This window comes from Miniopterus natalensis, chromosome 2 (assembly GCF_054644295.1).
Source record: "Miniopterus natalensis isolate mMinNat1 chromosome 2, mMinNat1.hap1, whole genome shotgun sequence".
In the NCBI taxonomy this organism is placed as follows: domain Eukaryota; kingdom Metazoa; phylum Chordata; class Mammalia; order Chiroptera; family Miniopteridae; genus Miniopterus; species Miniopterus natalensis.
The window spans coordinates 13,974,147-14,105,436 of record NC_142082.1 but is presented as its reverse complement, the minus strand read 5'-3'; the positions used below and the strand labels follow the sequence as shown (position 1 = coordinate 14,105,436).

Here is a 131,290-nt window from a genome sequence, read left to right as displayed (position 1 = left end):
CAAAATAAAATGAGTAAAATGGAGAACTACACTTGATAGGCTAGAATGGGCAATCTGAAAGAAAATATAAAAGAAATATTTGAAATGATTAGATTCCTACCCCAGAAAGGCAAAAACTCCCAAGAAAAGACAAAGCATTATTAAAAAATGAAAAAATATTTGAAAAAAATTTTCTAGGAACAATAAATGTCATTAGATTAAAATGCAATGTACAGTTTCACTGCAGATTAGCAAAACTGAAGAGAGAATATGTGAATTGTAAAATAGGTCACTGTCATTTGTAATTGTGAAATAGATGTGTGCAGTTTTCCCATTATGAAGCCAGAGAGATAAAGAGAGAGACAATATTAAAGGGTGTTAAGAAAAATAGAAGATAGAAAAGAAAGACCAACATTTAATTGGAGTGTAGGTCTGGAAAGAATGAGTGAGAATTTATATTTGAAGATATGGAGGCATTAGTCTCAGGCAGAACAGAGAGAAATAAATCTATACTGACACACCCATGGTGGAGCTACAGAACACACACACACATACACATACACGCACATACACACTCCTTAAAAGCAGCCACAGGAAAAAGTGAGAAAAAGAAAAAACAGAGAAGGGGGAGGAAAAGGGGAGAGAGAAAAAGATAAATTATACAAAGGAACACAGCCTGACAAAAGGCTCTCAACAGCTGCAACAGACACTGGAAGACACTGGAATAATATTTCTGAGTCCCGAAGGAAAAACATCTTAATCTAGAATCTCTACAGGGCCAAGCTGTTAAACAAAAGTTGAGATGAAATAAAGATATATTCAAAGACTGGGTGAATATACTACTCAGGCAGCCTCATGGAAGGGTGTGTTTGAGGAAGGAAACTGAAGCCAATGGAAGAAGCACTGAGAGCTGAGCCAATAACAACATAACAACAGGCAGGCAAAAAAAGGGTAAGGGGAGCTAGAGGGCATTTCTGGTGAAAGAAATTGTTGAAATGCACCCATATTCTCCATCTAGCAATTTCGACGAGACAGTGGAGTGCGGCATCTGCCTGGCCGTAGCAGATGGTTCCTCGGGTGGCTAAGTGGGAAATAAAGACACAGAGGCAGATGCTTGCTCCCCTTTCTCTGATAATTTTTTCATAGTACTTTTTCTATCTGACATTATACACTGTTTTATTTTTTCTTGACCCTCTCCTACTAGAATCTAAATTCCATGAGAATAGGGACTTTATCTATTGTATTCCTGGCCTGGCACATATGCGGTGTTCATGTTTTATTGAACACAAAAGGGGAAGCAGGTGGTGCAGAAAGACTTCAAGGGTGTGGAGTCTAGACTTTCTTCTCAGGGGAACAGGTGGGATGTGGTGGGGACATCCCCAGCACTTAGGACCATCTACCAGGCGCTGGACTACACACAACACACATTATCCCATTTCCCATGGGCTGTGGAATAACAAAAAACATATGATAGTGAGCAAAATGAACTGGTCTTTCCATCTGATGTAAAATACAAACTGAGCATTCTCATCTTGGTTTATTGTTTATACACATTTCTGCCATTTCTGAGGAAGATGCAAGCTGTGATCTTATGTCCAATGTAACATCCTATGTCTAACTGGTCAGTGGAAATAAGAGCCTCCTCTGTGTGCTTGGGTAGGGCTTGCACATCTGGACCTATCCACACTCAGTACCACTTGGTGATCTAGTAATTCCAGTTTTTTAACACCTACCCACAAAGACCTCACACCACAGGAACCCTGAAATTCCAGTTCTAACAATGAATCACTGAAAATGCCAAGGCCCCATCTTGACTCGCAGCCAGCCCCACCTCCCTGTCAAAAGGCTTCCCCATCCTCTGTGTTCTCAGCTGCACCCTCCTTAGGGCCCCTCAGGCCCACTGTCAAAGCCAGAGAGACTCTCCAGTTCTGATCTCCAGTTCTGATCCCCGCCCCCAACAACAACCCTGCAGCCAGTTTTAGATGCACGATGACCAGACAGTTTTTCTAATGAATGATGTCGGACACTGTGTCCTCACTCAAAGTCCCGATAGCATGAGGGTGACCCTGTAAACACAGACCTGAGGGCAAAGTGCAAGGACTAGTTCCCTTCCTCACTTACAGCCAATACAACAATGGAGACCTTTTGGAGAATAGGTTTAGTGGTCGTCCACACAGAAAATTCCCTAGTTGTACATCCATAGGACAATAAGACAATGAGAAATAGCCCGATTGAGAAGCCCACAAGGCATAGCCTCATGCCCCTGCCCTACCTCCAGCTCTCTCCCCCCCCCCCCTCTCGTTTTCTGATGGATCACATTTGCTGTTCCCTGCATGCTTTCTCCAGTACCTTCACTTGCTTCCTTCCTGGGGTTGACACAAGCTCAAAACCACACAAACACACAAACCCTTCCTCTCGTCTTCTCTTCACCATCTTCTTTCTCTGCTTCCTTACTCTTCCTCAACCCCTTTGAAAATGGTCTCCACTCCTGAACATCTGATTTGCTCTCCTGGCAGCCCAGCCTTATCTAATGGTCCTTCCTTTGTCCTTTTAACATAGCTATGGCTGTTTTCTCCTAGACAGTAAGCTTCGTGAGTATAAGAAGTTTGTTGGTCTTCTAACATATAAGAAGCTATATGTTGGTCTCCCTTGCTAACCCAGAGCTTTGTTCACAGTAAGAACTCAATAATTGCTACAAGGAAGGGAGGAAGAGAAAGGGACTAGTTTGGGAAATGATGTCAATGAATATGGTATTCTTTCAAAGGAGTGAATTCTGACTTCATGGACCTTGGAGAAATCTTAAAGGCTCTGATTTTAGACCCAATTTGACGATGTGAAATCAAGTTCTGTGACCTCATTGTTCCTAGGTTGAGTGAGCTGGCTGAGTGAGTGTCCTTTTGGCTCTCTCACTAAGTATATTTGTATAAGAGGTTCTGCTGACACTCGAGGCCACATCTTGTTATCTGTAATTCACCAGCCCTGTAATGCAGGTCAGCAGATTCTACCATATTCAGAGAAGAAGTGAAATATTAGCTTGAATGTTCTCCCTTGTCCTCAAAAATGTGAGACATTGGCAAGAAAAGATCTAATATTTGTTCAGGCTGGAGTAGAGTGAATGGAAAAAGATAAATAGAAGACAGATGCAGATTCTGATGAGCGTGCCCTCCTGTATTAACAAGATTAAACCACAAAATAATTTATGAACCCTACATACAATTTTAATCAACACAATAGTTACTATGGACAGGAAAGAGCATGGTTGAAAGGACTGTTAGGGAGACCTTCATGAAGGAGGTGGGGCTGGAAGCTTGTCCTCATGCAGTGTGGATGGTGGTAGCAATTTCCTGAGAACCTTGGATCTCAGGTCTATCTATGGCACTATGTAAAGCCACTAGCAGAACTCTACCAGGGAAACTTTAGAAGGCCCTGAAGGAGGGAAGGATGTGACTGTGCTGCAGACACTTTTCATTTCCCTTCAAAGGACCCAGGATGAGGGTAAGGTCAAAGGGAGGGGCACCTGCCATGCTGTGAAATGGACAAGAGGGCCCCCGAGTGTGCTCCCTCATGGCTCTCCCCCCGACGATTTGGAGACCAAGGCTTTCTGCTCACAGAGATAAAGCGTGAGTGCAGCCTGTCATAAGAACATATTTCTTCCTGAACCTGGCCATCCCTGTTTGGGTGATAGTTTCCTTTTAGAAGTGAGCTCCCGTGAAAGCAGACTCGGTTCCTGTGACTTGGGGTGGGGTTTACAAACACTGCAAAGGGGCTGACATGTATGGATGCCTCTGGCGATAGTAGCGATAGTGGTGGTTATATTTAGTCCTGAGCTCAAGTTAAACATGGGGCCGCCTGCAATATGCACGAAGAGAGCACCAAGAACAAACAAGAGTGCAGGGCCAGTAAAAATAAAAGAGCAAAGTGCAGGCTCCAAAGAATAAATATGCACAGGCTCTGGCTGGAGATAGATAGGGTAGGTGGAGCTGGCCACTGGGGCAAGGTCAAGGTCAGCAGAAGTGGGTCACTGCCCAGGCGCTTTTACCCTTGTTCCCTCTGAGTAGGCAGAGCTCTGAGGGCCCTCAGCTGGGTGAGGAGAACTCAGCTGCATTTCCTCACCCCACGCCCACCCCTCACCCACGCAGGCCCTCTGTCCAGGGCAGAATTTGCGCTGTCAGTGAGGTTTACATCCTTGATTCCTGAGCCCTTTCAACCCGCTTGCATGGTATCATTCTCCACCCTGGAACTCTTCTATTTTCTCTTCATGTACCAAGCTTTCCCTCTAATGTGTGTAATTAGTGTGGTAACACATAATTTTGCAAAACACTGCAGTTTTTTATTCACTACACCAAGCTGTAAACTCCTTAAAGACAGCCAGGGACAGGGTTTATCTGTGCAAGTTGTTTGACCTATAATGGATATTCAATACATGTTGAATGAATGAATGAATGAAAAACAGTCTCACAGTGGTTCTGAATTGTTTTTGAATCATGGATTTCTTTGAAATTTAATGGAAGTCAGGGACATTTTCCTACAAAATGCTGATGCACAAACTTACAAAATTGAGAATACAGTCTGGGAAGGATCACCAACCTCTAGCAGGAAGGGCTTTAGATTTTAAGCCTGGATGAAAAAGTGTGAGTCCTTTTTTAAAAAAGCAAAGTGGAAAAAGGAACTAGGAACTGACATGCACCAAAACCTAAGGCTTTGCTTTGTAATCTTCTTTAATCCTCAAAACAACCATTTAAAATAGACATTACTATCTCCATTCCACAGGCAAGGAAAATGAAATTTAAATAGGTTTTCCACTGCAAAAGATCAGACCAAGTATTCAATCCAAGTCTCTTTTACTCCCAAACTCATGTTCTTTCTGCTATATCATTCTGCCTCCAAATATTATAGATTTTCAGGATTCCTCATACAGTCCATTCCTATTTATTGTGTTTTCATGGATGAAGTCCTCCTAAGAACTATGATCTAAACCTAGGGGAAATATATATGTATTAAATATAGTCATCTATTTGGATTAGGCAACTTTAAATGATTTGTATAGAGTTCTAGAGAAATCAATAAATTGATTTCTAAATATATTTGCACACTATATTTTGCTTAGATTGTTAGACCAACAGTTCAAACAAAACAACACCAGCATCTCAACTAAACAGAACCCCTATCATGGGCACAGAATGCTGTGTTTACCCCCTTTCCCCTTCCCCGTCTGACAAGAAAGTAAAGCACAAGACAAGTGTCTTGATTTTAGCTTCCACTGGCTCAGTCCCGCTCACATTGTGATTATGAATACAAATTTTGGGGTCAGAAAGGCCTGAGTTCCCTCTTCTTTGCTAGTAGATAAGAGACCTTGGGCAAGCTACTTAATTTCAAAAAGTCTCAGTGGCATCATCTGTAAATAAGGATAATCATAAGGCCCACTTCAGAGGGTTTATTGGCAGTATTAAGGACTAATGCATTTAAAATTCTTAGCACAAATGCCTGGCATTGAGAAATGTATAATAATTGTCAGCTATTATTTTTCTTCTTCACCATCATTGTCTATGTCTCCATAATTCCACAGTGAGCTGAAATGAACAGAATGAAGACCTGGAGGTCAAACAGACCTGGAAGTTTCTTAGAAAGTTAAACATAAATTTACCGTATAACTAGGAAATCCCACTCCTAGTCGTCTACTGCCAAAAAAAATGAAAGCATATAGCAACATAAATATGCAAAGGTTCATAGCAATATTATTTATAATAGCCCAAAGTTGAAAACAACCCAAAGGTCCATCAACAGGTCAATGGATAAACAAACTGGTCTATCATACAATAGAATACTATTCTACAGTAAAAAGCATGTACTATTGATACACACTACAGCTTGGATGAATCTCAAAATAAATATGCTGAGTGAAAGAAGCCATACAAAAATATGAACATATACTGTATGTTTATTTACATAAAATTCTAGAAAATTCAAGTTAATCAGTAGCATTACAGATCGGTTATTGCTTGGGGCAGACCATTGGGAAAGGAGGGAGCACAAGAAAACTTTGGGAGTGGTGATGAATATGCTCACTATATTGTGGTGATGGTTTTATGGGTATACACACAACTCAAACTTATCAAATTGTGTATTTCAAATACGTATGTGCAGCCCTAGCTGGTGTGGCTCAGTTAGCTAAGCATCATCCTGTGCATTAGAAGGTTGCCTGTTCGATTCCCGGTCAGGGCATAGGCCTGGGTTTCTAGCTTGATCCCCAGTAGGGGGCGTGCAGGAGGCAGCCGATCAATATTTCTCTCTCTTCAATGTTTCTTTCTCTCTCTCCTTCTCCATTCCTCTCTCTTAAAAAAAAAAAAAATATATATATATATATCAATGAAAATGTTTTTTCGAAATACATATGTGCAGTTATTGTATGTCACTTAAATCTGAATAAAGCTGTTTAAAAACCCTTTACAATGACTTTCATTACTTTCAGAATAAAGGCTATACTCTTTATTATATATTATGTATCATTTATTTTCTTTTCCCTTTCTTTCTTTCTTTTGAAATCTCCCTTCTTACTAAATGATAAATTCCTTCCCGGAAGAGACCACGTTTGTTTGGCTCATTACTGGATCCCCAGTACCCAACATAGTGCCTGGTATAAAGGCAAATTGTTAATGAATAAGTAAGAAATATAAAATCATTAAGGCCAAAGAGTAGTATAGAAAATGCAAACTAAACTAGAGGCCAGAGGAAGGGGAAGAAACAGTGGGATTTAACTGCCACAAGGACTTCATGGGAGGTAAAGCCCAGTGTCCAAAGGCAGTAAGAGTATAAATACTGAGAGAGAGAAAAGGGAGACTCCCTCCCCTTCGCTTTCAGAGTAACACTTTACACTATCCAGCAGTGATATTGTCCAAGTGCTTTCACATGTCCTTCTCCTGGGATTCCCCCCATGGGAGAGGAAGGCAATGGCTTTGGGGGTGCTTGGCCCTAGTTTGGGGCTTGCAAAAAGGTCAGCCCCTCAATTAAGAACCAAATGAGGCATCTTTAGACACCCTTGTTCTGATGCCTCACCTTTCCCCATCCTCTAAGGCCCTGTGAGGGAAGGAGGCTGGATCTGTAATCAGGCACCTCTTTCTAAACTCAGCAGGAAGCACTTAAAGGGCCTGGCTTTGTTTTGAAGGGAGAAGAGAGGAAGCAAAGCATCTGAAAGGTACTGTTTGCTTTTCCTTCAATGCCAAAGTCAAATAGAATGTGTTTGCTCTCTGCCGAATACCCAGGAATGAAAGGTTTGTATTTGAACCTCATGAATGGGGCAGAGTAAACGTACTCTCTGCCTCACGTCCACAGCACATTTAGATAGTGCTTGAAGTTTGCCAAGTACTTTCTCAGACATTATCTCACTTGATCCCCAGGGCAACCGTGAGATGAAAGCGGGATTATTATCATTTCACAGATGACCCAGTGCCCTGCAGCTGGAGTCAGGGGCTCAATAGATGTTTCTCTAATGAGGTTACTGAGGTTAAGTGACTTGCCCAGAGTAGTCCGAGTTGGGTTAATCAATGCTTTCCCCCTGCCCCCTATTAATGATCCTCAAACACAGAGCAAAGCTCTATTATAAAGCTCTCCTCCATGGATTTGGGTATCCCTTGCTCACAGGCCTTGAGTTTGCAATGCTGATGCTCCTCACCATTACACAGGAAGATAAAAGTAAAAGCAATGAGAGGCACCAATTATTGAACACCCAGAATGCGCCAGGTGATTTCATTAGCATCTCATTTAATCTTCACAACAATCCCAAGGAGTAGGTTATATCATCTTCTTGCAGATGATGAAAGGAAGGCTCAGCGAGATAAATTAACTTTCTCGAAGTCACAGGCTGTTCCAACAACAGTAAAAAGAATTTGAGATTCAAACCAGACCTTCTGGCTCCAAGGCCTGTTCTCTTTCCATTGCACCAGGACAGCTTTTAACCTGGAAATTACCTTTGGGTAAGTCCTACCACCCACCCCATTCCAGGCACCACCCCCACCCCATACATATACACACAAGCCATACACACAAGCCGTAAAGGAATTTTGGGTTTTTTAAAACAGGAAAAATCTCCCGAAGCTTAATTTGGTTGAGCCTTTCAATTTAGCAAAGCACTTCAGAGTTTCCTGTCTTTGGACAGACTGCCGTTGTTAAGCATTAGGGAAGGGCCAGTCTGGTACGAGATGAAATGCCTAGTAATCCCCAAAGCAATGAACCCCAGCAGGAACTCACATTGTAAAACAGGCCCAATAACGAGAAACACATTTATGTTCCCCAAGCAGCACAAAGGGAAAAGAAAAAAGATGTGATCTTTTGTTCTGAGCAGTTGGGTTGCTGGAAACTTGTCATCCATCGAAACCCTGGACAGAGAGAGTGAACGAGCCAAGCTCTCCCTCGTGGTCAGAGCAAACAGGTAGAGCAGATGGCTGGAAGGTTTGGGCTCATTAAAACAATTCCACAGATTGAAAAGTTTGAGAGAGTTGGTCCTTCCAGTGACTGCAGTGGGAGGGTTTGCTAGGCAAAATATCAAACCTTAACTCTTACAGAGCGGCCTCTGGACTGTTGCCCAAGTCAGCAATGGGAAAGGGGGTGAGATCCTCTGCCTGTGAAGACTCTGCTGACTGCCTGGACTCATTGTGCGAGTCTGCAAGGATCCTCTCTGTCCACATGCAGTAGGCTATTGTTTTAGAAACTAGAGCTTGTCAAGAAATGCCCCAGCTAATTTTTCTATTTCCCCTAGTACCTTGTCTGCTATTCGTAATATTCTCCAGCAAGGCTTTTAAGTTGCTAATAGGTCCTGGCTGGCGTGGCTCAGTGGTTAAGCGTCAACCCATGAACCAGGAGGTCACAGCTGAATTCCTGGTTAGGGCAAATGCCCGAGTTTCGGGTCTGTGCAGGAGTCACCTGATCAATGAATGACCCTCTCTCATCATTGATGTTTCTATCTTTCGCTCCCTCTCCTTTCCTCTCTCTGAAATCAATTTAAAAAGCATAATTTTTATTTAAAATAATAATAATAAATTGCTGATAGTTACTATAGTCATTATTAAACAATAAGAATTTTAAAACAACTTTATAACAAATTTTTATAATGAATTTATAACAATTATTAATCATTGTTGAAGCTAGCCGATGGGTATGTGGAGTTTAAAATCATAATTTTTAAAAGGGGGTTTTGTCTGCATTTGAAAGATAAACAACATTTAAAATGCATTAGCATCCCACCTTAAAACTTAGAACTACCTCTTCTTTGAAAAAATAATTATTTTAAAAGTCTTAACTGTTTTACAAACATTGTTTATTGGATGCTGTGCCTTTTCATTTTGTAGTCCCTTGGTGTCCTCATATCGATACCCTATACTCAGCAAGTGGCTTCTTCTGGTAGATAAAGCTTTCCAGAACACTCACAGACTTAGGCTCTAGCCCCTGAAATGTGTGCTTTGCTGTTCTGGACATATGTGAGATTTTCCTGACCCCTGCTCAGAAATTAACCTAGATCTGTCCTCTGAGGATTGGTATAGCTACTCAGTACCCATCAGTTTCTTTGTGAAGGGGTTCAAAGATCAGATTAGATCAGGTATCTTCAGGGAAATATCATAGGACTTCTGTTGTAGTACATGTGCCATGGCTCATGGTACTCATTGCTGAGATGAGGCAAACCTAAGGGACCACAAAATGATATTTTCTCCACCACCACGAGGCTGTAGAAGTTTTCAAGTTCTAGATGATCCAGTCCTACCATGTCCCAGACCCAGGTCACAACGGTCTGCTCTGACAACACACAACTGCCCGAGTTGAAACTAAACTAGTGTGGAGTAAATAAGTTTCTAAACCAAAATGAGGAAGTAAGTGATGCTATTGACCTTGAACAATGGAAGAAATTCTGTGAAATCATAAACCACATCTCATATGCTTTTCAGTTGGTCTATAGGCTAGTTGTGAGGGTTTGCAGCTATTATTAGTGACCCTCAAAAATAATGATACATGAAACATTATTCCACCATCAAATTCAAAGGCAGCACCACAAATGTATGTAATGCATAACTGCTATAATCATCAGCATACACACATTTTACACAGGAATGCTGGAGAATTCAAGGAAAACTCCATATCATGCAATTGGTGCCTAGAGCAGGCCAAATTGGCCTTAACTGTGCTTATATCCCCTCAGAAAATATTACACATGCACACATGTATGTACTTATCTGTTTATATATCTGTTATGGGCTGAACTGCATCACCTAAAAACTCATATGTTGAAGTCCTAACCCCCAATACCTCAGAATGTGACCTTATTTGCAAATAGGATTGTTGCAGATGTAACTAAGATAAGGCCATACTACAATAAGGCGGAACCCTAATTCCAATATGACTGGTACTTTCATAAAAAGGACAGATTTGGAGACAGGGACACACACAGAGCAAACACCACATGAACATGAAGAAAGAGATGGGAATGCTGCGCCTACCAGCCAAAGGATGTCAGGGGGCCAGCAAAGCATCAGAAGCTGGGAGAGCGGCATGGAACGGCCCCCTCGCAGCACTCAGAAGGAACCAACCCCGCCAGTACCTTGAACTTAAACTTCCAACCTCCAGAGCTGTGAGAAAATCAGCTCCTGTTATTTAAGCCACCCAGTTCATGTCACCTTGTTACAGTAGCCCCGGCAAACTAATGCAAAATAGATCTATAAATATATGAAGCACCAGGTCTCCAGAACTCAAAATATGAGGAAGTAAAAAATCTGAATCGAGTTCTAGTGGCAGCCCCCTGCCCACAGCCCTGGGCTCTCACTGCTCCGAGCACTGCCAGCTCACGGCTGTCGCATTTACCCTACGAGGCGACAGGTGTGGGAAGAACTACAGGGGAACATTGCTCATTTGGTGCCAAGTATACTTCAGTTAAGTCCCATGTTTGTTTATCCACGGCAAGAGCAAATCTTAGTTTAAGTAACTACTAACGCCATCACTTACTTGACCAATTAACTAGTTTGTGGACATAAATGGGATATCTGCTTGTTCTACTGGCCACAGGTACAACGGGGAACCTGACCACCGGCCACAGGTAATACGGTGTAGACAAGAGGATCCCCAACAGAATGAGAAGCTGAAACCTTTCCAACTTCTCCTTAAGTGCCTGAAGCAATTCCAATATTAGAAGTTAACACTTTTGAGAGAGAAACAAGATGGCGCGTAGGGAACAGCTGCACCCGCCACCTCCCGCAACCACATCAAAATTACAACTCAAATACAGAACCACCATCACTCAGAGCCTCCTGAAATCTGGCTGAACAGAAGCCCCACAACCAGGGAACTGAAGCAGCACCGAGAGCGGGAGGAGGGGCGCAGACGCCGGCGGATCGGGGCTGAATCGGAGACTTGGCCCCGGGCCCACACCCAGTGTCTCGGTTGAAACCTGGGAGGGAATCTCAGCAGCGGGAGTTTCCCAGAGGAGTGAGGGGTCCCAGCCCCACAGCAGGCCCCCAGCCCAGGGCTTCAGGGCCAGGAAGAGATGTCCCCACAACTCCGGGCTGTGAAACCAGCGGGGACTGTCCCTGAGGGTCGAGGAGGCTGCGGGGGCCCCAGCAGCTCCTCTAAAGGGCCCGGCGCGGACTCACTCGGACGCTCCCTCTGAGCCCAGCGCCGGGCAGCAGCGGGAAAGGGCCTGGGACACTCGGGGAGGAACTAACCTGCCTGAGATCCGGGCGAGAGGTGGAGGGCGGCTTCCTCCAGGCAGAAGGGCTGGCGGAGGCCATGGCTCCTGTGGCGAGTCCTCCCCGCACACAGCCAGCAGGCAGGCGCCATGTTTGAATCCCCAGCACCTGACTCCCACCTCTGGCCCCGCCCCGTGATTCCCGGAGGCCCCGCCCTCCCCACCTGCAGCTCATCCAGGCCATTTCCAGGGGCTTTTCTGTGCAAGTGGCCTCTCGAGCCTCATGCTCAGGACTTTCCTAAAATCTCTCAAACAAGCAGCAGCGGGCCCCATACGGATTGAGAAGGGCCCCAGGCCTGGCACTAGCGGCAGCTGCATTGGCTCATAGCTTGGCCTCTCCTGACACCTCCAAGCCCAGCACAAATAGCAGCCAACTACGGTTTGCTGTGCAGCTCATGCTGGGTGGCCCTGGGCAAAGCACTGGCACAGGCTGGCTTTGCACCTCCCCGGAGGCCCCAGAGACAGTGCACCTGGTGGTCAGGCTCGACCACATTGGATTACAACCCTACCACATCCACGAGTGACACACTTAAGGGGTACACTTGGTGAACACCAAAGCTCCACTGAAGTAAATCCTGCTCCACAGGGGTGTCTCCAGCACAGCAGCTCTATGGCTGCAGTTGCAGCTGGTCCTCACAGCTGATTGGCCTGGGGGTCAGTTCCTTCCAGGGACGCCAACAGCAACCAAGGCTCAACTACAAGAGGACAGTACGCACAGCCCACACAGGGGAGCACCTAGAAGGCCCAGCTCAGGTGACTGGGGAGGCTGAGCCACTGGACCCTACAGGACACCTACTACACAAAGCCACTCTACAAATTCCAGGAGACACAGCAGCTCTACCTAATACATAGAAACAAACACCTGGAAGCAGCCAAAATGTGGAGGCAAAGAAACATGTCACAAAGGAAAGAACAAAAGAAATCTCTAGAAGAGGAACTAAATGAAATAGATGCAAGCAAACCAACAGATACAGAGTTCAGAATTTTGTTCATAAGGATGTTTAAGCAGACTATTAGGGAAATAACTGAGAAAATCGATAACATAATAAAGTACCAATTTGAAATGAAGGCTACATGAACTGAAATGAAGAATAATTTACATGGAATCAACAGTAGAGTAGAGGACTCTGAGAATCAAATCAGCAGTTTGGAACATGAGGAAACAAAAAACACCCAACCAGAAGAGCAAAAAGGAAAAAGAATCTAGAAATATGAAAATAGCATAAGGAGCCTCTGGGACAACTTCAAGAGGCCCAACATTTGTATTATTGGGGTGCCAGAAGAGGCAGAAAGAGACCAAGGAATTGAAAACCTATTTGAAAAAATAATTACAGAAAACTTCCCCTACCTGGGGAAAGAAATCGACTTTCAAGTCCAGGAAGCACAGAGGGTCCCAAACAAGAGGAACCCAAAGAAGCCCACACCAAGACACATCATAATTGAAATGCCAAAGGTTAAAGACAAAGAGAGAATCTTAAAAGCAGCAAGAGAAAAGCAGTTCATTATCTACAAGGGAACACCCATACGTCAGCTGATTTCTCAAAAGAAACTTTGCAGGCCAGAAGGGAGGGGCAAGAAATATTCAAAGTGATGAAAAACATGGAACTACAACCAAGATTGCTCTACCCAGCAAAGCTATCATTTAGAATTGAAGGTCAGATAAAGAGCTTCTCAGACAAGGAAAAGCTAAAGGGGTTCATCACCACCAGACCAGCACTACAGGAAAAGTTGAAGGGTCTTCTTTAAGAAGAAGCTAATGAACAAAAGAATCTGACAAACTAAACAGATCCAAAGACATTGACGCATGCAACAGACAATCATATTTCAGAGGAAAGAGGGAAGGGGGGTGGAGGGTGGGAAGAGATAAACCAAAGAAGTTATATGCATATATGCATAACCCATGGACACAGTAATAACAGGGTGAAGGCCTGGGAACAGGGTGGGAGCAAAATGGAGGGGATCAATTGGGGGGGAAATGGGATACCTGCAATACTCTCAACAATAAAGATAAATTTAAAAATTTAAAAAAAAAAAAAAGTTAACACTTTTGGCTTAGCCAGTGTGGCTCAGCAGCTGAGATAGGGGTTCAATTCCCGGTCCAGGCATGTGCCCAGGTTGCAGGCTTGATCCCCAGCAGGAGGTGTGCAGGAGGCATCCGATCGATAGATGACTCTCATCATTGATGTTTCTATCTCTCTCTGAAATCAATAAAAAAGAAATTAACACTTTTGCTGCTGGGTCCTTTTGGGGGTATTTAGGAGTGTCTGTCTCTTTAAAACTTGTGCATGGATTCTGAAATACCATCATAAATTCAGAAATGTGCATTGGACTGTCAAATGCACATTTAACATGTTTGGGAACATGGACAGTTTGTTCCTAAGTGCTGCTATATACAAACCAGACAAACATTTTCCCTTGGGATTCTTTTGCAAAATCTCAGAACATTAGACCTTGACCTAAGAACCAGTGGTTAATTTATTTTCCCTGATGGATTCATTTATAGAAAGGCAAAGTTCAAGCTTCAGCAATTGGCACTCAAATGCAAAATAAGGGGAACTTTTTTGTTTGAGCACAACACCACCAATTAATATTAATTAAGAACTCAAACTTTCATGTGTGTTGATTTAGTGGGACAATGGAGAAGGGCTGGTGGGGAGAAAGAATTCACTTTCTGGGTATTCTAGAACAAAAGAATGTTGGCCTGCAATGTTATTTTAAACTTACACATGAGAATAGGGGAACACATATGTGAAAATACAAAAATCCTCGAGTTTTGAAAACCTTTATTTTAAAAAATTATTTATGCCCTTTGCTGAATTCTGAACTTGAATGCAATCTCTAGCTCCCTAAATGCTGAGTGTTAGAAAGTAATATTACACATTATAAAAAGATTTTAAAAACACAGAAAATAAAAATTACCCGTAATTTCAACACTCAGAAAACATTTTAAATATTTCTTTTCTATATTACTCTTTTCCCATCTCTCTTCAATTGTAATTATACTAAAAAGTTGAGGTTTTTTTTAAATGTGTGTCTTTCTTCCACTTACCATTACTTGGAAGTCATTTTCTTATTTCACTTCTTTATTTTCTAAAGCACAATCTATCGCTGAGGATAGTAGTCATTGTCTATAGAGGACTGGGGTCTGAGATGAGAGGGGACCTCCTCATTAATTCCCTCTTGCACTATTTAAACTTTTAAATAATATGCACATATTACTTTTCCAATTAGAATAAAAATGCATCTAAAACCATCTTTGTTGGCTGTGCAATTTCATCCCATAGACGTACTTAAACAAATTTAGATATTTCCCATGCTTGACTGTGTCAGTTTTTCCCTCAGTATTTTACTCTAATATATAATGCCACAGTGAGTAGCCCTAACATACATACTCATCAGCATTGTGGATTATTTCCTTTGGTTGGATTCCTAGAACAAGAATTATTGGATCAATGAATGGGAACTTTTAAAGGCTTTTACATATTTGTGGAAATTGTTTTCTAAAATATGGCACCAAGGTGCCCTCCCACCAGCAAATACGCCTGGCTCACTTCACCTGGCCTCTCATTGCTCTAGGGCCCATTTTTTCTCTCTCTCAAAATACCAGGAAACTCTAGTAGTGGAATTTCTGGATAATTGGGTCAAGCAAGTGTCCTGGGTCCTTGGATTAGGTTTGCTTACTAAGAGGTGGGATTCTCGTGACCACTCTAGTGTAAGTGATGCCTCTGTGTTGCTCACACACCCATGCAGATAGGAATTGTGATACGGAGTGATCCTGAAGCCAATTCAAAAAATGCAAGTTGTAATCTTATCTGCTGCCAGTTATCCTTCATGTGAAAGTAGCGCACCCTCTTTCCGTCAGCCAAGTCAGATGTTCTCATGGGTAATTTCAGGGAACTCTCATTGCTCACATTCACATCATACTCCTCTGCATCGTATTTGCATTCCCACCAGCAAATGCACCCAAACCCGTCTCACCACACCTCGTATTTCTTCACCGAAAAGCTCGGTGGCCTTTCCTACCTAATCTCCCTCTTCTTGCTAATGGCGTAAAACAAACAACAAAACCCCAAGGGATTGCTTGCTACCCAGACCTTGTCATGTAGTGCTGCTGGTGAAGACGAGGTGGGTAGAACAACAAAGGATTCAATGATGTGTGTAGGGCTCAGATGGTGACTGGAAGAACCAAGAGTCCTCCCACCGGAGTCAGTGGGGCTTCTCTGTTTCCTCCTCACAGGGAGACATGAGCACCTTCTCACCCTGAAGTTTACAACACCCAACAATGGTCCATGCAACATACTTTACAAACTTCTGCACCCAAGTCTTTCTCAGAAAAGAAAGATGACTCTAAAGCCCCCTGTGGAATAAGGTCCAGCCTCCATGCTCGTGGCCACTGTGTGCTGGAAGATGAGAATCCTCTGGAATGCCCCTTGGATAAACTTTACCCTTTTTCTGTATGTTTCACAGGCAACAGAGCGGCATAGGTCAAAGAAACACAGCAGAAGAGAAAATGAGAGTGAGGTAGGAAATATATTATTCCCACTGCGCATTTGAGAAAACAGGCTTGGTAATGTTAAATAACTTGTCAAGTGCTATTGACAAGTAGTTGAGCTGCAGTTCAGTCCTAAGATCTGGCTAAATCTAAAGTCTGGGCCACCCCACTCCACTCTACACACTGACCCTGTAAACTAGGTAATAATGTAATTTTGCACCTTGGAGTAGAAGACGGAAGGAACACCTGTTAACTTACCCACATGACCCGGGAATGTGCTCAGGCTGTTTTGTAGAGACGCTCACCCTCACACGTCCCCAACAGAGCACTTCAGCACACTAAGGCCCATAAAGAACAACGTGAAGGTGAGCAATGGGACGGGTTCCCTGAAATTACTCATGAGGATGTCTCCTGACTCAGCTGGTAGAAATGAAGGTGTGCTGCTTCCGAGTGAAGGGTGACAGGCGGAGAGAAGAGACCACTTGTTGAATGAGCACTGGTCCCACTCTGCACCCTCTCGCCCGCCCACCACCTACAAATGCATGTTCGTGCCCCCAGAGAGAGAGATTCAGTGTTAATCTCCCAGCAGTTTGCACAGACTTCCCCTTTCATCACTGCTCAGACTTCCTTTCCGCACGGCTGTGGTTTGCTGGTCTCCACTCCTGACCCCCTTCTTTCCTCTTTTACTTTCACAAAAAGGATGTTGAGAGTTTTGGTAGGATGGGCATGATTGGGCTAATGGGATCAAAGAAATGCAACTTCAGCAATATTAATTAGTTCAATGTTTAATAATAATCAAAGTGGGAAATTAAGTCACTGAATGGCTAATTTGGCCTGAATTATTCAGATCACACTTTGTTTCGTTTTACTTACAGAGGCTCAGACATAGAACAGATACATGTACTGGGACAAGTGCAGAGAAGAGTAGGTGTCACCTGAAATGAGCTCTACTTTCTTCAGGGTCAGGAGCCTCTTCTGAGCACTGACCCCACCCTGCTGAGCTCACAGCCTGTGCAGGCCTGGAGAGCCAGGGTCAGCCACAGTTCTGTGAGGGATGGCTCAGAGACCACGTACCATGGAGTGAGTCAGCTGTGTACCTCTGTGTACCTGCGTGAGTGCTAGACACTCTTCCCGAGTCTGACAGGCATAGGTGACTAACCTGCCCCGGTTTGCCTGGGGACTTTCCCAGCTTAGCGCTGAAAGGCACCATCCTAGGAAATCTTTCAGTCCCTGACAATTTGGGTTAGTTGGTCATCCTAGCCAGGAAATGAGGGAGGGGCAAGAGGTCCTCCAGTGCCATACCTGCCAATGGCTGCCCCTTTCCCTCTCTACAAAAGCAGAGCAACCTGTAACCCTTGTGAGGCCTGCTGCCCCCATCCAGCTGCATGGGGAGGGCATTTATGCCAACTGGGCAGAGGGCAGGGAGTCCAGATTTATCTGTTTAAATTTTGTGTTACTTCTCTGAACTGTGATGTGTTTGTGTGTGTACATGTGCGTATGCGTGCGTTAACATGATGTAGTATACAAGTACTACATCAGCACTGTAGAAAAATTTAAAATAAAGATTAGACAAAGGGATCAAAAATATTCATAATCTTACTACCCAGCAGTAACCAGTTTGATGATTTGCATGTGTCCCCTTGTGGATAATAATGTAGGCATATAGATAGGTATAAATAATGGTAAGTACATTCCAGAAAAATACAGCACACAAAAAATGATGCTTTGAAGCTGTTGTTCACTCAACAGTGTGTGTATTTATATCCACAGCAATGAGTATATTTTTACAACATCATTTTCAATGGCCATATAATATTCCATAATATGTTTATACCACAGATGACTCAACCAAATGCATTAGGTAGGACATTTAGGCTGCTTGCAATTTTTCATTGTTATAAACAGTGCTGAAACCAAAATGCTTGTTGCTATATCACTGAACACATTCTTTCTTATTTGTTAGAATAAGTTCTTAAAAGTGGAATTTCTGGGTCAAAGACATTGCATTGTTTTTAAGTCTTCTGACATTCATTACAAACACGTCTTCTAGAGAAATTATCACACTAGCACTGTGTAAGTTTCCTTCTTCTTTGAAGAGCTTGATTTGAATACTGTATGGTCCCTAAGAGGTATCTCAGAAACTATAATCAGTGTCAGAAGAAGCATTAGACCATTTGCAAAGCAATTACTGCATTTTAGAACTTAGGGGTCATCTGGCCCCACCCCATCATTTCCCAGTGAAAAAAACTGGAGGACCAGGGAAGGAAATACTTGCCAAGGATCAATGGTACCCAGAGGACAGACTCCGGGGCATTACCCAGGGGCTCACTTAGTGAGGGCCTAGAAAGTGGGTGGAGCCCTCACTGTGTGGCTGCCTCTTCTCCAAACAGAAGGATCGAAGCAGAATGGAATGAAACGTGACCATAACAGTCATCTACACTTGGTTCTGAAGAGTTCTGTTGCCTTATATCAACCTCAAATAAGTCACCGCAGCTACTCTCTGCACCCTCTGAACTCACTCTGTAACCCACCATCCCTACTTCTTAGCATTTGTGAAAAATGCCCCAACAACACAGATCACCACATTTGGTTTGCAAGAGGACTGGAGCTATTTCCCTAATATCTGGATAGAACTGGGTCTTGTTCTGCTTTTCCTGTGATTGTGTCTGGTTGTTTGAGAGATTATTTGTCTTCTGGATAACACACATGCACACACTCATTTTTATTTTATAATTAATTTATTACTTTTTAATCCTCACCCAAGGATATGTTTTTATTGATTTTAGAGAGAGAGGAAGAAAGAGGGAGAGGGAGAGAGAGAAACTTTGATCGGTTGCCTCTCATATGCACCCTGACCAGGGATTGAATCCACAACCTGGGTATGTGTCCTGATGGGGAACTGAACCCAAGACCCTTCAGTGCACAAGATGATGCTACAACCAGATGAGTGACACCAGCCAGGGCTACACACACATTTTTAAATGTGTTTTGATCAAATAATATTCTGCTAAATTTAAGTCCTCAGCAGCAAAGATTGCCATTGATAGAAGTTAGAAATAGCCAGTTATTCTGTATCCCATAGACCTCAGCTAAATGATAAAAGGCAGCTTTCATGGAAACAAATCCCAACAGCTCTACTTTGTTAAAAGTTACTGTCGTGATTCCTGTTCAACTCTTATTGACTCATACTCTGACTTTTCCTGACTCAACATTTAGTGTGAATCTTAGAGCCAGGTTGTAAATATTTTAGGCTTTGTGGGCCATATGGTCTCTGTTACTACCACTCAGCCCTGCCATTGTAGCACAAAAGCAGAGACAATGCATAAATGATTGTGTCTGTGTTCCAATAAAACTTTGTCTACAAAACAAGTGGTGGGCAGAATTTGGACCTTAGGCTGTCATTGCTGACCCCAGATTTAAGTCATCTAGAGCTGATCAAAACACAGATTGCTGGGCTCCCCCGGCTCCCAAAGGACTTGAAGAATCTGAATTTAAGTCTCCAAGTGATGCTGATACTGCCGGTTGGAGGTCATGTTTTGAGACATCTGCTCCAAGATAGTCCCATAAGCTTAAGTGCTGAATAAATTATTAAACTCACACAAATCATCATGTTTTTCTTCTGAGTTACTTAAATGCTTGTGTGTCTCTCCTCTCTTGTCTCTTTGGAAGGCAAGAATGATTAGCTTTGGTAGCAGTTAGGGTACCAAGGTAAAGTCAATGGAATCTCCTCTAGCAAATGTATGAAGGAAGGATGTATTAAGTATGAGAGAGCTCACAGGCTCATTGGAAAAACTGGGGGAATATATCCTAGGATTAGCTTCCAGCGACAACTTCTAGAATGACACTACAGATCCAGCCTGATGGCAAGCACCTGCCACCCCTCCTATTCTTCCCATCGCTTAAGTCCCAGCCAAAGTCTTGCCAGGTGGGCCTGGTTTTTAAACTGAAGTTTCATGCATGGGCCCTGGAAGCAAGGGGGCCTGGAAATGCAGATTTTCTTTTGGATTTTATATTTGGGAAGGCAGGCCATGAGAACTATGAAAACGTAGAGCAGTATCAAGAAGGTTTTATCTAGCCATTGTGCCTACAATTCCATTACTGGGAAAGAAAAGGTACAGTGAGAAAGAGGAAGTTATGAAGTCATAAAGCTCCAGCTATCTGGGATTTGTTTTAAAATAATGCAGTTAAGATGGACAGAATAGCGGGGGATAGATGAGGCAGCACTGATTATGAGTAGATGGTTGTTGAGCCTGGGTGATGGGTACCTAGAGGATCTATTCTTTCTTCTTTAATGTGTTCTTAAAATTTTTCATAATAAAAAAGTAAAATTTAAAAAGGCATCAACTCATGGACACAGATAACAGTGTGGCAAGTGCAGGAGGTGTGGAGTTGGAGGTGGAAGAGGGCATACAGGGGATAATGGTGATGGAAGATAAAAAGGCATCAAAAGCAGAAAAAGAGTAGAATTACGCAATGATTTCTGAACTCTCCATGGTATGCTCTGTCCAAGGAGCATATACAATGTAATAAAAGACCTTTGGATGGGAGTTATTGTCATAGCACAATCACTGTTTAAACAACATTCCCAAAGGAAAAAAAATAGATGGCTTTTTCATGGACAGCAGGTCAAGATAAGGCATCATTACCACAGTCCTTGTGTTTGCTTCACCCTGACAAATACATCACGACCCCTAGTTGCATTCAATGGAGCAAAAAAAGGTCAGAATGACTGGGCTACAATACAGGGTCACCAGCAAATCAGATAGAAGGAACCCAGTTAAATTTGAGTTCCAGATAGACAGCAAATACATTTTTTAGTATATGTGTGCCCAATGCAATATTTAAGACACACTTATAGTAAAAATGTATTTATTGTTTATTTAAAATTCAAATTTAAGTGGGTATCCCATATTTTATCTGAAATTCAAATCTAAATAGGTATCCCATATTTTATCTGGCAACCCTACTTTCAATGGCTTATAGAATGCAGGAGATTCCCTCCTCCCCACCGTCCTCCAACTCATGCCACACCTATCTCACTCAGAACTGACTGGATTAGACTCCTATGATTATGACTCTCCACGTCTTTCATCACCAACTTCTCTTTTGTTCCTTACATTTTTTCTTCTGACCCTAGACAAGTTCAAGCTGAAGTGTCAGCCTGACCTTCTGGCCCTTGAATGGAAGTGGGAAGGAGAGGAGCCCTTTGCCTACATGTTCCTGAGCAGATGCTATGTCTCTGAGATGAGAAAGCCAGGCTTAGCTTTCCCACCAGCTCCTTTCAATATCCTTCCGACGGGGCTGAAATGAAGACCCTGAGGTGTACGGGCCCTGCCTGCTGCTGCATCTTCCACGCATCCAGACGGGCGCCGTAGAATCTGGCCTTCAGAGGAAACAAAGAGTGATTTCATGCTGAAAGGCAGGAGATGCCTCCTCACTCCAACTAACTCTGTCTTAGTTTGTCACTGCCAGTTCCAGACTGTACAGCTTTTGTAAGAGGGAAGGCCCTTTCGTCTTGCCTAGCCTATCGGTCATTTGACAACTCATTAGCATCGCCACTGGAAGTGAGCCAGAGGAAGGAAGTGATAAAATATCATGAGTCAACGTGTTACTTGCCAGAAGTTCTGGTAAAAGGGGTAAGAGGAGTTTAAAGGAAAAAAAAAAAATAAGTAGAAAACAAGAGTTTTCAGAGATTGTGGGGATTTTTTTTCTCCTGTTCCTCTAAACCAGAGAAAAATCAAGAATCAAGTCTCAGAGCTGGACCTCTCCTAATGGAAGTTTCTAGACAGAGACTAAATTCCCTTTCCTGATGTCATAGAAAATACCTACCCTTCATGACTTCTACTTTGAGGTTAAACAACTTTTAGAATTCTAGTGGGGGAAATACAGTATTTTTAAAAGCTGGCTGCAGGATCAAGATGGCTTAGGAGGAAGGCAGAATTCTTCATGAGGTTAGAGCTGCTTTTGTTCAGAGAAGCAAGATGAATGGGTATGCGGGGTTCAAAAACAATAGGTACTTCCAGTGTAGGCTGATGAGAAGTCTCAACAAAGAAGAATTCAATCCTTTGCTTTCCATTGAGCAGGATTTTTAAAAATTTTTATTTTTTAGCATTCCCCTTAGGTGAGGAAGACAGGGGTTTAGTGGATCATAGAGAGAGAGAGAGGGGTGAAGAAATGGGTGGGAGAGGGGAAGAAAGATTCAAGCATTATCAGTAGGCAGGACCATAGAGGGAAGGATGGCCAGAGAAAAACTACCCGTGCCAGGGATAGCTAAGGGGCTCTAGGACAGTGATGTCTAGCATCCATTCTCAAAAAAATTATCTATTGTGGAAAATTTCAAGCATATACAAAAGTATACAGACTAGTATAAAGAATCTCCATGTACCATGCCCAACTTCAACAATTAATTCACAGCCAATCTTTTTTCATCTAAAATGCACCACTGCTTCCCCCTAAATTATTTTGAAGGAAATTCCAGACATCGTATTTCATTGGTAAACATTTTAGTATAGCCTTCAATTTTTAGTAGTAGCCTATTCTGGGCTGTGCTATTGTTGGACATTAAATGAAAATTCACACCAGAAGGCTCTTGGAGACGTGTAGGGCACGTCCACTCAGATGGCAGACTACTTGGGTTATACAGTCATTTGAACTTGACCACATTTTTTTGCTAGCTAATTCTGTACACATTTCAAATGCCAGTAACAGCCAACATTTTGCATTACTCACACTAGCTTCAAGAAGCTAGGAACTGTTCGCAACATTTTTCTCTTTAGAACAATAGCCTAGTTTAGGGGAAATGAAAACAGTTTGTAACTGAACTCACATCAGTGTTTCCAAAATAAAATGGTCATGGAAACACAAATCTCCAAGTCCATTTTCTAGACTAAGGGGTTAACCTTGCCCTTGGTACTTCGTACGTGCTCTCTACACTAGGTGATCCCCCTGGATTGTTCCACCTGTAAAAGCCTGTTGTCAGTGGATTTTTTTAAAAAGTTTTTTTTAATGTCATTTATTTCCTGAATTAAAAGTCATAATAAATCTTTTTTTCCCCTTCCCATGATTTTTTCTGACACCCATGAAGAATTTTCCTTTCAAAGTCCTGTCTTCTTAACCTCCTCCCCTTAAAGCTTCCCTTGACATCTGCCTTCCAGGTAAGACAACACCCTTCAGAGCTCATAATCTTGCCAGTTTAGTCTTTTAAATTTTTTTTAATCACCAATAAAATCTTTGCTCACTCAGCACTGTAAGCCATCCTCTCCTCTGAGAACTGAGGTTTGTGGACTTGCTAATGATCCGATAATGCCACTGTAGCCTCTGAAGAGCAAGGGCCCCACACAAAAAAAGATAATCCTCTCTTACAGTCCTAGTTCTCAGACCTGTGCACGTATCCGAATACCTGGAGGGCTTGTCAGCACAGACTGCTGGAGTCGCAGATTCAGCAGGTCTGGGGTGGGCCTGAGAACATGCATTTATTTATATGCAAAGATGAATATAACCTTATCTCTGGCTTCTGCAAGATTGCAGTCTGATGGATAAATCCCTTTTTTCATCTGGGTAGTATTTTAGAATTTGAAAATTTCTCTCATACTTAATAGATTTTTTATTTTTTTTAAATATGTTTGGGGTTTTTTAAATTGATTTCAGAGAGAGGGAGAGGGAGATAGAGCTAGAAACATCAATGATGAGAGTCATCGATCCGTTGCCTCCTGCATGACCTCACTGGGGATAGAGCCAAGAACCCGGGCATGTACCCTGATCGGAACCGAACAGTGACCTCCTGGTTCATGGGTTGACACTCAACCACTGAGCCATGCCTGCTGGACCTTAACAGATTTTTTTTTTTAAACTAAACCACGAGGAGATTCCAGATTTAGGGTGGGAAAACCTGCATTTATATTCCAGCTCTACCAAACATTAGCTCTGTGATACTGGACAAGTTACTTCAGCACTCACAGCCCAAGTTATCTGCAAGAAGAATAAAAACCTCCCAGGTAGATAATGCCCTTATTTGTGAAAACACTTTCCAAGCTGCGAAGTGTTGTGTGAATACATAACGTTAAGAAGCAGCCAGCCCGCGGTCAGTGTCAGAAAGGCCGCCAGAGTATTGTGGGAACACAGAAGAAGCAGTGCATTCAGCTGACACGAGGGAGGATTTTTTTGTTTGTTTGGGTTTGTTGTGGGGTTTTTTTTGGCATTTCACGTGTCCATATTTTATGAGAGGCTCTGTGTTATTGACAAAGGAGAACTGAAACAATTATTAAATAACCAAGCTACTAATTTTAGACCTTGGACAAACCTCCTGGGCTGTGTGTCAGTGTTCTCATCTGTTACACCTCAACCACCCCCCTACCAGAGCTGCTGCGGGGAGGGGGGGCCCGCCTGGTCCCCCACTTCCATGAGAGCAGCTCCTGCTCCAAAGCCCTGCCCTCTCCACATTCCTCACACCTGCAACCCTCACTGGCTCCCTCCTGCTTGCAGGAACAATGCAGCCTGACCAATGTGCACAAGGTTGGGATATAATACATCGCAGGGACACGGATCTGTTCCCACTGAGGGGTACAGGTCAGCCGCCTGGCATTCCTCCTCCGTCCTGCTTTTCCCCGGGAGCTGTCGCCGCCTGCTTCGGGGCGTCTCACAATTTGTGGAGCAGGGTGTGAACTGGGGCCAAGCAGCGACGGGGCGTGCAGTCCTGTCCCCATGGGACAGTGCATTCCCGCACAAGGGCAGGCGTGCTATCTGTCTGCTTGAGGCATTCGTGAAAAAGGGGGCAACTTTCCCTGGGCCCTGAAGGTTTTCAAAAGACAGGGAAATGAGTGGAGAAGGAAGGTATTCGGAGCTGAAGGGCACACGGGCAGGAAAAACGCACAACGTGTCAGGAGTTGGAGGGTTTAGGAAGATGATTAATCTAATGACACAGGTGGACAGGGGTTTAAAGCCATGTTACAGAAAGCCCTGAATGCCAGGAAAGGGGGGTGAACATGGTTCAGTAGGTAATGGGCAGCCACGTAGTTCAAATCAGCAACTCGGTATGCTCAGAAGGTCACGAACACGGGCGTGGGGCGGGGGAGCTGGGGATCACAGAGCACACCTCCACTCTTCTTCACTTGCTGCCCGGCAGGCCTGAGCCTTCCAGCCGTGTCTCATTTAATAGGATCTTCTGCCATTCTAGTGACCTGCTCTGGAGAGAATTGCCTTTCTCCCATAGAAAAAGAAGCATGTGGCGTTACCAAAGGCACTTGAATAATTTAAACAAACAAACTCTTGATGGATGGATACATTCAATTCCCCACCCGGGCCTCTTTTCCTGACTGGGTAACTTTATCGGGAGCTCTTGAAAGAAGGTCAAGCTCAAGATCCACATGCGTTCTCACTTGTCTATGGTGTCACACCTTGGAGCTTGGTCATATTTAAATCCTTCATCTCATTCTGACCTGGGTTTGTTCTGATTTACAGTTGAACCTGATATATTGTGCATTTTCCCCCTTGGGGAATTTCATAGATGCCAGCCTGAAATTTATACCCCCTGCTGCACCCTAAAATGTGTCACATGATGGCTTGCATTTTCTTAAAATTTTCTGTCTTCCTTTTCACAGTGATGACAGTTAACCTCTTGACAACCATTACATTGTTGTTCCTTCATTTCCATTTTCCCGAGCTTGAAGGGTTAACCTGTCCCTGGCTGATGTGTGCGCACCTGGGGGATCATTAGTGGGTGCATTAAGCCCATATTCTGTCCCTTTAGCAGCAACACAATAGAAAAACACTAATAAAGTCCCACTTCTCCTGACAAAGGGTCTGTGCTATTCCAGATTAAAACCATATTCAACCACGCACACTGTATCCGCAAATCCCACCACCTAAGGTTTATATGGAGGCTCCTAGGAGTTCACAATACCGTCAACATTTCATTACCATTGTACACAAAACTCCTCAGCAGCTTCTCAGTCCCCAAACCCTGAAAACACTTTCCAGTGTGTGGCTCCCTCGCTTCCTCATACTACAGAACACGTGTACCTAAGGAAAAATAAGCACAGATGGATTTTCTCTTTGTGTAGAAACATATTTCATTTTGCTTACAAAAGCGAATGATCTGTCGGCGCTCAGCTGATGAAACAAGATGTTTTGACTTGAAAGTTTCTTCTTTCACGTAGCTCGGCGTGCAGGCTGAGTCGGATTCATCTGAAAACAATTTTTATTGGCTGTGACTCATTAGAAAGGATGTCCCGTCTTGGCAGTCCATCACCAAGCAGGGCACCTTTCCCTTATAGGGCCGAGGGCTCAGATGTGATTCAGGAAAGGAAAAATGGACTTCCATGGGAAATCTGTTAACTTGACCAGGCCCCAACAAATGCAAGTAAGTGTATGACACTCGCTGCCACTGTTTTGTGTCACTTCCTGTGGTATTGGAGGAGAAAACTTGGCTGTGTGCCTCTGAAATTTAGAAACACAAGAAAATGCAGATTTTCCCTTAGAAGGACTAACATAAACCAAGAGGACCATGCCCTTTATTGATTAAAGCTTTTGGAATTGAAAAGGGGGGAGGAATATACAGAAAGTACCCATGTCTATGTGGGCACTATGAAAGTAAAGTACAGTGTTTACTGAACCATGACATTTTATAAAAGCCTATAAACTTTGATATTTTTCATGAAGTGGATTATTAATAAGAGGAAGACCTTAAAATAAAAGTTTTATTGGACTAGATATAGTTTTGTCTCAGTCTTTACAGTCCACAGGGAGAAGATTTGAAGTATGTTTAAGCTTATTAAAGAAATGAGAGGCTTTCTAATACCACAAATTTTTCACACCAGAAGATGATTATCCAGTGACATTTTAAAAAGACTGACAGCACATGTCTTCACAACAAAAACTAAATATGGAATGGTTTAAAACCTTGTAATTTTTAAAATAAAAAATGAACTGAAAAAACAAAAGAAAATCATGAAAACTCTTCTACTTGTCATTGACTAGTTTCACTGGCCTCTACTATGCTCTGTTTTCTAATGTGCCCACCGGTGATGAAAGGGGACCTCCTCCCTGCCTAAATGCCCCTACGCATGCCTTCTCTCATGCTCACCCTCCCTGGAATATTCAAGATCATAGTGGAGACATTTTAATAAGAGTGGGGATAGTACCTTTCAATAGACAAGAAGTCTGTTTAGATAATGCATAATCCCTTGCAGTTTGGGGATGATTTGACAGATTAATGGTTAAGATCCAGCCTTCAGCAAAGATAAATAATGTTGATTCACTGTGCTTCCAAAACCAAGGACAAAGCTGTGATACAGTTTATGGCTGAAAAGATAACCAATATTCAAATAGACTGACAGCCAGAAGAAGGATTATGCATTTGTCCCCTGATAAATGTGGTAGATACAGATGAAAAATCCTGAAGTTGAGCAGGGTGGGGCTTGGATGTAAATGAAAGAAAACCACACACTGAAGGTGAAAAGTTGAACAACAAAATAATGTTTCTGTACTTCAGAAGAGGCAAAAAGATGAATCCTGTAGTTTGATCTCCACGAAAAGACTTCAGGCTGAGCAGGATCTCCAAATGCTAGGGCAAGATTTTCAGTTCACCTGAGAGCCCTGTGCTAACCCCAGTGCCCAGCCTCCCTCTGTGGGGCTACTGTCATGGGCAGGTACTCTGGCCTCTAGGAGAGAGCACACAGCAAGGCCTGCTGAAGAACTGATCACAGAACACTGGACATTTACACCAGAGTGCTGAATCACAGGACTTCAGAGGTTAAAAAAGAAGAAACAGAAAGTCATATAGTGGTTATTTAGGGCTGGAGGGGACAAGGGGATGGGGAGTTGATAGCTAAAGGGAATCTGGTTTCTCCTGTTCTAAAATCCACTGTGGTGATGGCTGCACCTATCTGTGAATATACACTTTAAATGAGTGACTTGTATGGGATATAAATGACATATCAAGAGAGCTTTTTTTTTAAGCCTGTAAGAAATTAGAGAGAAGGGTCAGTGTGGTGTGAGAATAAGCTTTAACACAACAACCTCTCAGGGCTAGGAGGTAAAGGCTGGGTATCGGTGACTCTGAGAAAGAAAGGTATTCTCAAATGCTAAGCACAGAACCACAGGGAAAGTCGAAACGGTGCTACTCCACATTTCACACCTCCTTGGGGAGTGTAGCTCTGTCTCATTCTCTAGTTACCACTGTTTCCAAGTTGAATGAACTTGCCCTGTTGGAGCTCGCAAACTCTGGGTGTGATGAATGTTACAGTTTGAACGCTGGAAAGGAACACATTTTCCGTGTTTCCCTGCAGAATAGGGGAGCAATTAAAGGGGTCAATTATCCTGCTCTATCTGTAGAAAGCACTTCTGACAAATGAATTGGGAACTGGAAGCTGGAAAAGGTTTTTTGTTCCTTTACATAATTAAGATATCACTTACCAGACTTGTACTTCTTGAGTGTCCCCCAAAACTCTTCACATAGGGTTGGCATTAGGAGAAATTTAACAAATACTTTCTGCTTTTAATTATATTAAATTCCAAAAAGGGAGCTTAAAGGTTAGGCATTTTACGATGGGTGTGCCTTCTACTTCCAAATGTAATAGCTAGAATATAAACCGTAGGAAAGGAAAAGTATTTATTAAACACCAAAGCTCCTCTGAGAAATGACTGAGTCAAGTTTACTGGTTAACATTAGTTTTATTAAACTGGTTAGGAAGAAACTGACCTTGCAGATGTCTATAACCACACAACCTTTGGTATAGAATAATGCCCTGTGTTATATTTTGTAACTCAAGAACTTTCCCTTGCGAGCCAAATAGTCTTAGCAACAACTCCCTTTCCAAACACGCCACGAAAGATGCGTTGCTTTGGGTTACGGACACTGGAAAATCAACAGATCCAAACACTCAGAAGAACTGAGTGGAGAGAGGATTGAGTCGGGTCACCCTGCAGTCTCTGAAGAGCTGCACAGTGACAAAGCTGACCTCAATGCCCTTGGAAGGTTCTCTGCCCTCTCCCCAACCACCACCACCACATCCCTGCCGGGCCCTTCGCACATGGTCTGGGGCTGCCAAAATGCTGAGGAAAAGAGATTCAACATGACGTCAGCCCGAGTTAGAAACACGCTTCACAGGACCACAGTTTATTTTTTATTTTTATTTTATTTTTTTTATATATCTTTATTGATTTCAGAGAGAGGAAAGGAGAAGGAGAGAGAGAGGTGAAATATTAATGATGAGTCATTGATCGGCTGCCTCCTGCACGCCTCTAGCTAGGGATGGAGCCCGCATCCCGGCCATGCGCCCTGACGGGGAATCGAACCCCGATCTCCTGGGTCCTAGGCCAACGCTCAACTGCTGAGCCACGCCTGGCTGGGCAGGACCACAGTTTAGAAGAAAAAATTTAACTTGGACCGATACACGTGAGGCTGGAGCCAGATCCTTCCAGATGCCCAGGGTTCTCTTCCCGTGTGCATCTGCAAGGGTGAGATGCGTTGGGAAAGTGCGGTAATATGTCCCTTATGAGGAATGGGCTCTCGCAGGTATTCATTATGAATGCTCTGTGCTTGAATAAGCAGTTGGAAAAAGCCAAACAACTTCTTCCTTTCTGTCCATACTCGTAGTTCTGCTAGTTCTGGACACCACCGATGCCTCACCAAACATCACTAGGTCTCCTTACACTGCTTTGTATTTGCTACTTGAATTAAACCATATTGTGCTCTGTGCTCCCATCTTGAGGATAACACATCATTATGATAGCATCACTTGCTTATACTTCTTAAAATGCTTTCAGACATGTTGGATCTTCACATCTGAGAGAGGCATCCTCAGGGAAAAGTAACTGAATTTTCGTGACCATTAAAGTCTATCTCTTTATGTTACCGCAATAAAAAATATTTCTAAAGTCTCAATAAAAATCTTGCTATAATATATTGCAAGAAATGTAAATTAAAACAAGAATAAGAATTAAAAGCTTTTGCCTATCATATTAACAAGGACTTCTCATTAAGTTCTAATACCCAGGTTCAGAGGGGATGCAAGGGAAAGGATCTTCATAGACATTTCTCAGGAGACTGAATTCTGACGTTTGGGGGAGGTGGTTTGATGATATGGATCCAAAGCCTTATAAATGTTCAAGTCCTTGACCCCACAATCCTTTCATCCTTTTAATAATAGTTGAATGCCTACCAAGTGCTGAACACTCCAGGTACAGTGAAGGAGGACACAGGCTAGCTCCCTGCCCTCAAGAAGCTCACATTTTCATAAAGAGAGAGAAAGGCGATGAAAAAGTGTACAGGTAAACAGAGAAGATAAATTCAGGCAGTGATAAATCCCAGGAAGAAAAGCAAACTAGATTCAATGGAGCCTGAAGGTGAGGAAGGAGGTTGCTTCTCTTGGTGTCAAGAAAGACCCCTATAGCCAAGAGGACGATGCCCTCAGAATAGCCAGCCTCCCACTCACCCTAATAAGAGAGCCCCAACGAAAAAAGAAAACACAGTACCAAGCCCACCACCTTCTCTGGCCTTCCTGAAGGGCAGGATGATGTGTGAGATGTTGTCAGGATGAGCTTCCAGAAACGGTTCTTTGAAGGGGAGACAGTGTCAGGTCAACCATGTGGAGTAAGATTTTAGAGATAACTGGAAAAAACTTGAATTTCAAAAGAGGTAAATTAATATTAAGGAAAAAGATAAATTCTGGCTTAACTATGGCTCTGAAAATATATGTCCTCTGCTACCTCTACTTTTTTAGTTGTAAAGCTTTAAGTGAAATTGTGCAAGATTTGCTAGAAACTTCTTGCTTGGGGGAGGGACTGTTGGGAGGGAATGTTATAGAATATGTAGGTGCTATAACACTCTGTGCTAATGTGTATAGAAAAATTGTATAGCACAGGATAGAAGCAAAATGGGGAGTGGGAGCCCATTGACCTGGCTTCCAGTCCTAGTTCTGCTCTAACAAGCAGTGTAATCTTGGCAATAGTCACATAACTCTACGGATCCCAGCCCCCTCAACTTCAAGTGAGGAAATTGGACTAGCTCATCTCCAAGGCCTCATCCACAGTCTGTAAGCCCATTCCTTCTCTTTCCCTCCTTCTACTACTAACATTACACACACTCACACACATACACACACACACATATAGGTTGAAGATTAAATCTCGCTAGACCTTTATAGTGAACGGGTCCATAGAGAGGGAAAATTACAATCGTTAAATAATGGACTATTTGTGCCCAAAAAACTTAATACAGATTTTAGGTTGATGAAAGAATGTGTCTATAATCTTCGTGTGTAGCATATTTTATACATGTGAATAATGTACCTTATAGGTAAATCAATAATAAAGGCTTATATTTATATAATGCTTTAGTGCTTCCAAAGCAATTTTATGTCACATTGCTTTCACTTTTGAGCCTCCAACAACTTTAAGAAATAGGTAGGGCAATAAGAATTATTTCTTTACAAATAAATAGATGGAGATGTAAAAGTGTTAAATGACTTGCCCAAGTCCATAGAAACTGGGGCCTTGTCCCAGTTCACCAGCATGTGTTCCCGCCTCCCACATCGCTGTGACGCGGGAATGACTATAACCCCGGGGCTTCCCTCAGCCCCTCACTTCCCCTTTCTGTTCTTCCCACTCTCACAGCTCAGCTGAAATCACTGAGGACGCCATAACAGTGAAGCAATGGGATACCCAAACTTGCACAAAAGAGAAGCCATCACAAAGATGCCCAACCAGCTGCTTCACGGTCAGCTTGCAGAACGGTCCCATCTTAGTGTCTTTTCTTTCTTTAATTTTATTTTATATTTTATTTTATTTTATTTGTTTAAAGTATTACAAATGTCCCTTTTTCTCCCCAATAACCCATTCCCCCCATTCCTCTTTAATTTTAGATAGGAAAATAGAATGCATAAAATGGGTTCAACCCCTGCATTTAAAAATAATGACTAGCATTATATAGCCATCATTCATAACTGAACTCATCTTGAATAAGAAAATGGCCTACATATGCACAAAATAATTCATTTGATTTCTTTCTGCCCTTAGATTTTTACCCACTCTCAGTATGCCTGACAACCCAGACACAATGTGGACCATAAATAAAACCATTGCAAGCACTGGTGAGTTCAAAAGACATCAGGCATAAATCCTACATAAGAACCACAGGTGGCCCTGGCCAGGTGGCTCAGTTGGTTGGAGTGTTGTCCTGTACACCAAAAGGCTGTGGGTTCAACTCCCGGTCAGGGCACGTACCTAGGTTTCAGGTTCAATCCCTAGTCAGGGCACGTAGGGGAGGCAGCCAATCGACATGGATGTTTCTCTTTCTTTCTCCCTTCCAATCTCTCTAAAATCAATAAAAACATATCCTCGGATGAGGATTTAAAAAAAAAAAAGAACTGTGATTGATTGCCTAGATAGCAAATATTTATTTTAATCCAATTAAGTAAAGTTAAACAGGAATATAAGAAGATCATAAAAGGATACACCAAATGCCACAACCTTGTTATCATTTTTGTGATCTCATTAAAGTGTGTAAAAGCACTGCCCCTCTGGGTTCTCAGGGCAGGAATTAATTCTCATGACTTCAATACCTGGAGCTCTCCCTATGAGCAAGTTTGCTTCTAATTTTAACGGAAACATTAATCTAGGGTCCATTGTGCACAGAGCCACCTAAGAGGTCTTAAAAAATAGCCCTTGACTCCACTGTTTTCACACTTCACATTCACTTCATCAGGAAATCCCCTGGCTCCACCAGACTCCCCGGCCTTCTCAGCACCTGCGTGGCCAAGGGAGGCCTCTGGGCATTTGCACTGGTCTCCTTGCTTCTGCCCTTGACCCCCTGCAATCTGTTTCTAACGCAGCACTGGACAGGTTGCACCATTCTTCCAGTTCAAACCTCCAGGGCTTTGCATCTGACTCCGAGGAAGACCCAGATCCTTACCATGGCCCCAAAGGCCACAAGATCCAGCCCTGTGACTTTGCAGACTTCCACTGCTGTTCCTCCAGCTGCCCGCCACTCCATTCAGCCTCCCCAGGCCCATCCCTGCCTCAGAACCGTCACCTTCACTGGTGCCTCTGCCTGAAGCCACCTTCCCCAGACTGCCCTCAGCACATTGTCCCACCTCTTTCTAGTCTTTGCTCCTAGTCCCCTTCCCAATGAGATCTACCCCGACCCCCTATTTAAAACTGCTGCGGGAACCACTCCCCACCCCGAGTGCTCATTGCCCCTTAGCCCGCGATCCCTTCCATAGCACTTACGCCTCTAACTCTCGAAATATCACCCTCTTTCTCTCCTCGCTAGAAACTACTCTACAAAGGCAGGGATTTGGGTCTGTTCTTTTCCACTGTGTCTGAAACAGTGTTTGGTCATGGTCATGGACATGGACAGAAGAGTGGCGAGGGCGGGGGGAGGGAGGGAGAGGGGTGGTTGGAGTGAAAGAGGGTGTAGAGGGGGTAAATGGTGATGGGAAAAATTAAAAATAAATAAATAAACCTCACCCTCCAAAAAATAAAAATAAATAAATAAAACAATATTTAGCACATAGGAGGCCCATAACAATTATTTGTTGAAAATGTGAGTAAATATAGATGCCTAATCCTTGTATTGCAAACCACAAACTAGTGTGATTTCTAAGCATGGGTCCCCAAATTATGGAATTTCTGATCTGCAGGCTGGGTCTTCTGTGACCGCTGAAGTCTTAGCCAATATGTTCATAGGACTCCTTCTGCAATTAGAAGTTATGAGGGGAAGACCAGTCCAGAGCTGAGCAAAGTATATGAAAAAGAAATAAGTAGCTAACAAGCACCCAAGGAAAGGGCGTCTAACTTCAAGGATGATTGAAAAAATACGTAGCAAAGCAATAAGACCAGTTTTCAACTATCATGCTAGCAAAGGTTTTTTAAAAATTATGATATTCAGTGCTGGCACAGAGACAGAGAAAAGTGTACTTTTAGACACTGCCCTTTAGAAAGTGAAGCCCTTTTGGAAACTTATTTAGTGAATGTGTCACAGCCTTAAAATAGGAATTATTTTGTGCAATTTTACCCTAAATGTGGAAAAAGCTTTATGGGCAAAGATTTTATTACAGCTGTATTTATAAAAGCAAAATTTGGAAGCAACCTAAATGATCCATCATAAGATGATTAAGCAAACTATACATGGCTCATCAACTCGATTCCATTTTTAATGACTCATTAATAACTTAACAATGTGGAAAAGTCCTAATGTGATGCTGTGTAACCCTCTTCCCAACAGAGTATGGAGAAAAGGTGGGGAAGAGGTTGGTTGAACGTAAACCGAGGTGGCCCTGGCACAGAGCTGTGCTCTGGGATTCCAGGTTGTTTGCCACCATCCACCTTATCCCAAATCCTCGGACTGACGGTGTCTTCACTCTCCCGGATCCGAGCATAGCAGTTCCAGTGCCCAGAAGCCTGACTGTTTCCCAGCTCTCATTCACTGTCCTTCCTCAGGGCTCAAGGAGCCCCAAACATGTAGGCACCCAGCAGCCTGCCCTGAGACCCTGCTGTTGCTGAGGCACACGGATGAATTAGGCCCTAGAGTGACCTCACTAGAAATACATAAAAAAATAAATACAGCCCGGCCAGGCGTGGCTCAGCGGTTAAGCGTCGACCTAGGATCCAAGCGATCAGGGTTCGATTCCCAGTCAGGGCACATGCCTGGGTTGCGGGCTGCAGCCGATCAATGACTCTCTCATCATTGATGTTTCTAGCTCTCTCTCTCCCTCTCTTTTCCTCTCTCTGAAATCAATAAAGATATATTTAAAAATAAATAAATAAATAAATAAATAAATAAATAAATAAATAAATAAATACAAACAAAAATGTAAGAATGGAGATGTCAGACAACACATGTACTTGTAGAAAAGTAGAGTTAAATCTTATAAAAAAGTGGATCAAAATCAAGACTAAGTGGGCCCATCATGGTGTATTTTGATGGGCATACTTTGGCCCCAAGAACTGTTTTATAATAGGAATCTGCCATAAAGATGAACCCAGTCACAGGTTATTTTAAATATACTCCAAAATGCCATTACCCCTACAAATTTATACCACCGTCCATACATCCAATTCCATGGCATTGCCTTTACACAGTAAAATAATTGGATCCCCTCTGAGGAGTTTGGGCAGAATAAATCACGGATCAGATAAGCTTCATATGTGAATGTGGGAAGGGGGCTCATTACCACGCCAGGGAGTGGGCTGGGCTTTAGAACTTTGTTTGCTGTTGTTTACTCACCTCTCACGGATACATTTCTTTCACTTCAAAAGGATCTGTTGAGTATCATGCTCTGTCTTCAACTACTTTGAAGTGCTTTTCTGGAGACAACTGGACTGGGTGCTTAGCTGCTTTTCAGAAGATAGTTCTTAGAGCTGGTTCCTCCTAAGTTCTTACCTGGTCCTACAGCAATTGTCCAACACCAACTGGGTGTCCCACGGTTCCATCCAGTTCTGGCACTAAGCACCAGCAGTGAGAATTAGATCCGTAAGTGGAGGAAGGACTCAATCTCTCAAGATTGCCCCCCTTTTAGATGCCAGTGTGAGTGAGGCTCCAAGCCATCAGCACTTCTGCCTGGCTGACTCCAAATTCAGGTTTCTATATAAATGTCAAATCATTATGTTGTACATGTGAAACCAACAAAATGTTTTATGTCAATTATGTCTCAGTGTTTTTTTAAAGTAAAAAATTTGGGGGTTTTCGAGACCCCTCTCAGGTTTAGCAATTTGCTAGAGCTCACAGAACCCAGCAAAGAATTATACAGTAGCTCCTCCCTTATCCACGGTTTTGCTTTCTCCAATTTCAGTTACCCCTGGTCAACCACCATCTGAAAATATTAAATGGAAAATTCCAGAAATAAACAATTACTAAGTTTTAAATTGCAAGCCATTCATTTCTATCCTGCCTGGGACATGACTCATCCTTCTGTCCAGGGTCTTCACATTGTAGACACTCCCCACCTTCGGGTCACGTAGCAGACATTACTAGATTGACTGTCACAGTATCAAAGTGCTTATGTTCAAGTCACCTTTATTTTACTTAATCATGGTCCCAAAGCACAAAAACAGTGATGCTGGCAATTCAGCTATGCCAAAGAGAAGTCATAAAGTGCTTCCTTTAAGTGAAAAAGTATGTATGTATAGGAAAAAAACATAGTATATATAGGGTTCAGTACTATTCAGTTTCAGGCATCTGCTGTGGGCCTTGGAACATATCCCTCTTGGATAAAGGGGACTACTGTATTTATAATTACAGTTTTATCTTAAAGGGTACAATTCAAATGAAAGAGATGCACAAGGCAAGGTATAGGGGCAGGGGGAGCAGGGCCCAGGACTTCCACGCCCTCTCAGATGCTCCCCCCTTCAAGAATCCTGATGAGTTCCCCAACCTGAAAGCTCCTCAGAACCTCACTGTTCAAGTCTTTATCAAGTTTCCGTTCCTTAGGCACAGATGATTGAGTCACTAGCTCTTAGTGATTGAACTCAATCTCCAGCCCCTCCACTCTCCCCTTGGCAGTGAGGCTTTGAAAGCTCTAACCCTCCAACCTCCTGCTTGATCTTTCTGCTGTGACCAGCCCCTCCCTTGAAATTATCTAAGGGTTCACCATGAGTCACCCCATTACTATTAACTCAGATGGAGCCAGAAAGGAGCTCGTTATGAAGAACAAAAGATACTCCTATCACTAAGAAAATTCCAAGAGTTTTTGAAGCTCTGTGCCAGGAACAAAAACCAAATATATTTTTTTATTATATCACAGTTCTGAAATGTGTTTTCTGGGTAAATCTCTTTACTTCAGTTTTCTGAAATGTAACCTGAAACAAACAAATTTAACTTCCTTGACAACCATGACCCAGGCTTCTACAACTCTGAACCTACCACAGCTCTCTTAACACAGCTTAACACAGCTCTCTGTGTGCACGTAGTGTGCCTCTCAATGAATAAATCGACAATGCTGGTATATGCTGCTTAGGCCAGAATGCTGCTGGTGTTAGTGGGAGAGCACTGCCCGGACCCCAGGAGGCTGGGGGCGCCAGGAGAGTTAAACCAGTTAGATGAAGCGTAGGAGCTGACTATTCTCAAACTAGTGGTTTCATCCAGACAGATTCTTTTGGAATCGAGACAGAAACCTGACTCAAATTCGCTTAGAGATTTATTGAAATATATATATTACATGTGGGCAGCTCATGGAATAAAAAGAAGAGTTCTTTGTTCAGCCATGATCAGAAAGGCAGGACACTAAGAAACTCTAGGAATCCAGACATAAGAACTGTGACTCCAAACACCATTAGGTCTCTGTCACTTTGTCTCTTATTGTCTGTCTTTGTCTCTCTTTCTGCTCCTGTTCTCGAAAACATTGTTTACTTTTGTATGTTAGCTTTCTTCTCACCTACTGCCACCCAGCTTCTTCCCTAGCACTGTAGCAACAGCTTTGGGACTGCAGAGAAAAAGGATCTTCCCCCTAAGCCTCAGTTAGAAATATGCAAGGCTGGGGCTTGGGTTCATACTCTCCGAGAAGCAGGAGAGGCACAGGGCGACACCGCATCCATTGCATTCATTACACTCTGCAGGGCCAGTCACGCTTAGGAATCCTTAGTAGCCCCACCCACAAACTGGGGAGTCGGGCATGCTCAGTAATAGGAGATGAGTTGTGGTCAAGGCCAAGTAGAGGTCAAGGTCAAGGAAGAGAGAGCAGCCAGAGCCATGGGAGAAAACCAGGATAACGGTCCAAGGAAACCCTCCACCAAGAGCGGGATGGGCACATATGCAGAAGGCTGCATCCAAGAAACAGCTGGAATTCCTTTAGAGCTCTACTGTGAAAGCCGCAGGACCGTGTCAACTTAAGATTTCCTCAGAAATGCCTTCATCAAGCTATGGTTTGATGTAGTGCTCTCAGCTTTTATCAAGAATTCAGACAAGGAATGGCATTTAAAGAACACTGTGTGGTCTTCAGAAAATCTGCAACAGAATACATTGTTCTTACCTCTTATGGACTGAGCTCAATATTCTGCCCACTATTTAGAGCCAGAGAAATAGTTGTCTCTTCAGGCAACCGTGTGTGCTTATTTTTATCAGACAATATGAACTATATAGCACTTTTCCCTTTTTGCATTGGCCCCTGCAACCATAAGTTAAATTTAGTGCTTAATTGTTCCTATATCATCCTAGGTTCTTGGACGCCTTTTAATAAATTCTGATTTTCCTTTTTGCCTTGCAACACATGGATGGTGTTTTTTCTAACTTTTTCATTGTGAAGTAGAGTACACATACAAGGACACACAGCACCATGATGATCTCAAGATAAATACCCATATAACCACTACCCAGGTCAATAAACAAGAATTGCTAGCATCCCAAAGCCCTTTGGTCTCCCTCCCAAACACCATGCATCCCCTCTCTCCACTACTTCTCCCTTATTATTCTGACTGCTTTGCTTCTCTATATATCCTTCCTGCATAAGAGTACATCCCTCAACACTATAGTTTAGCTTTTTTCTTTTAACTTCACGTAATTAGAATCACAAACTAGGTAGTCTTTTGTGACTGGCTAATTCCACACAATATTACATTTGAGTATATATACAATTCATTATTGTTTATATTTTCTGTTCATTTTTTTTTTATATCTGTATAGTATCCCATCACATGCCTAAATCACAACTCTATTTTGCTGTTAATAGACATGATTTTTAAATTTTCATTTTCCCATATTACTAATGTGGCTCAGTACCCAACTCTATGTTTTGGATCATTTGGAAATCCTCTCACTGAACCATCTTTTTTGAATTCATCTTTTTGAACCAAGGAAATTGATTCTCCCTACAGAAGAAACACAGCCCTGCCAAAACCCTGACTTTATCCCCATGACACCCATTTTGAGATAATAAATTTATGTTGTTTTAAGCCACTAAGTGTGTGATAATTTGTTATAGTAGCAACAGACAATTAATACACAAAGAAAGAGAAGATGTCTGCTTAGATCATTAGAATAGCTTATATTTTAAAATGTAAAGATATTTTTGCATTATTAGGACATTACAGCATTGCCCATTTTCCATATTTAATATACCATCATTTAAAGTAAAAATTATTTCTAAAATTGAGGTATAATTTACATTCCGTGATATGTACAGATTAAGTGTCTAGTTTGATGGACGGATGCCGACATCTGTGTAACCAACACCCAAATCAAGATATAGAATATTTTTACTCCTCCAGAAATTCCTCATGTTCCTTGCTAGTCACTCCCCAACACCTCCCTGCCTCCACCACCCAGGCAACCACTGACCTGATTTCTATTCCCATAGATTACTTTTCTCTCTTCTAGAACTTCAAAAAAAAAGAAACACACAATATCTACTCTGCTGTGTCTGGTAAGAATGCTCACTTTGAAGTTAAAGACTCCAGTACAAATCCTGATTCTTCCATTCACCAACTCTGTGAACTTGACCAAGTGTCCGTCTTTTAGAGGCTAAGTTTCCACTTAAAATATAGACTGCCCACCTCAGAGCTGCTGTGACCAGAGATCTTATGATAAAACGGTATATCATTTCTTAACTGGTATACACGTGTAAACACTCATTTCCAACTTAAAACAAAAATTGGATGCTAACAACCTTTGGGTAATGGTATAATAAGTGATTTTTAAATATATATATTTATCTTTCTCAGGTTTATACATTATTACATATTCCTTTTAAACTAAGAAAAATTATTTTAAAATAAATTAGCATAGGAATATTAATCAACTATTTTATATCACAACCCCTTCTTTATTAGATTTTTATTTTAATATTCTGTTTCAATTAATAATTGCATACAGTGGGCCCCAATTCCCAGTTTTTCCAGGCCCTTCCCTGTCTTCTATGTTAGCTGTTCCCCATGTCAGCCCCACCAAATAAGTAACTGCCACATGGACTCAAGTTCATAGCCGAGCTGGGGAGAAGGGGAGAGTCTCCCCACCGTGCACCAGAGCTGGAGGAGGGGTTTGGCTGTGTTTCTCTCTCTTTCACCCAGGACACTTTGCATACCATCAGCTAAGCAATTTGCCATGAGGGAAATTCCTCTCCTTGACACCCTCAAGTCAGTGTTGACATGTAATTTTAATTATTGAATTCCTATCACTGCTTCTCTAAGGCAGTGCTTCTCAGTCTTTAAAAAACGAATCCCTGTGCCCAGCCTGCTTCCAAGATCCACAAAATTATTGTCCCCTGAGGCAAGAGGCTGGTGTGCCCAGTCCTGTGAGCCTCCTCGGTGAACCAGTGAATGGGTGTGCGGGCAGGTTGCGGGCCTGCGGGCAGGGTTGCGGGAGTGCTTCAGCGAGAGGCTGACTCCTGTCCCTGCGGTCCTTCCCGGAGGACAGTAGCAGCCAGGGCTCCGGGGGCCGAGGGAGCTGGATCCAGGTCCTGGCTTTCCCACATGCTAGCTCTGTCACCTTGGACAGGACACTTGATTTCGGTGTCTTCAGCTGACTCTGGAGGTAGCAACAGAATCTGCGTCGTGGGCTTGGCAGCAGTCAAGCCGGGGCGTCTCAGTCGCCTCGCCCCGCGCTCGGGTGCGTGTGCCTGCATGCTCACTGCGAGCTGCTAGCGTGATTAGCTACGAACCCCTCTGCCAACAAACGGCAAGAAGCTCAGAGAGTAAACAGGTGAAGGTGGAACTGCTCTGCTGGGAGCCAGAGTGGGAGACACTCAGCCCCCGCGCTCCTTTTCCCGGGCCCTTAGGGGCTCTGGGATGCCATACGAGGACCACTGGCATGGGCCTTAATGACACTGTAGACCCAATTTTACTGTTTGGAGTGGCTCTTCCTGCCTCAGCCTGCTGTGGCCCGTGTCTGATCTCTCTTCTAGTGGCAGGGATCCGGCCGCTAGGTTCAGGGCCACTCTGTGGCCACAGGCCCCAGCAGAGCAGGGCTGCGCGGCCCAAGTGGCCTCTGTGCCTCAGGCTTATTCGTGGAGTAGGCAGCCGAGTCATCGGCCCAGCCGAGGATGCTGCTCTAAATTCCCAGCGCCCTAGCTGGGTGAGGGTCTGCTTGGTTTGTAGGCGTGTGGTGGTGGCTGCGAGGCTTGACCATGCTTCCCGTTCAAAGGTAGAAGGTTATTTAAGTGCCCTGTGCAGGGAGGCCCGGAGGGCGTCCTGGCTGGGCCAGGACGACTCCCCTCGGGAAAGAGTAGCTGCCTGTGTTCCCATCTGAGAGCAGCTACGCTCTCTCTGTGTTTCCTGGGCAGTGTTGATGGTTTCAACTCAGAGTCAGAACTCTTGGCCCAGTTCAGAGACCCTGGGCAGCCTCAGGCTGATTGAGAAGGCGAGGCAGGAGGTACAGACGGGGATCAGCGCTGCAGGTTGGCTGGGCCTCAGAATCGGCTGTGGTTCCTCTCCCTTCGGGAGGCCCATGTGGGCCCCGCTGGTCCATGTGTTACTTCCATCACTTCCTTTTTTCCCATCAATAGAGTGTCTTTTGCTTTTTTCAGAAAGGAGCACTCCCTGTACCAAGCTAATAGCTGAATAAACTACCCTATAGTAAGAGTGTTTTGTTTTTTCCTCCCCCGAGCCCATTTCCAGACCTGTTTGGGAAGAAAGTTGATATTTCACACCATCCTGCGTTTAAAGTGTATGCCTCGATTCTCTAGAGAAGCTATTTTAGTTAGGCGCGTAGTAGCTGGGCTCTTTAATTGCAGGTAACAAAAACCAGCTTGTGCCGCCTTTAGCCACAGAGAGGAATTTATTATAAGGATAAAGGAGCATCTCATGGAGGCAAAGACAGGAGTGTGGCCGGGCTTCAGGAAGGAACTGAGGCCTGGAAAGCTGCCAGGACACCTCCGCCGTCTCATCCCTGGTGCTTCTCATGTGTGCTGCCTTTGTCCCTCTAGCTGGCTTTCACTGCCTCTGTCCCCAAGGAGCAATGCTGCTGTCACTCAGAGGGTAGCGCTCCTCACTTCCACTCGGGAGTGCTGCTCAGTGACTGCTGTCTTTCAGCATCGCTGTCGGGAAAAAGAACCTGGCGGGTCAGATGCCCCCAGTGAGGGCCTGTGGACAGAGCGCACAGTGGCCGTCTTCTCAACCAGGGTTTCCACATCTGGCTGATGGATTAGAGTCACTGGTGGGAGATTTTTGTTTTGTTTTTTAAATACAGACCCAGGCTCCACCTGAGAGTCCATAGCAGTAGGAGCTGGGACTCTGCACTAAAAATTCCTCAGGAGATTCTGATGATAAATGAGATTTGAGAGCCAATGAAACATAAGCCTTAGGTACCCATTAATCTTTCTCCTAAGGACTCAGGAGAGACTGCCTTTTAAGCTGTCTATTTGTGGAGGCTATTACTATTGGGCTGGAATGAGCAATTCATTTCAGTGCAAATATACGTGAGTGGGATGGGGAACTCCCTACCCTACCGAGCGCCTGCTGAAGAACCAGTCTAGTGGAAATCTGAGAAGCAGGCTGAGAGCTGGGTCTAATATCACTGTTCTTAAAGGCTTCATGTTCAGCACTTTAGACACGATTTCAAGAACAGTTCTTACCAAGTGAGATCTGGCTCAGTGTTAGCCAAGCAGGTGATACAGTTTTGTGGGTCAGTGTGAGTCAAGAACAGGTTAGAACCTGGGACTTCAGACTGAGGAAAAACGGAACTCTGCTGGGAAAATGTCGTCTTAGAGAATTAAATTATCTTTTATGTTCCCATGTTTTTATTGCTGCCTGCCAAACTATTACCTCTTCTAATGTCTATTGGCTTGCTCTTTAAGACTTAACTTCTATTTCCACTGAAAGGAAGCCTTCTCTGACTCCTTAGTCCATTAATCTTTGCTTCTGCCCCTATAATGTCCTCTGTGTGCCTTGACCACAACATGGATTGTGATAGTTTTACTTCTCCATCCCTTCCACCTGATGATGGGGACTTGGTACTTTGGTAACTAAATCTCCACAAGGGTTGGCATGAACTGTCCTCCTGGACTGACGTAGTGATGTGTCTGTTCACCAGGCCTTGGGCAGCCCTTCTGCCCCTCACATCCCCTATTCCCACAGCCAAAACCAGTTTGCTTTTGCCAACAATTTCAATACCATTCCATGTTCTGGGATCACCCATCCCTCAATCATTGGAAATTTAAGGAGACCTGAATCCACTATGCCACGCTAGTTACAACACCCTTAAACACCATGATGAATTTTGAAGATGTTTTACTTGTTTTGCCATAATTCACTAGGCATGGTTCAGATATTACCTCATTTAATTCCTACAACAAGCCTACAAAAATGCTTCATAGGGAAAACTGGGAGTCAGAAAGGTTAAGCAACCCACCTGAGCCACACCACCAGTGGTGTCAGAATCAAGATCAAAACCCAGAACTGACCCCAAAACTTTATGCTCTTAAACCCCAGGCTGCACTTGAGTCCCTTTTTAAACTTACTTTACATAGTTAGTTGCTTAGCTAACTAGTTACTTTATATAGTTAGTTTTCTTTCCTTGTGTATGCCTCATTTTCTCAATTAGATGTAATAGTATTTGTTGGTTGAATATAAACAATATAAACCATTAGGATGGTATGTCACTGATCTGAACTAAAAAAAAAAAAAATAGTGCCTGACCTTCCCTTATTGGTTATCAAGTACAGAATGATTTTCTAGAAGTATCTATTTGAAAGTTTCCAACAGAATGTAAGCCTAGGCCTCGTTGCATCTCATCCATTTACCATGGCTGAGGAAAATATTTCTCTACAGTTGTCCTCATTTTCCGTAAGCCATTCCTGAACTCCAAGGAAGTCTACTGTGCTGTTTTAGGTGTGGCCCTACACAGTAGGGTCTGAGAACACTGTATCAAGAGAGGGTGAGGGAGCCAGCCACAGCTCTCAGAATAGTCATAACTGAGTCACGAAAGAATCACCCAAGCTGGGCCTGAAATTGGGCAGTTAGGGGAGGGCAATGCATACACAGATTTCCCAAATACACCATCTGTCTGACAGCCCGCACAAGAAAGCATCCTTCGCTTGTCTTAAAGGAGGGGTTTTTAAGAAGACAAGAGTTCTAGAGGATATCAGAAATGGTTTGCATCAATTATAAATGGGGAAGTTGAAAACTAAATTTTAAATAGATCATAATTATGTAGCCCCTCCACACTGAAATGTGGTTCAAAGGCTCAAAACCTAAGAGCAGAGTCAACCCCACCTATTCCGACAGAGGCATGAAACAGAGACTACAAAGGGGCAGAGCCAGGCCTTTCTTTCCAGACGCTGCAGGACACTAGGCCAGAGCCTTGAAGAGATGACAGATGTACCAGGCAGATTACATGCCCTACATAAGAGAGCAAAAGAGGGAAGGGCTGATTCAAGTAGGCTCAGGTATCACCTCTTGAAAGCACAAGCTTTTTCCCCAGCCTCATGAGCAAACTTTTCATTCCTGGTGCAAAGGGTGATACATCGGGGCTTCCTCCGAGGGCAGAAAGCCACAGCAGCCTGCAGTGGGCAACTGAAGCCTCCCCATAAGCATGAAGAACAGGGAACTGGCAGCTTTGCCACAGATTTTGAATGTGAGTGATGAGCAGGTGACAGAAATATAGGCTGGGAGGGGGGATGAGGGAGGAGATAACCACATGTTTGTTTCTTAACGTATTAAATCTACATGCTGATAACACTCATAAAATACTCAGTGAGCTGGTAGAGTAGTAGTTCTGGAACTCGAGAGAGGTCAGGCAGATTTTAGGAACCACTTGCACGGAGGTGACAGTATCTTCCACGTCAGAGAAGAAATGAAACCAAGGTGAGAACCAGGCTCGAGCTTAGGGGAACATGCACTGGCTGAGGCATTCTGGTTATACAATCCCCGAGTTCCTCTTCTTGCTACAGTCATCCCTCCAAGCCCTGAGAAACCCCTAATGCTTACCTTACTCAATTCCCCTCTACCTTGTGCAGAAATAGTAAATTTTCTCCCCAAATCTGACAGTCAAATAGAGCCTTGGAATAAATAACTTTACTGAGCAAGGCCATAAAAAATGTTGTAGAGTGATCTTTGAAAGGATTAATAACCTCTCTCCAGAATAAAGAACTGTGGTATCTTTATTAAAGAACTGTGGTAAAACAGCATACGATTCTTACTGCGCCCCATGAATCTGCAGAGTTGAGCAAAAATGTCATTTACGAGAATGGTTTAAACTGTTAAGTTGGAACTTTATCACGTCTAATTTTCAAAAGCTCCCCTTCCTTCTCTCCTCCCCAAACACTAATTGGTAGAACAGGAGGAAGTTGCCTGTATAAGGAATGCAGCATTTCAAGCAAGTTTTATGACTTAAGGCCCATTTGTTGTCTTTTACCTGCCCTTCCTGAATTTCCTGAACCATCATCAGGTTACTGTTTGCAGTTCCCACATTCTTCTCGCTATACACACGGAATGAACACGGAGCTGTGGCCACTGTGTTCTTCACGTGCTTGGCGCAAGCTCGCGGGACCGCGTGCTCGCTGGAACGCTCCAGAAGGAGGGGCTGGGTTTCAGCTGCCTGCACGGGGAACTGCTTCCTAGCATGACACTGTCTGCGGCAGCTTCCCCACGGCTCGGGCTGAGAAAGCACCAGGCTGAGGCGGCCAGAATGCAACCCGGGTTTCTGGACCTTAGCAGATAAAGGGAATCAAGAGGCCTGGTGTTGGCCGGTTGACAGATAAGCTTTCTGACATGAATGCAGGTTAGTTTGCTTTACACTCACTCCCCCTACAAAAGATTAACCCAGTTTTCTCAGTGCCCATGAACGAAGTCCTGCTTAAGAGCTTTTATCAAATGTGAACTCAAGAAAAAAGAAAAAGCACAAGTCACTGATGAAAACATTTTACAAACATACAGAAATTTTCAACACTCCGGACCAGAGGTCTTCATAGGGCGTATGTCTAACCCCATGAAAGGAATCTCAGAACCTTTCAAGGGGTCCCTAGCAGGGTCATTTTAAAGGACTCTTCCTCCACATTCTCACCTGCCACCCACACCCTTCCCTCAGACTGAGCGATATGACAAACAGCAGAACACCGCGCACGCTGCTGCTTCCACGCCGCAGGCCGAAGGCACCCGCGCCTATCGGGTACAAAGCTGCGTCCTGGCCTTTCCTGTTCTGCATTTCTACTAAGGGCGATTTGGAGATGGGGCACTGGGGAGTTGTTAGGATTAATATTTCCCATCACCTATTAACAGAAAGTAAATTAGATTTTAGCTGCCACCCTAGTTTTCAGCAGTCTGGAAAACATTCTACAGGAAAAGTCTGATCCTATCCATCTTTTTATTCCTAATTCTACCCAAAACTAAACACCCTAATTCCATATATGCACACAGCTTTGTAGAAAGTGTATCTTGCCTTATCAACATACCTGCTTCCTAAATAACTTATAAATTTAGCTTATAGATGACTGTGACTTGTTACAAATTAAACAATGAAAAATAACATATTGAATTATCTTATTTTTTTAAAACTTTGTTAAAGCTATGTGACTTTTGACCAATTTGAGTAGTCTCTTACAGGGGGTGTTCTTAATGATTTTTATAGTATTCTTCAAAATCCATTAACCCAACATTTGAATTTTTATGTCAGACTTTTTCTGACAGAAAGGAAGTCTAAGTTGGTTATTTGATTTCGTGATGAGACAGTGGATATTTGACCTGATTTCACTGTTTGGTGGACATTTACCATAAATAGAATAATTAAACCTATAGTTGCAAGATTTTGATGAATTATGTATTTAATGAAATATATATTCTGATGCAATTATATTTAGAGCATTAACAGTATCAAAAAATCTATCTGAAAAGGTGTTTTGAAAGTAGCAGGTTTCGATTTTTCAACTGGATTAAGTTTATTGGATTAAATAGTTTTTCTAAGTGAAAAAGTAACAGGTACAATTAATAATCATTTTATAGTCTTGGTAAAGCCTGTCGGGTTTACATGCCCAAATTTGAGAATGAGCAATTCTAAGTAACAAACTCTTCTAAAAGTCAGGCAGCTTCCAATTCTCTGTTTTCAACAAAAAATGAATAAACTAATTATGTCAGCTGAAGGATGACCAAAAACAATGTGACTTTTAGTACTGAATTTAAAGAATTGAATAAAACTCTTTTAATAAAGCTGCTTCCATTCCCATCTATTTAGGGGCTGTTTTTCAGCATCTACATAGATAGAAATAAAAGATATAAATAGAATTGACATTGAACTCTCTTTCATTCTAGTAATGCCATAGTTATCCAAGGGCACGTAAACTAATCAGAAAAATTAATCTCATTAAAGGGGGACTTTCCCCCCTTTTTATTGAATTTACTGGGGTGACACTGGCTAACAAAATTTATACAGGTTTCAGGTGCACAGTTCCACAACACATCATCTGTGCCACCCCAAGTCAAGCCTCCTCTTATCACCATTTATCCCCCCTTTACTGTCTTCTACCGCCCCCTACCACTCTCCCCTTGGCAATCACCACACTGTTTTCTATGTCCATGAATTCTTTTTTTTTTTTTTTTTTTGCTCAAATTTTACATTTCACTTAGCATCAAGATTTTTCATATATTTACACTTTGATCAATTATGTAAAGTAACTTCAATAACTCAATATAGAAGAAATTTAGCACAGCCTTAAGGTGACAAATTTTAAGTGTACACACTTATTTTTGTTGCAAAAACGACAGTAATTAATATGGCTGTCAGGTATAAAAATACATTGTACATTCTATGAAAACCTGTTCTAGTGGAATTGGCCCTGTCCTCCAGCCCAGCCCCCTATTCTCAACATTCCAAGTTTCTCTGGTGAGGCATGTGGTGTTAGTGGTGGTGGTTAGAAAGGGGCAGCCTTGTGATCAATGGGGACTTTCTCGGTTTAGTGGTCTGTACCATAAGTTTCACTACCTTTACTTTTGTCCTTTCTGTGACGGTACAAAAACACACTTTTAAAAAATTATTATTATTGCAATAATATGACCCTATATTTCCACAGTTCAATTTTTGGGTCCCATCTAGGCATTATGTTCTATTATATTAGGATAAAATCTTGTGGGAAAATTACAATGAAAATATAAGATCAAAGAGAAAAAGAGAAGATGTAAAATTTTAAATATCTTTATATATTTCCTATATGGTTGGTGGTAAAATTTGACTCCACTGAATGTATGTGAAAGAGCGACGAACACTTCGTTTTAAAAGGTCAATATTTATCCTATGCTGGAAATTAAACGTGCAAAGGAACAGATTTTCTCTTTAAAACTATTTTTTTAAAACTATTTGCACAAGGGAGTATTTATGCAAAAAAAGTTTTAAAATCACTGCTCTAGAAAGAGGAAAGGTTAAGCAATGATCTTTTTCAAGGCCAAAGATACTTGGAGCACATTTTTTTATTTTATTTTATCAGCAGTGCAGAGACTGAACAACTAGGAAGGAGAGCTTAGCATTTGTTTGCTTTTTCTGGCCCCTAGAGGGAAAGCCAAACATAGACAGGATTAAGCATGTCTGCTACTGAGTTGGAGTCTCTACAAATGCATTTATGGTGCAGTTACAGGGAAGGGAACAGCTCGTATCTCTAACTCTGCCCCAACAGCAACTCCTTATCAGAGAGTAGTCAAGACTTAAGCTCTTACCTTTGCAATTTCAGGAAAAGGTACTGATGTCATGGAATATATTTTATCACTACTAATAATGTTTAACTGAGACAGTCCCTTGTGTTAGGTTCTAGGGATGCAGTATGTAAGAACCTGCACTTGAGGAATTTACACTCTCGTTGGAGAAACAGAAAAAACACTGAGATAAATACAAATCTGTGTAGTATGAATATAGGGTCGAATGGGTATAAAACAAATGGAGTGATTGCCAAAGGTTAGGGGAGTCTGGGAAGAAGGCTGGAATCAAAGTGGTTCTTTAAAAAACCAGAATCAAGACAACAAGATTGATGGGCTAATTTGCTGGGGACAGAAGTAGGACGGTGTAGGTGTGATGCAGGTATGACAGTGACAGGAATAGTGATGAGTTCAGAGCAGATGGCTACTATAAAACTTGGAAGGTAGATAACAAACCAGACTGTGGAGGGTCTTAAATGCCAAAGGAGAGCTGTGTTTTATCCTGTGAGAAATGTGAAGGTTTCTGAGATTAATATGCCACATTTTAAGAAGCTTTTAAAAAAAATAACAGTTGTGTATAGGAAGAAACAGCAAGAGAGACAGATGAGTCAGTTACATTTTAGCAATAGTCTGGGTAGCTTGGATGGAAGCAGCCTGCTGCAAGGATACTGTGAATGAAAAATAGTCAAAAGGCCATTGTGCTAAAAGGGGAGGGTGAACCACAAGTAATTTCCCGATTTCAAGCCTATGTGACTGTGATAATTATAGTCCTTCTGACAACAATAAATCCAAAGGGAAGGCAGGTTAATGTTTGAAGGAGCAGAGTCAGCAAGCAAGAATGGCATGAGAAGGGGAAGGCTCCATCTCCAACTCATCGGCCACCACCAACTACACCGAAAATCATACATTTTCCCCTATTTTGTTCTCTTGCTCAATATAGGGGAAAAAGAATTTGTGTTCTAAACTTGTCATTGATCATACTATACCCACAATGATTTATCAGCATTCACCCTAAATAAATATATTTCCCTTGACAATGCCCATTTACAACAGATCTAGCTAATGCCTCAGATTCATCCACCCCTCTCCTACTCGTCTTGCTGCACGATCCATAGAAACAATTACCTCCACCCTCAGCCCCTCACCAGCCAAGCTTAAGTCCTTTGACCTCTGTCTCATTACAGACTCGTTACAGTCCTCACCTCTAGCACACTGGGAAAAATTTAAAATATAAATCCTTTCCCTTTCCCACTGACCCCTATCTCCAACAAGCCCTGCAAGCTTGTTACCTTTGACGTCAACAGGATTTGTATTTGTTCCAAAGAATGAACATCGAATTATTTCCTGATATGGAACATTTAGTAAAATCAGACGTTGAAAATGTGTAAAGTGCAGCAGGAAGACGTTCAAACTGTGTAGGATGACCTATCTGTTCCTAGAATATCAAATGAACTGAAGTCTATCAGGGGGGGTGGCGCAGCAAAGGGGAAAAGTACAAGGCTCACATCACACTAAGTTTGAAACTCCCACTACTTAAACTTTGGTAAGCTAACCTCTCTGTACTTCAGTTTTCCCATCTGTAAAATGGAGATAATCCTGCAGGATTCCACGTTAGGTGAAATTCTCATTGTACCTTAGCATCCTTACTACAGTTGATTTCTTATTTATTGATGGAATCATTATATTGCTCTGGTCAAGGAGGCAGGGGTAGGCCAACCTTTCCTGCAAAGGGTGAGACACTGGTATTTTTGGCCTTGCTGGCCGGATGGTCTCTGTTGCAACTACTCAACTCTGCTATTGTAGCACAAAGCAGCCAGAGATAGCATGCACACAAATGAGCATGGTAGCTGCATTCCAGTAAGACTTTATTTATAAAAACTGAAGTTTCATTTCATATAATTTCCATGTTATGAAGTGTAGGTTCCCCCTGCTATCTAAAGTACAGCATTCCTGTGACACCTGTCATAAACTAAGATGGCATAAAGCAAAGGGTATACCCGCTTTCCCAAAATTCACATTTATGCCACTTAGCTTTTATGAAAGACCTGCTTTAGTATGGTAATGACTTTTTTCGTAAAAGCAAAAATCTTTGGATTTCTTTCAGTTAGTGAAAACAGGTATTAATGTAGGTCTTCTATAAAAGCAAGGTGGCATAATGTGGACTTTCAGATAGTAAAGGATACCTACATTATTCTCTTTTTTTCAACCATTTAAAAATGTAAAAGCCATACTTAATTCATAGGCCATAGAGAAATAGTCAGTGGGCCAGATTTGGCCCATGGGAGGTAGGTTTGCCAACCCTTGCTGTAGATTAACAAGTTTATGGGCTTTGGAAGCTTTGTGGGGGCAGGGAAACTGAACTACAGGTTCATGACACAGATGAGAGAGGAAACTTCTAAGTATAATTTTTAAAAAGGATATTTAAAGTTGTCATTCATTTACTAACACTAAACTTGACTATGTGCAAGGCAGTTTTGGAATCACACAGCATGGAAATCAAAGATGGAGAAGTCACAGTCCCTGCTCTCAACAAATTTATACTTCTCCACAGTAGCTTAGATACTGAAAGTCTTCCTTCAAAATACATGTCCAATCGGACTTTTAAGCACATACAGACATGCTCATGTAAGAGGCAGGTAGTTGCTCCGGTGACCCACCTACAGCCTACACCAAACATACAGTTATCCTGAACACCCTGCTTCCTACTGTCCTCAATTTTACTACCAGCTCTTTTCCTCTCCTCCAAATAGCTGTTTTGCATGATCACTGGGGATAATATTCATGATGATGTACCAAAGACAGCAAGGCAACTGGTCCCATCTTTAAAGATTATAAACGAGTCTTCAATGATACCATATCCCTTTTAATAGATAACGTGTTAGTGACTCCTATGGTTTTTCGTTTCAATCCAGGTAGAAACTTGTCCCTAAGAGGCAGGTTAAACAGGTTTATTTTTAGGCAAAAAAAGACATTTCAGAAAATGATTTTTTCACAGCAAATGATTTGAAGTATTTATCCAAAAGAACACAAAACAAAACACAGACAGTGCTCTGATATATACCTCAGTTGGTTCTAAAGATTGTGGATCTGAAATAATACAACAGAAACCTAGTATGTCAATATACCAAAACAAGTGAAAAGTAGAGAGCAAAGAATTAACACAGCTAATGGTTAAGGAAAAAACAAAAGGTTTTTTGTAAAGAATAATTAATAAATATTAATGTCATTATAGTATACAGTATATATTACATTAATAAAAATAAAACCTTACAAGAATAATATTGATTTCCTGAAATACTAAATGGCATTCATCTCTTAAGTATTTTCCTTGCAAGAATTAGCATTACTGAACACCTTAAAAACAATGGAACACAACAAAAATCAAAAGACAGAAAGCAGTATTCCAGATATTTAATTTAATCTCATCAGAATAGGCATGTAATAGTCTCAGCAAAATCCAATAACAAGTCCACTTGACACAAGATATACCAAATTGGACGGAAGGGCAGAGACTGAGCAAAGCAACTAAAAATGAGTTCAGAGCCCAGCTGGTGTTCTTAGTGGTTGAGCACTGACCTATGAACTGAAGGGGTGCTGGTTCAATTCCCAGCCAGGGAACATGCCTGGGTTGCAGCTTGATCCCCAGTAAGGGGCATGCAGGAGGCAGCTGATCAATGTTTCTATTTCTCCATCCCTTCCTCTCTCTCTAAAATCAATGAACAGATATTAAAAAAACACACACACAATGTCAATACATAAAAACATTTCCCTCCCTTCGGCCCTTTCATATCACTATTCATTATTCCCACAGCCTGCCCTGAAATATCTTATAAAAATAAATAAAAATGAGTTCAGAGGGTGAGATGGGCAAGACACAGTGAAAGCAATCATGAGAGGTAAGTGCATAGCACTACTCAAGAAACAAGAAAAATTTCTAATAAACTACCTAATCCTACAACTTAAGAATTAGAAAGAGAACAAGAAAAGCCCAAAGTAGAAGGAAGGAAATAATAAAGATCAAAGTGGAAAAAAAGACACAGAAACTAAAAAATACAAAAATCAATGAAACCAAGAGCTGGTTCTTTGAAAAGATAAACAAAATTGATAACCCTTTAAGCCAGACACATCAATAAACAAAGAAAGAGGACCCAAATAAAGAAAATCAGAAAAAGAGGTGAAGTAACAACTGACACCACAGAAACACAAAGAATTATAAGAAAATACTATGAAAAACTGTATGTCAACAAGCTGGACAACCTAAGACAACAAAGCTGGAAATGCACAAATTCCTAGAAAAATACAATCTTCCAAAACTGAATCAGGAAGAATCAGAAGACCTAAACAGACCAATAACAACTGATGAAATTGAAGCAATATTCAAAAAACTCCCAGCAAACAAAAGCCCTGGTCTGGATGGCTTCACAGGAGAGTTTTACCAAACATTCAAAGAAAAACTAACACCTATCCTCCTCAAACTACTCCAAAATATCCATGAGGAAGGAACACTTCCAAGCTCATTTTACAAGGCAAGCATTATTTTAATTCTAAAACCAGATAAAGACACTAGAAAGAAAAAGAATTACAGGTCAATATCCCTGATGAGCATAGATGCTAAAATCCTCAACAAAATATTAGCAAATATTAGCAAATCAGATCCAGTAGATAATACACCATGACCAAGTGGAATTTATTCCAGGGATGCAAGGCTGGTACAATATTCGCAAATCAATAAATGTCATACATTAAACAAATTCAAAGACAAAAATCACATGGTCATATTAATAGATGCAGAAAAAGCATTCGAGAAAATCCAACACCCATTTTTCATAAAAACTCTCAGCAAAGGGGAATAGACGGACCATACCGCAACATAATAAAAGCGATATATGACAAACCTACAGATAACATCATACTCAATGGGCAAAAACTAAAAGCATTTCCCCTAAGGAAAGGAACAAAACAGGGATGTCCGCTTTCACTACTCTTATTCAACATAGTACTAGAAGTCCTAGCCACAGTGATCAGACAAGAAGAAAACATAGAAGGCATCCAAATTAGAAAGGAGGAAGTAAAACTGTCATTATTCACAGATGACATAATATTATACATAGAAAACCCTAAAGACTCACTAAAAAACTACTAGATTTAATAAATAAATTTGGCAATGCAGCAGGAACAAAATTAACACCCAGAAATCAATGGCATTTTCATACACCAATAATGAACTCTCAGAAAGAGAAATTAAGAAAACAATCCCATTTACCATTGCAACAAAAAAATTAAGATACTTAGAAATAAACTTAACCGAGGAGGTAAAAGACATGTACTCGGAAAACTATAGTATGTTGAAAAAAGAGATAGAGGAAGATATAAACAAGTGGAAGAATATACCATGCTTATGGACTGGTAGAATTAACATCATTAAAATGTCCATATTACCCAAAGCAATCTAAAGATTCAATGCAATCCCTATTAAAATGCCAATGGCATATTTCACAGATCTGTAACAAATACTCCAAAAATTTATATGGAGCCAAAATAGACCCCCAAAGCAGCAGCAATCTTGAAAAAGTTGGAGGGATCACAATACCAGGTATCAAGTTTTACTACAAAGCCACTGTAATCAAAACAGCCTGGTATTGGCACAAGAACAGACATATAGATCAGTGGAACAGAACAGAGAACCCGAAATCAATCCAAGCCATTATGCTCAATTAATATTTGACAAAGGAGGCAAAAGCATAAAATGGAGTAAAGAGAGTCTCTTTAATAAACAGTGTTGGAAAAACTAGACAGGTACATGCAAAAGAATGAAACTTGACAATCAACTTACACCATACACAAGAATAAACTCAAAATGGGTAAAAGTCTTAAATGTCAGTCATGAAACCATAAAAATCATAGAAGAAAATGTAGGCAATAAAATCACAGACATCTCACATAGAATTTTCACCAATACAGTGCCTAGGACAGGGTGGGGAACCTTTTTTCTGCCAAGAGCCATTTGGATATTTATAACATCATTCGTGGGCCATACAAAATTATCAACTTAAAAATTAGCCTGCTATATTTGGTCAAACATTTAATTAACTCACCCCTAATGTGATGGCTGGAACTGCTTCTCTTTGGTGAGGCCTTGGCAGGGCCAGACCAAATGATTTTGCAGACTGGGCAGAACGTTCCCCACCCATGGCCTAGGGCAAGAGAAACAAAAACAAACAAACAAACAAACAAAAAGATATTAAGAAACCCCCAAGTCTTCAAAACCATGCTAAGTGTGAAAAGGCTATAGATATTCTAGAGTCAGGGAGTGGTAAGGGATAAGAGAATTAGAAAAATACCAGAAGCCCATATCCTTCATGAGGCTGCTCCAGGGGCAGAATTCTGCCATACCATTAAGTGGCTACAAGAGAAGTACGAACGGCCTGAGCCTGAGCCTGAGCCTGAGCCTGAGCCTGAGCCTGAGCCTGAGCCTGAGCCTGAGCCTGAGCCTGAGCCTGAGCCGGGCGTGGCATCCAAGCCAGAAAGTAGGTTGTCTTTTCACTACAACACTTGAGGGTTTTCCCAGGGACACAGGCACCCACAAAGTTCTGACATGTATCACTTCTCAATGATAACATTGCTGCTGTGTAACAAGCCATTTCAAACTTCTGTTACTTAAAACAATATTATCAAAAAAAAAAAAAAGGAAAAAATAAACAAATAGGACTACATCAAACTAAAAAGCTTCTGCACAGCAAAAGAAACCAGCATCAAAATAAAAAGGGAACCCACGGTATGGGAGAATGTATTTGTCAATGATACCTCTCATAAGGGGTTAATTTCCAAAATTATATAAAGTATTCATACAACTCAACAAAAGGAAGACAAACAATCCAATTAAAAAATCACCTAAATAGACATTTCTCCAAAGTGGACATAGAGATGGCCAAGAGACATACGAAAAAATGCTCAACACTAATCATCAGAGAGATGCAAATTAAAATGACAATGAGGTACCACCTCACACCTACCAGAATGGGTACCATCAATAAATCAACAAGCAACAAGGTGTTTCAAGAATGTGGAGAAAAAGGAACCCTAATGTGCTGCTGGTGGGAATGCAGACTGGTGCAGCCACTATGGAAAACACTGTGGTTTCCTCAAAAAATTAAAAATGGAACTGCCATTTGACCCAGGGATACCACTTCTAGGAATATATCCTAAGAAGCCCGAAACATCAATCAGAAAGAGTATGTGCACCCCTATGTTCAGAGTGGCGTTATTTACAACAGCTAAGACCTGGAAACAGTCCACGTGCCCATCAACAAATAGATGAATGGATAAAAAAACTGTGGTACATCTGCACAAGAGTACTATGCAGCTATAAAAAATGATTTCTTACCCTTTGGACCAGCATGGATGGACTTAGAGAGTATAATGCTCAGTAAAATAAGCCAGTCAGAGAAAGATAAATATCACATGATCTCAGTTATAAGTGGAATCTAATGAACATAATAAAATGAATGATGAACAAAATAGGTCCAGAGACATGGAATACACTGACATATCTTGGGGTGGCGGTGGGGGAAAGTGGGAAGAGATTAACCAAAGAACTCATATACATATATGCATAACCAACGGACATAGTGTGGTGAAGGCCGGGGTGAGGCAGGTGTTGGGGGGAGGAGTAAAGGGGGATGTTGGGGGACATCTGTAATACTGTTAACAATAAAATAAATTTTTAAAAAATGAAATTAGAATGAAAAAGTTTAAAGAAAGTTCACATGAATTATGGGACACCATCGAGTGAAATAATACAGTCAGCTCTCCATATGCACATGTTCTGCATCTGCAAATTCATCCAGCTTGCTTAAAACAGAGTGTTATAACTGTAAGATGTATTATGAAAGCTTCATGGAAAGCCTATGAAATCAAAAGGCAAAAACATGTAATAATTACACAAATGGTAACAAGAAAAAAAACAAAGCATACCACTACAAAAAATCATCAACTCGTGAAGAAAGAGAGGAAGGAACTACAAAACAATAAGAAAGCAATTAACAAAAGAGATAATAAGTCCATACCTTTCAGAATTACTATAAATGTAAATGGTTTAAATTCTCCAATTAAAAGGCATAGAGTGAGTAGACATTCAAACAAGACCTAACTATATGCCGCCTACAAGAGGCTAACTTAAGCTTTAAGGACACTCATAGGCTAAAAGTAAAGGCAAGGAAAAAGATCTTCCATGCAAATGGAAAACAAAGAGAGCAGGGGTAGCTATACTTATAACCGACAAACAAGACTTTAATGCAAAGCTATAACAAGAGACAACAAAGGTCATTACAAAATGATAAAGAGGTGAATTCATCAAGAGCATATAACAACTGTAAATATATATGTACCCAGTATCAGAGCACCTAAATATATTAAACAATTATTAACAGATCTGAAGACAAAAATAAGACAACACAGCCATAAAAGTAGAGGACTCCAATACCCCACTTTCAACAATGGATATATCATCCAGACAGAAAATCAGCAAGGAAATAATGACTTGAATGACACTTTAAACCAAATAAACCTGAGACACATACAGAACATTCTATCCAACAGCAGCAGAATACACATTCTTCTCAAGCACACAGAGCAACATTCTCCAGGATAGATCATGTTAGGTCACAAAAAAAGTTTCAACAAATTTAAGACTGAAATCATATCAAGTATCTTTTCTAACCACAATGACATGACACTAGAAGTCAATAATGGAAAGATGAAAAGTTCACAAATATGTAGAAATTAAATAATACAGTTCTGAGTAACCAATGAATCAAAGAAATCAAAAGGGAACTCAAAAAAATTTTGAAACAAACAGAAATGGTATATTTATATAGAGTGGAACATTATTTAGCCATAAAAAGGGAAGAAAATCCTACCATTTGCAACAATGTAGATGAACCTGACAGGCTAAATAAAATAAGCTAGATGGAGAATGATAAATACTACATGGTCAATTATTTGAGGAACCTTAAAAAAAAGGTAATTTCATAGAAACACAGAATAGAATGGTGGTTGCCAAGGGCTGGTGATGGGGAAAATGGGATAATGTAGGACAAAGGGTATAAGTTTTCAGTTAGAAAAAGAGTAAGTTCTGAGGATCTAATGTACACCATGGTGACGATGGTTAATTACATAGTAGCATATATTTGAAAGTTGCTGAGAGTAGACCTTAAGCATTCTCACCACAAAAAAGAGAGTTAATAATATGAGGTAATATATGTGTTAACTATTTTGATCTTGGTAATCCTTTTACAATGGCTATCAAATTATCAGTTACACTTTAAATATATACAATTATGTTTGTCAATTATTTCTGCATAAAGTCTCAAAAAAAATGAGTTAGGACTGTAAAGCATCGCCAGATAAAATATTTGGTTGAGCCAAAGAATATTGAGAGCTTATTATAATGAAGATCTTAACAATAAATACAAAATGAGCTTCTTGGTACTTGGCAAGATATAAAATAGGCAACGAAATTAGCAGTTTGATTTGAAACAAAAGAGGAGGGCAAAGTAATATTTCTTTGCCATTCTCAGATTTCCCACTTGCAGTTTCAGCTATTGATGAGCAACTCTGGAAGCTGGTGAGAGATAATTAGTTTTGCCACGGCATGAACTTGAATTCTACGGTACTGTGGCTACGTAGAAAAATCACCCAAGGAGTATACCAAGTGGACCTCCTGGCATCCACATTTCAACAGCAATTTGCTATTCTCTATTCCTCTGCCCTGGCACAGTAGCTCAGCAAGGATCTGAAGGAAATTCTTTAAAACTTTCAGTAACATCATACGATATGTTATAAGGTGATATTTGTGATTCAAAAATCTCAGCATATTCACTTCACCTCAAAAGTTTACTGTAAAAACCTAAAACTTCTAGATGTTTTACTGTAATCCACATCAGTCTGTCTAAGGGCATCATATACGCCTGTGCCTTCTGTTATCCACTTGTTACTCTTTATTACACTGATTCTACAACTACTGCCCAAGGGCAGAAGTTCATTCTTTCAAGTTAAGAAGCCTACAGCACTGTGTATTCTCATACCAAGAAAAATACCTACTTTTATCCTAGGCGGTTTGAAAACCTCTATAAAATTCATTTGATTATAACACATAAGTCATTAAAATAAAGTAGCATCACAATTATCATTAGAAAGTAAAAGAAAAGAAGCAATACCAATGAAACTGTTCATGAAAGCTATAGGGGAAAATGCAATTCTGAAAATATGTATTTTTAGCTTCTAAATAAAAAGTTTTACTTTCTCAACTCTGTGAACACATTTTTGTTTTTACAACTAGTTAAGAATTAACTATTCAACATTTAGTGGCCACTATGTAAAATCAGTTTTTAATAAAAACATAAAATATAATAGAAAGCATTACTTGACTTTATTAACCTCGCTCACAATGTTGAATACAAATGCAAAACTCAGTAATGATTCTTAATCTTAAGTCTACTTCAAAGCATGGTCTCTTAGATTTAAGAATTAGGGCGGATATATGTTACGAGAAGAGGAATCAAAAAGCCAAGCCTCCAAACATCACTGATTTATCTATGTATTATAAAATCAGAGGTACTGCCCTTATATTCCTTTAAATGGTATTTTCTTCTGACTTTCCGTTAATGTCACTGGTATTGAATTTTTAACCAGACCCTATAATCTATGACAAGTCTTACAGTTATAAATTGAAAAGAAACAAACAGATATGTATTCTAAGTACTTTATGAAATTCACCACAAACAGCTGAACTTCACATGTAAACTTTAAAAATCAACAGAACAATAATATTCTTAAAACCCAAAGGCTAAATAAGGTCCACCTTCCAATCTTTTCTGCAATTTAAGAAATAATTTGATCTAACGATGTTAACGTAGAAATACATTATATATTTTAACATCAATAAGAGACGACAGAGAGCCAATAAATCTTTGCATTTAAAACCAAAAGAAACATATCTTAGACACCTTAAACTATAAAATTTAGTTCTAAGCAGGAACTGTTACTGTGTAACAAATACTGCTCATATAAAAGTGCTGGTGACAAATAATTCAATATGCCCTCTCCACAGAATCTGTTCACATATATGTATCTATAACTGTAATAAGATTTTATGTCTAAGGTGCTTAAATTTTGCACTGCAAGACTAGTTCAAAAGTATTCATCTGCTACCTCTTTGTAGCAACTCTAGTTGGATGATCCATGGGCAAAAAGGCAAAAATGCTGTTATTTTCTAGAATGTGGCATTTGTGGAGGTGGAGCGCCCTCTATTGGTAATGAGGAGGACACACTTGTTAGCTGTCCTGCATGCATTTTCTCATTAATTCGGAGTTCACATCCATCCTGAAGCATTCGAACTGCTATTCGGGCAATGTTCTTGGAGTCATCGAGACCACTATGAGGCCGCCCATCATAATCCATTCCTAGTTTTTCAAGCATTATTGTCAGTTTGGTTTGGCTTCTGGGAACCTGAAGAATAAACAAAGAGTAAATAATTCTTTAGTATTCTATAAATCACTGTGAAGTAAAAAATAAGAAACTGAAAATTAACAGTAATAGCTAGATAAAGTTAGGCAAAGGGCAAATACTCCTGGTTAATTAAAGCAAATAAATAACTCAGAGCTCCAGGGCTTTAGTGTTTTGCATGAAAACATGTATCAACAGATGGAATACTCAAGACGTCTAAAAAGTTTGCTGTTTTGTAATTTAACAAATCATTTATGAAAGGAAATGTGTTGTTCTTCCAAACTGAAGCTCTACCATTTTAACCAAAACTAATTCTTTTTCACATGATATTTTTCTGTAATGTATTATTTTCCTTGGACAGAGACACCAAAACATATTTAGCATTTCTAGATGATGAAAGATAATGAAGAGGGGGGAAAAGCAAAATAAATAAAACAGCCTGTATGATGCCAATTATATCACGTTCAAAAACAGGCAAAAGCTAACTATATGATATAAGGATAAACATTAAAATATTAAAGCTACACAGAAAAACAAGAAAATGATTCCTATTAAAAGTATGGATTAGGGGAGCTCTGGGAGGAAGGAAAGGGGATAAGTGGAAGTTACAGGGATTTCACTTTAAAACAATCTGTCAAACTCCACTTTTCTGTATTCATAGTTCTCAGTTTTAAGAACTGTTAAAACCACACACACAAAAACATTAAAAAAAAACAACACAACTTTTCTCATGAACCTACTTAGGGATGTGCTTCACCAAAACAGAGTAGTGAAAGAGGAAAGATGACACAGATCTAACACATGATAGAAAAAAGGAAATCTCCTAGATGTTTTTAGAAGCCTAAACAACAAATAATTCAGATTAGAACAGGATTAGAGGCTCCAGGAAGGTATTCCCCAAAAGGGAAAAAGCTGACAGACTACCTGAATGTTCTGAGTACAGATACTGAGAAATGATTTTGTGTCAATGGAAAGGAACAGGATAAGAAAACTGAAGAAGTCAGTAATTAAATCTAAGGAAAATCTCTGAATGCTCTCCATTATCATAGGAATGTAAACACTGAATAATGATTTAATTATAGAGGTAATGTAACTATATTAGAAAGATGCAGGGAGGAGGAGGCCATGCAGGAATGGTGGCTTTTTCAGAAGAGCTAAATCTTCATCTTCCATTGCAAGAACTTAATAGATATCTCAAACTGAAATTCAAGAAACAGCAAACACACATAATTTAGAAATATTAAATTCCAGTATTAGATGAAATAGCTTTAAAAAGTTCAATGTGTTTGTCTCAGGAGAACAGAAACCAGTACTGATGAGGGCAATGGTGGAAGACAGCCAATTGTTATCAAGTTTTGCAATATTATTCTTAAAATTATACACATGTATTAAATTTGATAAAGCTGAAATTCAGTCAGAAGTAAATGTTCCATAATCAATCCACATACTGAATACCCCTACAGTGTCAAACCTGTTACTGAAAATCACATTAACCTACTTATGTAACAGACTAAATGAGAAAAACAGCTTCTTTCTAAACTCAGATGACCATAACTAATTTGGAATCAGATTATATGGCCTTTATTTGTGAAAAGCACTTAGTAAATCACAACTTAATGTGCATGCAAAACATAATAAACTTATCAAGTGTATATAAGAGTACAATCAACAAAATACAGAAATTTTACCTTGTAAAAGTTTCCATACGACTTTCGAATATTGATCCACTTTTTAGCAAAAGGAGGGTATTTGAGCCTGCTGAGCCGGCACTGAATGTTCAGGAACTTACTCATATCCCACGAACTTGTAAATCAAAAACACACCAAAAAAAAAATGGATAAAATAAATGCTATACTGTTCTTACACATGAATATTTTAAGTCACTCTATTTGTTTATTTACACATGACACCTTTCTTTCTTAAACTTACGCATAACATCAAGCTTAGAAAATTAAAATCTCTTCCTCCAAAATACTAATTCAAAAATAAACTTTAAATAGCGAAAAATAAAAAGTTGGGTATGTTAAATTTTTTTCACAAACTAATTCTTATTAGGCTTATCTTGATTATTTTTATGGTTCTAATTGTCCAGACAAGCCTCTATCTTGTTTAGTATTTTTTCATAATTCTAAAATAATTCTGCCAAGCTTACTTTTAATGCCAGGTATCAGGAACTTCTGTGAAGGTGTATTTTGAAAGAAAAAAAAACAAAAACAAATGAACAAAATACTTGAGAGACAAAAGGAACTGGTATGAAGTAGTTAGGACACAATTTGTTCTGCTACAGTATGTTTGATAGCATGTATCAGCCTATGTAGTTAAATAAGAGAATACAGACTGCACAATACAGAAACTGTACTGGTCTCATATGTGGATCTTCCTAGCCAAAGGGAGTCAGAATAATAGCAGTCAAATTTATAACCTTCAGCAAGACAGAAAAAAGCTTTCAACTCAGTTACTATACTGGCAATAGGGGTACTTTCAAGTGTATTTTAAGAAAATTAAAAACAAGTGCCTGTCGCCAGGATCCCATTGCTTCTGTGCATTTGTAATATCCTTTGAGGCAACTTCCACCTACTGAGATGCTTGTTTGGGCTGTCCAAATTATGTCTGGAGGTATCAATTACTGCTTTTATTAGTGCTCTGGTTACAAAATTGCACAAGTTTTGAACTGGTCTGTCCCAGAATGTGAGGTTTTTACAGACTCGAACATATTGTGGTACAGCAGAAACACCTGTATACTTGAGCAGGAACACTGACCATTCATGTTTGAAATCAATGACATTTCTAGAGGGCCATCAACATTTTCCCAAATGTCCATTTTTAAACATAATTATGTGATTAAATTCAATGCTCCTTCCCTGTTGTACGTGAGGGTCTCTAGATCCTTTATGTAGGTGACATCATCACTGTAGTGTACAATCAGCCCATAGTTTGAAACAGAAGTTGACTAGAAATTCCTTCTTGCACCTTAAGAGCATTATGGGAGAGGAGCTGCCTTGGCGCAATGCTTGCTTTGATGTTTCTCATCTTCCCAGTTAGTCCCTCATTTCACAACAGCTTTTTGAGCATACAGTTTGAACTCAGTACTACAGTAGGTGTTATATGAAAGACTACCAAGTAGCAAAAGTCCCTGATCTGAAAGGATTTTTAATCTCCTTGCAAACATAGGTCTTACTTACATGAAGTTTAGATATCAGAATATTCAGTCAGATTCCAACATGAATGGTATATATCAGAGAGGCTATTATATGACTTCAAAAATAAAAAAAGCAATGTGAATTGTAGTGTGTGGCATAAAACATGAGGTGGGCTTTGAATAATAACAAAGAAGAGGTCAAGGAAGATCACCTGCCAGTAGAGAGAAAAGCATGAATAAGTTCATAAAAAAGTATAAACCATGTGATGCACGGGCCAGCCTAACTAGAGTAAAAACAATAATGGCAGGTGCATTAGACTACATAAAGATTAGATGAAAGATCCCTGAAAGCAAGACTAAAGAGTTTGGACTTTTCTGAGCAAGGAAGTATCCTGACGAAAACAGAGTTTTCATTGTCCATATTAATATTTACCTTTCTCCAGCCTTCTAGTCCTGGACTAGACTGCTATCATTGCTTTCAATGATAACAAAAGGAAAAAATGTTGTTCTCCTTTAGTAAATATTTCTTGTGGTTATTTTAAAAGTTAAACAAGGACATCTTTAATCTTAAAAAGTAGATAAAAAGGTAATAATTTTCCTACTTACCCATCTGTTAATATGCAATACTTATACTTTGTTCCTAATTCCTTCAATTTCATCCAGTCAATTACTTTTTTCAGTACCTGAGGGAAGGTATCAGCTCTGTCTACCTGATCCTGAGGATATAAAAGTAAATATATAAAAATCAGAGTAGCTACATGTAGTCCTACAAAATACCCAGACACAAACATCGGAGGGAAAGAAACAGAAAGAGAAAGTCTTATCAATGGTGTTTTTAAATTCTTCATGACTTCACTTTTAAGACAATTAAAAATTGCTTATAGCCAAGTATTAGGAAGTGCTTTCAGATGAAGCACATAATCCTCCCAAAATTAAGATTTAAGATCATCCCCAATGGTTCTCTTTTTGTAGGCCTCAACCTAGTGGCTTACCAATACTCTAGAGTGGAGAAAAGGGAAATGTCTTCTCCCTGAAAGCCATAGCCCTCTACACTAATCTCTCTATCTGGAAGCTCACACCTTTCTACCACATACTACATACCACTGCCAAACTGATCTTCCTAAAACGTAAATCTTACCCATCACCTCACTTTCTTACTTAAAACCCTCCAAACACTCCCCAAGGCTTTCAGAATAAAGACATACAAGACTCTTCATGATCTGGCTTGCCTCGGTCTACTTTAGCTTTATTTGTGAACATACACCTTTGAACCATCATGAACTACTTACAGTTCTACTGTTACACCTGAAATGCCTAGTCATTCTTTTCCACCTATTGACCTTATCATGATTCAGCCCAAGTTCACCAAGATGAGGAAGTTTCTCCCAGGAAAGCCCTCTGTCACAGGAAGCCCTTTTTTTAGATGCCTGTGGATACCCTGATGAAACACTGACTGGTCAGCCTTCCTAACCATATTACAACCACTGGTTTCTCCTTTGTGTCTTCCTTAATATAAACTGTTAACCAAACTGAGGAGAGAGACTGAATTGACCATCTTTGTAGCCCTAGTACCTTGGCAAATAGTATAATAGGGACTTGTGTGAGTGAATGAATAAATTAATTAATAAGGAGCTAAATAACTGAACAAAGGTCCTGCCACATTAGAATACAACCAAAAACCACAGACCTAAAAAAATTAAACTATACTGTAAATAAAGTCAGGTGGAAAACAGACACATTTTAAAACTTTAGCTTCAAGTTCAGCATGGTAATATTTATTTTACTAATGTTCCAAACAAACTTTTAGATTCATCATTACAACTCCTTAAAAGGAAACCTTGAGAAAAATTTTACCAGATATGAAATTTGCTTTCCTACTTCTTAAACATTACAATATGAAAGATCTTTACCAAGCAAGCAAAGTATCATATTAACTTAAATAATTTACAATACTAATTTGTTAAAACTATAAAACAAATCAATAATTTTAAAACTTTCAAACTCCTAAAAAAAGGAACATAGAATTATAACCTGAGTAATTCCAGTTAGATTGATGCAGAAATCAGAAAGCTGTGTGTTAACCTCTGGTCTCACATACTGCTGAAATGTATCCTCCTACAAGGGAAGGTCAGCAAGTTAATGTATTTTCTATGACTTAAGATATGTGACACATGATACATGACAAATGCAGCCACACAAGATTATAACTTTATTGGTCCTCATGGCATAAAACTAGTTTTAACAATTTAAGGTTAATTCCCTATTCCCAAAGCACTCTGATTTTTCCCCTTATAATCCATTTTAATTAAGGCAGCTCTGATAAATTCTCCAGAAGCACTCTGATTTTTTTTAATTAAAAAATTGTTTCAGTTTAAAAAACTTTTACAATAAAGCAAGTATCTTCGAGCAAGCCAGCAAATCCAAGTTTAAACAAACATTTTCCTGCCCGGCAGGCATGGCTCAGAGGTTGAGCATCGACCTATGATCCAAGAGATCTTGGTTCGATTCCCAGTCAGGGCACAAGCCTGGGTTGCAGGCTCAAACCCTAGTAGGGGGCATGCAGAAGGCAGCCGAGCAATGACTCATCATTGATCTATCTCTCTCTCCCTCTCCCTTCCTCTCTCTGAAATCAATAAAGACATATTAAAAAATAAAATAAAAAATAAAAATTTTCCCGAGGAGCACAATGTCGATAATTTTGTTTGTAGTACTTTGAAACTGTAAAGCCTATTAAATGCATCCTCTACTTTAAAATACTAAAAGCTTTTGAAATAATAAATTCATTTAAACATCAGTCTTAAGTTATAATAAACTACCTCCAGATTACTGCTCTTTCATTTACTCCTGAGTAGTCATTATTATACTAGGATTCCATTAAACTGAATTCTGAATAGTCAAAATTTGACTATGATATCTCACAGTTTAAAGGGTGATAATCTCAGCAATTTTTAACCTCTTCAAGAAGCTTTCATGCTTACCTTATTTTATGTTCACGACTCTGTGAACTCAGTAAGGCCAGTATTGTTACTACCAGGCTCAGATTTCTAAGTGCTTTTTTCTCTAGGCCAACTGCCTCCCTAACTCAGATCACACTAAATCACTTGTTAAAAATTAAGGACAATTTCAAAGCCTAAAAATTTATAGGCAGAAATGGTTAAAGAAAATTCTTTGTGGTAGAAGATTTAAAAAATGATAAAACTAAAAAATAATTATATTGCCTGAGAATAATTCTTTTTACACGCTAGTATATTAGTAGATGAATTATAAATAGTTACTAACAACTGTAAAAGCGCAAAAGTAAAGACATTTGAACTTTAAAACTTTGATGCTCTTTATTTACAAGATGTATTACAAAAGGAAAAAATTCTACTTAATTGAATTTCGATAAATGAAGTCTATATTCTTCTAAGTATCAATATTTTGTTTTATAATTTTAAATTAAAATCTTTCAAAAATATGCTGCAACTTATCATTACAAGCAGGTGATACTAAGTATAACACAGAAAAAAATTTACTCGCTATTTAATACTTTTAACAGAATGATGCTACCGAGAAGTATGTATTCATTGACCAAATATTTAATTAACACTTAAATAATTTACATAGTAAGTAAAAGGTGATGAGGGTTATTAGAAAATAGAGTGGGTAAGAGGGATCAGAAATATTGGGGGTGTAAGGGTGTTTAAGCTACACTATTAAATAGGTAACCCAGTTAGGCTTTATTTAGAAGGTGAGAGTTAAGGAAGGGCTGAAAGGGAGGCAAGGAGGGAATCAGCAGCAAGACCTGGAGGAAAGGAATTAGAGATAAAGCCTGGGAGGTGAGGGGTGGAGCATGTCTGGCATTTTTGAGAAACAGCAAGCATGTCAATACGACACAATCAGGGGTAACAAGAAGCCAGATTATATAAGGATATGACTTTTACTCTGTTAAATGGGGAGCCATTGAAGGGTTTTGAGCAGAGAAGTTAAATGATCTGACTTATATTTTATAAGACACTATGTTGAGAATTGGCTGTGGGGGAACAAGGGGTAGAAACACAGAAACCGGTTAGCTGGTGAAAGCAGTAAATTCAATAAGAAATGACTGGGGCTCCTTTCTGGATATGTTATAAAGGCAGAGCAAACAGGAGTCACTGTCGGTCTGATGTGTGATGTGAGAGAGAGAGAGGTGTCAAGGATAACTTGAAGGTTTTTGAACTGGGCAATTAGAAAGACAAGAGTTGCCATCATTCATGCTAGGCAAGGCTGAAGATAAATGAGTAGTAATTCAGGGTGAATTCAATTTAGGACTTGTTAAGATATCTGTTTAGATGTCTAAGTAGAGATGTTAAGTGAGGAGTCTGGATTTGGGACAGAGGTCCAGGTTGGACATATGTATCTGGAAGTTATCAGCATACAGTTTCTGAAAGCTAAGGAACGAGATGACAAATGAAATCATTAAAGAGGATTGGAATTGAACCTGGGGCATCTGATATTAGGAAGTCAGAAAGAAACAAAGAAACCAGAAAGGGAAATTGCAAAAGGCAACCTGGTGAAGCTGGAGAAAAATCAAAAGAATGAGGTATCTGGCAGTTGCTTGAAGAAAGCGTTTCAAGGAGGGAGGGGTCAATTACACCAGGATTTAGGTAAAGGTCAAAGATGACAATTACTGATTTTAGTGAACTGATGGGATTGAATACAGAACTTAAACCTACAGTGCTGTGGGTTTGAGAATGGGAGGTAACAGAGACAGAAGTACATATAACTTTTTCAAAGAAATCTGACACAGAGAAACAAAGCAAAAATAGGGTAGCTTGCAGTGAAGTGAGATCAAGTGAAGGGTTTTTACAGTATGTGCGTGTACGTGATGGAATAATACAGGAGAAAGCAATAAATCATTAACATCTAAATGAGGGAAGAGAACTGCCAGAGCAATGGCCTTAACAGAGAAAGTAGAATATAGTGAGATATGCAAGATTATCTGCCTTCATTGCCCATTTTTCCCTTTGCTTTATTGACCTTTAAAATGCTTTGGACATGGAAATTAAATAAACAGGCTAATTAAAAATATAAAAGAGGCTCTGAAGAACACTAAGAAAAAAGCCTATGCATTTTAATGCATAAAGCCTTTTTATATTTACTCCCAATGTGTTGGGACTAACTTGCGGATAGATATGTTATGATACATCCTCACTCAGATTTTACAAGGCAAACAGTATTATTTTGGAGAATTCCTGGTGACTTCCTAAACTAGTAGCACAGACTAATATCTAAGGCATGTGTATTACATGGCTAAGAAGCCTAGGTTATGAGAGTTGTTTCCCCCCACAAACTTTTCACCAGAAAGATGGCAGTTCTAAGTTGAAACGTGATTTCTATAAATTATCACTTTCAGAGATCAGAGCATATAGTAGCCTATAGCAGTGGTTCTCAACCCTGGTTGTCTACCAACTGAGAAGCTTTAAAAATTGCTGATGTCAGGGGCCCCAGCACAGAACTACTAAACCAGAATCTTTGGAATGAGGGCCAGGCATCAGTATTTTTTTTCCCCACATCCCAGGAGATTCTGATGTCTAGTCAGATATGTGTTCTAAGCAAACAGAAAAAACACACTATAATTTTAGCTACTGGAAAAGGAGAAAAGCAGGCTCTGAAATTATTTTATTATAGCTTTTCTATTAATCAAGTGGATACAAAGCACACAGCAAGAGCAAAAATCTCACTTTAGAATTCCAATTCTAGCAGAAATAGCAACTGAGATCCTCCGCCTCACTATACCAACCCCAAAATAGTTACTGCTAAAAATAAAATTAAAATATAACAATTCACTTACTATTTCTAAGGTATCAGTATTCAGTAAAACAACAGGAAATTCAATTATTTCATGTATGAACTCGGGTGGGTTACCCTCTTCACAAGTGGCTTCAAAGTCAATAATACAAATGTAGTCATAGTAGCTGTCAGCACAACTGTCCTCTTTCAACATCAGCTTCTGCTTCTTATAATAGTTTTTCAGTCTCTTCTTTAGTACATCTTTTACTCCTCTAAGGAAAAATAATAAAAGTACTCTTAGGTGAATTTCACAGTCAAGAAACAGAACTCTTGCCTGCTGTCACTGGATTGAACACTGACAGTCACAGCATAATTTAGCTAATGTCAGCTAAAACAAATGTAAAGACTCAAAGCTAAGTTAGCAAAGAACTATTTAAAATACTGTTTAATATGGCATTAACATTTTCTTTTGCAAGTAACTTTTCATTTTTGTAGTATATAAGAGCATTTTCTTCAATATATTCTCGTACTTCAAACCATAAGCCTTGTCAGCATACACCACCTACATAGCCATATTGCCTTAAAGAGTAAGATGACATACGTGACACAAAAACTGAAATTAATCTGAATTATTCTACTGGCCAAATACAAATTTCAGAGTATGAAAATTCAGGCAAATTGAACATATTGTGCCATCGCTTTCCTTTCTTTTGACTTTTGCAGGTTAGACAACTAAGGAAGTCCATATGAATATGAAAATATATGAGCCTAGTATTTAAAGCTGAATGTCTATTAGCTATTTAACCAGGAAAACTAATTTGGAGCGACCTGTATCCAGAAGAACATTGTGATACTCAATAAGTTCTTAATTAGATGTACCTTTCTAATTTACCATGGGTAGAATATGATTTAGGAGATTTCAGTATTACAGGTATTTTAAAAATACACATTCCACAAATGGAAGGAGGAGGGGAATGGTTGTTCTAAATAGGTAACAATGGCTGGTAATGGTGGTCACTCGTGTTCCTCAAACTATGTATTTCTTTTAAAAAATTAAGGGCAACAACCTCTGCTCAGACTTCCTTCAGGACTTGCTGGTTGAATCCTATAATGGCTTTCAAATACATAATGGTAGTAAAAATAAGATCTTATCAATTAATGTGTAGTGACAAGGCATTTTGGTCACATCACCAATTAGTATTAAAATAATGTTTTCAACTTTTGTTTTCCTTTTTAAACTGCTGTTGAAAAGGAATCCTGTCCATAAAAATACTGATAACCAACTAGTTGTTTTAAGACAAAATGACTTTAATGTATTTATTTATTTATTTGTTTGAGATTTTCCAAATTACCAAAACCTAGCATTATCAAGGTATTGTGAGTTTGTGAGTGACCTCCGTGTCATGTGACAGCTTTGAATTACTTTGTCTTAATTTCTTTTCTTTCTTTCTTTTTTTTTGAGAAACTCTATTTTACTAAAAGGTTGCCTGTAAACCTAATGGGAACACAAACATATAAACAGTTGTTCCAGAGAGAAACTTGCATCTTTTACCTTTCCCTTGCCCCTCAACATTCAAATCATCACCATTTTTACCAATTCTAACTCAGAAACACATAGAGAATCTGGTTCTCCTTAATTCTCTCTGGTATGGCTCCCATTAGCTTCCTGGACTATGGCAAAGGCCTCCACTATCACAACCCTCCTATTCATTCTTTACATTACTTGAGAACTAAGCACTAGTGCCAATTTCCTGCTGAAAATACCTTCAGTGGCTCCCTTCTGCTTACAAAGTAAAACACAGAATTTAGCATAGAGTTCCTTCACAACTTGGCTATGACATATCATCTTCAGATGCTCCCACTCCCCATGGTACATAGCATACTGCAGATAAAACATACTACGAGTCATTGCCTGAATATGCAGTATATTTTCATGTTCTATAACTTTGGTTGCACAATAGCTAAAGAAAAAGAAAGATCACGTTGCAAAAAACATACAAACAGAAATTAGGAGTTTTGAGTTCTTTTTGCATGAAATAGAACTGTTTGGCAAATCAATTCAAATAACACCCCTGAATTCCTAAGACAGACTCTCTTATGTATTTTCATGCTGTTCTTGGCCAGACCTTCAATATAGCACTGGTCATTCTGCATTGTTATTTGTTTATGTGTTTTCCCAAAGACCATGAGTTTTCCAAAGTGGGGAAGATGCCTGTTTTACCTTTAAAACTTTAATGCCTAGTGTAGTACTTAGAATTCAGTAAGTGCTTGTTGAATAAATGTATACTCATACATCTAGGTCTCTAGCTCTCATGCAAGTCAGGAGTAAGCAATTGGTCTTCACATCTAGGAAGGACAAAAGTTTTGCTCAGAAAATTCACAGGCCACAGGTTGTATCTTCATAATAGAAAGAAGGGGAAATGAGGTAAAATTTTTCTTCACAAACTAAGATGTAGACAACTTAGAAAAAGAAAAAATATGTGTGCTCTTTTGAAAAGTAGTAGGGGCTCTGTATTAAAGGAAAGAGGAGCAATACTCCTTATAAGACAAGAATTCGGGGATACCCAGAAACAGTTCTTATCTACTGTATATAGTCAGTATTTTTCCTGATACCTAGAAGTTCTATTGCCTATCAAATATCTTCATGTTTTTCTAGATTTCCAAAGGCCATTCCTGACCCGTGCCACAAATCAAAATATGTTTTGCAAAAAAACTAATAAAATCTTAAGTGTGTATACATCTCACTGAATACTTACACATACACACACACACAGAGTTGGCTAAGCTGCACTGAATTCTCATTCAATATACAGTTAAACATAATGCATACCATTATTCTGTATAGTTTTAGAAATCAAAACAGGAAGAAAATACTTCCTGGTATGTGAATGTCTTTTTAAAATAATCTGGTTTCAAAGAAACCCTCCTTATAAAATGATACAAATGGATAAAAGAAAATATTCAATCTCATTAATAAAATATTATTCAGCAACTAAATGAGCAACTAAAAGAATTTAAAACATACTTGGTATAATAAGATAGATATTCCTATACACTACTGGTAGACTGTCAAAATATTCAGAGACTGACTCCCCAAACTAAAATACTGACAGGAAAAAAAAAACAGTTGCACATAAAGATTGAAGTACAAGAATATAAGTTACAGTTGTTACCTGAATTGTTAATTATGGTTATTTCTTTATGGTAAAATTATAGACTATTTTAATTTTTTCAATGTTTTCGAGACTTTTCTAGGATGAGCATGTACTATTTTTATAATTTTTAAAAGTTATTTTTATTTACCTGGTTTCAAGCTTGAATTCTGAAAGTTTAGCTCTGAGTTCTTCCTTGCTCATTCTATTAATGCAACCATTCGTAATAGCAATCTCTTTGTAAACTGGGTCACTGAAATCACTTGAATTGGAGGTAATAAACTTAGATCCTTTTGTTTCTTGGCCATCATATCTACATCGTTGCTTTTTCTACCAAAAAAGGAAAAAGATCGTTTAAAATTAGTACAAACATCTTAAAGATTCAAACCCCTGAAGAGGGGGTCTCTTTGTGCTCCAAGTTCAATGAAATATGCCTGTCACAACTACTGGAAGGAAGGCAGCATAGGAAGAGATGTTTCTCCCATACAACTGACGGTGTTCTCTTCTGAGTCAAGAAGTTCCTTATAAACAATGAAGTTAAGTAAAAAGAGCACTGATGTTGCGAGTCACAGCCACCTCAGTACAGAGCCACAGCTGACTATTTACTAGCAGCATGACCTGAGGTAGTTACTTATTAACCTCTGATTTTCCATTTCCTTAACTATAAAACAAAGCATAATAATGGTCTCAAATGGCACTTGGTTATTTGGTAATCGTAAACAGTATTTAGGCAAGATTATTATAAGGATTAAATGAGATTATGTACCATACCTACCCTGGCTATTAATAAATGATAATTTTACTTATTACCACCAGATTATAGAACAGACCTTTCACTAACAATATTCTAAAATTTACAAACTAATTTTAAAAATAATCTTCACAACATTATACACAACTTTTTTAATCTGACTTCATTGCACAAGGCTAACAGAAATTGTCCAATTTAAAAACAAAAGAGACTAGAAATCTAGTTCAAAATTTCCTAGTACCCAAGGCAAAAAAATGTATTCAGCTTCAAGCACACAATTTCCAAAAAGTCCCATATAATAGTTATTCAGGATAATTATATTATTATGCCATATAAACCTTTTCTCTTAAATCAAAATTTGTATTTTTTTAAAATGACTTAATTTTAATCATTCCACAGGTAGTCCCAAAATACTAAGATGCTATTTCAAAGATTCATTTATGTTACCTATTTTCCACATGCAATGTTACAAATATTAGGGATGTTCCAGATTTTTCAAAAATACTTTGGTACTTACTATTAATCCATATGGAAGCTTGTTAACTTAGTCATACTTACCCTGTCCCCATATGAACTTTCATTACAGATTAAGGGAGGATAACCAGGAACAGGCCATAGTCCTTGACTAAGAACTGACCCTGATAGTTCAGGGACTATTTCTCACTCTAAGTTTTCCATTTAATGGAACACACATTTACTGGAAATGTAATGCTAGGTACTGTACTAGAGTACTCAAGAATTACTCACTCCACCTCCTCTAAAAGTCAGCAATTCTAACGTGTAAATTGTCCATAAACCGAAAAATAACTATCCTGAAGTTCCTTGTTGACAAATATTTACAAGCTTTATTACACTGATCTTTGACTAAAACTAAGAAAATAATTAGCTTTCAATAATATATTAAATGTATAACTGGCTACTTTATCATTAGAATTTAATCAGGATAACCGACCCTGTTTTTTTAATTTACACTGAATTTTAAAGTTCGTCTTCAGTCAGGTTCAAATTTAGGCCAACACGGAGGAGTAGTATGTGTACCAAAACAGATGTCTCAGTTAATTTAAGCAAATTTTCGCTTTGGCTAAATTCTCTATCTGATTCACTGGCTTAATTCTTATTTAAGACAGAAGCTTCAAAAATTACCCACAAGTAACACTGCGAGACCTCTCCTAGGCATGCTGTAAAGATCTGCTTCCTCTCCTAGGTCCATCTAGGGAATGAGGTAACTGTGCAAAAACCCACAGGAGGGGCACGCAGGGCAAAGGGCCCACACAAAGACCCGCAGAGAAGGAAAGGCGGCCGGGCGGCCGGGCGGCGCTGGGAGCAGAAGGAAGGGCTGCGTGCGCGCAGTCAGCTGCGGGCACAGGAGCGGGGTCCTGAGGGGCAGCAGACTGAAGGCTGAGGAGGGCAGCAGCCCAGTCAGACCGCTTATTTAAAAAGATCATGCCAGCTGCCGCTTGGAGAATTAGCTGTAAACGGCAGCAGCAGTAGCCGGGAAGCCTTTTGCAAGTATTCACTCTATGAGATGCTCAACATTAGTTTGCTATTCATAGAAAATGACCAGTTTCATGAAGCATTAGATAATTCACAATCCACAGCGCTCATCAAAATAACTATATTCACTAAAGATGAATAAGTAAACTCATAAGTCCGTTTTTACAATTTTGTCACTGAAGGATCTACCAGTGAACGGTCGAAATCATTAAGAAAAGTAGTCGGATGTCTATATAAGATAGTGGTAAATGGGCTAAAATCAGGGACGAAGCTCTAACTAATAGACACAATCACCTTTGTTAAGGCAGGAAGGAGATGGGCCTAAAGGTCTTAAGTGACATACACATAGAGCGATTAAAAAAAAAAAAAAAAAAAAAAGCCTACCAATTACCGATAAGAGCTAGACAGAATGACAATAGCAACAGTGTGCACGGCATGTTTAGTTCAGAATTCCCACTCAGAGCTTATAAAACCAGAGCTGACGTACTTCCCGAGACTATTTACTCTCATCCAGAAGGTAATTCGGTCCAGAGAGAGCTCAATGGCAACCTCCCGAGTAAAGGGTCCCGGAGCTGGGAACAGACAAAGCGGCCTGGGCTGGGGCCGGAGGGCGCGCAGGCTGCGGATTCCGCGGAGCATCGGGAAGACGCGGGCGCGCGGGCCGACTCCTCACCTCGGGATGCCGATGCCGCGGCTCCTCCCCGGGCTCGGACCGCGGCGACTCCAGCCGCGCGGGAGCCAGGGCCTTGCCGCCAGGTTGTGTGCTCTGCTCACACTCCATGCCGGGTGTCACGCAAGAAGAGAGCTGCTGCTGACGGACAGTCGCTCCCTCTCACTCGGCCAAGCTCGAAAACCTCGCCTTTCTGCGTCGAAAAATTACCGGCTCGCGTTCCCGCGGCGGCGGCCACACAAACTCCAGCGGACACCTCCCACTTCCGGGAGCGTGAGGCGTCTACACGCTGCGCAGGCGCAGTGAGTCGGCGCGCAAAGAATGAGCGCGCTTGCGCGGACGCCGGCGGGAGGAAGCGGGAGGGAGGCGCCCGCGGGTGGCAAAGCGGCACAGCCATCCGCCTGCGGAGGTAGTGCCGGTCGAATTTAAGTTATATTGGGGTCTAGTCTTTAGTCATTAGAGGATACCACCAGAGTAAGTGACCCCACTAATGTTTTCTGAGAAGGAAAATGAGGAGTACCATGTTGAGGGGTGAGTTTTATCTAGAGCCAATAACAAAGGAAGATGTCCTCTTCTGGGCAAGAAGAAATGGGTCTGGGATTATTAAAAAACTGAGCATAAGGTATGAAACAACTTTTCAGCCCGAGGGCAACAGGCATTTCTGGACTGTTGTACCTGACGGAAAAGAGACAAGATGAGCCCTCTGGCACCCTGGCTTTCAGCCCGGAGGTAACTTCCAGTTTGAGGGGCAGGAGGAGGAACTCGGAGACCAAGGGAAGCAAGACGGAGATCTCTGGAGAGGACTGGGGTGAGTTCGTTGGAATTTATGAGGTGGAGGTCATGGAGAAGGAGCGTCAGAAATCTACGTAGAAGCACCCCTGCATCTTTTTTAGAATAAAAACCAGTGAATATGTCATGGAAACTCCCCAAGGCCAGGAAAGAACAATTTGGGGGGAGCAGGAAGCCAAATACTTCTCTGCACAGAGGACTAGGAATCATGAGTTCCTGGCAGCCAGAGTGGAGAGACGGTTGAATATGCCTAATTCCCTCTTAAAGGCTGTGACAAAATACAGGACTCATTAAATTCAACATATCAGGCATCCAGTCAAAAATTAATAAACATGATGTAGGAAACTGTATCATACAGGCAATAGAAATATCCAGAAAGGACAAAAAGGATGGCATTAATAGGCAAGGACTTTAAACACCTATTACAAATGCCTTCAATATGCTCAAGGATTTAAAGGAAAAGATGGCAGGAGAGAAACTGAAGAGATTTTCTTTTTTAGAAAGAAGCAGCAAGTAGAATTTCTGGATATGAAAAATACCTGAAATTTTAAGATTCTTTGTGTGGTACCGTTAGCACATCAGGCACTGCACAAAAAATAATGAATTTGCAGACATAGCAATAGAAACAATCCAAAATATAACACACGGAGAAAATAAACTGAAGGGGAGAAAGAGTCTCAGTGACATATGGGACAATATAAAAGAGGCTAATTGCAGCCTCAGAAATGGGATGAGAGTGAAGAAAAAAATACTTGAAGAAGTAAAGGACAAAAGCATTCCAAATTTAATGACCTATAAACTACAGATCTAAGAAGATCAAAGAAGTCCAAGTAGGATAACTATAAAGGAAACAACAGGCCATATCATAGTCACACTGGTGAAAAACAGTGATAAAGAGAAAATCTTAAGAGCTGCTAGAGAAAAAAAGGTATATACAAAGAACCAATAAGAAATTTCATAATTTCTCATTAGAAACTATGCCAAAAGAAAATGAAATGACAACTTCAACTTGGAGTCCTAGACTCTAGGGTGAGAGAGACTTTTTCAGACAAGCCCAGGAAAGCCACATCCTGAAGTAAAGCCATCCCAGCAGACTCCCAGACCTGTAAAGAAGAAGAATAAATGCCTACTGTTGCGACTAGGATGGTTTGTTATTCGGCATTATTGTAACAAATACAGGATCACGTCAAACCACATGGTAATGGGTGACGACATACAATTCCCTAATAAAGAATGGGACACAACTGGAAATCTACCACAGATACTTTACTTCTGATATCACCTGTTTCTTCCTAAGTGGACTTTATTTTTTTCCTTATAATTACAGACTTAACTTTGTGTTTATAAACTAAGGTTTATAGGCTCAGAAATTATAAAGACTTCTAAGGTACAACTCCTGAACTAATAATCTGTTTTTGCCTGGATTTATTCATTTTCTCTTCAGATAATAACTTTGAGTCCTGACACACAACTGCAGAGAAATTAATGAGAATTGTTAATCTCATTTTTCTCTCAAAGAAGAAAGACCTAATGAGCATTATCGGGATCCATATTACATAAACATTAATAAGCACTAGTTACAAACTGTTTCACTTGAACTTTTTGATTTGATACTTGTGACTCAACTATTAAGATTCACGATCAAGGACTGATAATTTATCTACACTGCAAATAATGGGCTCATACCTTAGTACCGCTGCCTGTAGCTTAGGTGAGATACAGGACTAAGATACAATAAGCATTCATTCATTCAACAAATATTTATTGAGCGCCTTTTATGTGCCAGGAATGAGCATTGAACAAAATGACAAAAACTTTGCCCTAGTGGATTTTACATTCAAGAAGTGGGTTACAGGCAATAAACGAAAGAAGTCAGTAAAGTGTTTACAATATGGAGAAATATTAAGCAGGTAAGGAGGATAAGGGGCTGTCCATTTGAGGAGGAGGGGTTGCAATTTTAAATAGAGTGGTTATGGGAGGGTCTTCTTAATGATGTGCTATTTGAGCAAAGTCCTGAAGGAGGTGAGGGAGCAAACTGAGGCTGAGGGAAGAGAATTTCAGGCAGAGCAGGCATCAAGTGAAAAAAGACCTTGACAAGTATCACGTGATCTCATATGTGGAATATAATGAGCAAAGTAAACTGATGAACAAAATAGATCCAGAGACATAGAAGCATGGAACAGACAGAGGAATCTCAGAGGGAAGTCAGGGCTGAGGGAGTGGGTAGGGAAGATTAATCAAAGAACCTATATGCATAAATGCATAACCTTGGACACAGACAGTAGTATGGGAAAGGCCTGGAGGGGTGGATGCGGGGTGGAGGGCATCAGTGGGGAGGAAAGGGACATCTGTAATACTTTCAATAAAGATAAATTCTTAAAAAAAGGAAAAGGCCCTGAGATGAGAACATGCCTGGAATGTCCAAGAAATACCAGTGTCCCATACAGATGCTCCTTAACATAAGATGGGGTTACGTCCCAATAAACATATTGTTTAAGTTGATAATATCGTAAGTTGAAATGCATTTAATACCATGCTGTAGTGTATTAGTTGTTTATCCTAACGATCATGTGTGGCTGAGCGGGAGCTATGGCTCATTTTCACCACCCAGAATCATGAGCGAGTATTCTAACACATATCATTAGCCTGGGAAAAGATCAAATTCAAAATTCGAAGTATGGTTTCTACTGAATGTGGATCGCTTTCACACCATTGAAAAGTCAAAAAATCATAAGTGGAACCATCCTAAGTCATACAGCCTGTATTTCCCTGATTGTGTGATATCAACATTCAGGAGACCCGTATATTTTTATATGTTGACTGTGCTGTTACCTTCCATATACCACCAAGGAAGAAATCCCAGTGATGCTAGTGCCTTTTGCCTAAGAAAACATGTGCCCTAGTTGAGCAGCTAAAGGGGAAAGCCTCCCTAAATGTTTGAGGCATAGCACAAACCTGAGGGGTTTAGAATTAGTTATTCTCTTTCATTGCAATTGAATTTTATATTATCAACTCTCCTGTATTCTCAGTCTTTTCCTTGCAAGTGGACCTTTTCCTACTGTATTTAAAAGGCTCAACTCAAAAATTTCCAACTTAAAAAGACAAACCACACAAAACACCTCCCTCAACCTCAGAAACCCTGTAGCTAGCTACCTATCTCCCCTTCCCTTTCTCCTTCCCCCCCCTTCCCCAGAGATAAACTCTTAAAAGAAGTGTCTCTTTTCCCACACCATCCATTTACTATATAGTCTACCCTAATTTGGATTCCACCCCCACAGTGCAGGGCCTTTACTGCTCCATTGAAGTCACCAATTATCTCCATGTGGTTAAACCCAGTAGGCTCTTGTCAGAGCTCATCCTAGTTGACCTTTCAACAGCACCCTATATTGTTAGCCATTCTTTACTTACGGAAACTCTGTCTTACTTTGGTCTCCATGGCAACACACTTGCCTGGCTTCCTTCCTTTCTCTGGCCATTTCTTTCTAATCTCCCTGATCAGTTCCCCCTGGAACTGTGTAATTGTATAATATATACAATTATATTCAATTGTATAATATAGGAATTCTTTCAGAGCTGTATATTAGACCCTCTTCTATTATATTCTTTTCTCAGCATAGACTTTAACCCTAGGTGTTCCTATCCATTCTCGTAGCTTTATTTACCGTTCATTTGCCAATGGCTCCAAAACTTGTATTTCCACCCAAAATCTTAATTCTGAACACCAGATCCACATATCTAATTGCCTACTTACAAACAACTCAAACTCAACATATCCAAAAGTGAACTCATCTTCCCACCAAAACGTTCTACTTCTCTGTTGTTTCTTTTCTTGGCAAATAATTCTACAATCTGCACAGTTAACTGAGCCAGAAATATGGAATTTACTTTTGACTTCTCATCTTCTTCACCTTCCGTAGTCAGGATGACTGCAATGCTCATAATTATCTGGGTTGTGCTTATTGCTCCAGATTCAGCATGATACACCTTCTGTCTCCTTCCATATTAGCTTCTCTCAGTACCTCAACATCCTATGCTAGTTCTCATGTCAGAGCTTTTCCAGACTAATTTCTGGGATTCTTTAGATTTGAGATTAAACTTAACTTTACTTCTCCAGAATGTTTTCCCCAAATCTCCAAATTTTGTTGGATTCTGCCCTTTATGATAGCTGCTTTTTTCCTTGGCTTTTTGTTTGTTTTTAGAATGAAGATTGAACCGTGTAAGAAAAAGACCTTAAATGCCAGTAGTTTGAATGACATAAAAGTTTATTTCTCTTGGAAGTTGAAGCTTGGCTCTGTAATGCAAAGATGTCAAGGGCCCTGGGCTCTATCGTGTTGCTGCACCATTCCTAGTGTGTTGTTCTCATGCCTATGTTCCAGACAGCTCGACATTCTCTGTGCAGTCCAGCCAGTGGGGAGAGGGAGAAATTGAAAGGGAGAATGTGCATTGTCCTTTTATGGTCACACCCAGAAGTCATGCACATTATTTATGCTTCTGTTCCATGTCTTGGAACTTAGTCACATAACCACACACTAGTTGCAAAACAGGCTAGCGGAAATGTCATGGTTCTGTGAACAGTTAACTATAAACAGTTGAAAATCTATTGATGTTGAAAAAGGGAAGATCAAACATTCTGACAACTAACAGTCTCTGCCCCAGTCCTGGTGGACACACATGTTCATGCACACCCTAATCCTACACATAATGCACATTCACCCCTTCCCCAGTGGAGATAATCCTGAGATCCTATTTAGCCAGTGCATCCAGCTCAGTACCTACGATCTCTGGGTGATGTTCAGTCCTCTTCATCAGGCCCAAATGGGGCTCTTCTTGGTCTAGCCACTTAACTTATAAACCAAAAGACAAGTCATTCTCTCTGACCATACCCAATATAAAATAGTAGGAGCAGCAGCAGGGTAGCTGGAATAAGAATGCTTATTTGAAAAAAGAAGAAGAATGGAAAACGTAGGCAGTTACTGGGCCATAGACATGAGCAGAAAATGAAAAGACTGGACCCAGATTGATTAAACTCGTGACAAGCACTGTTTCTGCTCTCAGGGAGGATAGGGGAGGGGGTTATCTCTCCCATCTCTATCTTCTGTGGCTCCCATCTGGCAATATACATTTATCTTATATTTGCTTAGCGAGAACTCCTTTGCTATATAAAATATTTGAAAGTTTAAATAATTTTATGAGGCTTAGATACAAATATATATGCATAGGAGATACATATGTATATATGTAAAATTTGTGAGTTAAATAATTCCTTGATCTAATAGGCTTTCTTGTCTGATATTATGCAATTGCTTAGAAACATTGGTGTAATCTGGTATACAAATCATGCCCTATCTCATCTAGAACACAAAACAAACAGGGTCCTCTGCTCTACCCACAGCATGGGGATGTGTAGCCTTGCTCACAGGCACAGACCTGTATGACAATCCAGTGACGGGAGGTGTGTAAAAAAAGGCGTTTTGTTAAATAGATAATCCAAGAACATTTATTTTGCACATTTTCATATGTGCTTGTTTAAGTAAACATACTTAAATATGCATATTAAAGATTTCAGATTTATTTTGAAATTGAGCAGCAGAAACAATTTGGATTTTTGCTATATAAAACAATGGATTTTTTATTACAAAGAACTTCAGATATTTATTTATAAATATTTGAATTACAAAAAATTCATTTGAAGGTTATAATTCAACTAAGAGTAAGAAATAAAAACAAAGTAACATTAGAAATAGGTTGTATTTCATAAACATATAATTTATATTTGTACGTTTGTTCAGCTTCCTAATGTCCTTATGTTGTATGAGAAACTCATCAAATTACTTTGAAAATTATAGCTTTTTTATGATTACAAAAATCATGCATATTCAATTAGGAAAATATTAAAAACAGAGGGATGCATTCCATTGAGATTTTAATAGCAACAGCAGCAGATAGCCTCTCTTTGACAACACACAGGCTAGTTCCTTGAAATGCCACGAGAGGGCGATAAATCCAAAAATTGCTCTAGCGGATGTATAAATTGGCTTTATGCTGTGGAAGTGCTAACAGGTTTTTAGTTTGGGAAGGCAGCAAAAAAGAGGAATTAAAATTTTTTAGTTGGTAAAAAGTTGTATCTGAACAAATGTTAAACCTTTGAAAAGGTTTATTACTACTCTCTCCTCCAAGTCCTACTGCCAGTGTTAGTTTAAGATACTCATTTCACACAAAATATTCTGATTTGAATTACTTGAGAGCGGGAAGTAGAACATGGTAAGCAAAGGAGAAAATACAGTACAGCTCACTCTTTCTAACCATATTTCTTCTGGATGACCTGTACTCCACTCCATAGTTCTCTCAGATGCCTGCAGGCCCTAAGTTTCCTAGGACTTATTTATGACTTTGCCCACTGACTTCCAACCGTGGGTAACAGTCAGGGAAGATGAAGCCAGACCATGACTCAGAGACTGTGCCCGTTATCTGGGAGCCTTCATTAAATAGGGACAATTCTGCCTTTCCTGACACTGCCTCTTAATTTTTCAAAACTAAATATGATAGCTAAGTATGTATTCTTAGATGGGAAATATGTTTTTAAAAGGTAATAAAGGAGAGGCATGGAGGGGACTTCTAAAGTACTTTTAAAGTTCTCTTTCTCAACCGGGATGGTGGGTACACAAGTATTTGTATTTTTTTATGTCTTTTGTGTGTATGTATGTTTCACAATTTAAAAAGCACAGAAGAGAAAAACATTTGCAAAAAATTATAAACATCTACTTTGCTTTTTAAACAACATACTTATAAATTGGTATGTTTTATTAAGCCATGATGAAAATAATGAGGAGGGATTTTGCAGGCAAAGGAGGCAAGAGTACATTTCAGGGGACATGCAGAGAGTAGGAGTAAAGGTGAGGAGGATTGACGGGATCTGGCATGATACTCACCAGACCAATAGTCAAAGATGGAATGGAAGGAAATTATCCTGTGTTGGAAAGCATTCTTAGTATTATTGTATATTCATGTTACACATTCTGAGTAGTACAACAGGCCAGATCAATGGCACATCTTGGCAATTTTAAAAAATGAAATGATTAATGAGCATAGAAGCATCCAGGCAGAAAATTAATACTAGAACTCTAAAAACAGAACAAAACTTAGGCATTCCTCAAATTTCTCTGAGATGTTAAATTCCAGAAGTCAATCGGCAATATCTACAGCATTTTGATGGGGAAAGTGTACGCCCCAAGAATTTTACACTCAACCAAGCTTTCTGTGTAATGTGAACAGAAATTCTCAAGGATGCAAGGATCCATAAAAATTACTTGAATAAGTACTCCAAGGAACTGAAAAATAATTAGATTTAAAATTAGGATTTCATGATATAATTTTGTTTGTCTTGAAGGCATTTCTTTGGTCATTGTCACAATTACCAGTCTCAATGCCATAGAAACCATGTGACAATAGCTCTTAAATTTTAGTGTGCATAAGAATCACTCAAGGAAGCTTGGTAACAATGTAGATTCATGGTCCTCGTTCCAATTTTTTACTTCATAGATCTAGAGAGCCTCAGAATCTTCATTTTTACCCAACACTTCAGAGGTTCTGAGTAGGTATTAACACTGACCATGTGTTGTAGTGGAAGTAAGACAAGAATGAACTACTACATTTCAGACTTGGTCACAAAATAACTGATATTAAGATAAGGAATAGAAACTTAAATAATATTTAAAATCTGTAATCCAAGGAGCACTGTGACTCTAGAACACTGTTAAGAGATTAGCTAGATGATGAAATAGTTTTATTAATTTATTTTTCAATAATTGCAACAACAGTTTAAAGAATTCCCACATCCACTTCACCCAGATTCCCCAGTTGTACCTTTTTTGAGCTTGTCTCTCTTCCTATCCATTCCCACCCTTCATCTTTTCCTCTGTCCTTCCTCTTTTCTAGTTTTCAGACTTTAGTCTATTTTGAACCATTGAGTGCAAGCTTCAAATAAGGTGCTCCGTCGCTTCTACATACATAAATGTGCGCCTCCCCCAAACAAAGACATGCTCAGATATCTCCTTGAGATAGTGATTTTATTCCTTTCGATATATACCCAGGAAAGAAATTGCTAAATCACATGCTAATTCTATTTTTAATTTCTAAAGGAACCTTCATACTGTTCTCCATAATGACTGTCAATTTACATTTATTTATTTGTTTACTTATATCAGTATGGACTCATGGCTTCCTATTTTATTCAAGGGATTATAATCCATTACTATAAATTTTTTTATGCTTAAATTGACCCAGATTTGCCCAAGAGAGTCCCTTCAAGCCAGTTCCTGTGTCCTTTTGACATGTTCCTGTCATATTTTAAGCATGTCTCTACTTTCTTGTGCAATAAAATGTTTCAAATTCATCATACATTTACCCTGCCCTGGCCCTGGAACCAGCCATTTATCTAAGGAGTCCTGGTTCCTTTTAATGAAGAATAATATTTGGAAACCAGTGTATTCATTTCTATGGGGATGTCATTGCTTATGAGCTCTCTTGTGAACATATCAGTCCAGTCACAATTGCTGCTGCACAAAACGTTGCTTAGTGTGGCTCAGTTTCAAAGCATCACTAACTAGAAATAAGAAATCATGAGTCCATTGCTCTGCTTAAGTTTAACTGTAGTTAATGTATCCCAAATAGAGCAAAATCTCTTCTATGTAGAAAACATAAAATTTATTATCCAAGGCTATTTGTTAGAGAAAGACAACCTGAGTGGGTTTTTTTGTTTTAGTTCCACTTATCTTAAACTACCCATGTCTTGTTTTATGTCCAGGATAGTAATAATAGCTAACACTTATTAAACAGTGTTATAAATGCTCTTCATGTATAAAATATATAAAAATGGGTTTCTTTCCCAGTTTTGGCTAAGACATGAAGACAATAGATGTTAAATACCAAAGTGAGTTATAAGACAGACCACCCCAGAGGGCTTACAAATTAGGATGAAAACTGTTTATACAACTCTTGACTACTTCAGCCAAGTCAAATACATAAAAGAGTTGAAACTGAGAGAAAAAATTTTGAAGGAAATGTATTTGGAGAGAGGTACTCTCTGGGTCCTTTCCAATATGCACGAAGGGAGTATGATGGGGATGCTTCTTTCTTCATCTCAAGTCAAGAAGGGCATCCCCGAGACCAGCCAGAGTGTGGTATGTGTCCCTGCAATGAGGAGGCACAGTGGACCAGTGTCTGACTTGCACCCAGAGCATTTAGAGGATGAGAAAGAAGAGTGGACATTGTTAACAGAGTGAAGGAGAGTTGCTGCTGTTTTAAAATCCTGCTGTATTAAAACCCTGCTCCTCCAGCCTTGTCACATGAATGGGAGCTCCCAAATAGCCTTCTAATAATGTTCTTCCTAAGTTATTGGAGTTGGATTCTGTTACTGGAAAATAAGATCCTTTCCAGACACAGTTTAGAAGGATTAGAGGCACTCTGATCTAGCTCTCAGGAGGGAACATGTTCCCCCTTTTTTCATTGTATTTGCCTCATCACATTGGGCTGCTCAGAGGGCTGAGACTTGGACTGGGCTTAGAGGAAAGGGGGCCCAAGAGCCTGCTCATCCCCATCAAGGTGCAGCCCTTGGGCCTGTCTCTAGCCTGGACCAAATTAATCTTTCACATCATGCAGCCAGCTCACAGCTCTAGGGCGTTAGAGGAGAGGTCCCTGGAGATTCTGACGCAGCAGCTCTGCAGGGGGCCCTAGAATCCTTCGGTTTCACAAGAGTGCCATGTGAACTTATTGTCAGGTGTATTTGGGGAAAACTGATTAACAACACAGCCTAGAATGGGGTTGCTAGGCCAAAGGTACAAATTGTTCATTTCACTCTTCTCCAGAAAGACTGGTCATTGGGCCCTCTCTGCCCCACCCACTGAGCCTGTGTTTTTAATACCCAGCATCGCATCCCCAATAGGTTATCATTTATGACTACTTGCTTTACATTACCAAGTTCTCCTTATGCACTTGAAGGAGACCATGGTGTTGTTTTTATGGGTTTTTTACCCTCCCTGATTCATGATTGCGAATTCATTTGGTGTCTACTGTTTCATCTGTTTTCTTTGATCACAGTCGTGCTTCTCTGTTATTTTTTCTCTTTGAGTCACACTCTCTCAGAATACTGGGTGCCTTGGCTGATGTGAACCTCAGTGCAGGGTCTTTAGCTCAGGCCCTAGATTGTGCCACTTTTTGAGTTTAGGGAGAGACAGCGAGAGAAAAGTGTGTGTTGGTGACTTGAGGGAGTGGTGGTAGGGGTGGGGTGGAGAGAAAGAGAAAGAGAGAACACCTAAACACCTAGGATGTTAATTCAGGTCCATCCTCCTTATACTCCTGCCCGGGAGGTCTGGTTTCTTACAACCATCTCTGCTTCCCTTGGTTGTAATCATCCAGTGCTTGAGATGTGATAGGAGGGGTGGAAAGAAGGACACACAGGAACTGGAGGACTTGTCTTTTCCTCTTGTCATTTTTATGTAATTTCTGGAATCCTTGTTGGGTCCCAGCAGGGCCCTGATGTCTCTCTGTTGTCTGCAGCCAGTCTTGGGTTGGCTGGTTTTTTCTCTTCAAGAAGAGTGGCAGTGGGGGCAGTGAAACCCCTAGGGCAGGTGAGGGACGGAAGGAAGTACAGACAAATGTTGCCCATCCATGCACCCAGCCATCTTCTGCCTGTGGTGCTGTCTACCTATCTTTCTCTCCTGGATTAGGATGCAACCAGAGGTATCTCAGAAATTTCACATCAGCTTCTCAGATCTTTCAAGTTCCCTGTGGCATCTCTAGCGCAGAGCTCCAGAGGGGAAGGCAGCAGCCATGTTACTGTGCCCTCTTTTGCAGCTTCAACCGCTTTGTAAATTAATTCACTCTGTTCAGTCAGTATTCATAGAGAGAGAGTCTTATTGGCCTGGCCTAGACCAGGTGGCCACCCCTTAGCCAGGGCAGGACATCTTGACTGACAGTCACAACAAGACTAATATAATCCTTGGGGCAGGAGAAACTAGGTAATGCAAAGTTAGAGAAGGTTTGTGTGGCTGATTAGGAGAGCCTTGACTATGATTTAATTAATATGATTTAATTCATGTGGCCACTGCACTGTGCTTGTACTACAGTCCAATGGAGGGCAAATCTTTTTGAAACAGTAAGAATACTCTGAGCAGTCAATGCTTGACATCAATCCAATGCCGATAGTCCATTAGCCAGCCTCTTATAACCCTATTTTGGTATCTCTTCCGGATTCCACACTCAGTAACATCACATAGATACTTTGAAATTGACCACAGTGAGAGTATTTATACCACAGAAACCAGCAAAAGCTACAAATCTGGATGCTTGTTTTTAGAGAACCAGTTTACTAGCATACCACAGACAAGATTGTCTCTGAAGGCCCCCTAGGCCCAGGACTGTTCAACATGACTAACTGTAATACAGTAAATAGAATGAAAGTCTAAAATGAAGGGGACAATTATCTGGTCACTTAGTTTTATTGCATCAACACCCAAATGAAAATGTAAATTGAAAACATCTAACCTAAGGAATTTTTTTCTATAGTCCTTTTTAATCTGTTTCTCTCCTTGGTTAGATAGGATTCTTGGAGGTTACTAAAATAGCAATTATCTGCATTAAAACCAGGTGGAAAAGAAAGGTACAGCTTTGACCTAGAAGAATGTGACACTTTGGATTGTGAAGGAAGAACAAATAACATTTTCTTGTATTAGTCTCTGTCCCAGGAGGTCTTAGGCTATTAATATAACTGCTGGAGCAAATAGTACTTCTCCTGGGAGAACTGGTTCGGTTTGGTTACTCCCAGGACAAGCTGCATAAGCCTATTAGACAGCCTGCGCAAGAGTAAAACGCTCTCCTGACTCCTCTGGAAGCCTAGTTAGGCTTCCTTAGAAGCCCCCCAGTCAGCTTTGTCTACCTGGAACACAACACTAACTAAAGGTAACTGTCAGACAGTGGGCCTGTCTGCCAGGGGATATAAACATAGCCACTGGGAGGATTCCCTGGTGGGGGGCTCTCAGTCTTTCAGTTTCTAGTATCTTTACTCATAACAGCTCTTTGTTGAGATAATTTCTTCAGCCAGTCTCCTCTGGACCATGCATGTCCCCCAAATTCAGCTCTAAAGTCATAGACTAGTAAATCCAGAAAGGGTCTCAGGGATATTTTACTCCAATCTTCCTTTCACAGATAAAGCCCAGAGAAAGAGGGTCACCTGCCCAAAGTAACAGCAAAGCCCTGGCCAAGGGAGAACTAGAACTCGTGACTGCCAAGTCCAGGGCTCTTTCTGCTGACATTCTGCCCTACCCTCCTTCGCTGTCTCCCTTGGAGGTGAGAGAGAAGTGGCATCCTTGGGGGAAAGGAGGAAGCATCTTTATTACCTGTACATACACTACAGTGGTCACAAGTTTCAGAGATCCCTAAATCCCTGAGACTGTCAAAGTTCCTCCAGATGCTCAACCAATGGACAGAGATTTCATCGAATTTAATTTGTGATGCAACTATTCTCTTTAATTGGTTGAGCCATTTCTTTAAAATCTCCCTGATGCACCCCCCAAATAATAACTGAATACAAGGCCACAAAAAAGGAGAGAACTTAATCAAAATATTTTAGTGCCTCCTTTTAGACATAATTGAAGGACAAGTAAATAAGAAACCTTACTTCATTCACCTGATTGGATAAACCTCTCAATAAATTCTACCATTATGCCAGAAACAGAAAGCAGAATCCTCTATTTGATTTTCAATGTGAAGGAAAACAGTTTCTAAACAAAACCTTAAGAAATCATTGTAGCCTCAAACTAGCTTTAAAAAAAATGTTACATTACTTAATGTTTTTGCAAATTCCTTTTGTAGCACAAATCATAAGTTGTAAGAATAGATTTTCACATGTGGAGATACAAACATTTTAATGGAAGAATAATGAATCTATGCTTTCATTTATTTATTACCTTAATTACATTTGGATGGTTCTCATTGTCTGCATGGGATAAGCTAGTTCATTTTCATATCCTATATAGAATTGCCAGATTATAAGGCTAAATGGTATGTGCATCAGAAGTCCTAGAAACTGGTTCCCTCACCTTGCAGGTGAGAAAAGTGATACACAGGGAGGTCCTGGGACCCACCCAAGTTCATAGAGCTAATTAGTCTCAGAACCAGAAATATACCGTATGTGTCCTGACTCTCCAGAATGTATGCTGCTGATCATTCTCATAAAGTTTATAAAGCATCTTTTAGTACCAGTTTCCATGTTTTCATTAGATATATGAAAATTATTATAATACTATTTTTAATAAATGTTTGCTCGTTGTGTATATGTAACATCAGAATATTTATATTTTGTCAATGACTCTCCCACTGGTCCTTAAAATATCACAGTGGTTGTAGGGCACAGGGGAAAGAGCTCAGGTTTAGGATTCAGATGAAATGTAGAACTTGAATCCCAATCTGTTATGTATAAGGACTGAAGTTGGTTAAGCTATTTGATCTACTAAAGGCTTTGAGCCCCAGTTTTCTCATCTAAAAATGGGACAATTAATGCCTACTTTGCTAAGATTAATGCAAAGCTCCTGAGATAGGGTCTGGATTTGAGGAGTGGGGCTAAGAAGAGAATTACTTTTGATATCTGAAATCCACTATATTTCTGGTCTGTGTGAATTTATTCATTCACAAAATATTTATTAGGCACCTTCTATAGCCAGACATTATTCTAGATTCTGGAGTACGTGAACCAGACGGGCAGTACTCTTGGGGGTTGGGGTGGCGTCAGCCAGGAGGTGCTGGTGTCTCTGAGGGGACACACAATGAAGCTGATTTTACATATGTTAGAAAAACTGCAAACTGGACTTGGCTGCTACTAAGGGAATAAACTGCTTTTAAGAAGCATTGCTGGGATGACACTCAATCAGAAGGCAAGCAAGAAGCAAGCCCTTCTCCCTCCTCCAACCTCCAAGCTCTTTCTAGCGCCCCCTATTGAAAGAGTCTACCATAGAGCCAGCTAGCAAAGCAGAAATGCTGTTTGCAATCCAACTACTGCTTAGAATCCAAACCTTTCATTGCAAAACAACTACTCAAAACAGTGTGCACCTGTGTGGTTTTCCTTTTTTCCAAGGAAATATCTCTCTATGAGTTTGTTTATTCTGAAGTATTTTAATATTACAATAAATTTACTAGAATGATGTGGGGAGAAGAGAAGTGAAGGATTCAGAAGGTAAGAGAGGCCTGTGGGGGAAAGAATTGGGAAGTTTGGAAAATGACAGCTGAGAAGAACTTTGGGAAAAGAAATGAAGTCTTTATGAAGGATTTTTCTTGAGTTTTGCCAAGAGATATGCAAACACTAGTCTAATCCATCTCCCTACAAAATCTGTAATAAAATTTGCATCACTCCCAAATGTTTTGTGGACTTGGATTTTATCATCATCGTCGTCATCATCAGAATACGTAATATATACATTGGTACAGAAGACAAACAGGACAAAAGAGCGCATAATAATTCAGTCTTCTCCCACCACTGCCTTCCCCAACAAAGAAGAAATAGGATAGCAGGTGTATTGTGTCGGGCTCATTTCCACCTGATTAGCATGAGGAGTTATTCTAGTCTAGGTATTAAGAACTGTGCCAGATTCATTGGGATGGTGAACAAAACAGAACCTAGGCTGAGTTTTCAGGAACACCTCCCAAAGCCTCAATACAGAACTAGGCCACCAATGAGCATCTGTTCCTCACAGAGACAGGAAATTACTGACTGCTTAAATGCGCCACATTTATCAGTCTTCCCCAAGGTGGGGAGGTGGGGACCAGACGTGCCACCTCTGCTACAACTGCTGCAGGAAACCAAATGTACCCTCCTATCTGCTCACCAGCACAGATGGCAAACAGCAGCCTCCAAAATGCTGTATTCCACTTTGCCTTCTAAATATTAAATTCCAAACAGAACTGCAAGTGCAGGAGCACCTGTGCAGTGCAGCTGTTAGCCTTCCCGCTTTTGAAGGAACTGGAAGGGGTGCTGAGTGAGCGTCTCCACGGGACCTGCCACAGTGGAAATCCTCCATATGATAGCAAACGTACGCACTGCTCTAGAGGTAAAAATCATGTGGTACTAGCAGAAATTTAGAAAAATATAGGGCAAAGCCACAAAAATCAGAATCCAGAAAGATACTCATTGATATATAAACATTTAGTAAAAGATAAATATGGCATTTTAAAGTAGTAGAGAAAATGTAAGATGTTCAATTACATGGGTATTGGAACAACTGATTAAACATTTATACAACTATAAAGCTACATCTTTCACAAGCCACACAGAAAGGAAGTCCAGATGGAGTAAAGAGCCAAATGTTGAAAAGTAAAACTATGAAGTATAAAAATAAATTATAAGATAATATTTGTATTATCTTGGAGTGAAAAAGCCCTTTTAAGCAAGCTACAAACTCAGAAATCATAAAAGAAAAAAATCCTGACACATTTGACTCCATAACACTTAAAACTTCTATATCCCAAAGCCCACTGTATTAAATTAAGGTGAGCAACATCCTGGGGGAAAATAGTTGCAACATGCACAAGGTTAAGAACCAGAGTACTTTGAAAGTGCATACAAATCGGATAAGAGAAACTAAACAGTTAAAAAATTTTACAAAGGATATGTGGAGGCAACTCTCAAAAGAAACACAAATAGTGAATAAAAATATATTTTGAAAATATACAACTTCACTAATAGGCAGGGATGAATATAACTAATCATCTGCACAACTTGTATGCTAAAAGCCACAAGACAATGCTGAGAGAAAAAAAGATCTGAGTAAATGGGTATATGTACTGTACTCATGGGTGGGAAGACTCAATGTTGTTCAAATACCAATTCTCCCCAATATGTTCTATCAATTCAATGCAATTCCAATAAAATTCCAGCCAGCTTTTTTGCAGAAATTAACTAGCTGACTATATAGAAAAGCAAAGGACTTAGAATAGCTAAAGTAATCTTGGAGAACCAGAGTTGGAGAATTTACACTACCTGATTTCAAGATACCCTATAGCCCAGCTGGGTGTGGCTCAGCGATTGAGCATCAGCCTGGGATCCAGGCGATCAGGGTTCAGTTCCCGGTCAGGACACATGCCCGGGTTGCAGGCTCGATCCCCAGTCGGGGGCACGCAAGAGGCAGCCAATCAGTGACTCTCTCATCATTGATGTTTCTATCTCTCTCTCTCCCTCTCCTTTCCTCTCTCTGAAATCAATAAAGATGTTTTTTTAAAGATACCTTATAAAACTATAATAATCAAGAGAGTGTGGTATTGGCACAAGGGAAGGCATCTAGATGAACAGAAGAGAATAAAGAATTCAGAAATAAACTTACACATGTATGATTAATTGATATTTTACAAACACACCAAGGTAATACAATGGAGAAAGCATAATCTTTTCAATAAATAATGCTGGAACAATGGGTTTTCCATATGCAAAATATGAACCTTAGCATACACCATATACAAAAATCTGTCAAAATGAGTCATACCCCTAAATGTAAAACCTAAAACTAGAAAACTTCTAAAAGAAAACATAGAAAAATTATTTGAAACCTTGGATTAGGCAAAGATTTCTTAGTTATTACACAAAGAGGACTAGCTATGTAAGAAAAAAATTGAACTGGATTTCATCAAAATTAAGAACTACAATTTGAAAGACACTACTAAGAAAATGAAAAGACAAACCCCAGACTGAAAGAAAATATTCACAAAACACATATGCGATTTAAGACTTGTATCCATCACTCATAGGTGGACTCTAATGAACAAAATGAACAAGCAAAATAGAGACACATAGCCTGGCCAGCATGGCTCAGGGTTGAGTGTCGCCCTATGTACCAGGCAGTCACGGTTGGATTCTGGGTCAGAACACGTGGAGGCTCGATCCCCAGTAGGGGGCGTGCAGAAGGCAACCGACCAATGACTCTCATCATTGATGTTTCTCTCTCCCTCTCCCTTCCTCTCTCTGAAATCAATAAAACATATTTTAAAAATAATAAAATAAAATCATAAAATAATAGAGACACATAGATAGCTGGCTGACAGCTGTGGGGCGGAGGGGCCTGGGTGGCGGTGCTGTGGAGGGAATAAGCAAAAAAGAAAAAACTCATGGACATGGACAACAGTGTGGTGACTGCCAGGAGGAGGGGGGAGCTGGAGGAGGTGATGGATGGAGACTTGACTTGAGGTAGTGAACACACAACAGAGTGTATAGGTGATATGCACCTGAAACCTGTATAATTTTGTTAACGAGTGTCACCCCAATAAATTCAATAAAAAGGAAAAAAGTCCCCTTTTAATGAGATTAATCAAAAGGAAAATAAACACCTGAATTCAAAATGTATAAAGAACTCTTTTAATTCAGTAATAAGAAACAAACAGCCCTTTTTTAAAAAGTGGACGAAGTGATTTAAACAGATGCTTCACCAAAGAAGAGATACCAATGGCAGATAAGTACACAAAAGACTCTAAACATCGTTAAACATTAGAGAATGCAAATTAAAACCACAATGTGATCTCACTGCACACCTATTACAAAAGCTAAGATTTAAGAAAAGAAAGAGGAGGAGAGGAGAAGTGGGGGGGGGAGGGAGAATAGGAAAAGGAAAACAGAAAATAAGATCTGACAATACCAAGTGCTATAGCAGAAGTGGAGTAATTGACACTCTAATACATTGCTGGCGGTAATGCAAAATGGTACAGCTACTTTGGAAAACATTTTAATATTTCCTTTAGACTTAACCGTGTAATTATACTACCTAGAAGCCCCAGTCCTAGATATTTACTTAAGAGAAATGAAAATAAATATCCACGGAAAGAACTATATGTGAGAGTTTATAGTAGCTTTGTTCATAGTCACCAAACATCAAAAAGCAAGCTAAATGATCAGCTGGTAAACCGACAAACAAATTATTGCACATCCATGCAATGTAATACTGCTTAGTATTACATTGATACATGGCATGAATGAACCTTAAAAGCATTATGCTAACTGAAAGAAACCATATTAAAAAAATTACATATTGTCATTTATATCACATTCCCGAAAAGGCGAAACCCTAGATCACATCAATGGCTGCCAAAGGCTGAAAGCCTGGGGAAGGAATTGATTACAAAGAGCCATGAAGGAGCTGTTTGGGGTGATGAAAATGTGCTAAGTCTTGGTTGTGGTCTTGGTTAAACAGTTTTGTATGCCTTTGACAAAGCTCATTGACTGTACACCTAAAAAAGATGAATTTTTCTCTATAAATTAGACCTCTATAAACCTGAAATTTAAAAAAAATTATAACGTAGCTGCGGTAGGTAGTTGGCAAGATCAGAGGAAGGATTATAGCCCAGTTACAGAAGGTAACCAGGGTGAAAAGCCCCAGGTGCCTATCTATAGGCAAAACGGGGTGATCTTTCCTCCTCTAGTATATTGCTGCTCACGTCATGCAGTCTAGAACCCCCTGACCTTTCTTATCACTGGTCATGTGGTTCAGACCCTCCCCTGACCTTTCCTCCCCTGGCATGTTGCTAGTTATGTGGGTTAGACCCCTTAGAGGGGGAACGAACAAGGGGGATGGAGAATAGCCTTTAAGCATTAGGCTCCAAAACAAGTTGGTTCTGACCCACATCAGATGCATCTAGACTTCAGTTGTGTTTCAGCTCCAGGTCCAGAAAAGCAGCAAAACCAGACAAGCAATGCCATGGCTGACATCAGGACCAGCTGCATTGACTAATGACTAATCAGTGAAGACCACAGCCCTGAAAGGACACACCTGGAAAACTGATGAATATTCTATTGGATCCTCCCTGGGACTGCTCCAAAACCTCTGCCCTTAAAAGCCCTTAGGAGGGAGGACCCAGCACACTCTCCCTCTAGGGAGCATGCCTGCTTTTCCCCTCCCCCTCTTCCTCCCCCCAGGCACAGTTACCTTTACTATCTCCTAAGCTTCAAGGGCCCTTCTTTTGCCTCTGTAACTTGTTTCCTAAGCCTATTTCTCCAACCACTCACTTATACTACTGTGACTTTCTAAATAAACTTTCTATTATAGTTTGAGTCTTGGCTCTGAATTCTTTCCTAGCCCAAACTTAAGTACCGAGGTTGCTGACTCTACCGGTCTAACCTGGTGCCATTCTCCCCGCCAACACAACCTTCTTTAACTCTATACTTTGATAAGAATTTTTTCAGTATGTCATTGTGCTCTCCTTTTTTCTCTTCCTTATATTTGAACTTCTCCCAGTTCAGCTAAGACAGAATTGTTTGACCAAATATACAAAATAAAAGGATTTGGTGTTAAAGGACTTATAGATGAGGAAGTTTTAGTCTACAGCAGAAAGAAAGGAAGGAGGGAAGGAAGAAAGGAAGGAAGGGAGGAAAGAAGGGAGGGAGGGAGAGAGAAGTTGTGGTTCAGCAGTTCCAGACACAGTGATAGTTTAGTGAAATGCTGAGAAGGCTCAGCACTCCACACTTGTTCCATGTGGTAGGGCCAGGAATGCTGAGCATGTATGTGGAATTTTGAAGTGTTGCTTTCGATCTAGGAGAGAATGTAGGGTTGGATGGGGCTGAAGTTCTGTCATATCCAACATACAGTGTCTCATGAGTTTGGTTTTCATGACAACAGGCAGCAAAACCTTGGTTCCAGTTACACCAAGGCTCAAAGTCAGGTATGCTCAGGTGTTTCTTGGAATTTGTAGCTCATGTTCCTCTTCACATCTACTTTAGACCATCCACAGCATAAGCCATAGAATACACAGCTTGTTTGACATTGCTTGTAATTCTTAGCTGAGACACATCCAAATAGATATCTTTAAGATCTTCCAACTCCTCTCCAGTACAGAATTTCTCAGACATGTGATCTCTCCTATTTACCCGTCATATTCACTCTATGGCCAATGTAGGATGGAACACTACTCTTGGGCCAAGTACAGTTGAAAGCAGTTTACCAGAATTCAATGGTTAGAACATCATTTGGACCCTTGTCAGTAGGTACATCCTAAAGAAATTCTTTTAATCCTGGTATCAGCTCTTGGTATTGCAAACCCAATGCTTCCACCGAAATATGGGAAATATTCAGGCTTTGCATTGAGGGCTGAGGTCATCCAGACCTCACTCATCACCCATGTTCTGTCAGTTATGTTACAGTAAACCATCTCCAGCACAAAAGAACTGAGTTCAATATCAGATGCATAAAGTGCAATGACTCTGGCAGTAGATTTCTTTATAGCATCAATACTTTTTACATTTTCTCATTGGAATGGACTTAGAGAATGCAACATAGAGGCTGGCACTCTCCATTTTTTCCTTAAAAATTTTCACTCCGTATTTTCTAGAATCATCATCTGCTGTGACAGCGCCTACTCAGACCCAGCCAAAGTCTTGGATAAGCTTTACCATGGCCTTCAACTGGACCTTATCGCTGGCTACTGTGCAAAGATAAGACAAAACCTGGTATTTGTCACTAAGAATTGAGCAGGTAGAGGCACAGCTCACCTACAATTGAAAATATTCATGCAGTTATTAGAAGGCAATAGCACAATCTCAAATCACACAATCGCCAAATATTTTTATTGGCCAGGTAGGGAACTTAACAGTTCTTCCTTTATTGTCACATCCTTCCATAGACTAAAGGGCTTCCACCGCTCTCCCCACTCTGTGGGTGGGGAGTGTTGAGGGGACACTTTGGGTTTCCTTATTCACCCTTTTCCACTTCACCCAAGGGAGCTGGAGGAGCTAATTATCAAGATGGGGACATTCAGTGCACCGCTCTCACAGGTGGGGTCACAGTACTGAACAGGAGTTCGTTAGCCCTTCCGTCTGCATTCTCCTGAGACCAGCTTGTGAGTCAAGCCTTGCTCAGATCGAACTTCTCCTCCGTACAGATGATGGAGTGAATGGACTCACCATCTTTTTGCAGGCTCAGTTTCCTTCCTTTCCCTCCTCTGCCCTCCCCTCCCCTCTCCTGGTAGTGGGAAAGAGTTGAAGCGATTATCAGTCTTGCTCTCCCGGTCAGGTTTTTTTTTTTTTTAATGTATTTTTTTACTTGCAATATTATTTTCCCTGTTCTTTCAATTTCAATACCACAGCTCATCTTATCTCCTCTCCCCAACCCTATAGACTATGCATTATATATGAAGGTCCTAGTTCATTTTGTGGAGCCCTTAGGGCCAGAAAAGTGCTGGCTACACAAGTCTGGAATTCGTATTTATAGAGCATAAATGGACAGAAATATTAGATATGTGATATTCTGAGAGATAATAAATAAAGCATAATAAATAAAGCCTGATGTGGGTTTTGTGGAGGATTAACAAGATAGAGGTTCATGGGTGGGAATGGCAAAAAAGATTGGGGAGAGATTCATAACTGAATATTGAAAATCTATTAAATTGCCCCCATCCACGTTCAAAGGAAAAACTCTCTAAGAATAGGAAATGATTTTTAAAGATTTTTTTTTTGTTTGCATTTAGAGTGTGTACTTCTTCATGGAGGCATATTTACCACGTTATGAATCCTAAATCCAATTTTTATTCCATTTAATAATAATACGATGATGATGAAATAGCAGTTACCTAGTGAGCACTTTCTATCAAGCACATGCTAAGTGATTTACACTTTATCTTTTTTAAGCCTCACACCTGTGTAATGCAGGTGCTATAACTAACCTCATTTGACAAATGACAGTGAGTCTTAGATAAATTAACCAGCCCAAGGTGATAATGCTAGTTAATATTTCAGGATGAATATACACTGTGGCCCCAACCTCCTTTGTGGGAGCATCCACATGTATTTAATTACTTTGTGAAAGCTCTGGACTGGCAACAGAGACAAATGTTTACTCTTTCATATCCAGTTGCCAGATTTGTGTTCTCTGCTCTGACTACACATTAGAATAGCCCAATGGGCTTGTAAAATTGATGCTGAGGTCCTACCGCCCCAATGCTGTCAGAATGTCATGAGTAGACATCACTACAGATCAAGTTAAGCTAACGAATTTAGATGGATTGAGATGGGAAGAAGCAGGGGGGGGGGGGGCTTGCATTGAAAATGTCATGGTAAATTCACAGCTAGGGGAATGTGAATTAGAGAGACAAAGGGATAGGACTACAGTCAGCTTTTAGCTTCAATGAGTGGGAGGTTAAGTGGGGCTGGTCATGAAACAAACGTAGTGCCCCTGGTTTTCTATTTCATAAGAAGATATGTTATAAAATCCTGAGCCCTGAATTCAGGAGAAAAATACTGAGATGTATACAAAATTCTCAAAAATAATCCCATTGGGAACAGACAGTATATAAAAAATGAGAACATAAACTGAATAAAATTAGCTAACATTTACTGGGAAGAAAAAGAATACCATAAGGATGGACCCAGGCATCCACATTTTTAAAGGCTTCCCAAGAGATTCCAGTTCGAGGGCAGGATTGAGATTTATTGCCTCATCTCTTTCCTCTTAATCCAGTCTTACTTCCCTGCACATCTCCACTTCACTATTTGGCATACGACATATAGGACGTGCCTGTGATTTATGTTATTTGCAGACGAGCAAATGACACTCAGCCCTGCAGAAGAGATGCTGTGTTCAAGCCAGCTTGGCACGGTTTCTGCAGAAGGATGCTGTTTGCAGCTGCAGAAGCTGAGAATGCTGCCTCCACTTCCCACCCTTTCATTTAGCTGGTAATCGAATTGCTACAGTGTTATTCCCACCACTGAGCTCCAGACCCAAGGCATCACCTGGACTCGGGGCCAGCTGCACCCACAAAATGCTTAGAGAAGCTTTTGGAGACTTAGCTCTTTCTGTTTGTAAATAAAATATCATTTCTGTTCTCTCCTGAAGTGGGAAGCCCTAGGAAGAGACTGCTTTCATTGTAATCAACTTACCACACTTTGATTTTAAGATGGTCTGGTTTTCAGCAACGTTGCATTTCATTCTTTGATTTCAATCTCAAGTCAATGAATAAAATAGGTTAACGCTGTGTTCCTGTTGGAGGAAGAGTTCTGTCTTTAGAACAGTGGCTTCAAAGGTAGGCTGCTTTGGAATTGCCCCCAGGGGATGTTTGGAAATCTGTGTGGGAAGGAGGATTAGCTGTCACAATATTTGGATAGCACTGTTGGCATGAAACAGTGCTATTAAATGCTGAACATCCCATTGGATATTTGTGTAAGAAAATCAAATAAACCAAACACCCTATTTATGATTACCTGAGACTAGAACCCAGTTCCATTTTACATATAAACACAAAATATCTTTTGCATGGTTTCAACATACACCGAAGTCCCTGCATGCAACTACAAAGTAAAAACAGTGAAGATCATACTTTGTTTTGCTTGCTCTACTAAGAGCTTATTTGCCATTTCAGAAAATCCTAGCCCCAATTTGGGACATTTTACTTGCCAATATGAGACACCTGTATAAGCCTCCATTTGTCGCTATCACTTTCATTTGTGATGCTACAAATAACGGCAAGCATATGTCTACTTCATTATGTCTTTTACTATCACGGCCCCATATTGTAGTAGTATAGCTTTCCTTTTATTTCTCCTTTATATTTTAGTTAGAGCATTGTATTGCTTTTTTTTAAATTATGTCATGGGGCCCAGCAGGTGTGGCTCAGTGGATGAGCATGGACCTAGGATCCAGGAGATCTCGGTTTAGTTCTGGGTCAGGGCACACGCGCAGGTTGCAGGCCCGATCCCCAGTAGGGGGCGTGCAGGAGGCAGCTGATCAATTACTCTCTCTCATCATTGATGTTTCTATGTCTCTCTCCCTCTCCCTCTCCCTTCCTCTTTCTGAAATCAATACAGACATTTTTAAAAATATGTTATTAGGAATAATATTATCTATGAAATGCATTTTAGGATAGTTAAGGAGGTGATAAATATTCATTATAAAAAGCGAGTATTGGGATGAAATAGGGTTGAGAACTCTCCCTTTAGAAGGAAATAAAGTTTTATTTTTTAGGCTGGATCCAGAGGAATGTTGAATTTCAACTCTATATTTAAGAATGAAAGATAAACTTCAAAGTAGAAAGTGTGCAAGTGTTTTCCAAATATCAGCTTGGAAGTACAAAGTTTCAAAATAAAGGTACTATTACATAATTACATCATATATAACACATTATGCATACCTCACATATAACACATATATAATTATATATGCACTTATATGCATGCTTTGCATGTATGTATGTGTATGCGTGTGTTTGTATAGATATCAAAGATCAGCCTTGAAAATTCCCTGAGCAGACAAACCGATTTAGTCATACAAACAAAGCTTAATTTAGCTTATTTGCAAGATTAACTTGATCTGGGTCATTTCTTGCTTATGCCTCTGGAAATCATATGCAAAACTTGAACTGTTTCCCAGGGTTAATATGAGGTAACCACTGAAAATTCTAGTATCATAACCAATCACTGCGAAGAATAAACAGTCACTGCTTTCTCACTAGATAAGCCGCTTTATCTCAAGATACCCCTGAGTCTCATTCCATGGTTTGGTTTGAGTGCCAAGTGCTCCGGTTTGCACTGTCTTTTTGGTGTGTGCAGAGTAAACTTTTACTAATTACTACTTTGGTGATTCATTGGTTTTACTTCTGTTATTTCTGAACTTTTGTATATATATTATAATATATATTATATATAATGTATACCGATAATATCAAGGATAATGCATGCAATTATATGAATATGAATTAAGGTGGAATACTTTCAAGTAACTGTTTGAAATAAGCATTAATACTGAATTTCAATATTTCCTTTTAACCCAAAGGGTACGGCATGCTTTTGAAAAATTTCAGCTGAGTTAGCACAATGAAGAATTTATCGTGAAATCACTGTTGTCCTCTTGGCATTTCTTCAAGACCTGCTACCAGTCCCTCCCTTCCCACCCAGGCCCTAACAGGGAGCCCCCCGCGCCTGGCTTTCCCGGGCGGTTTCATTCCCACCCTGGTGGAGGCCTGACCTTGTGTTGCTGCGGTTGCCATAGGCGCAGCCCTTGTTGCATGGCTTGGCTCCATCATTAAAACAAATACGAGCAAAGAGCCGAGCAGCAGATTTCAGCCTTCAATACTTCAGACACCAAGGAATGGAAACAATCTGTGCAATTTAAATAGAATGAGCCCCAACGCCCCCAAGGGAAGTGGGTGTTTATTTTTAGGCCGCAGGCCCCACCACTCACGTCCAGGGAAGACGGGCTGACCGTCCAGAGCGGTGCGTTCGCGCGTCCACAGCGCTGCGGGTTCGGGGCCTGAGCCGGGCCTGGGCAGCGGGAAAAGCGAAGCAGCCCCGCCAGCCCCCACGCGCGCCCGGACGCTCTGGCCGCGAGTTTCTGCGCCAGTGGGCAAGGCCGCCTTCCGCAGAGGGCCCCCGCCGGACCCACCCGCTCGGCATCTCCGCGGGCCTGGGGGCGAGGCGCCGCGCACCCGCTGCGGGTGACACGCGGGCCGGGGGCGGGGCTGCGGCGCGCGCGCGCGGGCGGGGCGGCCACGGTGGTCGCCGGCCTGGGAGCAGAGGCAGGCGGCGGGGCGCTGGAGCTGCCCGGCGCCCCGGTGGGACCCAGGGGGACCCGCGCTGCGCGAGGGGAGCGCGCCCCCAGGCCGAGCGGGCGGGCGGGCGAGGGCGCAGCGGGTCGCCGCGGGCTCTGGGCCGGAGGCCCTGGGGTGGGGCCGGGACGGGCCGCGCAAACGACTGAGGGAGAAGCGTCCTTGCGCCTGGCCTTGTAAAACGCGGCCTAGAGCACCATAGTCCTGACTTGGTTTTGAAATGCTACTTTGTATTATGTTATTACTGGCTTTTTATTATTACATGTAAGTATTTTAAAACGGCATTAAGTTATTAAAAAATTAATAAACTTTTTAAAGGGTAGCTTTAATTTGACCAAATTATTGAGCAGAAAGTACGGAGGATCCCATGGGCCCCTCGGCCCTTAGCAGTTTTCCCAGGTCAGGCGTCGCTTTGGTGCAGGACACTAGTTACAGCTGACGGGTCAGCACAGGCGCGTTGTGATTGAGCCCCAGGTTTCCGTAGGGTTTACTCTGTGCTGTGCTGTGGGTTTTGACAAATGCGTGGCATGGATTGACGATTACGGTGTCATACAGAACAGTTCCGCTGCCCTAAAGATCCGCCGTGCTCCCAAGTCCATCCTTTCCTCCCCCACTCCTCCCTCAACCCCTGGCAACCGCTGATCTTTTACTGTCGCCAGGTTTGCCTTTTCCAGAATGTCATGCGGCTGGAATCGTTCAGTATATAGCCTTTTCAGAGTGGCTTCTTCACATACATTTCAGGTCCCTCCATGTCTTTTCATGGCTTGATAGGTTTGTTTATTTTTAGATCACGGAATAATATTCCACTGTGTGGATGTTCTATCCTTCGTTTATCCATTCACCTATTGAAGGGTATCTTGCTTGCTTCCAATTTTTGGCAATTAATTATCAGCCCTTTTGATGTGTCTGTAATTAAGAGATTACAAGTGAGAAGTAACCTTGATACCGGTGTCTATTAACCAAACATGGTTCTTAATGACTTTGTGCACCCAAGCACATGTGGGCACTTTGCTGTCACTCCCACGTTGTATACACACCTCCTCTGCATTCTCTTCTTATGCAGATCAGGTACAGAGCATAATAATTTTTAAAGTTTAATTATTATAAAAATGATACCCACTTCAGGTGAACATTTTTTTCAAACATGGAATATATAAAATGAGAAGTAAAAATCCCTCACACCAGTTCCCAGCCCTCTTCCCACTCCCCACAGGTACCCACTCTTAATGTTTTTATATGTATCCTACTAGCTACTTCCTCTTCATGTACAAGCATATATGTATATTATCTTCTTTTAGTAATAAAATATATACAGGGTGGGGCAGATGTAGGTTTACAGCTGTGAGTATGTGAAACAGGGTTTATTCTTGTATTATTATTAATTATTGTATTATTTTCCACACTAACAACTATAAACCTACTTTTGCCCCACCCTGTATTTGGAAACCTGAGATGCTGGTACCTGCTTGAGGAAAAATACCTAATACCAATCCTCACTCACCCAATCGCCAAAGTGTCTACCAAAATTGTGAGCCCAGAAGTTGCAGGCCGTGAGAAGGGTGTCCTCACAAATGCCCAGTCACCACCCAGCCCTTGGTTCCTGCCATGTTCCTGGCTCCCAGGCGGTGCCCCAGCCTGAAGACCTTTGGCCTGGGACCAACTTCAGCTCAATGCCCTGGTGGCATATCACCTAGGCGGCCCTTTTCATCTGGGGAGTTTGTGGTTTAGTGGGGCCTTTGATTAGGGCCAGCCCTCCCTGGACATGCCACTAGTTTGAGGCTGGGGACTGATAGCAAGATCCAGAGGACGCCCAGCCCCTGAGCACAGAGGTGTCCCTGGCTGGGCTCCTCCAGGCTAAGGACAGGCACTGTGCCCTGGATGGAACAGGAGGCAGAGGCCTTACAACAGCAGGCCCCCAGTGATGTAGGACAGGCTGAGGTCATGCTCTGGGGAGCTTTCGTGGGCATGGGCTCCTAGAGGCTTTTGCCTTCCAGGCAACAAGCCTAATGGGCAGGGGTGAAGCCCTGGTACATGCCTACCCCAGGATGGCACAGAGGGCAGCTGGGGTGGAACGTGGGTCACCTCCTGGAGTGGAGGTGGTGTGAACCAGCAAGACGTGGTCTTCACTCACATCTCTGTTGCTCACACTTAAATCTCATGATTTTGATTATTCCTGTCATGGGAAAATATTACACCATAAATTAAATCCTCATTTTGACTTTTTGAAGATATATTATTATTGGGTTTAACTATATTTTTCTGTCATATATACAGATTTGGAAATGTTTTAATGTAGAATATCAGTATTTGTGCAACAACAAAAAAAATCTATAAAATAATCTGATAATTTCCCTTTCAATTCAGCTAATAAAAATGCAAGAAAGGGTTAGATATTTACAGAAAATACTTCAAAAAATTGGGAACAATTGGTGCTTTCACCTCTTCACACTTTCCCTTAGCAGAGAGGGTAATATAACCCTAAGTAATTACAGCCAAATAGCCTTCCAGCTGTGTCATTCTGCGCACATAAATCACCTGCTGTCAATATTTCATCAGTCACACGGGCCAAACAGCAATAATATGCTTACAAAGTCCGTATAACTGTTAATAGGATATAAATGAGTAGATCTGAAAGGGTTCTACCTAGAATAGGATGTATTTTTATAAAAGGCAGTACGAATTCCAACAGAGATTAAAGAGCTTGTTTCTTGCCATCTCCCCCGTCGCAGTCAGCAGAGAGGAGAGGTTCATCTGTTCTCTTCTGACGGGGTAGCATGATCCCCAAGATGCCACTGGGAACCGCATTTCTTTATGGTTCAGAGCCTGGTAGATTCAGAATCTGTCTAGTCGTCGGGACAGGCAAGACCAGAGGACACAGCACTCACTACCAGACTAGGTGGCTTTAGGTAAGCTGGGTTTCATTTTCTCAGCTATAGAGATTTATTCTAGAACATGAGCAGGTAAATGTTCTCATTAAAAACACCAAAACTATTCACTATTCTGGAACAATAGATGTTTAACCTTTTCTTTCTTTGCTGGTACTTTCAGTCTGCTGATTATTTCTAGAGAATGTTTCTATTCACAAATGAATTGATTATGCCTTTGGCCCAACTAAGTGTATATATTCATGGTTCCCTGTATCACATAAGAATATAAGGAGACATTTATTTCTAGAGTCCCACACTCCTTGATCTTGTGAAATTTTTGTTCATTTCTAATGTTCTTTGTTTTTCAGGTTCACAACAGCTAAATGTACTACTCAGGACCCTCAGATTGCCACTATTTTTCAAGATTTAATTTTGGGGCTTGGCTTTCATTGATCTGGCGAAAGAATGTTCATGAAACTTTCCATCTAAAGTTAAAAGTGCATTGAAATAGCCCTGGCCGGGTAGCTCAGTTAGTTAAAGCGTCGTCCTGTTACACCAAGACTGTGGGTTTGATCCCTGGTCAGGGCACATACAAAAAGCAACCAATGAATGCATAAATAAGTAGAATAACAAATCAGTGTTTCGCTCTCTCCCTTCTTCTTTCTCTAAAATCAATAAATAATTTTTTTAAAGTGCATTAAAATCCAGAGCATATTCCTGAAACACCTTCTTGTTTTCTGACCAAACCTGTTCAGTGAGGTTTCCCTCCTCTCACTACGATCCAGGCCGGGTGTTGACAGTCGAAGGAAGTGGGAGGGGGGAAGGAGATACAGAGGAAGTATGGGCTTCCAGGACAGAAGAGTGGTTTGTTCTCTCTCTCACCGTTCCAGCCAGGGGCAGCTTCAAAGTACACACCACCATCTTTTAAACCTGTCAAACCTGGAAACTGTACAACTCAGAACAGTATACCAATTTAACAAATGTTTCTTTAGGATTTATCATATTCCAGGTTCTGTTATGTAAAGCATCCCCCAGTGAGAAGATCAAAGCATGGAAATAAAAAATCATCATTCTGTGAGGGTATAATGAACATTGGGACAACCACTGAATTATTTTAAAAGATGAGCTAAATCATATATATTGACGGGAGGGTACCCAAGGTACAGAGTTGAGGGGAAGAGTTTACACAAGAGTATGTAGACTACAGTCCCTGTTTTGATTGTTTTTAAGGTATAAATAATGACCAGAGTTGGATCTATTGTGGCACTAACAAAGTTTAGGGCTCAGGAACTCTCACTTGCATAGGTCTCTTTCAAGACCCTGGGTTTAATTTTGCAATTTTTGTAAAGAGGTTCTCCAAAACATCATCGGGTTCTCCAAAACATCATCAGTATGAGATGCAAAACGTGAGCCATTCCCTGCTGTTTATAAACACAACCAAACATCATGATCAGCCTTGGTTATCTTGGACAGCTGGAATGTGGAGACTTTATACTCTTGTCTCATCTGAAAGGACTGCCTCCTGCTATCCCTTGATAGTCTTCCCTTCCCTCATGCATAAGCCCTGACAACCCTCCCTGTGTTTCTCTCTCTCAGTGAGTTAATTCATGGGCTTTGTAAACAGAAATCCATTATTCAATCATAGTCATGAGCCATTCTGAGAAATGCATCATTAGGCGATTTCATAGAGCTCACTTACACAAGGGTGGACGGCACAGCTGACTACTGCAATTGTATGTGCTGTGCATTTATATGACTGGCAGGCCATTAGGTTTGTTTACACCAGCATCACCAGTGAGTAATGCACTGAGCTAGGACATTATGACGGCTACGAAGTCCCTAGGCAATAGAAATTTTCCGCTTCGTCTTATGGGACCATCGTCGTATATGTGGTCTGTCCTTGACTGAAAAGTTATGCAGTGAATGACTGTCATAGGTATTATCACTACATTACATCCTAGCCAGCTCATAGGACACCCGCTCTCATCATTTCCCTCCAAGTTCTGCTTTTCCCAGATTTCCTGCTGACCAGTACCATGACCTTCTGCTTTATTCCCTTACCTTAGTCTCCACAATCTCCATTTCTCTCCCGCTCTGCTCATAAAAAAAAAAAAAAAAAATTACATATATGTGTTTCTAGGACAGAGACTTTTTCTTGCTAGGGATGAAAAATCTTTAGCACAATAAATGTGTCTGAAAATCTACTTAAAAATTTAAAGTAGCTAGTAAATTGACAGAACCAATGTCAATGTTTCTACTTTAACTAGAATAATGATGCTTTTTTGCATATGTTTTCCTTAAGGGGAAATCTTTGGTGCCCAGAGAAGCTCAGGGTTATTTATCGTTGTCTAAAAGGCATTTTGGATCAGCTACACTTTCTGAAGCATCTTAACAGTTTTTATTTTGCATTATAAATAAAAATGCTACATTCAGCCAGCATTTTAGTACAATTAGTAGACTATAGACTATTTTATCATCATAGAATAAGTGCATTAATTATCTGTGATCAAACTTCATTCATATGAATTGAATATGAAATAAGTATAATTTAACTATACCTTGTATCAGTTCAAATTAGGTCAGCTGCATATAACAGTTGGCCACTCTCTCTTGCAAAGAGATTTTATAAGGAGGCAATTTGGGGTTGGCGTGGCAAGGTTCCCAAAAGTCATTAAGAACTCAATCTCCTGGCTGTCAACTCTACGATCTCTAAAAGTATGGCCCCTGCACTCACTCAGCATCTAAGAAGGTAACCGGTGCTCCAGAATTAACACAAAACACTTTCTTCATAAAGGCACTTACTGCAGAAGTACCACACGATGCTCTCACATCTCTATGGCAAGCCCCTGTCATCTGACCAAGTTAAATGCAAATGAAACTGGGGGATGTCCTCTGTTAACTGGACTGCAATGCACCAACCAAAACTTGGGGATCTGCTACTAAAGAAACAGGAGATCAGAAGAGGAAATTTTTATTCTCTGCCACTGTCTGAATGTAAATAGTATCATGGCGATTTAAAGATGTTATATCTCTTTTCCTAATACTTTGAGTTCTGTTAAAAGGTAAAGCACATAAAAATACGATTCAATCAATATAGTACACGGTCAGAATGTAAATGCATAGATGCGCTGCGTTTAGACAGAGGTTGCTTGGAGGGATGCAGAATGTTCCAGCAGCATCACTGCCCCCCCTGCCCCCCCCCCCCCAGCTGCCCTTATTGCGATCTGACAAGTGCACATCAGCTCCGTGCATCTGGCATCTGACTCTCTGGGCCAGAGCTCAGAGAGAAGCAGGAAGTTAGGTTCCTGTCCCAAAAGGCATTTCCATTTGGGCTGGGAAATAAGTTAAATAAATCTTTCAACTTTTCATGTATTCTCTATATAAGAGCTCTCAGTATAATGAAAGAAGACAATTCACAAGTCAGTTGTGATTTTTTTTTTTTTTAATCAAAGGTGTAGACCATAAGTTCTAGTGATGGGGCAGTAAATTGAGCAAAGCTAAAGAAAGAAACGGTTTGGAAGAGAATGGGTAAGGAAATCCAGACTGCAGGTTGGGAATTAGCATTTATGGGGTGCTGCTAAGTGCTGGCACTTTACTGGGTGCTTTACATAGCATATGGTAAATATTGTTATCCCATCTCCAGATGAGGAAGCTGAAGCTCTGATAAGTAGTAAGTAGTTTTCTGCGGTTAAACAGCCAGCCAGGAAAGGGAGCGGGATTTGAATGCAGGTCTATTCCAAAATCTATGTCTTTCTACTACAGAATCCTACCCAGGGGGCTGCATAAATGCATTGCCATCCAAGCCCCAAGAGCTGGGAGGTTCTGGATGAGGCCACATGCATGCATTCAGATGTCACGAGCTCAAAGTCCCTGTCACTCGTTTAAGATTCTAATTTCACCGGATGCATCAGTCTGCACTGCTACCTTCTCTGGCCCCGTCTGAGTGGGAGAACGTGCCACCGCTGACCTCCGCTGCTCCAAGGACGCCCATGCCCGCCTCCGCCACGCAAATCTTTCAGTCCTGACGGTTTTGAAGTGTCACTCGCCGTCAGAAGATTGCTCCCCTTTCTATATTATACTCAGTTGGTCTGGGGCCACAAGGTGGCCAAGCAGAGTTGATTGGTGAATGTGCTTCACTCACTCAGTTTTCAAGGGCCTCTGTGAGTGGGAGAAGTGAGCAAGAGCTCGGACCCTGGCTCTTCCCCAGATGCAGCCTCCGGTTTAGCAAAAGGAGGCAGCCCATAAGCACTGTCATTGCTAATTGTGGGACATGCTATTGAAAGAATAATCAGAGCGCCTTGATAGGAATGACAGGCAGTGGCAGAGAAGGTGACAGGGACTTTTGCATCTAAAGTGTTAGAGCTTCTAATAAGATAGCTATTTCTTTTCAAAAACAGTGTTTTGGTTTTTGGTGGTTTTTTTTTTTTGGTTTTTTTTTTTAGCTCCCCAGAGCAATCACTCATACCAGGGTATCTGGGCAGATATAGAATGAGTCACAATTATGATCGCTGCCCTCCCTGGAACCAATATTCCCCTCTAATGCCCACACATGGTTGCAGAATCCATGTGATCCTACCAACTTACCAGAATTGCCAACTTATCAGAATTCCTGGGAGATCTTTTAACTGTAGAGACTGGAGTTAGTTTGGGATGGGTCTCAGCACAGTTTCAAGTGTCCAGATGATTCTGATACGTAGGCGGGCTGCACGCCAGTCCAGAGCAGTAGGCCTCACGCTGGAGCATGCATCAGCCCTGCCTGCCGAAGCTGTCCCTGCTCTGCGGTCTGGTCTCCATTGCCTTGCCCAACACATGGCCTGGTTGCCTCTGTAAGCTCACTGTGGCTCCTGATTTTGTCATCTGTGGTTCTCATCCTTAGGGCAGTGTTCCTCAACCTTTACTGGGCATATGAGCCACCTGGAGATCTTGCTAAAACGCAGGTTCTGGATGGTTGCCAGAGGCTAGGAGGAGAGGGAAATGGGGATTTGTTTTAAGGGTGTAGAATTTCACTTTTGCAAGATGAAAAGAGTTCTGGAGATTGGTTACACAACAGTGTGAACACACTTAAGCAATACTGAACTGTATACTTACAGTTAAGGTAGTAAATTTGGTGCTATGTATATTTTAGCACGATTGTTTAAAAATGCAGATACAGTGGGTCTGGGGTAGGGCCTGAGATTCTGCAGTTCCTATAAGCCTATGTAGCTGCTGCTGCTGTCCCAGGGGCCACACTTTCGAAGCAAGGTGTGGGTGCAACAGGATCATGTGTGGGGCTTGATGTACTATAGATTCTCCATCCCTGCCTCAGAGACCTTGACTCAGCATGCGTGAGATGGGGCTCAGGTGAGGCTTCTCTGAATTGCCCCCTCTCTGAGAAAGAATCCTTTATGAGCACTTGCAAAGGTGAGATAGAGAATTTATAGATGCAAAATTGACTCTGGCATTTTATTTCACGTCCGAAAGAAATGTTCTGCGCGTCTGTAAAGTGCATTGGCTTTCCTGGTTCAGAGGGCAGGGAGTGGAAGCAATCTTCCGCTGCTAGAGGAAGTAGATGCCCGAATCTAATCAGCCATCACCCCGTTGGCAGGATGTGAGTTTATGATGGTCCTGGAGCTCCTGGAATACCACATCCCCAGCAGATCAGACCTCAGGATTTCACAGTAAGTAATCTCTGGGTCTCCTGTCCTATGACCAAACACCCCACCCCACCCCATCTCCATTTCAGAGCAAGACCCAATAACCCACCAACCCAAACCTACTCCTGGGAAGTCTAGGGAGCCCCAGAGTCATGCAAAAATATGACAGTTCCCATTTACATGCAAATGATATGTGACAGGACTTAGACCATCATCTCATTTAATCTTCTCAACAACCTATAAGGCATTTACCACAGTTTTACAGATGAGAAAATAGAGGATCTACTAAGTTAGGTAACTTACCCCAAATCGTAGAGCCAGCAGGTGGCAGAGCCAGGATGTGAAACTAGCTGTGTCTGGCAAGGATCCCCAGGCTCTTTACTGATACTGGCTTCTCATGGGCCAGGAATTTGGGCCAAGAGTGGATTGCAGCTGAGGAACACTAATTAGCACCAGAGCTGTGGCCTGTGTGCCAGAAAAGAGCCCTCCATCCAAAGTACTCTTGTCCAGTGCTCACTGTCCCCGGCATCCATTTGTCCTGCTTTTCTTATGAACTTCACAATTTCTCGTGATCTCTGTGAGATGATTTCTATTTAAAGTCACTGGCACCAATGGGTGAATGAGGCCTTCCTAGCACATAGTAAAGATATTGAAAGAGTAACAGGTTAACCTAAATGGGTTCATGGTTGATAGAAAATATAAGAGAAATTCATGGTGGGGAGTTTTGAAGGGATGTTGGGGGACTTTCCTCTTAGGTGAGATCTTTGAAACTAAGAGGAACTCTAGGTTATCTGGTCGCATTTTTCACCTTTGAATATGAGTTTCCATACAGCAAACTGAAATACAAACAGGGTTTAATAGAAATTCCCTCATTTCAGTTTACAAGTGTTTTTCATTTAAATCTCCCCACCTTGTTCTAACCAGGAATTGAAAATGAGATTATTAGCATGTAGGTCTAAATATGTATTCTGCATTTACTGAGCACTTATTTGTCAGATTCTGTGCTAGAAATATAAATATCAAAGTGAAATGCCCCAAGAAACCCACAGTGTCCTGTGTGTGTATGGTTGTCTTGGGCATTGAGGCAGCTCAGAGGAGGAAGCCATACAATACCTGGGAGAGACACTGAGCAGGGTCTTGAAGGATGGCAGGTGTAGGAGTTTACTAGGCCAACAAACAGCATTAACTAGAACCTTGCAGGCAGAGAGCCAGGGAAGGACACTTGGAAGCCCACAGCAGGCTATTTTCAGGGAGCTAAGGGCGTGTGAGAAGCAGCAGCGGCGTGCAGAGCAGGCAGGCCAGAAGGTTTTTGGGGTGATGGAAGCGTGGCTGTGAGAGGTGCCAGCAGCCGTGTGCGGACTGCACAAGCCAGAGGCCCCGCTGCGAGGCCCGAAGAGGAAGGGGCTGCTGGATGCAAAGTCTCCCTCGGGGACCCGGGACTCCCCTCCTCTCAGCTCCCACAGCAGGACTTTGTAGCTGCTCATCCTCAGCATGGGACCTCAGAGCCAACAGTGATGCTAGAAAAATACCAAAGGAAGTGATACATAAACAGCTCACCATCTGAACCTGAAATGAACAGTAGTGCCTTCACAACAGGTGGTAGAAGCATTACAGTTTATTTTTAAAGGGTATTAATGCACCTGAAGTGAAGTTGGGGTAAGTTGAAGATTATTTTCCCCCTCCCCACATACCCCTACTGGCTATCTCTGAAAGTGCTAATAATGGCAATAAGGCAGGTGTTAATTCAGCACTTTGCACCTGCCTCACCCTTGCCAAGCACCATGCTGGCCCCTTACAGGCATTAACTCTGCTCAGCTCCTTCCAGCTTCCTCTGGGCCCTGCCAAACCCACCCTGTGGCGGTCTTGGATGGCTTCGCAGGCCTCCTGGCAGCCGGTCTCCGTGGGACCATGAGGTCAGGGTGGCCTGATTCCTCTTTGCCCAAACAGCAGAGCACAGTGTTTTTTCCAACCTGTTTTTAAACTGCTGATACTAGAGAGCTGGAATCTCTCTTCCCACCCACCCACCCTTCCAACAACAATGACAACACACACACACACACACACACACACACAATTCAATAGCAATAACACAACATTTGGAAAAGGCTTTTCTAAGTTATTTGGCCCTCAGACGGTTACTGTCATGAGGAAAGGCCTTCGCTCCATTTAGAATCACAGAGTGCTTGATCTGGAACAGATCTTAGATTCAAGATATTTTTCTTTGGATGTGGTATATATAAAAATGCAGTTTTAAAAAAACAATAAAATCTTGCCATTTTCAACAGCATGGATGAACCTAGAGGGTATTACGAAATAAGTCAGAGAATAACAAATACCATATGATTTCACTTATATGTGGAATCTAAAAACAAAACAAACAAGCAAAACAGAAACTCATAGATAAGAGAACAAACAAAACAGAAACAGACTCATAGATACAGAACAGACTGAGGGGATGGTGTTGAGGGGGTGGGTAAAAAAGGGGAAGAGGAATTAAAGGTACAAATTTCCTGTTATAAAATAAGTCACGGGGATATAGTTAATATATTATAATAACTTTGTACAGTGACAAATGGTTAATTGGCTTAGCATGGTGATCATATCATAAAGCATATAAATGTCGAATCACAATTTGTACACCCGAAACTAAGATAGTATTGTATGTCAACCATACTTTAATTTTTTTAAATGTATTTTAAAAAAACCCCAAACAGGTTCAGTAATGTGGATCTGATCATTCAGCTAGTTAGTGGCAAAGCTGAAGCCACAAGTCAAATCTCTTAGCTAGTACTTTCCATTATACCTCCTCTTAACCCTACCTCAAGACATTTAAAAAGGAAGTACCCAGAGAAATAAAATGAGCAAAGTAGAGCTAATCATTTCATAATCAATCACACTGGTTCCTTGATTAACATACATAATATACATAAAATTCTCCTGAAACATAAGGAAACTTTCTACAAAACCATAATAATATGGTCAGATATTTCTTCTTTGATCCCTGCAGCCATCCATAAAGAAATGGCCCAGAAGGAAGCAAAATTTCAATCCAATATAAAATCTTTAGGCAGAGAGAGAGAGAGCTCTTGCCAATCTGAGCATTTAAGCCTCCAAAAATGGTATCAGATCATAGATGTGAAAAGCACTTACAGTTCAGGAGTATAAGAATCTGCATACGCTTTATAAATATTAAGGTAATATTTCCAGAAAACTGGAACCAAATTATGGGAAATGTATTTTTGTATTTCTATACATGCAGCACAAAATTCACTTTCCTGAATTTAACCTAAAATCTGTGTAGCAAACCATCCTCTACCAAAATCACTTTTCTCTGGATCTAAAACAATTGGAAAAAAGATGCCTGGAGCCTTAGATGGGAAGAAATATATCCTCTAAAACCCAGGTCTCTTGTCAACAGAGGACACTAACACTGGAAAAGAGAGCTATCAGGTCAGGGTCTTTGTATTTCACACTCTGTCCAAAAAAGAGGATTTTTAGCCATTAGGACACATGTTCCAGGATCAGAGAAAATTTAACCTATTTGCCTTTTGAAAATTCTAATATATGCTGACTTGCTACCACCACTAGGATTAGGTTTTGTTTTTTTAATTCATCTGAATTGTGGTGCATCATAATTAAAGTTTTTACTGTTTAGGGGGGGCGAGGTTGTACTAAGAAGATGTACATCATCTAAAAAAGAATGTCTGTCTCAGCTACTATTTGGACCCAGTTCCAGGAATTCATCCTAAAAAAGCATTTCACAAGGGGAAACATGCTAATCACACAACATGATTATAACCAACTCTATGACAGCAAAAAAAGCAAATACGAACATCAGTTAGACGGTGGTTAAATAAACTGTGATAATTCAGTTAGAATAATATGTAACCATTAAAAGTGGGACACAGAAAAGCAGAAGAGAAGCAATCGGTGTGTGTGCTACACCTCAGAATCATACACTTCAACGTTTACAAATTGTTTTTGTATCACATTATGTCACTTGTCCTTCTCAAGCTGTGAGACAGAAGTCATTCTCTCCATGTGCTGATAAGAAAACCGATTTGCAGAGCCAAAGTGGTCTGCCGGGGGTCACTCATGAAATGGTCAACTCATTGACCACAACGATTTAAAAACCATAGGCACATGGGTCAAGATTGGAAAGACCATAACAAGTTGCAAATAGTTGCTCTGGTAAAACAGAGCATTTTTCTCTAGGGGTATATGTTTATGTGTGCATGTGTTGTTTTTTCTGTAAAACTCCTTTTTAAACACTGAACATTTTTAAGATTATATGTCCTAATCATTGAAGCTATGTTCTTCAGCTTCCTTAATAGACATCAAATCTTGAGATCACCTATAACACAGGTTTTCTTCGATTTTGCAGGTGCATGCAAATCTTGTGTGTGGTTTGCATTCCCACACAGACAGGAAGATTCTCTGGGGTGGCCAGACAAGTGGCTTTTACATCTGGCCACTGTGTCCCCATTTCCAACACTGCTATGGCCACAAGGCAGCCCGGTGCCACTGAATCTTGCTGGAGGCACTCACTTTGTATACCCACTCAAGTGATTCCTCTTTGGAAAGCAAGTCCTTGAGTAGTTTGTGGTAGGAAGTTTCCAGAGCTGCTTTCAGGAGAGGTGCCCTGGAGTAGCAGCCAGAGTGATTTAATAGACAGATGTGATGGAGCTTTCAGCCGGTGCTCCTGTTTTTATGGGACCAGTCTTTCATCCCATAGTTTGTTCCCTCTGTTTCTCTTCATTTTCTTTGGGTCTCAGGGTCTTTTCTAGGATGTAAGCCTTCCCTACCGGGAATGTTCGATCTAATTCAAAGGAACAGCGGAGCATAAGACAGGATCCCAATTCTCCCTGTCAACAAAGAAGCGGTGTTCACTCTCATGGAGATCATCCCTTCTCTGGTACAGCATGAACAATTGCTGCTCAAAGGCCGTTTTTAAAGGGTGACTGCCTGCCCTGCTTATAACTTGATTGTAAACACAAATATAACCGGAGAAACTGAAATCCAGAAACAGTATTCAGTTACAAGTGGACTTTCAAGGGATATGGTGTGTGTGCACGTGTGTGTGTGTGTGTTAAAATTCTCAGGTCTTATGGACTGAGAATACTTTCAAAGATCCCTGTTTGAAAACCATTGCTCTCACCCCATAGCCTTTTGGCTGCAGCCCTTTTACTCTCTTCCTTTCCAGAATCAAGTTTCTTGAAGGAATTACCCACACACATCGCCTCCACTTCCTTCTCTGAAGCTCCGACTCCTGCCACTCCACCATGACTGTCCTTCCAGCAACTTCTTTGGAGAAACCAGTGGGTACAGTTCAGCATGATTGTGCAGCTTTTTGACTCTTGATCTTTCCCTGCTCTTCTCTTGTCCTCATGACCCAATATGCGGTGTCCTCCTAGAGCCCCTTTGTCCTTCCATTTTCATGTACACTATCCCCAGTCAGTCCTCTGTCAGTGACAGATGAATACCCCAAATCCCCAGCCAGCTCCAGCTGCAGATTCTTCACTGTTTCCAAGATCTCCCCCAAGGGATTCAACCTCGGTTGCCCGCAGGGTGACTTGCATGGTAACACGCCCTTTTGTTTGTCTTCCTCTCTTCCCTGTTTCACTTCCACATTTCCCGACCCCTCTGCCTGGGATAACCTCCAAAATAAACTACTTGAACTCAAATCCTTGTTTCAAGATCTGCTTTCGGAGAACTCCACGTAAGATACTGTATTTTTTCTGGGAAGTAGCTGCTTCTTTGGGATGCTGGAGCTAGGGGGCTGCTAGTCCTTCCACTGGCTGAACCAAAAGACAGGAAACCTGGGTGACACAGTGTATAAGGGTCAGCCTCTGAGATTATAGATCAGCCCAGAGAAAGTTTCGGGTTTGCAACTGGAGGAAATGGGGTGCAGCAAATGGAACATAATCAGCTTAGCACCGTTAGAAGCAACATGCTAGCCTACCAGGTTTCTTTGATAGAATTCTGCGTGGCCACTGGACTAGGTGGGGTCCTAGGATTTATTAGGCCTACATATATTCCTGATTTTTCTATAATAGATACACTTCACTTTTGCAATAAGAACAAAATAAAGAAAATGTATATCAAAAGATAAAAATCATACTTTTTAATGAAATGAGTTGCCTTTATTAAAATTATACATTTTAAGTTTGTGACTCAGGAGAGCCTAAAAGTCTAATTTGGTCTTCCTTTGGGGCCCATCATGATTAATCCATGGCACTATAATTAAAATGTCAGTATCTCTATGTAACAGTTACCACAGTGTCTCAGTTTAGGGTCCAGATGAGAAAACAAGCAAGTCTGGCATAGTAATTACACTGCTGAGCAGAATCAATGATAAAAGCCGTGTATGGTTATAAAAGTAATGCTTAGGGGAAGCAATAACAAAGCCTAATCTCAAGTCTAGCTCACTTTTAAATACATTTTATTTAATTTCTTACGATAGAGCATTTAAGAGATGCCTGGCCATAGAAGAAAAAAGGCCAATGAAAACCAACACAATGAATATTTGTCATAATACATGTTGACAGACCCTTCCCCTCAAAAGAGTCAATTTTTCACTTTTTTTTTTCTTTTGGTTTAACAGATGCCAGAATTCCTAGCAAGGATGGGGCAGGATTTTGCTCCTTTGATAATGGGGTTCATTCTTCCGTACATGAGTGCACGTTATAATACCCACGGCAGCTTCTTCTCCACATAATTATCTCCCATTAGAACGCTGCAGGACTGTTACTATTTGGTCTGGACTAAATAAGTGCACTTAACTTTTTTATTGTGGTAAAATATACATAACTGTAATTTACCATTTTAACTCTTTTTAGGCATACAGTTGGTTGGCATTAACTACATTTACAGTGTTGGGCAATCATCACCACTATCCATTTCTAGAAATCTGTCATCTTCTGCCACTGAAGCTTTGTACCCACTAAACAGGAACTCCCCATTCCCCTCGCCCCAGCCCTGGCAACTGCCATTCTACTTCCTGTCTTTATGAATTAGACTACTCTTGGTGCTTCATATAAGCAAAATCATACAATATTTGTCCTTTTGAATCTGGCTTATTTCACTTAGCATAATGTCCTCAAGTTCCATCCATGTTGGAGCATAGAATTTCATTCCTTTTTAGGGCTGAATACTATTCTATTTCATGTATATGTACCATTTTCTTTATCCATTCACCTGTTGATGGACACTTAGGTTGTTCTACCTTTCGGTTATTGTGAATAATACTATGAACATTGGTGTGCAAATATCTGTACTACTATGAACATTGGTGTGCAAACATCTGAGTCCCTACAAATTTGATTTTTAATAGGAATCTCATGTCTTAACCCATACAGCATGTGTGATGTGTATTTAAACCCTCTTGAGAGGCTTTCCTTTGGACAGCTTAAAGTTCCAGAGACTTTACAAAGAAATTATACAAATGAAATATTTTTACAATTTTTAAATATGATAGAAAGTAGGTTTAAACCAGGAGAGGGGCTTAACACAAAGGAAATACAGGTGCAGCAGCTTGATTACCAGACATACATATCAAATACCACAACTACTGTAATACATCCTGTGTGTCTTCTTTTATAGATAATTGTCTTAGTTTCCAGGAACTGAACACAAACAGATGAAAACTTGGGAGGCTGGGTTAGTTAGAGTGCTCTTGGAAAGATACTTAACTTTAGGGAAAATAATTTTGTTTAATACTGATTTAAACTCTTCAAACTTATTCTGTGGGTTTAAATAGATGTTACTTTTTCTTACTTGAAAGTGGACTTTGCATTTTTAAATCTATTTAGAAATTCACATAGCTGCTATCCCTGGCATCTAGGAACTCTGAGAGAGATTTTCTTCTGTTTTCAAATACTATCAGATTTTTCCCCCCACAACCTGTCTTGTTTTCTATAAACACAGCGAGCACATTCACTCACTCAGAAGGTGAGATAAGACAGATAAAACAGATGGTTAGTTGCCCATTAGCCCACCTAACACCACAAGGTGATTCTAATTTTGAAAGCCATGCAGACGAGACGCTCAGTGGAGCAAGCCTGTAGCTCCGGCCAGCTTTTTAGCTGGAAGCCCCTGGCTCGACTCCTGGCGGCCCTGGGCTGGGGCTGTTGCTAGGTGATCATTTTGAAATGGGCACCTAGCAACCATTAACTGCCACCTTCTTCTTCTGGTCTATCATTCCATGAAGGGACTTGTCATTTCTAAATCCAGGGTGACATCAAATTTCCAGGAGGGGAGGGGAGAAAGAGAGAGGGGCAGGGGGCGGTATTAGACTATTAGTGCCCATTTATGGAACTACTTTAAAGAAAAGCAACACGCCACTCAAGAATGACTATTTTCTTAATACTTCCATTGTTTTAGATCAATGGAACTTCCCACTTCCCAAACCAACATGTTAGTGTTCTTATTTCGTGCTGCTTCACATTTTTAAAGGTTATATAGTTCCTGGCATTTCTCCCGAAACTCAGTAAATGTGTACTCTTGATATAAAGGAAATAAAAGCTAAATGTATACTGCTTAGCTCATTTGAACAACTCTTTTGTGAGGCTACAGATGATGCTGCTGAACAATTATTATTCCATGCAAAGGCATAACCTTTTTGTGAGCAAAAGTCCACTTTTTTTTTTTGCACACCTTTCATTGGCTAGAATTAGGTGCTTAAGAGAGTTACACGACCTCCTTTTTTGAGGGATTGAAGAACTGGTGGAGGGGTAAGAGGCAAGGAGGAAAATATGCATGTAAAATCTATGTTCATTTATGACAGGAAAGTCAAAATGAGAGTGAGTTAAACAAGGCAGTAGTTTCTTTTTCTTTTCATGTAAATTCAGCTGGTGTGGCGGCTTCCCGGGCCTCAGAAGAAAGGCTGCTACCTTCTGGATCTATCGCCCTCAGCCCTGTCTGCCACCCGAGCCCGGGACGGGGCCTCCACCCAGGCAGCACGTCCCATCTCACCCGGCAGCAGGGAGGGAAAGTGGGAGGGGCGCACCCCTCCCTTTAAGGACACTTCTTGGGAGTATCACACCCCACTTGCAGCTGGAGCACAGTGTGACCGCAGTTCCCTAGGCCTGAGCCTGGCGGGCTCCGCTCATTTCCAGTTCCGGTGACCGCTTTCCGCAGCCAGGCTGTTTCATACCTTTGTGACACACATCGCTTTGTCACCTTCTGCCTTCCATCCTGGGACCCCTCAACCTCGTAAATGATTTATAAATTTGCACATGTTAAGGCTCACTCTTTGTGCTACGAAGTTCTCAACCTCATTTTAAACCTCATATCATTTTCAACCTGATTTTAAAACAATGCTATATGACAAGTGCTTGGCACATTGTCAACTTTCAGTAAATGTGTGTTGACCTCAACTAGTCGTATTATCGGTACAATTTCCCAAACTGAGAGAACAAACTGGCCTCCCTGCCCTGGGAATTCTGCATAGGAACTCATATTATGGGAATCCTTCCAAATTCCTGAGGAGTTAGTTTCACTCCTGAGAGGGAGTATAGAGCATGTTTTTAGAAAAAAAACAAATAGCCTTTAAAAGAAAACATCCAGCGTCTGGACAAATATAGACTTGCACCTCAGAAAGTAGGGAGTGACACATGAGCCCAAGCGTTGACGCTGACTCACTTCACAGAAGATAAGAGAGGCGCAGTGACCTGACTGATTAGTCTCACCGCCCTGCTCTCAATGAGATTACAAAAGCCAGGCTGTTTTTAGGGCGACACCCAATGAGCCAGACTAACCAGGAGGAATTGGGGGAGTTTTTAATAGGAGTGCTAAAAGATGACACTAGCCTCTTGCTTCCGAGAACCTACCCCAAAGGCAAGCCCAAGAGCCTGGAGCAAAATATGGAAAATAACTCTCTCCAAGAGCTTGAGTAAGCAAGTGATTATAAACCCAGGCCTGTGAAGGGAGGGACTCGGGGAGAACTGGGTTCTGGAGGCGACCAACAAGATGCCAAGGGTGAGACACTGGTGGAGGCAGGGTTTCTGGTCCTTGCTTTCGGAGAGCCAAGTTTGTGTCTTTTTTTTCTTGCAGAATTTTTTTTAAAAAGCATTTCTTTTTCAGTAATTATTTCCTCATTTGTTTCTATTTTTTCTATGTTGCCTTTGTTACCATTCACAATTAAGCAAGCAAGCAAACCAAAGAAGTAATAAATGTGAGAACTTGATAGAAAACAGATGAAAACCACACATGGGTGGACCTCTCATAATGGTTTTGTTCTGGAGGGATCGGAAGTGTTGAATGTAATAACTAGTGTGATACAACAGTTGTTTTACTTTAAGCTGTAGGCATTAGAATGGGTAGAACTTACAGGCATGAAAAACTAAATTCATTTTCCTACAAGGGAGAGTAGTTGATGACAAAAGGACAACATCTCCAAAATAAAAGTTGACACATTTTGAGTGAATTTTGTTTTTTACTAAAAATTGTTCTGGAGGCAGTTCATATACAAATGACGACTTTGGTCTTATATGGCTCATTTAGCGTGTCAAAATTTTGATAAATAATAATCATATCTCACATTTTTATAGCTTGTTAAGTTATAAGGAATGTTTCATACACTTATTCCCTGTTGTCACCTTGACATCCTTTCACCTTAGCCCAATTTCACTTAAACCTAAGACATGTAAAACTAGATCCTTCTAAGAAATGACCTTAAGGTGAAGAATACCATAGGATATTAAGAGTATTGAAATAGTTTAAAATATCTAGACTTAAAGAGAAATCTAGAAACCATTACATCCATAGTCCTCTGGCTTGGCCTCCTTCCTGGATTCCATTCTTAGTTCATGTCAGAAGGGCTTTTCCATCTTGGCTGCATTTTAGAAGCCTTTGTTAAAACTCACAAAGCCCAGACCACACCCCAATCAAATAAATCAGTATTTCTGGGGGTGGAATCTAGGTATCAGTACTGATAAACCTTCCAGGTGATTCTGTAATGCAGCCAAGTTTGAGAACCACTGTCCCTACAAGAAGAGACTTTTCAATAAAAAATGGGGTTGTGTGATCCTTCTGGCATACTAAGTTTTAGGGTCATTTCATTTCTAATAATGTCTGAAGACTCAATAGTAAAATTAGACTTGGAGAAAATATTTTATAGATACTACATAAAAGGTTTCCCCCCTGTTTGTGATAGATTTGGGGTGGTTTAATCCACTTAAAAACTAAATGAGAGACAAGCATTAATGAAACTAATTGGTAAATTAGTTACAGACCATATATTTCTGCTAAGATAGCAACTTACTTTGTGAATTACTGGATACAGATTGAGGAACAAGTTCTTGAGAGAACATTTACAGTACCTGAGTCACCTGCTGTCATAACAAACCGATTTCTTACCTGAGAGGCTTTCAAGTTCAGGAATAGTAAATACTTTTGAATGAGTTATAACAAGCATAAGATATGGATACATGACTCTGGGGAGTCAGTATCTCAAGACCAAATATTTAAAATTCTTCTCTAAATCTATCTTTGACATTGAGTCACTCGTTTTTTAAGGATTTAGATTTTTGGTGCTTTAGGTCTCCCATCGGTAAAATGGACTATTAGCATCTGTTTTAAAGAAGTATTTAAAAAACTATTTATATTGCACTTTGAAGATGAAAAATACTTGTAATTAAATTCCATGAAAGCTCTCATAGATGCGCTGATGATATGACTGAGTTCATTGTTCTAGCTAGAAATTTGACTCTCTTTAGCCATATGTTCAACTCTTTGTCTACTCATTGATTCAACAAATATTCTATTGTAATCTGCCACATGCCAATGCCTAGGCTAGTCAGTGGTGAGAACAAATTCCCTGCCCTCATGAAGTTACAGCCTTGTGTGGGAAACAGACAACATACAAACAAATACCACGTAGTGACAAGTGCTTGCAGAGGGGGCAGGAGTGGGAGGGCAAAGGAATTGAGCAGCGATTGCCAACCAGTGCGCTGCAAGAATGTTTAAAACATGCAACACCTGAATATTTAGTCAGGGGCACTGACCTCTTTTCCCTGAGACTGTCAAATAAAAAAACTGACAACAGCCAACACAACAATAGCCGTCTAGTGCAAATGAATCAAAATTATATCTATTTTTTTTCCAGATGAGCAAAATATGTATTTTTTGGTGTACTGCAGGATTTTAGTAATTAGTTTATGTGCCATGAGATGAAAAAGGTTGAAAATCACTGGAATAGAGAGTTAAACAGGGTGGGAGTGGGAATCCAATTTAGTTAGGGTGCTTAGAGAAGGTCTCTAGGGAAGATTACAGGAAATAGTGGGGGAAAGAGGTTCATGCAAACATCAAAGAGAACCATAAGTGGAATGTGCTCTGGATCTTCAGGAATAATATGAAGGCTATCACAACTAGGACAGAGTGAGTGAGGAGGTTTATTTTAAATTAATATCAACCCATGCGTCATAAGAGTCTAAGTAATATATCTAGACTTCTTCCAAGTATATGACGTTAGTTTACAGGTCAGCATAGGAAGCCCAAAGATGGACTGTTGGACATTCTTAGTCAAATATTTATTGGTACCTATTATTTTCTAGATTAAAAAAACAACAAGAAGCGTACCATTTGGAGAATATATACACAGGCTCAGCCTCAGGGCAGGCTGTTCCTTCGCTTAGTAGTGTGGGGCGGTTGGTGGGGCATCGCCCCATGCACTGAAAGAGCGCCAGTGCATTTCCTCATCGGGGCACACGCCCAGGTTATGGGTCTGATCCCTGGCCGGGTGCATACAAGAAGCAACTAACTGATCAATGTTACTCTCTCACATTGATCTTTCTCTCTCTCTCCCACTCTCCCTTCCTCTTTCTCTCTAAAAAAAAAAAAATCAATAAAAACATTTTCTTTTTTAAAGTAAGACATCATTGCAGAGAGCCTAGGACCATGAGGTTGGCTCCATGTACCCAGATTGACTGGTCGGGAAGGAGGACAGTGCTCTGGCACGTTGATTCAATGCCCCTGGCAAAGACACTGCGAGGATTCATTCCCAGACAGAATTTCCCAATACACCTGAAGTCAGCTTGTGGAGCAATGAGATGCTGTGTGTCATCATTAAGTCACTTCTAATGCAGTCTCTTGAAAGAATAGGCAAATTTTGGAGAGACTGATGTGAATAGACAATTTGATTATTGATGTCAAAAAGGAAATGTATATCTGAATTTATTATAGCTAATTACATATTGATGGGGTTGGGGTTTTAGAACTACAGTTCTATGACTTTTCCCAACTTTTTTTCTACCTACTCTTTAAAAACATTAAAGTCAGCATCAGGATCATATAGTGATAACACTCTGTGAGATCATTTTTAACATATATTAACTTTAAGATATTTTAATTAGATCAACTAAACTAGTAAATTGTTTCTAGTTTCACATAATGGCAAAATTTCCATCATTGACATGAAATATATGAGATCGGCAATTTTCAACCAATGTGCCACAAGAATTTTAAAATAAACAATTTCTGACTATTTAGTCAGGGCATTGACCTCTTTTCCCTGATTGTCAAATAAAAAAATAACAGACAACCTAACAATAGGCATCTGGTGTGAATGAATCAAAATTATACCTATTTTTTTGTGTGTCTGATTGGCAAAAAATATAATTTTTGGTGTGCTGCAGAATGTTAGTAATTAGTCTATGTGTGCCATGAGATAGAAAAGGTTGACAATCACTGTATCAGATGGTTAACTGCTTTACTGAGTTTTCTGCATTTTGTAGCTCTTCTGCATACATACATACCCAAACCCCTGCTGCAGCAAAACTCCTTGCAAATGAGAAAGGAAATAATAATATTTACTTCACATGGGAGTCTGGCCTCACCAATGTGAAGTCTGAGCAAACCTAACATGGTATAAAATAAAGTCCTTTAATAAGGTAAAAACACTATCCAAATTATGCATAAATGTACAATCAAAGAATATTACTATTGAGTGATATTTAAAGATTCATAATTTCTTTGTATTCATGAATTCAGAACCTGATGAAAGCTATGGATCTTCCCTCTAGAAAAAAATGCATATAATTTTGCTTATAATTTCATGTGTTCCTGGCCCTTCTGATGCCCACTGTCAGGCACCAAATTAAGCATCAGATGTGATCAACTTCCTTTTATGGTGGATGGAACTGAGAATCATGGTGGATATGCAACATGCCCATAGCCACAGAGTAAGGTAGCAAGCGTAGAGAGTTCACTCTAGTTGCAAAGTGATTTTTACTATCACTTGGTTATGAAACTTCTAACTAAGAGCTCACCTAACTTAGATGATTAATGTGAGAGGCCCCATTGACCTAAATGTATCTCCTTACCCAGCCTCTCTCAGTGCCTTAAATTCCCACATGTGAGGTCTTCTGGGAGCATATTTGCGTTCATGTGAACAAGACATTAAGCATTGTCCTCCATTCAAATGCCAGGCGAAGGCAAACTAGAGTGTGATACGGGTCACTACCCCAGAGTCTTTCTCTGGGAATCCTCCTTTGGAACTTAGTCTCCTTACCTGCTGTTGCCCTTGATGGTTTTATGTATTTGCCTACTTTTCCGAGACCAGCTCAGTGGAACAAGGAAGCAGGAGCAGAGAAATCCGGTGTTAAAAAAGGGGGATGGGGCAGAAAGCTCTCCTTAGCAAGATTAAAGTTACAAGCAAAGGCAGCATTGTCAGAACTTCATCTGGTTCAAATGTTTCTGCAGCTAGAAGTCAGAGCTCTGGAAATGTTTTATATTGTAATACTAGGCAACCATATTCTCAACAGTGTTGGAATGTGTTTAAAAGTCCCCAATTTTATGAGTCTCATGCAATTAACTTGGAGAAACTTGCACGTGTTGGATAAGGGCTGTGTTAGGGCCAAGAAGGAAGCTTAGATTGATATTCCAGGAAAGATGGGGATTTCCTTGTGAACATACTTGCCCTGAAACAAATGAAAAATTGAAATATAACATTAAATATAACCAGTGCTTTTTGTGATTGCTTGAACAAAATATATGTCTGCATAACTTTCTTTTGAAATATAATTCATTCTAATGATAAAGATAATACCTATTACAGAAAATCTGGAAAACAAGAAAGAAAACTGTTATAATTCCAGCAAGCAGAGATGACAACTACTGACAATTTGATGCATTTCGATGTATCTTCAGGTTTTTTCCTATGAATGTACATTGAAACACACACATACACACACATAGCCCTATGCATGCATCCATTCACTCAAAGGAAGGTCACGCTTTCTATGAAGAACTGTATTTTGAATTTTCACCAAATGTTACAACACAGGTATTTTTTAAGTTATTAAATTTCCTTGGAAAACAATTTCTAATGGTTACAAGCCAACATTTACTTAACTACAGTATTACTCTACTGTTGGAAATCCAGGGCGTTTTCAGTTTTCCCCACTAAATACCTTCTATGTGGATCTCTATTTCTTTGAAACAGTTCCCGAGGTAGACATTTCTCTGAGATTTTTCTGCGTATTATAAAATGCTCCACACAGAGTTTTACCAATATGCCCGTCGTCATCCCTGGCAGTGCCCCTTTTACTGACTGTCCTGTTACTGTTGTATGTTTCAGCTTTTCCTTTGTCTTTTATTGTATCTATATTAGATGATGGATGCTGACCAAACTTTTTGCAGCCATCATTTCATAATATATGTAGGCCAAACCATTATGCTGGACACCTTAAACTTAAATAGAGATGTATGTCAATTATATCTCAATAAAACTGAGAAAAATAAAGTTAGGTAGCTATAGAAAAACTTTATGCTAACTCGATGGGCTAAATGTGGTATCCTATTTTAATGTGCATTACTTTGGTTACTCTTGAGATTCACTATTTTTATATATTTATTACCTATCTCTGTTTTTTCCAAGGTAAATTGTTTTCCTTGCCTGTTTTTTGGTTGTTGTTTTTATTATGGTACTTATCATTTGCAAACTGACTTGTAGAAATTCCTCATATAACTTAACTATAAACCCTATGGTGTATGTATTGAAAATATTTCCTCTGTCATTTCTTTAGCTTCTGATGGCACTTTTCCCTCTAATGTATCATGAGATGTCACTTGCGCTCCAGGTAGATTTGAGCTTAACTGCTTTACAGTGGGGCAGGCCTCACCACATTTATCTGGTGGGATGAACAGAGGGGACACAAATGGAGGGTTTTGGGTGTTAATACTGAAGTTCTGAAGTGGAAGTTCTCAGCACCTCTGGTTTCTCCTAGATATTTCCATCCTAATCACTGAGATTTTACATTTTCTCAATAAACACACCAATTTTAGTTTCAAAAATGGTAACAATACAGGATCTGGTTGTATTTATTTGTGTCTTTTTAGACCAACTTTGAGCTGGCTATATGCAGAAAGGCTTCTGGTACATAATTGCATTCTTTTTTTTTTTCTTTAATTCTCACCTGAGTATATGTTTTTATTGATTTTGGGGGGGAAAACATTGATGTGTAAGATAAACAGCAATTGGTTGCCCCCTGTACGTACTTTGACCAGGGATTGAACCGGAACCTAGGTATGTGCCCTGACGGGGAATCGAACCTGCCACCTTTTGGTGCAAGGGTTGATGCGCCAACCAACTGAGCCACCCAGACCCTGCCAGGGCCATAATTGTATTCTTACTCTGCTTTTGGCTGGGCAACCTTGACCTGAAGCCTCTCTTTCTTGACCTCATTGCATTTCCTTGAAAGGCTGTGAAAACTGAACATACTCTAATACACTCTTCTTTGTTTCCAGGACTACCAGCTGCTCACCCCATCTGCTTTGACATAACCATTTTCTTTGATGGTCTGTAACTTGCAAACTCATTTCCAGATAATTTCTGTGCTAAGATTCTCTTGGTTCCAAAGAAGAGAAACCAATTCAAAGGTGCTCTAGCAAAAGGAAAGGATTTATTATAAGCCTTCGGGGCAGGGGATGTAGCTAAGACTCAAATACCAGGAGAGAAACCAAAATGCTGTTGGAAATCCAAGAAACATGCTCTCACTCTCGTATCTGCCATCATTTCACATCTGCCTTTCTCTTTCTTGGTGAACTGGATTTCCTCTGTTCCCAAGTCCTGTGAAAGCTGCTCACGGTTTCTAAGTTAACATCTGGGCCCACAGAAGTCTGACTTTCCTACCCTTAGTCCTGAAGGGTAGCAGAACATGCCACCGCAGAATATGCCAATCCTTTTGGCATAAGGATTATTTGAGCTGAAGGGAATTGAGAAAAAGCAGGTACCAGAAAAGCACCCTGCCTTCCCCTTATTTGCCTAAAAGCAGGACTTACATTTGCAAAAGTGTCCCTACTCATCTACCAGGAAGGAACAAATGTAATACCTGGAGGCAACTTTAGACCCTTGTCAAAGGAGAAGGCAGTGACTTAAAGGTACATAATACCTACCCCCCACCCCCTGACCGCCTCCCCCACACCTTTCATATGCCGTCAGCTGAAGTTGCTATAGGCCAGAGTTTAGAGCTGAATTATTCATTTCCCCCTGGTTATCTCCCATGTATACTCAAGGTACGCATGTTAATAAACTTCTGTTTGTTTTTCTCTCATAAATCTCGCTTTTATTACAGGAGTCTTGGCCAAGAACTCCAAAGGTTAGAGGGAGATTTTTCTTTCCCTACAATCCCAATTCTAAAATTCTAAGATGGGAACTCTGGCTGTTTCAATTAAGTTCCCACCTTGGGTCTAATTAACTGAGTAGGCGTGTGGGGTCAAATTGTACAATGGCTTGGTGGGAGCCAGGGGGCAGTTAAAGGGACTGTTGTGAATTTACACAGATACAAAAAAGTCATGCATCATATTAACAGTATTTTTCAAAATCGTACCCTATAACTTCTATCACAGATTTAACCTTATATACCAGGAAATCTAAAAATAAACTAAAACTATCAATTTTAAGAATATCAACTGCAAGAAACTAAATACTGAAATTTAAGGGGAAAAACCTGAGAGTTTGGTCGTAGTTAAGTTCAGTTGCTTTGTGCAGAGACAAAGCCTCTGACACAATAATGACAAGCAGTGATTCTGTCCAGTGCAGCATGGACCCTGAAGAGTGGCAGAATGCTACCAGAACACGAGCGTGGGAGCTTAGGACATGCCACTTCAAAATATGCTGCTTTGGCATATTGATTTCTTTGAATAGAAGGCACTTAAGAAACAGCAAATGCAGGGAGAGGCTTTCTCGGAGCTCTCCTCATCTGCCTAAAGATACTCCAAATGGAACACAATTTTCATAGATCTCCTCCCCAGGAGTGTCATCAACCCGAGAGGACTGACTCATATCAGAAGAGACTAGAAGCTGACATCACCCCCAGACACACCTTGTCACAAACGATCATACCTCCCATCTGTTCTTCTAAGGGCCCATTCACCTTCCCTAACAGTCTCTACTCTCCCCTAAGATGCCTCTACCCCCTCTCCTGCCCCAAGTAAGATGGTACTTAACCTGAATTCTAAGTCACCTCGGGGAGTTAATCATTTTCCCGGAGCTATCTCCCATATGTGCATGGGTTATACATGTTTGTGTTTCTCTTGTTGGTCTATCTTTCATTACAGAGGTCTTAGCCAAGGATTCAGAAGGGTAGAGGGAAAAATTATTTTTCCTCTCCTAAAACCTAAACTCCTAGTATAAGGCTCTTATAATTTCTCCAGTTTACTTTGGGAAATAGTTTCACTTACTTTGTACATCATGTTAAACTTTTTTTTTGTTTTAAATATGTTTTTATTGATTTTAGAGAGAGAGGGGAAGGGGAAGGGAGAGGGAGAGAGAGAAACATCGATGTGAGAGAAACATTGATTGGCTGCCTCCTGCAGTCCCCCCACTGGGGACTGAGCCCACAACCTGGGCATGTGCCCCGACAGGAATCGAACCGCTGACCTTTTGGTGCATGGGCCGATGCTCAGCCAACTGAGCCACATGGGCCAGGGGTTAAATTTGTTTTTTTTAAATGTATTTTAAAAAGCCAAAGGAAAGAAAAAGAATAATAAATTTAATATTCTGTACTTGAACAAAACCCAAACTCCTAATATATAAACTTAATATTCTTACTTATGAAAATGCTAATTGTTCATATAATTGTATTCAAAAACAACCACACCCATGGAACAATGTTACCTTACAGAGGAAGGGAAGGGCTTCTTCAAATTGTTTTTAATACCTGAAGAGCCACTGTAGTCAGGGAACAAAGGAACAAAGCTGAGGAGTCGGCTGGCTACCTCATTTGGACGCCTATTAAATCTGCTCTGAAAATTCTGAAATAGACAGTATCCTTCTAAATTATGAGAAGACCATAGCTTTTGAAGACTGTCTTAATTAACATCAGACGAATGCTTTATTTTTACACCTCAACGACGAGAACAGAGACAGAAGCTTTCTCAAGTAGTCTCGAACTCGGGCCCCCTGCACAGGGCCTCCGTTCGTATTAGATGAATGTATGAGGAGCTGTGACAGCCTTGACCCTTGCAGAACAGCATGCCATATGACCTCAAGCCATCGCACTGTTTCATGGGATGAGGTAGAACAGGTAGGGAATCGGGTTTTATTTTCTACAGAAAAATAAACAGAAACTTTCATTTTTTGGTGCAAGAGTAATAAGTATCAGGAAGAACATAAATGGCTTTCCTTTGGCTTTCCTGTCTTTTAATTAATACATGGCTTCATTATAATAATCAGAATCATAGTTCTTTGGGAAGACTTCACATTTTTGATGCTGTGCTGTGCCTTAGGATATGTTATACGGTGCCCGTAAAGACTTTGGGTTTTTTTAAGAAATTACTCCAGATTTTGTTTTCATTTTAGAAAGGACACAATAGCCCTTTGTCATTTATTTAAAAGCTAATGGTTGCCGAAATTTGTTTTCAAAAATGGGAAATAAGTTTCAAAACTGAGCAGGCAGAAGGAAGGGCTTCAACCATCTGTGTCACTGTCACCAAGTCTCATGAGCAAACCTTCCATTTCAGACTAGTGACTAAAACTCCGCTGCCAGGGCAGCACAGCTGGGCACCGCACCCACCGCCCGCAGAGGGTGAGGCCACCTGAGCCAGGCTCCCCGCGCCACCCAGTGGCCCGGTGGGCCAGAGTGGCGCCTGTCTGCCTCTCACGGGCACACATGTGGCTGCTCCGGGGCCAGGGCTTGTCTCCAGCCTTAGGCACCTGGGGAGGGCGGGCATCCCCTCTGCTCTCCATCCCACTTCCCTCCTCCTGAACCTGCTTCATCTCCCAGTGCCAAGAGTGCTATAGTTAGCTTCATGTGTCCTAAGTATTTCACAGATGTTTTTCATTTATGTTTCACTGGAATGATTTTCTCTCTTTTTCTCAGGAAAAAAAATGTTGGCACCAGGATTGGGGTTGTGAATGGTCGGGGGTGGGGTGGCAGGGGAGGTGGGGAGTAAGGGGACACTGCTACTTACAGGGCCCCAGGGCACGTTCTGAAATTCTAGGTGACACTGCAGCCAATCCTTGGGCCTTCAGCGGAACCGCCTGGATCCTGCGTAGCTTCAGCTGCAAGTACTTCCAACAGATGCTAAAAATACATGGCAGTTTATTTTCCTCAGTAGGGAGCATATGTGTTCCCACTTGACCTGGAAACACAAAGAGATCCAATGTTAAATCTAGTGCTGCCCATTCCAAGATAAATTTGTTTTCTGTAGAGCAGGGGAAAGAAAAAACAACAGACCTATTGGTACAACTTTGCCTGTGCTCTCGGGGGAGTCAGTGTCTTGAACACATTCTTTATGCTCCCTGTTGGCAGTTAAGTGACCGCTCTCAGACTTCTCGGTCAATGCTGATACGAACTGGCTCTCATTCAAATCGGACGGTGATTCCAGGCAGATTTATTAAATTTGGGGGAAGAAGGGCGAGGAAAGCATTTTTTTTTTTCTCTTACCAAACAAAAGCTATTGGTTGATAATAATTTAGTCTTTCTTCCCCTTCCCTTTCCTCTTCTTCAAATTTTCTTATAAGACAGAATCTAAAATGCCCTCTAACTGAAGTATAGATTTTATGGACACTTGCATTTAATCCCTCCTCTTTAAAATAAGCGAACAAAGAAATCAAGCACAGTTTATCTATAAATGGCAGAGAAATTCGGTTTCCCACTGTAACATTTAGTAACAGATGTTAATCCTAGTTCCTGTAATTTGGGGAGACTGCTTATTTAGACCTTTGGGTTGCCCAATATAACATTCTTCAGTACATACTGTAAGAGCCAAGTTCACTTTTACTGAGAACGGGTGTCATCCCTGCTCTCCAGCTG

General features: G+C 40.7%; 1 protein-coding gene across 5 annotated transcripts; it reads right to left on the bottom strand.

Annotated features, from left to right (window-relative positions):
• Positions 1–51,664: 51,664 nt before the first annotated feature.
• Positions 51,665–101,338, bottom strand: ERI1 (exoribonuclease 1). Of its 5 annotated transcripts, none has more exons than XM_087814141.1 (8): positions 101,170–101,338; positions 98,874–99,057; positions 72,430–72,608; positions 69,188–69,398; positions 65,407–65,490; positions 63,982–64,091; positions 61,925–62,039; positions 51,665–60,239 (listed from the first exon to the last, which is right to left on the bottom strand). In XM_087814141.1, exons 3-8 carry the CDS (start codon positions 72,480–72,482, stop codon positions 59,997–59,999), a joined length of 816 nt encoding a protein of 271 aa, XP_087670267.1. In that variant the 5' UTR covers positions 72,483–72,608; positions 98,874–99,057; positions 101,170–101,338; the 3' UTR covers positions 51,665–59,996. The 5 variants fall into 5 exon arrangements, with proteins under 5 accessions (XP_087670267.1, XP_087670268.1, XP_087670269.1 ...); XM_087814142.1 differs by having other exon boundaries at positions 98,874–98,973; XM_087814143.1 differs by lacking the exon at positions 101,170–101,338 and adding an exon at positions 100,954–101,070 and having other exon boundaries at positions 98,874–98,973.
• Between the last annotated feature and the right edge of the window lie 29,952 nt (positions 101,339–131,290).

What these genes read in the sequence shown, in the direction of transcription:
- ERI1 (XM_087814140.1), bottom strand. Translation starts at nt 75,304, where the DNA reads ATGGAGTGTGAGCAGAGCACACAACCTGGCGGCAAGGCCCTGGCTCCC. An exon ending in ATCTAACTGGAATTACTCAG is followed by an intron (nt 64,092 to 65,406) that starts GTTATAATTCTA and finishes TTATATCCTCAG; the next exon opens with GATCAGGTAGACAGAGCTGA. An exon ending in TATTGCATATTAACAGATGG is followed by an intron (nt 62,040 to 63,981) that starts GTAAGTAGGAAA and finishes TTGATTTACAAG; the next exon opens with TTCGTGGGATATGAGTAAGT.